This window comes from Caretta caretta, chromosome 1 (genome assembly GCF_965140235.1).
Source record: "Caretta caretta isolate rCarCar2 chromosome 1, rCarCar1.hap1, whole genome shotgun sequence".
NCBI classification, from domain to species: domain Eukaryota; kingdom Metazoa; phylum Chordata; order Testudines; family Cheloniidae; genus Caretta; species Caretta caretta.
This window is the reverse complement of record NC_134206.1, coordinates 165,174,858-165,319,036: the sequence shown is the minus strand read 5'-3', so window position 1 is coordinate 165,319,036 and position 144,179 is coordinate 165,174,858. Positions and strand designations below refer to the sequence as shown.

The 144,179-nt window shown below is 43.7% G+C and overlaps 2 protein-coding genes across 3 annotated transcripts; both read left to right on the top strand.

The window, feature by feature from the left end:
* Positions 1-34,544: 34,544 nt before the first annotated feature.
* MRPS6 (mitochondrial ribosomal protein S6) lies at positions 34,545-107,258 on the top strand. Its single transcript, XM_048867586.2, has 3 exons — positions 34,545-34,789; positions 93,615-93,754; positions 106,673-107,258. The coding sequence occupies exons 1-3, from the start codon at positions 34,745-34,747 to the stop codon at positions 106,851-106,853; spliced, it is 366 nt and encodes a 121-aa protein (XP_048723543.2). The 5' UTR covers positions 34,545-34,744; the 3' UTR covers positions 106,854-107,258.
* SLC5A3 (solute carrier family 5 member 3) lies at positions 34,680-67,662 on the top strand. 2 transcript variants are annotated; one of them, XM_048867576.2, is made up of 2 exons: positions 34,680-34,789; positions 57,607-67,662. In XM_048867576.2, the coding sequence occupies exon 2, from the start codon at positions 57,920-57,922 to the stop codon at positions 60,059-60,061; it is 2,142 nt and encodes a 713-aa protein (XP_048723533.1). In that variant the 5' UTR covers positions 34,680-34,789; positions 57,607-57,919; the 3' UTR covers positions 60,062-67,662. The 2 variants fall into 2 exon arrangements, with proteins under 2 accessions (XP_048723533.1, XP_074989056.1); XM_075132955.1 differs by lacking the exon at positions 34,680-34,789 and adding an exon at positions 53,904-54,561.
* Positions 107,259-144,179: the final 36,921 nt, after the last annotated feature.

The window sequence follows — 144,179 nt, the reverse complement described above, 5'->3', positions numbered from 1 at the left end:
TAGTGGGAGGAGAGGAGGGAGGACAAGGTGACCAGCAAAACAATCCTGACTAGCCTTAATAAATAGAATAGTCAGCATGCCCACTGTCTCACCATCGTCAAGCATTTTGTTGGCATAAAGAATAGTACAGTATTCTATTCTTCCTCAGAAGGCTCTTTCAACGTAGTATTTAGTCTTTTTCAAAGCAGAACAGTATATGCAGATTGGTGCTGAAAACAAAAAAGAAGAAAGAAAAGAAAGAATCAGAAGGTTTATGTCAGGGGAGGAAGGGAGCAGGGAAACCACTTTGTGATCTAACAAAAAAGATGTTAAATGACTGAACAGTCTGGGGAAATGATAATGTTATTTATTACCTTTTGTTATTTTAACAGTAGTTGTTTAAATAAGAAAAAAATAGAGGGCAGATGGCAGCTTTCATAGCAAAAAGGATACGATGGAAAAATAACGTGATCACCTTGGACAGATCACACACCTAGCACTATACTTGTCGAAACATGGTCTGAATGAGATGTGAGTCTGTATGCTATGCAACATTATACATTATTTTTTTAAATCAAGAAATTTTTTTCTTGATTTTAAAAAAAGATATGGTTGAGGTTCAGCAATAGCTGCTCGTACAGAACCAAATCCTTCCCAAATAGGGAAGGAAAAGGAAAAGGAAATGTGGCTGGCCTATCCTGTTCTACAGAAATCCTACTGAATTCCTCAGGATGGGGTGGGGCAATGTGCTCTAGAACACACTTCACTTTGAATGGACAGCTAGCTTTTGATGCTGATCAAGGCATATCTGCGAATTGACTGGGGCTAGCCATACCCCCCAATCCACACATCACACCACAGCCCGTGATAACTTGGTCCATGAGTCAGCATGTTAGCCAATCCTCTGTGCTAGAACTTTCTTGAGTGCTGTAGAGAAATCCTGCTGAGTTGCATAACCAGGGAGAAGAGGCTCTTCTGAACAGCACAGAGTAAGATTTAGCTGAGCGATAAACTAACTTGGGTTTAAGTAGCCTGATTTTTCAGAGTTGCTGAGCACCCACAGATCTCACTGACATGAAGGGAAATTATGGCGGCTCAACCCTTCTTAAGGCCACAAGATCTAGTCTGTTTGTAGCGATGACAAAACAGGGAGGAGAGTGAGGTACTGCACATCTTCAGATAGATTTTTTCACGCTTACAAAATTGAAAAATAGGTGATGGTGTCCAATAAAATTCACCCTGACACAGAGACCTCACAAGGAAATTTTAGCCTGAAAGGTGAATTTTTGAGGAATGTGTGCAAATGGGATTCTAATGGAAACTGTTTTGCAACCTTAATTCAAATAGTTGCTGTACCCAAGGGCTGCTGTACTCCACTCAGGAGCTAGAGATGAGGGGCCTCAATCTCTTCTTCTACTGGTTTTACAAACCATGTAACTCCACTGGCCTCCATAGAGTTGTTATTGTTGATATACACAAGAGTGAGGAGAGAATCAGGCCCAAGAACTGTGGGCAAATCTTAGGCAGACAGATATTGATCCCAAAAAGTTTTCAACATGGTTTTGAACTCCAGTGTAGACAGGATTTAAGTGTCAAAAAGGTTAGTTGGCCACACTTGACCCTACGCTTCCAGCAGTCTTGACCATGACCAACTCAAACATTTGTAAAGGCATTAAACTCCCTCTTCATTGGTGTTTAAATTCATATTACCTACAATGTGTTAGGTCATGGTTAAAACCACGCTAGCTATTTTTCTAGACTAGATGTGACCTATGTTTGCAAGTCTCGTATCTTATCTGTCTAGTGCCATCTCACCTGTTTCGAACCCAACTTCTTCCATAAGGCCTCCTCTATGTTGCTCTTTTCCAGTGATGATTTCATACTTTGTTCCCTATCTGCTGACCTGTTTGTCAAGTGTTGTGTCCGTGGTATGGGAAGCTCTTCAGAGTGGATATATCTTTTTTTATCGTAAAGTACTGTTTACATTTGCAGTGCTCTCAGACATGAGTACAGCTGCTATTCACTTCAGTGAGAGTTGCACATACATGTCAAAGGATGGAATTTTGCTGAAAATGCTGAACTATATTAATAAACAAATATTGACTTATTTTGGTTTTTATAAATTTGAAATTGCCACACCATTAGTGGCTTGTTCTTGTTTGTTTAAAATATGAGCTACATACTGTGAGGCAGTTGTGAAGTGCAGGATGGGCAGTGAGAAGAAGGTGGTCTTCAGATCCTCTTATGCCTCCATTCCCTGTTTCTGGGGCTGTCAGGAGACCAGATCAATCCCTGGGGTAAATTACAGCAACCTTCAGACAGTTCTAAGTTATGTCTGACTGCCCATGACCCTGTAGGGCTTTTCTGGCAGCCAGAAATCAGTGACGTGAAGAGACCATGGCCAATACCCCTGTATCAGGTGCTGTTGGGAGGTGTTGAGATGCATCAAATGGGGATTCACTGATAGACAAGTGAAATCCTCAACCGACCAACTAAGCTGGCTTCCCAACTGCTTTGCACTGGCAAAACAGCCAGCGCGGGCCAGGATCTAGCCTAGTGTATATACCTGTGATAAGAACACACTGTAGTCTGGAATGTTGATATTTTATAAACCTAATGGAATGTTGATTTGCATCCTGCTTTCCTACTGGGCACAGTATGGATCTTTAATAGGAAAAGACCAGGACTGTAAACCGAAAACCATATCCATGGCAACATGAAGCTCAACTTCTTGTGATTAAACATATAAAATGATAATTATTTTCTCTTTATTTCTATAATACCATAGTTAACAGTAATAACCTCAGCCCTTCAACTCCTCCAGTTGATCATTAACTGTTATTAATGGTTAAATATTCTTAGAGATCATCAATTGAAAAGTTATACTTCTGCCTGAAAAAATATTAATACTATTATCTGAAATAACACCTGAGAAATATTTGTCATTTCCCTTCCCACCCCAACTGATTTACTTTGTGCATTAGACTGCACTTTGTGTACAGACACTTTCATTGTATCCCTGGTATAGTCAGTCAGTCAGGCCAAGTCTACACTACAGACCTAAATCGGTATAACGACGATGCTCAGGGATATGAAAAATCCACCCCCCTGAGCGACGTAGTTATATCAACCTAGGGCTTGGCTACGCTTGTGAGTTAGAGCACATTAAAGCAGCTCCGGGCACCCTAACTCATGACGCATCCACACTGGCAAGGCACGTAGAGCGCCCGGACTCCACGGCTGGAGCGCTCCTGGTAATCCACCTCCATGAGAAGCATAATGTTTGCTGTGCCCCAGATGGAGCACCATGGTGCCAGTGTGGACGCCCTGGTCTGTTAATGTGCTCTGATCGGCCTCCAGAAGTGTCCCACAATGCCTGTTCTAGCCACTCTGGTCATCACTTTGAACTCTACTGCCCTGACCTCAGGTGACCAACCATCACTTATAAATTTGCGAATCTTTCCAGGTGATCATGCCTCTATGCGCCAGGCGATCCCTCCCGTGTACATAGTGCTGTGTTGACAAGAGAGCTTCTCCCTCTGACATAGCTACTGCTTCTCGGCGAGGTGGATTAACTACGCTGACAGGAGAAGCTCCCCCATCAGTGTAGGAGTGTCTTTACATAAGCACTATGCTGCATCAATGCAGCATTTTAAGTGTAGACCTGCCCTTAGTTTCCCCTGTTGGAGAGACAAGATGGGTGAGGTAATATATTTTATTGGACCAACTTCTGTTGGTGAGAGAGACAAGCTTTTGAGCTTACACAGAGCTCTTCTTCAGGTCTGGGAAACTTCTTGTGTCAATATATTTATGTCTGCATCTGTAATTTTCACTTCATGCATCTGAAGAAGTGGGTTTTTTACCCACGAAAGCTTATGCTCAAATATATCTGTTAGTCTTTAAGTTGCCACCGGAATCCTTGTTACTCAATAAGTGTCACCGCTAAGCTAAATAGAAGGTGGAACAGATTGTTTAGCATAAGTGGTTAAACACATTTCAAGTGACAATTCAAGGTGAAGTGGCCAGTTAACACCCCTCCAGTTATAGCAGGGGATGGGCAATCTTTTTGGCCCGAGGGCCACATCGCAGAATAGAAATTGTATGGTGGGCCATGAATGCTCACAAAATTGGGGTGGGAGTGCGGGGTCTGGGGGGGATGGTCTGGGGATGAGGAGTTTGGGATATAGGAGGGTGCTCTGGGCTGGGACCAAGGGGTTTGGAGAGTGGGAGGTGGGGCTGGGGCAGGGGGTTGGGGCGCAGGAGAGGGTCAGGGGGGTGCAGGCTCCGAGCGGCTCTTACCTCAAGTGACTCCCAGAAGCAGTGGCATGTCCCTTCTCCGGCTCCTATGCGGAGGCACGGCCAGGCAGCTCTGCACGCTGCCCCATCCGCAGGCACCACCCCTGCAGCTTCCATTGGAGCATGTAGGAGCCGGAGCGGGGCCATGCTGCGGTTTCCGGGAGCCGCATGGTGCGGGCCGCAACCCAGCGCCCCAGCTGGAGCGCCGGAATGGGGCCGAGCCGCGTGGTGCAGCTCCCGACCCAGCGCCCCGGCTGGAGTGCCCCGTAGTTTGCCTGCCCCTGAGTTACAGGGAGGAACAGAAGGAAGGGAGGAGGAAAATAGCAGCTGGGGGGTGGGGGTGGGGGTCTTTCAGCAATGGGGGAGACGTTTTTAAATATTAAAAGGCAAATGTGATTGTAAAGCTACAACAACACTAGCAGGACCAGTTTATGCATTCAGGCCACTTTTTACCTGAGCATTGAAGCTGCCTGCACTGGTTTTAGCTGAGACCAGAATTAGTCCCACTAATTGTAGTGTAGCACAACATTGCTTATCCTACACTTTTCAGGGACAAACGTGGGATTGGGTAATGACATTAGGAACTGGCTAAGTGATTCATAAGGGAACATAACCATGATTTGGGTAACAAGGAGTTGCAGATTTAAATAAAGAATATTTTATTGTATTTGATCCCATATTATTTTGAACTTTATAAATTTTTCACATATCCATCTCGAGACTATCTCATCCCAGGTGTGGAACACTACCATTGTATTGTGTTTTTCATCAGCTTGATAATGAATCAAGTGATGCAATACAAATGCTTTTAAATATGTCTCTAATCTTGTGGGAAAGGAATAAAGAAGTCTGATTTCTTTAACAGAGCTTGTAAGACAAGACACTCCCTAAGTGCAACAAGTGGTATTGCAAGTTGCAACACAAAGGGCTCATAGACAAAAGAGCCTTTATTGCAGAAAATGTTTCCACTTCAGCTAGTTATAAAATGGTCCATAAAAGGGTATAAATTGGCTCTTTCATTTCAGAAAAATAAAATGCCTTCCCACTTGATAGCCACATAGTGAAGTCCAAAGCTCTTGTCTGAGGTGTTTACAGTGTTAGGCAAACACACACACAAATGAGGGTGGAGGACAGTGAGGGAGGGGAAGACACGTCCTTGTATGTTGTTGTGTAATGCAACTGTATCAAATAATTTTGTTCAGTATTTATATTAAATAACCACAGATAATATTAAAAAGTATTTAATGAAAAATAAATGCTGGGGTATATGCTGGTTTGTTACAGCCTAATAGAAAAGGGACAATGTCTTTAATCTTAAGTGTTCCAGGGCTATTTTTTGTATTCCGGTTATTCACATGGGAAAATAACTAGACATTCCATCGACATCATTTGGCAGAGACAAAATCTGTGCTCCAATTTGAGTTTCAATAAATCAGTACTGGAATTGGCACGGTCACTCTATAAACTCTTGGGCATTGGCTTGAATACCCTTTTGGAACCATATGGCTCGACTCTTGAACATGACTCTCATGATGAAAAAGTCACTACATCCTGAAACACATTGACAGAGAAGAAGAATGGAGTATTTACATTGACCAAAAAAGCCCGAGTGGCGTATTTAGTGCTTTTGTTACAATCTAATGCAAATGCAATAGTTCATTTTAACTCTAAGATTTACAAGGCTGTTTTCATTTTTTTAAATTGATTTGGAAAAATAAAAAAGACAAGACAATGCCACACAACAGCTACTGCTGTTAACATGACCTTTCTGTGCTGGGAAGCAGAAAGACTGTAGAACAAAAGAATTAGAAAAGCTTTGTAAATACACATTGCAAATTTTGGCACAGAAGAAACCTGTCTCATTATTTTGTTGGTAAACAATATTGCTCTCTTAATGATGTCCTGTTTTAGTGAATAAATACTTACAGAGCCTTCTAAATCAAAACTGAGGACGTTTATGGTATGTCCACACCAGCAAATTCTGTATTTATCTTCCATCAATGGTGCAGCTGCACTAGTGCTGGGAAAGGTGCAAAGACTAATGGAGAGAGGATTCAGGAATTTTTATCACGATGTCATGAAAAATTGCAGAGCCCTGTGTACACTAGTGCATGTACCATTGGTGAAAAAATGAGGACACAATTTTCAGGTGTGGACAAGCTGTTAGATACTTAAGGGGCAACAGTGAATACCAGCAGCATTGTTGTTTTTCCTAAATGTTATGGCAAAAGCATGAATGGCATTACAGTATTTCTAAATATTTTTGCCTAATTAGTCTGCTGGGAAGAACCTGACCTTCACTTGTACTGGATGTGAATACAAGATACTGATGAAAGTTAAAACATACACACAGACCATGTGGAAGGCCCAGGGTCAGCACCACCAAACAGCTGCAAGTCCTGTAACATTTTTTTTTCTTTTGTAAAATACACCTTCCTAGGATTTGAGTTGGTTGAGCTTTGTATTGACTCTGAAATATAAACGTCCCGAGTTACAGAATCAGACTCTTCCTCTGGCTGGCAAGCATGTCACATGAGTAAAACAAAGAAATAATCTATTTAAATGTTAGCTAACCTAGCAATATCTACACTCTCCCTCCACAGCCAGCTATACTTGAGGGGCTGGCCCATGGTAGTTTTTCTCCTTCCTCCTTCTGAGAGGAAACCAGCCTTTTATATCTCTTGATACACAGAAAACAAAACCCACGTGCTCGATTAGATAGGTTAAGCAGAAGCACAGCTGCTTTACCTCAGCTTGAGTGAGCTGGAGAAGAAGAAATCCTGCCTGCCTAAGCTGCCTTTATACAGTATAGTCATAATTTACTAGCAGTGTAGCTCAGAGGTGGCATCAAGGCAACGGTTGGTGTGGTAAAGACTCAGGCATTTTTATCACCATGTTGTAAGGGTAAAAAAAAACCACATCCTGTCTACGCTTCCAGCTTCTGCTACAGTTGCCACACTGCTACCACCATCACAATTGCACCGGTGGTGAGTTATGGGTACCGAGTTTGAGCGTAGACATGTCTCTGCTGCAGGGAGTTCCACTGTGATGTACAAGCGCTTGCAAAGTTCTGGAATGGGAAGCAAACCCATTTCCCACAGACCTCTGCCAGCAGTAGATGGCTTTCTAGAAGATGGATGTGGGGCCTGAATGTATCCCTAGGCCACTTATGTGGCCAGTAGGCAGGCACATTTAGGATCCATTTGAATGGGGATATCCTTGCTGTGTAATTAATCATGTAATAGTTGTAATTGTGAGAGTGGAAGCAAAATCACAGACAGGCAGTGAGAATGAACAGGGGGGGTCAGAGGCAAAGAGAAGGCTGTAGGCAGCAGCATTGAAGCCACTGCAGGGGCAGAGGCCAAACAATTCAGTCTCATTCTTCCTGGCCTGGGAGAAGGCTGTCCTCTTCCTACCAGTGTCTATCCCCATTACGAGGCAAGAAGCAGATTATAGCTGTCTTCCTTCCCAGAACTTGTTCTAGTTGGCTAAGAAAGGATCCTGATCCTTAGAAAGAACGGTAGCCTGGGGTTTTCCTAGGGCCACCTTTTCTTTCTCAGCATCTATGCTGTTGTTCCCCAGACCTCACCCTCCTGCAGAACTCCTGGACAGTGGTAGCCTGGGCCCTGGGACTTCCAGTTGTTGCCTTAAAAGGTCAGTGTGCCCAGTTACACTTCTCAGGGGGGCTGGAAGAAGAGCAAGGAGCAGAACATGAAAAATTGCCCCCAATACTTACTCGTTGAAGGATTATGCTACTAGCATGGGTGAGGGGAAAATATCCTGCGCTGCCACATGCCCCATGTCCATGCATATTTCATTTCAGTTGGTGATTCTTCACTCCAACCACCCAATTAACTAACTCTTCCCTGATCAATACATTCTGCCCCTGATCAATTTACTTCTGCTGGCACCCATTTGCAGGGCACGGCTCTTCTCCTTTCCATCCCTTTGCACTCTGCATGCACAGAAGGCCATCGGCCCTCCAGCTGCTGCTGCTGCACCTGAGCCCTCTACTTCTTGCTCCCCCTCCCCTTCTGTAAAAACATCTCCTTCTCTGACTGCTAAAGGACCAGCCATTCTTGCTCCCTTCCGCCCTCTCTCCTCTGGAGAAGACATCAATGTCCTTTTCCGTGGGAAACAGTTCCAACCCGGGTCCCCCATCACTGGAGGTTAAAAGCAGTTTGTGTGACTTGGCCCTGATGATGGGGGACTGCATCAATGGAGAAAACAGGATGAGGTGCTTCTGTTTCCTGTATAGTGCTTTTTGAGCTCAGGGAGCCTGTGCACCCCATCAGAGTGAGTTACTCAATTATTTGTACTTATGTCGCAGGTTTGGTTGATACAAATGCAGAATAATAGGCCAGGTCCTGCTCCCATTAAAGCTGTTGGGAGTTTTGCCATTGATGTCCCTAGAGCAGGCTTGGGTCCATATGCCTCACTTTTCACAATTTCTCACTCTGGTGTGAATGCACATGGGATGAAATCCTGGCTGTACTGAAGTGAATGGCAAAACTCTCATTGACTTAAATGGGGCCAACATTTTACTCATATTTGCTTCGTACCTATGTTGTTTGTATCGGTTCAAAAGGTGAGTTTTCCATAGTTAGTGCTGTACACTAACTTCCCTGTAGAGACGGACATACTATACTGAACTAAGTAAATGTCAAGGAAACGAGCCTCTTAAAAGAATTCACACAGCAACCAAATGAGAGGAATGTTTAGATATCAGCCAAAACTGGCAAAGGCAAGGCAATATAGTTAAAGGAGAAAAGCCCCATAAATCCTGCAATACCTAGGCATAAGGAGGCTCATCAAAGTAGCAGCCTGCTATGCTTAGGGATTGCAAGACTAACAGTGGCCTTCCAACTTAATTATATTGCATTTACTTTTTTAATGTGTGTTATAGCCCTCGGGTTGTTTTTAAGGCATCTTTAATGCGTTAATTTATTTTTATTAATTGATTATGGTTTGAGTTAATCCCTTTGAAAAGAATAATTCCAGATAAATGCATCATCATTAAAAAGCCAACATTTATCTACAGTCACCACACAGGGTGTATCTGTGAAATCCCAGTATTTTCTTTTATTTGGAATGGGAAATAACTGTAGGATTTCAGGTGCCTCAGTGTGACAGCTCCGGCCAAGTGTTGATTTATTTTTTTATCATTGAGATCATTCTATTTTCAATCCCCTTTTGAGTCTAATGGAATGTTATTTGTTGTTGGATTGGAGAACTGGGGCTTTCCTTTGCTCCCATGTTCTCTCTTTCTTATGCAAGTAGACCTAATTTGTGGTAAATTATTTCTAAGTTTCAGAGTAACAGCCGTGTTAGTCTGTATTCTCAAAAAAGAAAAGGAGGACTTGGGGCACCTTAGAGACTAACCAATTTATTTGAGCATAAGCTTTCGTGAGCTACAGCTCACTTCATAAATTGGTTAGTCTCTAAGGTGCCACAAATACTCCTTTTCTTATTTCTAAGTTATATTCTTTTGGGCTCTGAGGTTTCCACTCATGGGTGCCTAGGAGCTGAAATGCATTCTTTTTATTTTAGGAAGCTATCATGAAAGGGTTACTGCGAATGGCCAGTGCTAATATTTCACACACTTCACAACTTTGTGTAAACGGAAGGACAAATTGTTTTGTAGTTAAAGAACAGCATGGGAAGATGAGAGTTGTTTTTCTAGTTCTGCCTCAGACGTCGTCTGTGATGTCTGATAAATGAACAGGACCCACATTTTCAAAAATGTCCACTAATTCTGGGCGCTTCTTTCTGCGGGGATCCAGCCGGATACAGCTGGGGCATGAGTTTCAGAAGTGCTGAGTACTCAGAGCTCCATTTGAATCAAAGAGAGTTTCATGTGCTCAGCAGAACATCAGGCTCAGTGCATCTCAAGTTAGGCATACAAAATTAGGAGATGCTTTGGAAAATGTTGACCTTCACGTTTCTCTGTCTCACTCTCCCCATCTGTAAAGTGGGGTTAATATTTACATACTTTATAGGGGTGCTGTAGGTAACTGATTCCTCTTTCTTTGGATTGATTGTTTGATATGGAAAATGTCAGTGATTATAAGTCATCTCTGTTTTAAGGTAAGTGAGTTATTTATAGCAAAAATGTCAAAGTGATAATAACTTAAAATTAAAACCAACAAACTCTGCACTTCCTTCCTTGGTAATGTAAATGGTTTATTTAATTTAGGACAGCTCTTTTGGCATGTTAAGTATGCCCCTGATTTGTGAAGTGAGAAAGCCTTTAAAAATAGGGGTCCATAAAATGGAAGCATTGCTCCATCATTTGCTATAAAAGTGAATTTGTAACAAGGCTTTTCTAAGGTGACTTTTGGGATTGTTTACATCCATCTGGCTCTTTCTGTGATAAATAACTCACTTACCTTAAAACAGAGATGCCAAAGTTTAAAACAAGGGCACATTATAATAAAAATAATTATTTTTGGGTCTGCTTTTGGCTGCATGGGTGTGCAAGCAGGTAGAGCCACAAAACTGAACATAAGTAGCCTTGTGTGCAATATGACTGCCCATCCACAATTCCTCCATTGTGCACATGAGTGCACTAAGGGGATAAACTTTGTTGATGTACTGGATCGTGGTCTGTAGAGCTGTGACTTACTGGAAAACAGCTGAGGGGCTGTTTCTCAAGCTAACATACATAAATACTGTCCTCAGCACACAGGCACCGACTTTCTGATTTCCCTGGGGGTGCTCGACCCCTCCTCCGCCCCAGCCCTGCGCCCACTCCACCCCTTCCTCCCCTGCTCAGCCCCCACGCCACCTCTTCCCGCCCCTGCCCTTGCTCCACCTCTTCCTGCCCCTGCTCCTCCCTTCCCCCCCAGTGCCTCCTGCCTGCCACTGAACAGATAATCAAAATGACATAACCTTTCCCACAAATAGACAGAATTAGCATGTAATTATATTCAGACCAGCTGCAGGCATGTGCTGTCCCACATAGAATTGAATGTGTTGGGTTATTTGTACTCAGAGCTGGAATTATTTAGGAGGGAATGAGGACTGTGGTGATGACATTTGTGCACATGTCCGCATGCTCACTACTCCCACTCCCCCAGCAGTCATGTTCAGTGATGATCATGTGCAATAGCAGTCGAACAGGCCCTGTGGAAAGGCATTACCCTGGCAATCTGGAGGAGGCAGAAAGAGGGTGGCTAACTTCTGTTTTGCCTTCTCAATGCTTCCTGCAAGTCTTCTGGTTGTGTGTACATCCGGAATATAGATATGCAACCAAAAATTGGCCCTTAAAGTTAAGGACGCTCACTATTGCAGAGGAGAGATGTGTACTTGCAGAGCTGGGTAGGCATGCTCAAGCTGGGGTCTGATCCAAACTATGACTTTAATGGGCATTGGATGAGGCTCCAGGTGCATAGGCAATAAACCTATGGTGTGGAACATTTGCACCATGCTGAACAAAGATGACAACCTCTTGTGTCTGCACACCTTCCCTTATGAGCGTGCTGGAGGGGCATACTGCGGGTGGGAAATAGATATCATTGGGACAATGGTGCTAAGTTTTCATCCATGTGACAAAATAAAGAAAGTTGTACAGCTGCTGACACATGGCTCCACCTCCAACCTCACAGGATGGTGAGTCGCACCGCATTGCCATACTGCTCATTATCCCCCCTAGTACTTTTCTTATAGCATCTCTCTCTTCCCCCATGCAGGAACAGATGCCTCGCAACTGTATTAGATATGATAATCCGTTCCTCTCAGACCCTTGAAATACCTAATGTGCTTAGAAAAGTATAAACTAAGGAGAAGGTAAAAACGATTAACACCAGCATGTTGGGCGACCGTAAGTCTGAAATGCAGGGAACTTTAAAATGTCCTTTCTGTGCTTTTCCATTATGCTGAATATCTCTCTTATCCTTGCTATTTGGTGCATTTGTCATATTATTGTGGGGAATAATCTTTCTCAAACAGGGACCTAATGGGTCATTTGTATTCCTAACTTCTGTGGTGCTGAAGTTAATGGCATTTTATTGCTTCTGTTTCCAGATCATCTCTAATAACTTGGCCTCAGCACGTTACAGTTACAGATAAAACATATATCATGAAGGAAAATTCCACTGACCGTTTTGTTTGTATGTCCTCGTTGTCTCAGAACCCCACTGTCGAAGAACATAGTGTCAAACTATAGATTAAATATTAATCCCTTCTCTTTCTGCCCCGTTAAAAGTCCGGTTGGCGCTGCTGTGGGTCTAAGGCAGGCTACTCCCTACCTGTCCTGGCACTGCGCTGCACCTTGCAAGCAGCCAGCAGGTCTGGTTCATAGGCAGGAGGGCTGCGGGGCGCCGCACACTGCCCCTGCCCTGAGCACTGGCTCCACCCTCCCATTGTCCAGGAACCGCAGCCAATGGGAGCTGGGGGCGGGCAGTGCCTGTGGACGAGAGCAGCGCGTGGAGCCTCCTGGCCACCCCCCACCTAGGAGCTGCACCCGCCAGCCGCTTCTGGAGCACAGCGTGGAGCCAGGCTGCCTTAGCCCCGCTGTGCTGCTGAACGGGAGCTGCCCAAGGTAAGCCTGCACCCCAACCCTGAGCCCCAACCCCCTGCCACAGCTCTGAGCTGCCCCCCAAACCCAGAGCCCCCTCCTGCACCCCAAACCCTTCATCCCCAGCCCAGAGTCTGTACCTCCTCATGCATCCCAAACCCCTGCCTCAACTCGCAGACCCCTACCACATTCCAAATCCCTCAGCCTCACCCCCCAGCCTGGAGCCCCCTCCTGTACCCCAAACCCTTTATCCCCAGCTCCACCCCAGAGCCTGCACACCCAGCCGGAGCTTGCACCCCAACTCCCAGCCCCAGCCTGGAGCCTCCTCCCGCACCCTGAACCCCTCATTTCTGGCCCCACCCTAGTGTCCGCACCCCCATTTAGAGCCCTCTCCCCCTCCCAACCTCTCCCCCAGCCCAGTGAAAGTGAGGGAGGGTGGGAGAGAGAGAGCCATTGAGGGAGAGGGAATGTAGTGAGTGGGGGGTGGGGCCTCAGAGAAGGGGCAAGGCAGAGGGCGGGGCCTCAGGGCAGGGGCAGGGCTAAGGTGTTCGGTTTTGTGCAATTAGAAAGTTGGCAACCCTAATTCCCACAGATGTTATTCCAGCAGGAGTACTGGTGTGAATGAGTGCTCTTTATAGTGATAAAAGACTGCAGATTCAGGTCCTTAGATTGTAAGCTTTTTGGGACATGGGCTAGTCTTACTATCCATCTGTAAAGCACCTGTCCGGCACACAAGGGACACTGGCGCTGTATAAATGACATTACTGTTCAAATGATCCTAACTCGGAAGGGCAGTATTTTAAGCTGGCAGCTGATGCTGAAGGAACAACTGGGAGATCTGTGTTTTGGTATCCAAGATAAATGATATTACCATTGTTCAAATGAAGGCTACTGCTCTGAAATGTAGCTGACGGTAGCCGTTCCTCAGGAGCACACAATCAGGGAGCAGGGAAGGTAATGGACAGCCAGAGCGGGTGGAGTCGCTCGAAGCTGCGTGATCCCCCTCTCTGCTTGGTACAAAGGATACCTCAGAAAATCTGCTCAGAGCAGCATTAACTTCAGCTACAGTCTGTGACCATCAATGGAGAAGTCACATTATTCTTTGTTTTACTTTTATTAGTTATTTGTATTATGGTAGCGACTGGAGGCCCACGCAGAGATTGGGGTCCCATTCTACTAGACACTGTAATACACATAGTAAGAGACACTCCCTACCCCAAAAAGTTTGTAGTCTAAACAGACAAGACAGACAAAGGGTGGGAGAAAGGAGGTATTATTACCCCCAGTTTACATTTAGGAAGCAGAGGCACAGTCCTGAGCACAGGTAATTGCAGGGCCAATGGCAGCATGCCAACGGTATCAGACTGCTGTGCTGTGAGTACCAGAGGGGAAAGAGGTTTGGGGAGCAGTGTAGAATTGCACACATTATGCACATATTAAAATGACCTGGGGTGTTTTTTGTAATTCCTCCCTGTGAATATTGACTTTCTGTGAAAACTGGAAGGATGGGGATGAGGTGCAGTGTGAAAGGAACAAGCCATTTATCCTGAGTGGTACTGGTAGCACCTTCTCTTCTGCACATTTTTGCACAGGAGGAGGGGGACTATATGCGCTTGAGATCTTACAGACAGGGAAAGCAATTCCCTGTGGTTGGCATGAGTTATTCTACTGAGTGGAATAGCACAAGTTGTTCTGCCTCCCAGACTTGTAACATCCTAGTGCCCAACACAGACAGTTACACATCCTGCAAAGCAGTGATACAGTTCACTGTTCCACAGTGTTCAGTTTTGTGTCTAATTTCAGCATTCTCAAGGTGAATTGCTATAATGATCTTTTGTGCTGCAGTGTACATAAATCTGCAAGCTGTTTTAACTGCCTTGTTTCCTGCATTGCAGCTACCACTTGTGTTGCTGTTTATCTGTATTTTTTCACACACACACGAAGTTGATTTACTTAATAATGGTCTCTTTGGATAGACCCTCACATTTACAGATAATGTTCTCTCAAGGCAAATAAAGTTCTGTACTGACTCACCCAGCATTTGGCAGCATTGTCAAAATTATAATTGCTCCACACCAGCATTAAATGTTTCAATAGAAGTGACAGTTGGATCATCTTCCACTCAAAAGATGTGTCATTTTTTTCCAGCCGCTTGTAGCTAGTGACTTAGCAAAAGAAGCAAGTCTGAAATGCCTCAAACCAATGCGACCATGGTGTTGATGGTACCTGCAGTGCAGAGGGAGGAGAGAGTCCCAAATATACTCTCTCATCCTCATTTTGCAGGATAATGTGATCAGATAACACACACAAAGCTACGAATACTACTGACAAAATTCATACTTGCTCTAACTCCCTAATCTTAATAGCTCAGGTTTAGCACACTATTACTCATTTACAGTACTTCTTCTGCACACAATATATACACAACAGATGATGGAAAATTCCACTGTTCACCTTCTTGCCTGAGGCTCCATAGTTGCTTAAAGAAAGAGTGTCAAATTACAGAGCACAACAAGCAGGGCTGAAAATAAAGATCAAATCCTATTGATTTCCTATAAAGCCAAGAAAGAAGTTTGACATGTTTGTCACAGAAAAGCTGTATCTGTAAGAAAAGCTAAAAAAGGTTTCAACATGTTATGTCTTCTGATCTCTCTACTTTTTATGTTTGCAGTCCTGAGGCTAGTCATGGGATATACACCATTTCTCTACATATGGGAAATGGGTTTCCCTTATGCCACTGCTATATACAATGCATCTAAATACTACAGTAATACTGCCATATAAATGCCTACTCTGAAATCTATAATAAAAAAGACTTTAAGGAAGTTCTGCTACTTCATGAAAACCAGGAGGATATCTGCTTTGTTCAGTAGAGTTCAAGAAGTATGTGTGAAGATGTTAAATAATCCTGTTGAAGTGATGTGCAAGATAAAGTACTGAAGGGTGAACCACAACTAGTTTGGAATTTGGGTTTGTAGCGGATTAAATCCCTTAGAGTGCAGTTGTACTCTTAAAAGGGACTATGCAAAAATAGCACTTATACCAAAAGAGAAGATGTGCTGACTATTCAGTCCTACATTTTTTTACTCCTGCTAGCCCTAGCTCTGCAGAACTAACATGAATGAAAAGGAAGGCTGAAGGGTGTCTATTTCATCTTGTGCATCACAAGTTTTTGACCAGGTTCAGACCTATTAACTCTATGCAAACTCACTGAATGCAATGCTCAGATGTTGCTAGAGGCATAGTAATTCCTGCACTAGCTTTATATTGGTAATGATGCATATAAATTGAAAAGAATCCAGTTTGACTCTCAGAGCCCAGGCTTTTTGCAGGACTGGAGGTTTGAAGAAACAAGTTTTTACTTGTAAACTGAGCTCATTTGCTAGGAAAATCATTGAGACACAATAAACATGGAAACCCACAATGCCATTTTGAGACGAGCTTTTAAGAGTAGAATCCCACTTAAAAGTTAAGGCTCTTACCCATAGTTTCCCTCCCTTGATTCTGCAAAATTGACCCGTAACAATTAGTAGATGTATTCTTATCTTCATCGAGTGAGGACAATGCAATATACTGCACTGTAGATTCGTTAAAAAATTCAGTTGCCTTTACTAAGTCAGTCTGTGTTCAGTGTAAGATCTGTTTGCATAAAGAGCCGTGGCTTGGGAAAATGCAGTACATGCTTGGACTTCTGTAGATACACCGTCATATTACCATAAACTGGAACACAGAATTCTGTTTTTTACCTGTATTGACATTTTAAAAGCACAACAAAAATCAAGATATTAAAGTGTAATATTCATTTATTTAGCATGAGTGTACATTACACTGCGCCCTCTGAGACGTTTGGCAAACAAATAACGGCAACTTGTCTTAAGGAGTTTACAGTTTAACAAAGCAGGTATGAAACAGAACAAAGCACAGAGGGAGCAGAGTGTGGCGTATGTTCGTTTTTGGCTGGAAACTTCTTGGGTGCAGAACTGGTGGGGTTTAGAAGTTTTTTTTAAAAAGGAGGAAAGGGAGGGAGTTTGGTGGGTGCTGACTGGTAGGTTGTTCTAAACCAGTGGTTCTCAAACTTTTGTGTTGCTGACTCCTTTCAAACAGAAAGCCTCTGAGTGCGATCCCCCCACTTATAAATATAAATAAATTCTTAATTTATAAGTGGGGGGGGGGTCGCAGTCAGAGGCTTTCTGTGTGAAAGGGGTCACCAGCATAAAAGTTTGAGAACCACTGGCTTGGAACAAAAATATACACTTTTTATATATTTAACACCATTATAAATGCTGGAGGCAAAGTGGGGTTTGAGGTGGAGGCTGATAGCTTGTGACCCCCCCCCCCCCATGTAAGACCCTTGTGACCCCCTGAGGGGTCCCGACCTGTTCTAAACTGACTTAAGCTATGTACCTAGAGAACACTGGCTTACGTTGCATTCCATCTTTGTATTTTGTATTTGTGGAAATATCATGCTGTGTTTTTTTTCCCCTGTAGTCATTGCAATGATTTATATCTGGAATGTTTTTATTTTTGGTGATTATTTTTTTCTACCTGCACACTTATTCACTGCAACACTTTCTTCATTTTCTCTTCTGTGCTCATGTTAGAGATGAAACAAACATTGAGGTGATCTTGGTTTTGCAAAATCTAGGTCAGGTTTTGTATTTGCAAAACCAAAACCAGGGATGGCTTTTGGATCAGGGTTCCATTTCATTCAGAAAGTTCAGAGATGAGCTGGAGTGTTTTGGTTCATCCCAAAGTCATATCTTTGTGGTCCATCTTGCACGCAGCCTCTCTGTCTATCCAGCCATCCAGGGTATTTATAGGGTACCTATCATTGTAGTATTTAAGCACAGCAAACCAGCTTTATTTATGTCAGTGCTATATCATCTGGTGGAGTCCCCCACATTAGAAGCTTTCTCAGCTGACTGTTAAAGCCTGCTTTTTGGCTTCTTTGTACTACTGAAGCATTGCAAAGGGCCCAGACTCTGGTTTAGGATCTGATCTGTATCTCCCACTTTCATCATTAGTTGCTTGCTACCAGAGCATCCAGGATTAGAAATGATTGCAGTAAGACAATGAGACTTCATATTACCTCAGTAAATGGTGAGCTGGTGCCTTCAATGGAGGGAGAAGATTCTCCCCTTCCCACCAGCATTACTTCAGTCTTGCTTAATTGCAGTTTGAGCTGTTCAACTCCTCTTTATCCATGTGCTAGTCTCTTGCAGGCATTGTGACATTTTTGTGACACCATTGATTGTGTTTGTTGAGGAGAAGAGAGACATCTGAGTGTCTTCTGAATATGTGGGTAATAGAGACTATAAGCATCTTACAATTTGTGCAAGTGATTTTTGTTTTGCAGAATAAGGGTTTGTCTAGATATGGGTCTCATTTTATCCAAAACTCCAAAATTTTTCATTCTTTCTGTTTTGAAGTGGCTGTGTGGCATTTCCAAACTCTGAAATAACACTAGAAAGGCTTTCTCGATTAATTTCCAGTCCAAGCAAGAAGCAGTAGTTACCAAAAATTTCACAATAGTTCTGGAAGACCAGTACAGCACAGCTTGCTAGCCATCTGTTTTCAGTGCCATTTTATGAAACATGTATAAGAAAGATAACTTCTTTGAAGGATAAAAAGATGTTTTAATGATGCTTTAATTTTCCTGATATCTGCTGGGAGAGCAATACAGCGGTGCATAGACAATCCAGGAAGTTTTTGGAAAGCGTAGGGGACAATTTCCTGGCGCAAGTGCTAGAGGAGCCAACTAGGGGGGGCGCTTTTCTTGACCTGCTGCTCACAAACCAGGTAGAATTAGTGGGGAAAGCAAAAGTGGATGGGAATCTGGGAGGCAGTGACCATGAGTTGGTTGAGTTCAGGATCCTGACACAGGGAAGAAAGGTAAGCAGCAGGATACGGACCCTGGACTTCAGGAAAGCAGACTTCGACTCCCTCAGGGAACGGATGGCCAGGATCCCCTGGGGGACTAACTTGAAGGGGAAAGGAGTCCAGGAGAGCTGGCTGTATTTCAAGGAATCCCTGTTGAGGTTACAGGGACAAACCATCCCGATGAGTCGAAAGAATAGTAAATATGGCAGGCGACCAGCTTGGCTTAATGGTGAAATCTTAGCGGATCTTAAACATAAAAAAGAAGCTTATAAGAAGTGGAAGGTTGGACATATGACCAGGGAAGAGTATAAAAATATTGCTCGGGCATGTAGGAATGTTATCAGGAGGGCCAAATCGCACCTGGAGCTGCAGCTAGCCAGAGATGTCAAGAGTAACAAGAAGGGTTTCTTCAGGTATGTTGGCAACAAGAAGAAAGCCAAGGAATGTGTGGGCCCCTTACTGAATGAGGGAGGCAAACTAGTGACAGAGGATGTGGAAAAAGCTAATGTACTCAATGCTTTTTTTGCCTCTGTTTTCACTAACAAGGTCAGCTCCCAGACTGCTACGCTGGGCATCACAAAATGGGGAAGAGATGGCCAGCCCTCTGTGGAGATAGAGGTGGTTAGGGACTATTTAGAAAAGCTGGACGTGCACAAGTCCATGGGGCCGGACGAGTTGCATCCGAGAGTGCTGAAGGAATTGGCGGCTGTGATTGCAGAGCCATTGGCCATTATCTTTGAAAACTCGTGGCGAACCGGGGAAGTCCCGGATGACTGGAAAAAGGCTAATGTAGTGCCAATCTTTAAAAAAGGGAAGAAGGAGGATCCTGGGAACTACAGGCCAGTCAGCCTCACTTCAGTCCCTGGAAAAATCATGGAGCAGGTCCTCAAAGAATCAATCCTGAAGCACTTGCATGAGAGGAAAGTGATCAGGAACAGCCAGCATGGATTCACCAAGGGAAGGTCATGCCTGACTAATCTAATCGCCTTTTATGATGAGATTACTGGTTCTGTGGATGAAGGGAAAGCAGTGGATGTATTGTTTCTTGACTTTAGCAAAGCTTTTGACACGGTCTCCCACAGTATTCTTGTCAGCAAGTTAAGGAAGTATGGGCTGGATGAATGCACTACAAGGTGGGTAGAAAGCTGGCTAGATTGTCGGGCTCAACGGGTAGTGATCAATGGCTCCATATCTAGTTGGCAGCCGCTATCAAGTGGAGTACCCCAAGGGTCGGTCCTGGGGCCGGTTTTGTTCAATATCTTCATAAATGATCTGGAGGATGGTGTGGTTTGCACTCTCAGCAAATTTGCGGATGATACTAAACTGGGAGGAGTGGTAGATACGCTGGAGGGGAGGGATAGGATACAGAAAGACCTAGACAAATTGGAGGATTGGGCCAAAAGAAATCTGATGAGGTTCAATAAGGATAAGTGCAGGGTCCTGCACTTAGGACGGAAGAACCCAATGCACAGCTACAGACTAGGGACCGAATGGCTAGGCAGCAGTTCTGAGGAAAAGGACCTAGGGGTGACAGTGGACGAGAAGCTGGATATGAGTCAGCAGTGTGCCCTTGTTGCCAAGAAGGCCAATGGCATTTTGGGATGTATAGGTAGGGGCATAGCGAGCAGATCGAGGGACGTGATCGTTCCCCTCTATTCGACATTGGTGAGGCCTCATCTGGAGTACTGTGTCCAGTTTTGGGCCCCACACTTCAAGAAGGATGTGGATAAATTGGAGAGAGTCCAGCGAAGGGCAACAAAAATGATTAGGGGTCTGGAACACATGAGTTATGAGGAGAGGCTGAGGGAGCTGGGATTGTTTAGCCTGCAGAAGAGAAGAATGAGGGGGGATTTGATAGCTGCTTTCAACTACCTGAAAGGGGGTTCCAAAGAGGATGGCTCTAGACTGTTCTCAATGGTAGCAGATGACAGAACGAGGAGTAATGGTCTCAAGTTGCAGTGGGGGAGGTTTAGATTGGATATTCGGAAAAACTTTTTCACTAAGAGGGTGGTGAAACACTGGAATGCGTTACCTAGGGAGGTGGTAGAATCTCCTTCCTTAGAGGTTTTTAAGGTCAGGCTTGACAAAGCCCTGGCTGGGATGATTTAACTGGGAATTGGTCCTGCTTTGAGCAGGGGGTTGGACTAGATGACCTTCTGGGGTCCCTTCCAACCCTGATATTCTATGATTCTATGATTCTATGTTTCTAAATATGTAAATTTTTATATGAATGTGTGTAATAATGTCCTGGGTCATGTCATCTGTGAGGACTGAACCCAGGATGACTTGCTCTGAAAGCATTAGCTTCTACTGTGGTTTACATGTGCATAAACAATTTGAAAATATTTAGAATATTCATAATCTTACATCTATTCAGATTACATTGATATGACTTTGTGGACCCAATTCCTGCATAGCACAACTCTGCTGTAGCCAATGAAGTTACTGCAGGGTAGAATTTGGCTTAGTGAGTTTATAATGTGAACATTTATAAATTTATGTATTTAATAAAGAAATAAAGAGTGTATGATTTTTTTCCCATGACAATCAAGGACTAAATCCTTCCCTGGCTGGCCCAGTGAGAGGGTACAGGCAAGCTACAGGGTGAATACTCATATGTCATGCCAGGACAGGATTCCTGAAGCCTGTGGAATGCACAATGTGGGATGCATAATTCCTCTTCTCTGAGCTGCAGCAAAACATGTCCCCAGCTGGCACTTGCTGCTGCCTGTGGCTTATTCACCAGCCAATCCGTAAGGAGGAGGGCATAGACCTGCCCCCTAACCTAATGATCACATTCCCTGGCATAATCTGAGAATTTTTCCAAATACTCTCTCTTCCTAACAGATCCTGACCTGCTCCCTTTGCCCTCCTCCCTGCTCCTTTGGCACAATTACAGTTTAAAGTAGGATTTATCCCTAGAGGTCTGTAGTGGGATGAGAGACCTCTGTGTAGATATTTGTCACCTAACGGGGCTCAGCGACAAGAAGTGGCTGAGGAGCTCTTGCTTTAAATTAAATTAGAGAGGTGGTGGGTGTGGGGTGGGGACAGAAAGACGATCTCAAGTCCTGTTGGAAAGGTGACTCAGCATAAAAGCCCCTCTAAATTCCAGCAGAAAGAACATTTGGAGGGAGGAAAAGTGACCCTGAAAGCCTTGATATTCCACTTAGTGAAGTTAGAACATTTTCCCCTAAGGAGCTAGTCAGAAATGGATTTGCATTTGTTTGACTTTTGTTATTGTTTTGTTCATCTGTTTGTAAGGTTATAAGACTATATTTTGGTATAATTAATAATATAATTAACATGTGTGCATGTTGGAATTAAACATTTTTCTGAAATAACCCTGGGTTTGAGGATTGCTCTGGGCAAGTCTACAGAGCAAAAAAACCCAACCTGCGGCAGTGAGTGTCAGAGTCTGAGTCAAATGACTCGGGCTAATGCTGCAAGGCTAAAAGGAGCAGTGTAGATATTCAGGCCTGGGCTGGAGCCCAGGCTTCAAGACCCTCTCCCTCACTGGGTTTCAGAGCCTGGCTCCAGCATGAGCCCAAATGTCTACAGTGCTATTTTTAGCCCAGCAGTGCATGCCCAAGTCAGTTGACCTGAAATCTGAAACTTGCTACTGTGAGTCTTTTTGTGTGTGTGTGTGTGTGTGTGTGTGTGTAAATGCACCCAATGCTGATTTAAACTACTGGGATAAACAATTTGGGTTATTTTAGGTTTACATATTTCAGATTATTACACACCTGTGATGCAGTTTATAATAAGCAAAGGCCATCACGAGTACCCACAGACTAAGACAAACATCTGTAAAACCAGGAAGTTTCATTGTGCAGATAGAGGTGGTGGCAGACCTCATTTTATTATTCACAATTATTTTATACCTTTCATAGTACTGGTGGCACTTCTTTACAGAGTGCACAATGTGTAGCTGTTGTCAACACACAACACAACATTGTCATGAGGTCTGTGTAAACAAAACATTAGTGCTGAAATACAATAGACTCCATCACAGAGCCAGCATGGTCTATTGGATGAAGCATTGGAATGGGACTCAGGCAATCTCAGTTCTATTCCCAGCTCTGCTATGGCCCTTCTGTGTGAATTCAGTTAAATCTCTATTTCCCCTTCCCTTGTCTATTTAGACTGTAAGCTCTTTGGGGCAGGGAATCTCTCCCACTATGTGTTTGAATAGTGTCTAGCAGAATGAGGCCTCTAGGCATTGTCACAATACATAATAATCCTCAACCCCTTTCAGTTTAATAAAAAATTCTTCACAACTGCCTCGCAAGTGACAATTGCCACTATGCAATTGTCTCCCAAGACATGGGGGTCCCTGACTCACTCCCAGCTTCTGAAAGCCTCCTTTGCTCCCCAAACATATACAAAAAGTATCTATATAACATAATCAAGAAAATTTACAAACAGAGGCTTAATATATGTGCTTGTCCATCTTTTACATAATAAAGAAAAAATATTGATCTTGTACTTACATGTCATGCACAGACAACCTAAAATTCTGGCATTTCCTAACTTTTAAATGCTTGATTTTGCAACCTTAACATTCTTTTTCATGTAGTTTTTGGTGTGTAATTTCCTAGGTTTTTAAACAAGCAAACTGAAAAAAAAAATCTGTCCTGTGGTATCATATTGGCCCAAACAGGTCATCAGCAGAGTTAGAATCTTTAGCTCCACCACATAGGCATCTTTCTGCCACGTAGAGTTAATAGAATAATGGATAGCTGTAGTGGGTTGTTATGTTCTGTGTGGACCAGTACTAAAAGCAGATGAGACACAAACTTTGCCAAGGGGCTCACAGATACTTGCTGACATCAGGTGAATGGTGAGAATCTTGGGTTCCATTCCGAGCCCTGGAGTGGGGTGTGCTCTGCTGGGTACTGACTCTTATGCATAAAGAAAAGGAGTACTTGTGGCACCTTAGAGACTAACAAATATATTTGAGCATAAGCTTTCGTGAGCTACGGTGAAAGCTTATGCTCAGATAAATTTGTTAGTCTCTAAGGTGCCACAAGTACTCCTTTTCTTTTTGCAAATACAGACTAACACGGCTGCTACTCTGAAACTCTTATGCATGTTTCCCCTAAAGCTTGACCCTTTATTTTCCATCCCTTCCAACGTATCCCTGTTCTAGTCCTGTCTCTTCCTCACTCCTGGCTCCTTGTCCCTGTCCTATTCTTTGCTACATAGGCTTCTCATCGCAGTCCAAGTCTCCTTGACCAGCCAGTCCCAGTTCTCCCCCTCCCAAATCCCTTGCCCCCCCTCATTGGTTTGCATCCCCAGTCTCCCTCTCTGGGTTTCTCATCCAATCTCAATCTCCTCTACCCACTCTACCTGGCTCCTTGTCCCTGTCTCCCCGATCCTTGGCTCTTTGTCTCAGTCTTTTAATTCAGTCAGTCCCAATTCTCCCTCCACACCCCAGCTCCTTGTCAGGTCTTTCTCCCCTGCCCCTCACCCCCTGCCCATCCCACGCTAGTTCCTAGTCCTGGCCCCTTCATCCAGCCAATCCCAGTCTACTCCCCTGCCTCCACTTTTTTGTCAGATCTCAATGTCCATCTTCCTCCTCCCGATCCCAGCCAAGTCCTAGACTGCTTGCCAAACCATTACCAGCATCCCCTCCCCAGAGCGCCCATTCTCCTTATACAACCAGTCCCAGCCTTCTGCTCCCAGTCCTACTCTCCTTGCCAGTTCTAGTCCACCCTGCCCTGTTCCTGGCTCCCAGTCTGAGCCTTTCTTCTCCTTCCTGGCTTCCAGTCCCAGCCTCCCTTCCTCTTGGCTTCCAGTCCCCTTGCCCAGTCAATTCCAGTTTTCACCTCTCCAGTTCCCATTCTCCTCCCTGACTCCCAATCCCAGTTTCTCAACTCCCCTCCAGTCTCAGTCTCTCCAGACTTCTTGTCCCAATCTACTCCCTTCCTTTTTGGTTTAGCATTTGTTCACTCTGCATTCGATCAGAAAGCATCCTCTTTCACACTGCTGGGGTGCCAGCCAGGGGATTATTGAGAGCCGAGGAGGGACAGGCTCCCTGCTCTAAATTCTGGTGCTTGGCACCCCATCCCAGCAGAGAGTGACAGTTACAGGGAAAGTCCAGCTTCACCTGTAGTCTATGGCTGGAGTTTTTCGGTGAGGGTTGGCGGGTGTGGATTAGGATGGTGCATGCATTGCCTGATTAGCAGTAGGAGCTGGGAGGGGATGGAGCATGCCCAGTGTGGACATAGGTGGCGAGTTATATGGGCCTGTGGTGCCCGGGCTCCAGCAATATTCAGAACCCGGGGGCCCAGCTCCACCAATGTTCAGGACTGGGTCTCTCCCCCGGTCCCGCCTGCCGCTCCCCTGCACCTCCCCGAGTGTCCCCCGGCCTCCCCTTGCTGCCCCAGCTCCCCGGGAGCGGAGCACCCCTGTCTCTCCCCTGCAGCTCCATGCTGCCTCCCTGCATCAACTACTGCTGCAGGGTCCTAGTGCCCCCCAACCACAACTGGCAGGACAGGCTGACCCTGAGCCTGCCCTTCCCCCTCAGACACTTTCATTATCCAACGGGACCCTCCACTAGCACAGTGGGCCCCTCCGCCCACAGTCACCGCTCCTGCCCCATGCTGGACAAGGGGCAGCCCCACCCCCAGTGAAGCTACAGTGAGGGGCAGCAGCAGGGGAGGAGGTGCACATGTGATGGCAGCCCCCCCGCACGGCACCCACTGCAGGGGAGGCAAGGGGGCTTCCTGTACCTGAGAGGGGCCCTAGGAGCACGTGCAAGAGTAGTGGTGTGAGATGAGAGTGGTGCAGGGGGGAAGTGGGGGAGCCCTCCCCTGGAGCTCACTGCTGCCTGCGGGGAGAGGGCTGGTGGGAATCCTGCTCTCTGGCCTTTGCCCTGGGGCAGCCTTTCTGCACCCCAAACCCCTCATCCCCAGCCCCACCCCAGAGCCCCAGCCCTCTGCCTGAGCCCCCCCAACCCCTCATCACCAGCCCCACCCCAGAGCCCTCACATTTTTTTTTGCCAGACAAAAGACTATATTTTATATATATACACAGTATAAATTTTAAACAAACAATTGAATACTGTACACAGCAATGATGATTGTGAAGCTTGGTTGAGGTGGTGAAGTCAGAGGGTGGAAGAGGGTGGGATATTTCCCAGGGAATGCCTTACTGCTAAATGATGAACTAGCACTCAGCTGAGCTCTCAAGGGTTAATACATTGTTGTTAATGCAGTCTCACTCTATAAGGCAGCAGGAATGGAGGGGAGAGGCGGGAAGACAGCATGGCAGAGAAAGAGACAGAGACACACACCCTGTGTGTGAGAGAGAGACTTTGAGACAGCAGTTGCTGCCAGCAAGCTCCCTCCATTCTGAGCCCTGCTGTGTCCCCCTCTGCTCTGTGAAGATGGGGAGGGGGACACCCTGACAACAACACCCCTCTTTCCCCTCCCCACCTGCACATATGGTGACCAGATAGCAAGTGTGAAAAATCAGGTGAGGGGGTGGGGTGTTATAGGAGCCTATATATGAAAAAGACCTCAAAATCAGGACTGTCCCTATAAAATAGGGACATCTGGTCACCCTGTCTGCACAGCAAGCAGGAAGCTCCCGGAGCAGCTCCAGGACAGAGGGCGGGAGCAGCACATGGCAGTGGGGAGAGGGACAGCTGAACTGCCCAGCAATTGATAGCCTCCTGGGCAGCAGCCGCACAGGGAACTTAGGGGAGCTGATGCGGGGCTGTCGGCCCACCCTGGTTCCAAGCCCCCACCAGCTAGCTGCAACTGGCTGCTCTTCCTGCAAGCATTGGACAAAGCAGGCGGCTGCCAAACAACACTATAAGGGAGCACTGGGCAACTTTAAACGAGCATGTTCTCTAATTCAGAGGTTCTCAAACTGTGGTCCGCGGACCACCAGTGGTCCGCGCGCTCCATTCGGGTCGTTCACGGATAATTCCCTCTAAGGTGCACTCCTGGGTGACTGCACATGAGAGAATGAAGGGCCACCCACCTAATTAGTGGAGCTGCGCAGGCGTGGCTCCTCTAATTAGGTGCCTGGACTCTGGACAAGATGCACATGTAAGGGGAGGTGGTGGCGTTAAGGGAAATAGGGGGTAGGTAGGAGGGGCAGTGGGGTGAGAAGAAGGGGTGGGGGAATTTGGGACGTCCAGGGCTACAGCGCCCAGAGAAAGAGGCTCCAGGACTGTGGCTGCTGGGGAGAGGCCACCTTCCTTCCCAGCTTCAGCTCTGTGGCTGCTGTGGCAGGGGAGAGACCCCCCCTCCTTTCCAGCCAGAGCTCAGGGGCTGCTGCAGTGGGGGAGAGAGGGAGAGACCCCCCTTCTTCCCAGTCCCAGCTTGGGGGCTGCTGCGGCAGGGGAGAGAGGGAGAGACCCCCCTCCTCTCATTCCCAGCCCCAGCTTGGGGGCTGCTGTGGTGGGGGAGAGAGGGCACATCCATCGCATTAGAAATGTTAAGACTACTGATATTAAAATATGAGTTGTGTGCTTTTATGTGTAGAACAAAAAAAGTTAATTATTATTTAGGTTTTTTTAAAATATCGCACTTTTATCCAAAGTGCTTTACAATAGTTAGCTAACGGTACAAACAACATTTGGAAAGATCATTAAGTGGTCTGCCAAGACGCTCAGCAATTTTCAAGTGGTCCGCGGAAAAAGAAGTTTGAGAGCCACTGCTCTAATTGATCAGCAACGTAACAACAAAACAACGTTAACCGGGACGACTTTAAGTGAGGAGTTACTGTATATTGGCTTTCAAGGCAGGTGGTGGTGGAGGGGGACTTAGATCTGTTCTGGGCACCACAAAAATTATACAAACCTGCCGCCCCTGAGTGTGGACAGAAGCTTGGGAGAACTGCTAAAATCTAAGAAATCTTGACAGATCATATCTGAACATATTTTTCAAACGTTTAAAACTTGGCCAGACTAGCAGCTCTAATACTGCCTTGCCTGCACTCTGCCCAGTAATCTGTTTCACTGGGACCAGACCACTCTACATTCCAAAGTTCGGAGCTACTTCCAGTTAAGCAAGCAAACAAACAATAATACACTGGACAGCAAAATGATTCCTTTCTCCCTCCATCCCTCAACATGGAATTTCTGTTATCCCCCAACTCCCCTCACAAAAATCTACCTTGATTTGAGGAGCAGAACAGAAAATATTCAGCCTAACCCCATGACAAATTTAAAGTTTGATATTTTTCAAACCACGATGGTTAGAAATAGAGGCTCTGTATTGTTGGGGGAAAAGGAGATTCCCTGCTTTTCCACAGGACAAAGAACACTTGCTTCTAGAGCTGGGAGATTCAAAGATAACAGGCCATTAAAAATGTAACAGAATTATATGTAGAAAAGTCATAATAGATCATTTCTAGAGGTTTCTATACTACATGTTTTTTATTTTTTTCTCCCTCTGAGTCCTGTACAGTTAGACTGGCCATATAGAGATATGAAAAAATAGTACCAAATTTTTAAAACTCTCTAAAACATTTCTAAAAGCTTTTTCTGAAAAATGTGGCCTAAGAGAATAAGAGGGTGTGGTATTTATTGGCACTATTTTAGAAAGAGTGGCATCACTCGTGATGTCTGTGCTGCCCTCAAGCAGAGAGGTGTGTGTGTATCTATCCCTCAGATGTGAGGTGGAGCAGGTCACAGTATTGCCAACTCTAAGCATTCAAAAATTGTGAGTCAGGCCCCCAAAATCATGAGTTTGGCTTAAAAATCATTACTTTTTTAAAAGAATAAATGTGGGATACTTTTTATTTGCCTCTGGTTTCTGAGCCTTTAGGTCATGGTTGCTTCTTGTTTTCAAGCTTTTCTCTGCAACCATGAAGGCTAGAAACTTCCTTCACTTGCGATTTTAAGAAAAATACTAAATATTGTGAGATGCGAAATAAAATCATGAGAGTTGGCAACACTGCATCTATGTAGCCACCAAGCAGAGGGGTGTGTAGGGGAGAATGAGTTGTGTGTCTGGGCCTCAGGTATAGAGGGGACACATACACAGGAGCCTGAGGTAGAGGGATGTATGTGTATGCATGGGGATGACCTGCAATAGAATGTGTGTGTGTGTGTGTAGCACTCAGGCATAGTGGAGGGGTGTGTGTATGACTTAGGTACAGAGATGAGTATATAGAAACAAATGTGCAGGTGGGCCTGATGCTTATGGCTAGGGTAGTGTGTGGACCACAGGCAGAGAGGTGTGTGCTTGTGGGCCTTGGGCATAGCAGTGGGGAGGGGAAGTTGGTGGTTAAGGGTCCTCAGGCACAGGCTTCTATGGGAGGGCCTTAAGGGCAGAGTGTGTGTGTGTGTGTGGGGGGGAGGTGAGAGGGCCTCTGGCACAGGGCTTTTTGGAAAATAAATGGAACCTCAGACTCGTTTGCAATTGTAAACTCGTTTGCAATTGTGTATGTGAGAGCCTCAGGCATAAGTATTAAGAACATAAGAATGGCCGTACTGGGTCAGACCAAAGCTCCATCTAGCTCAGTATCCTGTCTTCTGACAGTGGCCAGTGCCAGATGCTTCAGAGGGAATGAACAGAGTAGGGCAAATATCGAGTGATCCATCCCTTCTTGTCCAGTCCCAGCTTCTGGCAGTCAGATGCTTAGGGACAATAAGAGCATGGCGTTGTGTCCCTGACCATCTTGGCTAATAGCCATTGATGGACCTATCCACTGATGGAACTTATCTAATTCTTTTTTTAACCTAGTTATACTTTTGGCTGTCACAACATCCTGGCAATGAGTTCCACCGGGTTGACTGTGTGTTGTGTGAAGAAGTACTTCCTTAAATTTGTTTTGAATCTGCTGACTATTAATTTAATTGAGTGAGCCCTGATTCTTATGGTATATGAATAACACTGCCTTAGTCACTTTCTCCACCTCATTCATGATTTTATAAACCTCTGTCATATTCCCACTTAGTTGTCTCTTTTCTAAACTGAAGAGTCCCAGTCTTTTAAATCTCTCCTAATATGGAAGCTGTTCAATGCCCCTAATCATTTTTCCTTTCCTGTACTTTTTCCAATTCTAATATCTCTTTTTTGAGATGGGGCAACCAGAACTGCATGCAGTATTAAAGTTGTGGGCGTACCATGGATTTATACAGTTGCATTATATTCTTTTCTGTCTTGTCTATCCCTTTCCTAAGGGTTCCTAACATTTTGTTAGCTTTTTTGACTGATGCTGCACACTGAGTAGATGTTTTTCAAAAACTATCAGTGATGACTCCAAGACCCCTTTCTCAACCTGTAAGAGCTAATTTAGATCCCATCATTTTGTATGTATAGTTAGGATTATGTTTTCCAATGTGCATTACTTTGCATTAGGGCTGTCAAGCGATTAAAAAAATTAATTGCAATTAATCTCACTATTAAACAATAATAGAATACCATTTATTTAAATAATTTTGGATGTTTTCTACATTTTCAAATATATTGATTTCAATTACAACACAGAATACAAAGTGTACAGTCCTCAATTTATATTTATTTTTGATTACAAGCATTTGCACTGTAAAAAAAAAAAGAAATAATATTTTTCATTTCACCTCATTCAACTACTTTAGTGCAATCTCTTTATCATAAAAGTTGAACTTATAAACGTAGAATTATCTACAAAAAAAACTGCATTCAAAAATAAAACAATATACAATTGTAGAGCCTGCAAGTCCACTCAGTCCTACTTCTTGTTCACCCAATCGCTCAGACAAACAAGTTTACATTTGCAGGAGATAATGCTTCCCACTTCCTGTATACAATTTCACCTGAAAGTGAGAACAGGCGTTCTCATGGCACTGTTGTAGCTGGCGTCACAAGATATTTACATGCCAAATGCGCTAAAGTTTCATATGTCCTTTCATGCTTCAACCACCATTCCAGAGAACATGCGTCCATGCTGATGACGGGTTCTGCTTGATAACAATCCAAAGCACTGCAGACAGACGCATGTTCATTTTCATTATCTGAGTCAGATGTCACCAACAGAAAGTTGATTTTCTTTTTTGGTGGTTTGGGTTCTGTAGTTTCTGCATCAGAGTGTTGCTCTTTTAAGACTTCTGAAAGCATGCTCCACATCTTGTCCCTCTCAGATTTTGGAAGGCACTTCAGATTCTTAAATCTTGTGTTGAGTGCTGTAGCTATCTTTAGAAATCTCACATTGGTACCTTCTTTTCATTTTGTGAAATCTACAGTAAAATTTTCAGAGTAGCAGCCGTGTTAGTTTGTATTCGCAAAAAGAAAAGGAGTATTTGTGACACCTTAGAGACTAACAAATATATTTGAGCATAAGCTTCTGTGAGCTACAGCTCACTTCATCAGATGCATTCAGTATAAAATGCAGTGGGGAGATTTATATACATAGAGAACATGAAACAATGGGTGTTACCATACACACCGTAATGAGAATGATCACTTAAGGTGAACTATTACCAGCAGGAGAGCGGGGAGGGGTGGCGGGGGGGAAGGGGGGAAAGAACTTTTTGTAGTGATAATCAAGGTGGGCAATTTCCAGCAGTTGAATGTCTGAGGAACAGTGGGGGGTGGGGAGGGGAATAAACAAGGGGAAATAATTTTACTTTGTGTAATGACCCATCCACTCCCAGTCTCTATTCAAGCCTAAGTTAATTGTATCCAGTTTGCAAATTAATTCCAATTCACCAGTCTCTCGTTGGAGTCTGTTTTTGAAGGTTTTTGTTGAAGAATTGCCACTTTTAGGTCTGTAATCGCGTGACCAAAGAGATTGAAGTGTTCTCCAACTGTTTTTTAAATGTTATAATTCTTGACGTCTGATTTGTGTCCATTTATTTTTTTACGTAGAGACTGTCCGGTTTGACCAATGTACATGGCAGAGGGGCATTGCTGGCACATATCACATTGGTGGATGTGCAAGTGAACGAGCCTCTGATAGTGTGGCTGATGTGATTAGGCCCTATGAATGTTTCCCCTGAATAGATACATGGGCACAGTTGGCAACGGGCTTTGTTGCAAGGATAGGTTCCGGGGTTAGTGGTTCTGTTGTGTGGTGTGTGGTTGCTGGTGAGCATTTGCTTCAGGTTGGGGGGCTGTCTGTAAGCAAGGACTGGCCTGTCTCCCAAGATCTGTGAGAGTGATGGGTCATCCTTCAGGGTAGGTTGTAGATCCTTGATGATGCGTTGGAGAGGTTTTAGTTGGGGGCTGAAGGTGATGGCTAGTGGTGTTCTGTTCTTTTCTTTGTTGGGCCTGTCCTGTAGTAGGTGACTTCTGGGTACTCTTCTGGCTCTGTCAATCTGTTTCTTCACTTCAGCAGGCGGGTATTGTAGTTGTAAGAATGCTTGATAGAGATCTTGTAGGTGTTTGTCTCTGTCTGAGAGGTTGGAGCAAATGCGGTTGTATCGTAGAGCTTGGCTGTAGACAATGGATCGTGTGGTGTGGTCTGGATGAAAGCTGGAGGTATGTAGGTAGGAATAGCGGTCAGTAGGTTTCCGGTATAGGGTGGTGTTTATGTGACCATCGAAGCCCTTGAGGAATTTGGGGGGGAGGGATAGCTCAGTGGTTTGAGCATTGGCCTGCTAAACCCAGGGTTGTGAGTTCAATCCTTGAGGGGGCCATTTAGGGATCTGGGGCAAAAATTGGGGATTGGTCCTGCTTCAAGCAGGGGGTTGAACTAGATTACCTCCTGAGGTCCCTTCCAACCCTAACCTTCTATGATTCTATGAATTCCACCATGATTTCAACAATTTCCATCCCACCATCAACCTCAGCCTGGACCAGTCCACACAAGAGATCCACTTCCTGGACACTATGGTGCTAATAAGCGATGGTTACATAAACATATGGAATAGGGGCTTCCCACACAAGTGTATATAGGATGCCTCATAAAGGGGTGTGATTAGGAAGCTCATGTTTGTGTATTTGTGTTTGAGCACATGGGGATCTCAAATACCTGTGTGTTTGCATGGGGGTTCTAAAGGTGTGTGTTGAGAAGTATCAGGTATTGGTGTTTGAGCATGGTGGTGGGGGTCTCAATTAAGATTGTGTTAATGTAGATGAACGACCTCACAAAGCTGAATGCATATATGTGGGATGGACTTCAGGAATGGGTGAGTGCTTCTCTCTGGATCACAGGGCAAATTGTGCATGTGTCTGGCACGGGTAGCTGTGTGTGTAAGGGTCTCTTTTTTGGGGGGCACAGGGATGTGTATTGATGTTTTTGGAATACTGGCATGTGTGTGTTGCAATGGTCTCACTGACAGAGTGTATCACTGCCCTGATGTGTATAGGGGGAGGGGAGTGTGATAGATATAGCAATTTCCTTGCAATATCCTTGGAAAATCTTAGTGTATTAAATGCAAAGTTTATGTATTGTTGTGGGCTGGGATTGTTACCTCTAGCTGGGGAGATGTGATGTGAGGGCTGGGAGTTCAAAGGACTATACTGTACTGAAATTGTGCCAGCAAGAATGGATTTTTGGGGACATTAGGTGTGCAATGGATTTCCAGGAAAATACCTAAGGAGAGATTAAGGCAAATTCCCCACCTCTGGTTATGCAAAAACCCAGCCTTTTGAAGCTCTGCTCTGAGAAGAAAAGGAGTACTTGTGGCACCTTAGAGACTAACCAATTTATTTGAGCATGAGCTTTCGTGAGCTACAGCTCACTCACGAAAGCTCATGCTCAAATAAATTGGTTAGTCTCTAAGGTGCCACAAGTACTCCTTTTCTTTTTGTGAATACAGACTAACACGGCTGTTACTCTGAAACCTGCTCTGAGAAGGTAATTGTCTGCTGATTACCTATTCCTGGAGGTTGGAGGACAAAAGATCTGTATAAAGAAACAGGCTGATCTGCCCAGTTTGGGTTCTGGTTCTGAATCTGAGAGAGCTAAACACTTGTAAACATAGGGAAAACCCAGTTATGGGTTCATGGCTTTTAAAATGCTCAGTGGTAAACTACAACTATAGGCAATTACGCTGTTCATGCCGTTTGGAGAGAAAGCAACCTGCAGACGCTGGCCTGTTTAGGCCATCTGGCTTGTAGGGAACTGTGTAGTCTAGAAAAACCTTGGTCAGGAGGTGGAGTGATGCGGGTCTCAATCCAAGGCAGGTGATGGCTGAGGAGCCAGGAGCCTCGAGTGGATGTGCTTGGTGGGCCACGGAGGGGGGAATACAGATCAGATGCCTTGGACTGTGTCAGGGCTCTCTGGCACTGAAGTGTTTTCCCTAACCAGGAGCAGGGGGAGTGTGCGTGTAGGGGCCAGGGGCTTGGAACACTGAGCGATGTGTGGGTGTGGACCCCCTGGCAGCACCTCTCAGTGGGGCAGGGAGTCACTGGCCCCAGTGGGTGTATGTCTGCGGGCCCCTCTGAGGCTGGCGGCCTGGGCGGGGCGGTGCCCCTGGCACAGGGGTGTGTCTGTGCCGATGTTTCTGGAACATCCTGCCTGCTGCCCCCGCCGCCCGGAGAGATCTGTGAGGCCGCGCGTCACTGACGGGAGAGGAGGGGGGCGGGGCAGAGTATGCGTGTGTCAGGCGTTGGCTCGGTTGCCCCGTGCGCTCCCCGAGCGGAGGAGGAGGAGGAGGGGGGGCGGGGGTGTGTGTATCTGTCTGTGCCTGCTGGGGGGGCGGACACAGTGGAAACTTCCACTCCCTGCAGCAGCAGCGCGGAAGCCGCCGCAGGAGGGGGCGGGGCTGGCGCCTCACGCACGCGGCTCAGAGACGGCCCCTCCCCCCCGCACGCTTCGGGCCGCCTGCGACCCCCGCCGGGCGCCAGCCCCGCGCAGCCCCCGGCCGGCTGCGGGCCGGAGGGGGCGCGGGCAGGGGGGAGGGGGCGCACCTAGCCCGGCCGGGGGCGGGGGGCTGGACTCGGCGGTGCCTGGCTCCGAGGCCGGCGGGGGGGCGGGGCGGCGCTGTGGGTGGAGCCTGCGCAGCTGGCGGCGGCGCCCTTTAAGCAGCGACGCTCGCCCGCCTCCCGCTTGTGCAGCCTGGGACCCAGCAGCGCCGCGCCGCGCCCGAGCAGCCCCAGCCCCGCCGCGCCCCCGCCCCCCACGTTCTGCCCTCATCGCGCCGCCGCCGCCAGCAGCAGCAGCAGGCGGAGGAGGAGGAGGATGCCCCGCTATGAGCTGGCTTTGATCCTGAAAGCCATGCAGAGGGTGAGTGAGGGAGGGACCCGGCCCCTGCCCCGCTGCTTCCCCCGTGCGGCTCCCCCTCCAGCCCGGTGCAGCGCCCGCGTGTCCCCGGCCCGCTCCGCGCCCGGCGGCGCCCTAGCGCTCGGTGCCGCCCCTCCCGCCCCTGGCCCCTGGCTCGTCCCTTCGGCCTCCCGCCGCCCCGCGGGCTGACCGCGCACGTGCGTGTCATGGGGACGGGCTCGCAGGTCTCGCCTGCCTGGGGCTGCGCGGGAGGGAAAAAAGGGGACAAACCGTTGTGCCGGAGCCTGAAGGCCCCGGGCTTGGGCCGCTCAGCTGGGCAAGTGTGGGATGGGCAAGTGTGGGGTGCGCAACTGGCCCCGTGAAATAACCTCTCCCCCCCCCCCCCCCCCCGCGTGCCCTTTCCTGCCCTTGCCCCGGCTCAGCTAGGACCATCCTGGAGGGTTGGCAAGCCTAGGCTCAGCACTGGTTCCACTGTGTGGCTCCTCTCCACACCTCTGGTGGCTTATAGCAGGTCAGTGCTTAATCTGTAATGAACAGGGTTCCAGAGTTCAAGCAATTTATTTAATTTTCATAACCGTTGTGTCAAGCCTAGAGATGAGCCCTGGCACAAATTAGGCAGTAGTAGATGCTAGGATAGTGACAGCAGTGGCTGCTAGGTGCGCTCTCTCTCCTCACAAAGGCCTACAAGGAAGAGTGAAATCCTGATTTCACTCTTGTAAGTTACACCGTTACCTTTTTTGCAGGGGAGAGAGTGCCAGTGTTGTGACCGTCTGACCCTGTCCATGCTAGGGAAATCTTTCAGATGGTTTCCACTGTTGTTAATGCCAGTTGAGCTCCTTTGATAATGATAGAGCTCTCAGAGTGTCACTAGTGTGGGTTCTAGCCCACGAAAGCTTATGCCCAAATAAATTTGTGAGTCTTTTAGGTGCCACAAGGACATCTCCTTGTTTTTGCTGATACAGACTAACACGGCTACCACTCTGAAACTAGTGTTAAGGGTTGCCAGATACTGCCATGGTTTTGGGTGCCTAGGAACCGCCTTAGATGATTTTTAAAAAAAAAATAAAATTGCTCATAGGTCTGCACTGGGAGCCAAATCATTGTTGGCTATGTATGTATTTTTTTGTTTTTCTCTTAATTTCCCTAATGTGGGTAGGACTTTGAAACACACTTACTGTAAGGTTTCAGAGTAGCAGCCTTGTTAGCCTGTATTCGCAAAAAAAAGAGTACTTGTGGTACCTTAGAGACTAACAAATTTATTTGAGCATAAGCTTTCGTGAGCTACAGCTCACTTCATTGCATGCATTCAGTGTAAGGGGAATATTTGGTATTCCTCTTTCCTGTCCCTCATGCTAAGTTACATACACAACCCAACTTTCTCCACCACTATAAAGCTTACTGCATAGGGTCCTTGCACAATGCTAGTGTCTAAATGCAGCAGCTTTTCTATTAGTGGAGGTACCTTTATATATACATATAGTCTCTGTTAGATTTTTTTAAAAAAAGTGAGGTGTGGAGGTTACATTATACATTGCAGATTTTCTCCATTTGAATTGGGAGAGAAGGTATCGCAGATCCGACAACACAGTGACGTACAAACAAAAAACTATAAGTGCAAGCACGACTAGGAGTACTGTGGCTTTGAAGAGCCTCACAAGCATTCCTGGGGTTAGAACATGGTGAAGCAGAGATGTGCTTATGGTCACAGAATGCCTCGTATTTGCATTTGTACATTATGGTAACAACTAAAATACTCTTTTTTTAAAAAGTTTGACTCTCCAGTATGTACTTTCTTAACAAATGTTCTGTTTTTAAGGCATTTCTGCAAACTAAAACGATTGGGTTAACTGTTTAGTATTTCTGGTGAAATTAAGCTAGGTATAGAAACTTAAGTTTTTCTAACCTACTCCTTGTATCATAACTCTAAAATCTAGAGTTCCTCTTAAGTCTCATTTTAATTGGTTAACTAACTTGCTGTCTACAAATATCTTGCTGCAGTTTGATTTTCTGTGCAGTTAAAACCCTTTAAAAAGCAATTCTGTGCCAACTGGAGCTTCCCTAAAGTGGTGGTGCTGAATCTCAAGAAGTGGATTGTTTTAGTGAGCCACATAAGATCTTTCCCTGCACAGCATATTGGTTTAAAAACTTTGTATTTTAAAGATTCTTAAGTGCAAAAATTATTACTAAGACTGTGATGTAAACACACCAAAGCAAGGAAATTCAGTTTGGGCTAATAGTCTGAAATCCTGTAATTAATTGCATTAGTCAATATTTATGACTTGAATGATTTAATACACACAATGGGGTCTTGAATAAACTAGATTTGAATTTGACACTATTTAGTATTTCCTGATCAAACAAAGAACCCTAGTGATGACTTTCTAGAAAAAGTTGAAATATTGTTTCTATATTTGAGACATCTTTGCAACTGCCATCCAAGAAATAGCATGTGAGACTTTGGTTCTGTCACTGTGTCCAGCTGGGGTCCAGCAGGCTTTGTATGGGAATATGGTGCTTAACTGCCACTTCTGCCTTTGACAATCTTCCTCTACCGTACTGAGGCCACAATAAGGATAGAGTGCTCCCAGGAGTTGCAGCACAAATGTATGGAGATGTACTTTCTGCCTTGAAGAGTTTACAGTCCCAAGATTACAAGTGATATGAAAGGTGAAGGTAGTAATGCACAGTAAAACTAATAATACAATACTTAAATTTTTTTTATTGTAAATCAAGTGCTAACTCTTTCTAACCACAAGCTGGCACTATACGCATTGTAGCAGAGGTGGGGCTTCAGGAGGAGAGCGTAGTGACGTTTCAAGTCAGTTCCAAGGGAATATATGGGGAAAGGGGAACTCTTCAGGAAACCACCTGCATATTCTCCCAGTTGTGGTGATGAACCTTCTAGTCCAGGGGTGGCCATCCTGAGTCTGAGAAGGAGCCAGTATTTACCAATGTACGTTGCCAAAGAGCCACAGTAACACATCAGCAGCACCCCCTCCCCGGCTCCCAGCACTTCCCACCCACCGGCAGCCCTGCTGATCAGCGCCTCCCCCTCCCTCCCCACACCTCCTGCATGCCACAAAACAGCTGATCAGGAGGTTTGGGATGGGATGGGGAGGAGTGAGGACATGGCAGGCTCGGGAGGGCGTGGGAAGGGATGGAGTGGGGGTAGGGCCTGTGGCAGAGCCAGGGGTTGAGCAGTGAGCACCCCCTGGCACATTGGAAAGTTGGCACCTGTAGCTCCAGGACCGGAGTCAGTGCCTGTACAAGGAGCTGCATATTAACTTCTGAAGAGCCACAGACTGGCCACCCCTGTCCTAGTCAGTGAGGGCTTGGAAATGGTTTTGTTGTGCTCTAATGCAGTTCCTCAGATTGACCTGAAGGGGGCAATATGAGACATTCCTCCAGGAAATGCTGGCAGCATGGGACAGAGGTAGGACCTATACTCTGATCCCTTGTGTGGCATTGCCTGTTGCTGCAACTTGACTTGTGAATTGGCATACCTCTCTTCAATAAATCCTACAGTTAGTTTTTTTTCTGATTCAGCTGTCTACTTTCATGTTAAATATTTTTAGTTCCCTTCAAGAGGAAAAAATATTCAGGGGTTTTGGGATGAATTCAGTTTCGTAACCAATTGCATAGATCATGAAATATCAATTAACTTTTTTCATGTACAGTTCTCCTGTTTCAGCAAATTATTTCACTAATATCCTGTGATCCTGCAAAGCAGTGGTTCTCAACCTCGGTGCGCCGCTTGTGTAGGGAAAGCCCCTGGCAGGCCAGGCCAGTTTGTTTACCTGCTGCATCAGCGGGTTCGGCCGATCGCGGCTCCCACTGGCTGCGGTTCGCTGCTCCAGGCCAATGGGGGCTGCAGGAAGGGCGGCCAGTACGTCCCTTGGCCCGCACCGCTTCCCCCAGCCCTCATTGGTCTGGAGCGGCGAACCAAGGCCAGTGGGAGCTGCAATCGGCCGGAGCTGCGATCGGCCAAACCTGCGGACGCGGCAGGTAAACAAACCGGCCCGGCCTGCCAGGGGCTTTCCCTGAACAAGCGGCGCCCCTAGGTTGAGAACCACTGCTCTAAAGGCTTCTCTTGCTTCTCAATTTGACTTTAGTATGTTCGCGTGCTAACTTTTTTTTTTGAGCATGTATTGTTTGCCATCCAAGCAGGATGCCATGTTTTAATAAATTCTCTGCCTGCTGTGAAGAATGTTCAGCTATATTAGGGAAACACAGGCTATGGACAAAAGGGCTGCCTGACAACTTGATCTCCCTCCCTCCCTCCCTGCTGGAGTAACTTGCAGGTAGTCCTCTTCCCCTCCCAGTCTCTCACTAGGCTCATAACTTTTTCACAGTAAGCTCTTCATGCAGTCTAAGTCAAAGACGTTAATTGTGTATTTCATGCCTAACACTGTGAGATGTGTAGTCATTCTTCTTTTGTCATGAGTCCATAGTCTGGGTCCAGCTTCTCATGAGAGCTCTGTCTCCTGCTATAACTATTCTTGTGGAAGCACTTTTTTTTGCGAGCCTTGTATGTAAATAAACTTTCTAAGAGTACTACCTTCTGGACTGAAATATCTGATGTTTGGATGCTGGAGTGGGGAGAAAGGAAATGGCAATCTGTGTGGCTCATGGTCCATACAGCAATTCTGGATGTGAGCAGGCACAGACAGAGGCCTCATGGGTTGAGGAGAACAGTAGATAGTGGGCAGTGGATTGTGTAAATCAAGAAGTGTGATGGGAGCCCCTGAGTTTGGGATGTGAAGTAATACAGAAGACTGTGATTCAGGAAACCTGAGTTCTAATCTCGGCTCATTTATCTCGTGACTGGGCAAGTCATTTAATCTTTGTACTTCAGTTTGTCCACTTGTAAAATTTGCTCATCAGTCTAGCAGAGAACATGATCCAATAGCTGGAAGTTGAAACTAGACCAATTCAGGCTGGAAATAAAGCATATATTTTTAACTGTGAGGATAATTAGCCATTGAAACAATTTACCAAGGGTAATGATGAATACTCCATCACTGACTATTTTAAAATCCAGATTGCATGCCTTTCTAAAAGAGAAGCAGTGAAATTATCTTGGGGAAATTCTATGGCCATGTCATATGGGAGGTTAGATTACTAGAATATCATTTTACAGGTGTGAATGGGATTCATAGATTCTAAGGCTAGAAGGTAATTATGATCATGTAGTCTCTCACCTCCTGTATAACACAGGCCATAGAACTTCCCCCATATAATTCCTAGAGCACATCTTTTTAGAAAAATATCCATCCTAATTTTAAAATTGTCACAGTGGAGTCTCCATCATTGACTCTTGGTACAGTGATCCAATGGCTAACTACTATCATGTTTAAAAAATTTACACCTTATTTTCAGTCTGAATTTAGCTAACATCAACTTCCAGCCATTGGATTGCATAATACCTTTCTCTGCTACACCGAAGAGCCTACAATTAAATACTTTTTTCCCATGTAGATAGATATTTATGTGCTGTGATCAAGTTGCCCCTTAACTTTCTCTTTGTTAAGCTAAACAGATTGAACTCCTTGGGTTGATCACACTTGTAAATCAGATTTTTAAATCTTTTAACCATGCTCTTGGCTCTTCTGGCTCAAGACATGTCTGGCTTATCAACATACTTATTGAACTGTGGGCACCAGAACTGGACACAGTACTCCAGCAGTAGTTGCACCAGTTCCAAATACAATGGTAAAATAACCTCTCTACTCCTGTTCAAGATTCTCCTGTTCATGTATCCCAGGATTGCAGTAGCTCTTTTGGCCACAGCATCACACTAGGAGTTCATGTTGAGCTGATTATCCTCTGTCACCACCCCCAAATCTTTCCTAGTCACAGCTTCATAGGATAAAGTCCCCCATCCTGTAAGTGTGGCCTACATTCTTTGTTCTTAAATTGATACATTTACACTGTTTGCATGTGCCCAGTTTACCAGGTGATCCAGATTGCTCTGAATTTAGTGACCTTTAACCTGTCCTCATTATTTACCACTTCCCCATCTGCAAAGATTCAGTGATGACATTTTCTTCCAGGCCATTAGTAAAAAATGTTAAGTAGCGTAGGGCCAAGAACAGGGCCCTTCAGGACTCCATTGGAAACAGACCTGCCTGATGACTTTATTTCCCATTTATGGTCACATTTTTTGAGACCTATCCATTAGCCAGATTTAAATCCACTATTGTGTGCCATTTTATTTTTAATCAGCATCTTGTGCAGTACCAAGTGAAATGGTTTACAGTAGTCTAAGTATGTTATGTAACCACTATTACCTTTAGTAACCAATTTTGTAATCTCGTAAAAAAAAAAATATCAAGTTAACTTCACAGGATCTTTTTTCCGTAAAGCCAGTTAGCCCCACTCTCAAGCCTAGGTTCTTTAGGTACACCCTTGCTGCCTTATCTCTTAAGGCCAAAGAGACTTTTCATGCTCATCAGGGCCTGCAGTCCTTGCCCTCTTGACCTGAAAAAGGAAAGAACACAGGCTGGCTGGAGCTCATAAGCAGTTAAGGGAAGGGGTCTTCATTCACTAGGAGCTCCTAAATGGGCTTGAGGAGGAAGGTGAGCTGAGGGCAGCATAGGGTTTCAGAAATTGTATGGAGGGCCGGTTAGGGGAGGCTCTGCCTCCACAAACAGCAAGGTGTGGCCCAGCCCCCCTGCTTCTTGCCCCCTGATGGGGGGGCCCCCCATGACTCCTGCCCCATCCGCCCCCCCACCCTGCCTGCTCTCTGTCCCCTGACTGCTCCCGTCCCATTCAACCCCCCCCCGTACCCTGACCACTCTCCCGACCCCCAAACTTTCCTGCCCTCTATCCAGCCCCGTTCCCTGCCCCCTTACTGTGCTGCCTGGAGCACCAGTGGCAGGCGGCACAGCTGCACCAGGACAGGCAGCTGTGCAGTCTGGCTGGAGCCAGTCACGCCCCGCGCAGCACAGAGCACCAGGTCAGGCTGGGCTCTGCAGCTGCTCTGCCTGGCAAGAGTTCATGGCCACGCCTCCCAGAGCGTTGCACCAACAGTGCAGTGAGCTGAGGGGGAGGAGGAACAGCAGGGGAGGGGCCGAGGGCTAGCCTCCCAGGCCAGGAGGTCGGGCCAGGTAGAACGGTCCCGTGGGCTGTAGTTTGCCCATCTCTGTCCTATGGCCTGGCCTGCCAGATTGGAAGGGTTACAAGAGCGGGGCCCAGGGTACACAGGAAAATGTCTCCAGCACATCTTAAGGCCATTAAAAACTACATTAGACACAATGGTAATGTGTTCTCTATAAATCTGCATGAAATTAGAGGATGTGTGTTAAAAGAACTTGTGATGTGACAGCAGCCCACTTAATGCTGGTGATGTATGAGGAAAATTGGGAAAAGAAGGAGCGGTTGGATGATGGCATCTTTATGGGGCAGAGTTTACATGAAAACCTTGACTCTTGAGTTGCCATGGTTTCTCACTGTTGTGGAGTTGAATTCTAAAACTATTTCAAGTTGTTATGTACTCAGACCATGATATAGATACCTGCTTAATATCCCTACATAAAAGTAGATGAAATCTACAACATTACTGAAATGTCACTTTAAAAGGACCTTACAGTTTTCAGTGCAATATTTGTGGCCTCACGTCTGTTTCATAAGCTGCTGCTTGAGAGAACTTGGTAAGATGAGCACAGCACAAACCTGCAGAAAGGGTACAACATTGAGATGCTTCATTTCTGATTACTCACATGATTTGAACTTAATGTTCAGAAATTATTGCATCCCTGATTGTGAACCCAGAGAAATGAGAAAGTGGAGTATGCTAATAAAGTTTGTGAATGATACAAAGCTGGGAGGTATTGCCAATTTAGAGAAGGATCGGGATATCATACAGGAGGATCTGGATGACCTTGTAAACTGGAGTAATAGTAATAGGATGAAATTGAATAGTGAGAAGTGTAAGGTCATGCATTTAGGGATTAATAACAAGAATTTTAGTTATAAGCTGGGGACGCATCAATTAGACGTAATGGAGGAGGAGAAGGACCTTGGGATGACTGTGAGCCGCCAATGTGATATGGTCAAGAAGAAAGCTAATGCAGTCTTGGGATGCATCAGGCGAGGTATTTCCAGTAGGGATAAGGAACTGTTAGCACCATTATACAAGGCACTGGTGAGACCTCACCTGGAATACTGTGTGCAGTTCTGGTCTCCCATGTTTAAGGAGGATGAATTCAAACTGGAACAGGTACAGAGAAGGGCTACTAGGATGATCTGAGGAAAGGAAAACCTGTCTTATGAAAGGAGACTCAAGGAGCTTGGCTTGTTTAGCCTAACCAAAAGAAGGCTGAGGGGAGATATGATTGCTCTCTATAAATAAATACCGGAGAGGGAGAGGAATTATTTAAGCTCAGTACCAATGTGGACACAAGAACAAATGGATATAAACTGGCCATCGGGAAGTTTAGACTTGAAATTAGACCAAGGTTTCTAACTGTCAGAGGAGTGAAGTTCTGGAATAGCCTTTCAAGGGAAGCAATGGGGGCAAAAGATCTATCTGGCTTCAAGATTAAACTCGGTAAGTTTATGGAGGAGATGGTCTGATGGGATAACATGATTTTGGCAATTAATTGATCTTTAACTATTCATGGTAAATAGACCCAATGGCCTGTGATGGGATGTTAGATGGGGTGAGATCTGAGTTACTACAGAGAATTCATTCCTGGGTATCTGGTTGGTGAATCTTGCCCACATGCTCAGGGTTCAGCTGATCGCCATATTTGGGGTCAGGAAGGAATTTTCCTCCAGGGCAGATTGGAAGAGGCCCTGGGAGTTTTTCGTCATCCTCTGTAGCATGGGGCACAGGTCACTTGCTGGAGGATTCTCTGCACCTTGAAGTTTTTAAACCATAATTTGAGGACTTCAGTAGCTCAGACATAGGTGAGAGGTTTATTGCAGGAGTGGGTGGGTGAGATTCTGTGGCCTGCATTATGCAGGAGGTCAGACTAGATGATCATAATGGTCCCTTCTGACCTTTTAATATCTATAAGTCTATGAGAACCAGTATTGTTTGTTCAAAAACAAACATCTTTCTCCCACCCCCTCCCCAGCCAAGCTCTTTTTTTAAAATCTGCCCCACATGTTTAGGCATCTAAGTATGGATTTAGGGGACTATCTTTTGGCACAATTTTTGAAGCTCTTGCCCTATAGTCTTATCGCAAAAATAAATAGTACTCTCACCCTTGGAGCACATAACCTAGAGTAGTGATGGAGTTCTAAAGGCATGGAAAATGGGTTTAAAATAGAAGTGTTGGACTCAGGTTTTCCTGTAATCAAAAAAGAGGGTACTAGTTGGAACACTTAGTTAATACGCTGGCCTTGCACTGCTGGAGTCCTGGCTTCAAATTTTGGCTTGGGTTACAAATGAAAGTTTGACTTAATACTAATTCCCATTGGATGTTAGAAAAAGTCTACATAATCAGTCCCTTGTCCAAGAGAAACCCCAGAATTGAACTTGCTGGTACTGATAGAGCTCTAAGGAGAAATTCATATAACACATCTGCTCTATTCATAACTCTAGCTATTGCTCTGATTCATCAACAGAAGTCCTTTGGAATGCAGTGCGCATTAAGTATTTCTCCTAAGAAAACAATCAGTTTAAATAATGACAGTGGTGTTACTGATGTAATAATGTCTGTCTTCATCCACGGGCTCTCTAATATGAGCATGGGCTCTGTCTTGCATGCACTAAGATTATGTAGTTCAGGGATTCTGTCTAGTAAATAAGTAATTTGGGGTAGTACCTGTTGCTATACTTCCCGTGTATGTGTGATTTTCTTTTTTTTTCTTTTCCCCCATTAACTCACCTCCTCCTGTTAATTTTTTTTAAAATTTGTCTGTACATGTGTTGCAGGCAGTGCAAGCTGCTTCAGTCTGCCTGCCAGCATGGCTCAACCTTGATGTGGAGAGGCAACCTCTAGGAGTCAGGGGGCAACTCATTCACTCTGCCTCTCTGCTACAACTGCCAACGAGGATGTCAGTTGGCGGCTTTATTGGCTTAGCGGGCAGGGTGGTTTCAGCCAGTCACGGCTCCCTGAGTTTTACCATGTTGACCTGAAAATGAGTGTAAAATATTTTGCTCCCTTTCCTTGTCAACCCTTTGTTTATACTACTTCGGAGGCTCTTGTCTGGGTCTCATATGATCCCACAGATTGGGCACCTTGCTCTGCCCATATTTCCTTTTCTAGCTTTTTCCAGCACTGCTGTGAAAGCTTGCTTTTTCTTATTACTTGAACCTATGTAGGCCCTGGCTTTTGAAGCTGTGGACGGATAACTAATAATATGGACACTTAGCTGTCAGTAATTAACCTTACACAATTGACCTTTTTTTACCAGTCTGCTCAACCGCCATAAGATTCTATCTGGTCAGTGTCCACTTTGGGCTGTTGTGTGCCTGCTAATGACCTAGGCAAAATTTTTCCAAATTTGGTTGCCAAAAAAGTGGTTTAATTTTCAGAGGTGCTGAGCACTTGCAGCTCCTGGTGACTTCAGGGGATGCAGAGGATGTTCAGTATCTATGAAAATTAAGTCACTCTTGTTTGGGTACTTTAACTTCAGGCAGCAAAGTATAAAAACTTAATCTTTTATTTTTATTAAAACATGTGAACAGAATCTTCATGTTATTTGGTAACTGACATATTACTATAGTACATCTAGGGTCCCGTGCTTATATGTAACTTATACAAGTTTTTTGTTCTTGTTTTAATGAACAGGTGGAGGCCCAAACCTGTTTCCTCAGATGTGAGGGGTTTTGGGAACATGGAGAGTGGTGAAGATATAGCATCTCAATCCTGGGGATTCATGGGGAAGGAAAGTGGAGGCAGTTACATAACAGGGTTACTCTTCTGCACTTTTTTGGCTCTTGCCTGTAGCACAGATCCAGCAGGAGCTGCACTGCTGTTGTCTTAGTTCTTCATAGTTGTCTTGTGCCAACCATGGTTGCATACCATAAAATATCTGTGGGGTCAGCAGAGGGCTGTGTTGGGAAGAGTGCCAAGTCCTTGGCTGTGGCCCCTCTTTTTCCTCAAACCTGCTAAAGCCCGACACTTGTGGTATATTTACAGGGTGTTCCACTCTCCCCATAGCCTATAGCTATCAGTTTTTTTTCCCTACTATCCTTTATTCTTAGAGGCCTATTATCCTCTGAGTATGCTTGTTTAACTCCTAATGTTAATTAGGCGCACATATCAGTATAGAAGACCATTCAGGTTACATGCTGCTACAGTAAAATATAATTGCAATTTGGGGGTTTAAAATGTAGTTATGTTCAGAAAAATGACCATTAAATCACTTTTACTCAACAGTTCTGCTTCTTGTACTTATTACATCATATCTTCTTTTTCACTCCTGCGTTACAGAGCCAGCACAGTTATGAGAGAGTGAGCAGATTCTATTCTGATTTATGTATCAACAGAGCTGCTGATTGAGCGGGGGGGTGAGAACACAGCTTGATCCTTTTAGGACCATGCTGATATTGGCAGACCTGATGAGTAGGAAAAAGTCTTTATTGTAAACTGCATTTTTAAATGTTAGGCCCAACAACAATACTTTGAGTCACTTCATCCTTCAGTTTCACTGGGCCATATAGCTCCAGTTACTACATTGCTTCTGTTGCATAGACAGAACTCATAAGTTTGTGTACAACAATGCATACTTAAAATTGCTATGCTGCACTGGATCTAGACAAAGTGTATTATTATTACCCAATAAGCTACACACTACTGTCTTTATGGGTCAGACTACTTTTCTGATAGAGGGGTTTCACTTGTCTAGATTCTCATTCAAAAATACTCTGACCGGGTTGGGGGGGGGGAAAGAATGTGTTACTGCAGCATCGGAAGAACCTTGCTGCATAACTTGAATAGCATAGGAAAGTTCTAGTATAATAAAGTTATCAGGATCACTTCAACAGACAAAAAGGGAATTAACTACTAATATGTACTCAGATTCTAACTACTAGGTTTTGCAGCTCCTTTTCCTGGAATTGGGAGCATTAATACTTTGGAAAGGTTTTCAGCCATGTAGGTGTGTGTTAATGATCCATTTCTTTGGGTTTGCAGATTTATAGGTGGTAGTTAAGGGATATCTTTGTGAAGAACCTAAGGGGTGGGCAAAGGTTAAATGTCATTTCCAGACAAATACTTTTTAACCCCACAAGCACAAATGTGTTCACTAACTTGCTAGTGAATGCATAGTTTTAGTAATATGTGATGGATCTGCACCTGAAATAAAATAAAAATTAAAAACCAGAATATTTTGGACATAGTCTCTTCCTCTTAATGAGAGTTGCCAGGATAGACTATATCATTGGTGATAAGAGACAAGGAAAACATAGCAGGAATGCTTACCAGCTGGGAGGAAAGGAGATTGGGGAAGCAGCGTTTAAGGCTGCAGCTGTGGGTCTCTTTCACCCTCTCCTCTCCCCCCCATTATTTAAAGGGCCATCTATCAGAAAATCATGCTGAGAAAGCTTCTTTTTAAAAGAGTGACCCGACAGGTCTGAATTTCAGTTGTGACCAAGCACTTTTAAAGAACTGTGAATAAGGCCTGAATTTCTATATGATCTTATTTTGTTCCCCTTTTTTTGAGGGACCCGTTTGAAACTTCAAATAGCTGTTTTTTGTTTCTGTAATAAGAACTTAAATGTAATCTTGGTGTCAACTGCTAGCTGCATTTAATGTGCCAACACATCATCAGAATCTTACATGAATCCTACATAAATTGTGCCATAAACTGTAGTTGTCTTACCTGTAACATTCCAGACCTTAAAGTGTTAAATGGTGGCTGGATCACCTACATGAACATCTGAGAGAAACAGGTCTTAGATGTATGAGCTATTTTCCTATTCTAATAATAGGTTAAGTGTATGTTCTTATAATATTTCTGCCTCTGTGTGCCCTATAAATCCTACCCTGAATCTATTCTACTGTATCTTGTCTTTTTTGAAAATTTGCCTTTAGCTAATAAACTGCCTTTTTTGTGTGTGTGTGAGACATACTAATATTTGCACAGAAATATCAAACAGTTATGATACAAAGGAAAGTTTCTTGTACTTGTGATATGGCCCAGTCAGAAAGTAGCCAGGGCTGAAATTCACTGTTCTTGGCATAAATTTTGACGTGCTGCTGGTTTTGTAAGTGCCACAAACACTAGTCTCATGACTTGATAGTCTCCCCGTTCAGCTGTTTGAGTCCTTCTTTAATCAGGAAGGTGGAAAGTTTCAGTAGTCAATATAGATTTGTTGCATTGTCACTGTCTACACAGCAAAGAAAAACCTGCAGCTGGCTCATACCAGCCAACTTGGGCTCATGTGGCTTGGGCTGTTTCACTTCTGTGTAGACTTCTGGGTCCCAGAGCCTGGGCTCCAGTCTGAGCCCAGAAGTCTACACTGCAATGAAACAGCTGCAGGTTTTTCTTGGCTGTGTAGACATGCTTCATTACAGCAGTTCAGAGTAACTTTTTATACCAGCTCCTTACTGAACTTAATTCCAGCGTAACCCTGGAAATTCTTCCCTTTTCCTTACTGTGAAATGAGTCTCCTTCCTTTTGTTTCTCTGATCTTTGCCCAGCAAATTTCCCTCAAAACTTTACCAGGCTGAACACCACAAACCAAGTCTGAAAGTTGCAAAAGTGATGATCTTGAAAAGTAGCTATTTAAAGCATGGTTTGGCCTTGTCTATAGGTAGCAAGTTCTCCAGAAGTTAACATTATAACCAAAATAAATACTGCATGTCCGGTGACAGTGTCTCAATTGTGACATATATAACAACTTATTAAAGGGCAAATACTCCTTTATAAGGATTATAATCATGGTTGGACTGTTCACTACGATATGCACACTAGCTGCCTTTTTGTATACTGTTACAGCACATCTGATTTCATTACTGTGTCTGATTACTGCTATTGATCAGTTAGTGTCAGTGTCACCAGTTTAGGTCTAAAACTTTTTTCAATAAGATAGGAGGACAAGGAACTAAAATTTTACTCTATTCTTGGCTCACCTTTTGTAGTTGATTCCTTGCATAATTTCTCTTAACCCAATGTATCCGGGAGTGATTGCTTTTGTATACTTTTTCCCCTTAAAATAATGTATGGAATCTTGGTATTAATGTTGTATTGTAATTACATTTTTCATTTAAAAGTATAATGAAAGAAGCACTTGCAGCTAAGTAGTGTATTACATTCATACCCAGAAGCTTCATGCAGTTTGGAAACATTTACAGTGTACTGTCTTGTATCGGGGGGTAGTCATGTTAGTCTGGATCTGTAAAAGTCCTGTGGCACCTTATAGACTAACAGATGTATTGGAGCATAAGCTTTTGTGGGTGAATACCCACTTTGTTGGATGCATGTAGTGGAAATTTCCAGAGGCAGGTATAAATATGCAAGCAAGAATCAGGCTAGGGATAACTAGGTTAGCTCAATCAGGGAGGAGGAGGCCCTCTTCTAGCAGTTGAGGTGTGAACGCCAAGGGAGGAGAAACTGCTTTTGTAGTTGGCTAGCCATTCACAGTGTACCGTCTTGTTTATGAATAAATTAAACCATGGAATAGACGAGTTAATCTGCAGTGCCTTTTGGGGATGTGTAATTTAAAAACAGATCTGTGGTCTGAGACTCATGAGCTTGATAAATTGAGCCCTCAACTGTAATCAGTCTGTTTTGTATCACATTTCCCTAGTCTCTCATCATTCTTGGATATAACTTTATCAGAATGAGAGTATAAATATTCTCATTTGTAAAAACTGCATATCTTCCTTAGTTCTGAAATACTTTATTTTTTGTGCAACATTCTGCTTATAAAATGGCCAGTTCATACACAAATGCAAAAATCGTTGAGACTGAAGTGGAACTTTTTTTTTCTTGTTAACACATTTGCCTTAGTGAGAAATGCACATTCTCACGGTGAATAAGCAGCATGATTACCTGTAATAGTTTGCTAAAACAGCAAAAGAGTTAACATCTTTTTAACCATTTAAGGTACTCCTCCATACTCTCAGCCTTAGCTCTATCTTAACATAATCTTCTCTGGGAATCTGTTTTGTTTTTAAATTAATTTCACACATGAATGCTAAACAAGAAACCCAAAGAATGCTGCCCTGTGATAGTTTTGAGTTGTAGATATGTAATATCAATCTTTAAACCATTTTTGTTTTAAGGCCAGATTTGTTGGTATGCTTTGTCAGCTTTGTCATTTCAGCACAGTCTAAAGCATCTGGAGTACATTGGCCAATTAAATGATGTTTACAGGGACTCTGTGTCACTGGAGCAGCACAAAACATTCAGGGCATACTGCAGAATCTGGCCCATAATTTCCACAGAATGCAACTATAATTTTTGTGTGTGTAATGACAGTGGGTTAATGCAATGATAGTTGAAGGCCAAATAATCTGTCAAACTCTTGACATGTACAGCTCTTTTTGTGTCATTGACTCTCTTCAGCCCATAGAATTGAAAGATCCAGATTAACTAGAGAGGGAAGGTGGTGGCATCAAAGGTAACTAAATCAGATGGCTGTACTTAAGAGTAACCTGAGCTGTATACGTGACCCTCTCTATTTTATAACAACTGGCTAAAACAGTAATTAATACATTTTAATTTAATTGCAACCGAACTTCTTGTACATATGCTAAATTTGAAGATCACAGTGAATTTTTAATCCTAGGTAAAACTTGAACTTCTTGTGGTGGTAAAATCATTTGGGACAAAACAGGTTTGAGTACTAAATTTCTTAGCCCTGGTCTACACTACGAGTTAGGTCGAATTTAGCAGCGTTAGATCAACTTAACCCTGCAGCTGTTCACATGACGAAGCCATTTTTGTCGACTTAAAGGGCTCTTAAAATTGATTTCTGTACTCCTCCCTGACGAGGGGATTAGCGCTGAAATAGACATTGCAGGGTCAAATTTGGGGTAGTGTGGACGCAATTCAATGGTATTGGCCTCCGGGAGCTATCCTAGAGTGCTCCATTGTGACTGCTCTGGACAGCACTTTCAACTCAGATGCACTAGCCTGGTACACAGGAAAAGCACCAGGAACTTTTGAATTTCATTTCATGTTTGGCCAGCGTGGCGAGCTCATCAGCAGAGGTGACCATGCAGTCCCAGAATCACAAAGGAGCTCCAGCATGGACCGAATGGAGGTACTGGATCTGATCGCTGTATGAGGAGACGAGTTTGTGGTATCAGAACTCTGTTCCAAAACACGAAATGCCAAAATATTTGAGAGAATCTCCCACGTCATGGTGGACAGAGGCTATAACAGGGATCTGCAGCAGTGTCAGTGAAAATTAAGGAGCTCAGACAAGCCTACCAAAGAGGCAAACGACCGCTCTGGGTCAGAGCCCCAGACATGCCGCTTCTGTGATGAGCTGCATGCAATTCTAGGGGTGCTCCTACCACTACGCAACCCCTGTCCTTGGACACCTGCAAGGGGGCAGTCTCATGCAACAGGGATGAGGATTTTGGGCATGAGGAAGATGATGAGGATAGCGCACAACAGGCAAGCGGAGAAACTGTTCTCCCTGACAGCCAGGAACTGTTTATCACCCTGGAGCCAATACCCTCTCAAGGCAGGCTCCTGGACTATGAAGCCAGAGAAGGCACCTCTGGTGAGTGTACCTTTTGTAAATATAATACAGGGTTTAAAAGCAAGCGTGTTTTAATGATTGATTTGCCCTGAAGACTTGGGATGCATTCATGTCCAGGACAACTATTGGAAAAGTCTCTGTTAATGTGTTTGGGGATGGAGCAGAAATCCTCCAGGGACATTATTAAGGGGACATTCAGAGGTGGCTGTTCCTGCTGGGCTATTTGCCTGTGGCTGAAAAGAAATCATCCCCACTTTTAGCCATGTGGGGAGTGGGGGAGGGCCCGTTCATGCTGAGCTGTTAGCCTTTGGCTGGCAGGTATCTTCCCTGATATTAGTCATGTGGTGGGAGGACGGGTGAAGTGATCATCCCAGAGAATTGGGGGGTGGTGGTGGTGGGGGTTTAGTTGGGTTTGTGCTGCTCGTTAACCCGAAAACCACAGCCCCTCCTTTTAAATGGCCAGCCCAGTGGGTCCTTGGTGTGGGAAAGGAGGGTGCTGCTGTTTGAAACCATTCCCACATATTATGAAGTTGAAGCTGAAAGACTGTGGCTTACCATGGCTGCCTGCAAGCCGAATTCTGTTGCCCAGCCCTGCATGTGTGATCGATCTCACCAAATTGGCAGGCCCTCAATATAAGAGGCAAAATGCGACCTTGTACCAAAAGCACATGTGCTATGTAATATTAACAGCTTGGCTCATCATGAAAGTCTACCCATTGTTCTCTAAAATGTCTCTTTAAATACTACTCTCCCTTTTTCTCCTCCCACAGCTGCAAAGGTTTCAACGCTCCCCCTATCATCTCCGTCCCAGAGGCTAGCGCAGATAAGAAGGTGAAAAAAATGCACTCGTGATGAAATGCTCTCTGAGCTCATGCAGTCCTCCCGCACTGAAAGAGCTCAGCAGAATGCGTGAAGGCAAACAATGGCAAAGTCCAGGAAAGCAGAAAATGAGCAGGAGGGACTAGCAAGATGAGAGGTTGTGGGAGCAACAGGAGAGGTGGCGGCAGCGTGATGAGAGGAGGCAGGATGCAATGCTGAGGCTACTGGGGGATCAAACTGATGTGCTCCGGCATCTGGTGGAGCTGCAGGAAGGGCAGCAGGAGCACAGACTGCTGCTGCAGCCCTTGTGTAACTGCCCACCCTCCTCCCCAAGTTCCATAGCCTCCTCATCCAGACTCCCAAGAATGCGGGGGGGGGGGGAGGGGCAGGCTCTGGGCACCCAACCACTCCACCCCAGAGGACTGCCCAAGCATCAGAAGGCTGGCATTCAATAAGTTTTGAAGTGCAGTGTGGCCTTGTCCTTCCCTTCTCCCCTCATGCACCACCCACCCAGTACTTCCATCCTCTCCCACCCCTCCCGGGCTACCTTGGCAGTTATCCCCCTATTTGTGTGATGAATTAATAAAGAATGCATGATTTTGAAAAAACAATGACTTCATTGCCTCTGCAAACAGTGATCAAACGGGCAGAGCGGTTGGCTTACAAGGAAGTAGTGTGAACCAAGGGGGTGGGTTTTCATCAAGGAGAAACAAACAGAACTGTCACACTGTAGACTGGCCAGTCATGAAACTGGTTTTCAAAGCTTCTCTGATGCGCAGCATGCCCTGCTGTGCTCTTCTAATCGCCCTGGTGTTTGGCCGCATGTAATCAGCAGCCAGGCAATTTGCCTCAACCTCCCACTCCTCCATCAATGTCTCCTCCTTACTCTCACAGAGATTGTGGAGCACACAGCAAGCAGTAATAACAATGGGAATATTGGTTTCGCTGAGGTCTAACCAAATCAGTAAACTGCGCCAGCGTGCTTTTAAACATCCAAATGCACATTCTACCACCATTTTGCACTTGCTCAGCCTTTAGTTGAACAACTCCTTACTACTGTCCAGGCTGCTTGTGTATGGCTTCGTGAGCCATGGCATTAAGGCGTAGGCCGAGTCCCCAAGGATAACTGTAGGCATTTCAACATCCCCAACCATTATTTTCTGGTCTGGAAAGTAAGTCCCTTGCTGCAGCTGTTGAAACAGACCAGCGTTCCTGAAGATGCGAGCGTCATGTACCTTTCCCGGCCATCCCACGTTGATGTTGGTGAAACGTCCCTTGTGATCCACCAGTGCTTGCAGCACCATTGAAAAGTACTCCTTTTGGTTTACGTACTGGCTGCCTTGGTGCTCCGGTCCCAAGATAGGGATATGTGTTCCGTCTATTGCCCCACCACAGTTAGGGAACCCCATCGCAGCAAAGCCATCTAGTATGACCTGCACATTTCCCAGGGTCACTACCCTTGATAGCAGCAGCTCAGTGATTGCGTTGGCTACTTGGATCACAGCAGCCCCTGCAGTAGATTTGCCCACTCCAAATTGATTCCTGACTGACCGGTAGCTGTCTGGTTTTGCAAGCTTCCAGAGGGCTATCACAACTTGCTTGTGAACTGTGAGGGCTGCTCTCATCTTGGTATTCCTGCACTTCAGGGCAGGGGAAAGCAAGTCACAAAGTTCCATGAAAGTGCCCTTACGCATGCAAAAGTTTCGCAGCCACTGGGAATCATCCCAGACCCGCAACACTATGCGGTCCCACCACCCTGTGCTTGTTTCCTGGGCCCAGAATTGGCGTTCCACAGCATGAGCTTGCCCCATTGCCACCAGGATGTCCCAATTGCCAGGGCCTGTACTTTGAGAGAAGTCTGTGTCCATGTCCTTATCACTCTTGTCATTGCGCTGCCGTTGCCGCCTCCGCCTGCTTTTGCAGGTTCTGGTTATGCACATGCTGCAGGATAATGCACGAGGTGTTTACAAGGCTCATAACTGCCGCGGTGATCTGAGCAGGTCCATGCTTGCAATGGTATGCCATCTGCAGGAGAGCAGAGTTGCAGCAGAAACAGTGGCTGACGACGGAGGCCACAAGAATAGATATTTATAGAGAACAACAAGAGGATCTGCGAAGTGGATTCATGAGAGCAGAGTTGCAGCGGAAGCGGTGGATGACAATGGTTAGCACCGTGCACATTTCCCAAGAAAGAACACGCGTACCTGGGAGCCCATGACAGACAACATGGAGAAATTCGCTATTGAGACAATAACAGCAGAAGCGGTGGATGATGATGGTTAGCAGTCCTACTGCACCATCTGCTGAAAGCAGTATGGCATCCGCACGGGGAAAAAAGGTGCGAAATGATTGTCTGCTGTTGCTTTCACGGAGGGAGGGGCGACTGATGACGTGTACCCAAAGCCACCCGTCACAATATTTTTGCCCCATCAGGCATTGGGAGCTTAACCCAGAATTCCAGCGGGTGGTGGGAACTGTGGGATAGCTACCCACAGTGCACCGCTCCGTAAGTTGATGCTAGCCACGGTAGTGAGGATGCACTCCGACTTAATGCGCTTAGTGTGGACCTATACAATCGACTGTATAAAATCGATTTCTAAAAATAGACTTCTATAATATCAACCTAATTTCGTAGCGTAGACATACCCTTAGTTTAACTTTAACTCAGAATAGTCAACTCACTCGTAAATTCTCAGAAAACTCATTCTGCGCTCAGTAAATGCTTTAGCTTTAGTAGGGAGGAAGGACTTGCTTTTCACACAATAAATATGCAATAAATGTAGGGGCAGGTTTCGACATAATTCTTTAATGACCGTAGATGTTGAGATTCAAAAAGTTAGTTTTATAACTGCTAAAACACAAATTGTGAACATCACTTGTCAAAATATACAAAGTAAACATCCTTAAATCAAACTCTTAACTTCTCAAGCAGCATTCCCTGACTTTGCTTATCGGTAGAATTCAGTTATTAGTGATGGCAATACTTAATTGGTTTGCATGTGTGTAGTGAAATTGACATTTACAGGTTAATCTAATCCTTCCAAGCTTAACAATAAACATAAGTTGGATCCCTGCAGTAGGCACAAAACACATCCTTATCTTAAGTGTAGAGTTGATTCTCATTAATGTATCCCTTTCCATGGCAGAAAGAATAGTCAGAGTTCAAAGGGTCAAAGTAGGTCACAGGTCTGCTGGCTCCTAGAAACAGACGATGAGTTTAGGACAGTCCCATAGAACTATATCTCAGCTGTCTATCTCTGTATATTAGAGTTGTCCAACATCTGTTTATTTTAAAGCATCTGTAATCAGGGTGTGACTTCAAGTGTCAGCCACACCCTCGCTTGGAGCTTCCTTTTCACCAAAAACCTAAATCAAGAATCTTCATTTCTCCCTCTCCTACATAAAGTGAACACTAGTAAAAGAGAACAGTTGCAGATTAATCACTAAAGGCTATGGAAACAGTTTTGACTTGAAAAATAGCTTTTATTTTTAGCTGTATTCCTATGGCTTCCTGTGTCTTTATAAAACCACAGTGTTAATTTAATTTTAAATAATTAAAAAGTGGTGCTGGACAAAAATGAATTATGAAAATCAGTGCTGATGGTAGAAGGTGAGGTGTTTTTGTCAAGCTCTGTGGAACAGAAGGAGAATTGATATACAAAAACCTTTTTAATTTGGAACTACCAAAACCAGCACTTATTTTATTTTATTTTTTTAAAAAAGGGGGTGGGTGGGGAGGAAAGTAAATTGGAACTTCCCTGGCTGGTGGAAACCGTCAAAAATAGCAAATTTTGAAAATAAAACTGGCATATTTTGAGGTGATTTTCTGTTGGGTTTTTTTATTAGTGTAAACAAGATTTCGTCCCCCTGGCCCTCCCACACACACTGAAGTCAACTCATTCCAATTAAAACACAAAATTACAAGTAGTAGTGTGCACTAAATCACAAAAACAACTAGAAAGCTACACTCTTGATTGTGTTTGTAGGCTGAACTGGCAGGTGGAGGGCAGGGCAGGAACTTGGTCTCTATCCCTGAACTGGTAGGACTCTCTCCCGTAACCCTAACCGTGCTATCTTTCCTGGTCATCTCTCCCCTGGTTTAGATGAACTAAAACAATTTTGACTAGGCAAAGGTAAGTGATCCTATTTGAGCCAGGTATAGTTTGGAGGGAGCAACGGTGTCGATCTCTAGCCTCATTCCTACTCTGCTGCTCTAGCTTCTGATCTGAAGCAGCCCCTGCTGTTCTAGTCCTGATCCTCTGAACTCTGTCAAAGCACCCGAGTCCTGATCTGCAGCTTCATTTGCTGACTCACTTCATTCAATAGGACTGATGTATGCAGATAAACTGGTGATATTGAGCAATGACTGGCTGAGTTACCTCTGACCTCGTAATGCTCTCTGCTTGCAGCCCCAAATGGGCACTGTGTAGAAAACTGACTTTTTCCGGTTTTCTGATTGTCACAAAAATCAATAGGGTTCTTCTCATTGATACCTAGAGTGTTACCTGAAATTTTAGAATTCATTGGACATGGTCTTCAGAAGTTACCATATTACTTACAAACACTCACTCACTCACTCGCCATCAAGATGTGTTTAGGTCTTGTTTTGCTTGCCCTATTAGTGTAAACAAAACTCCGCCCTCCTCCCTATCCCCCCCTCCCCCCTGGAATTTCCTGATACCTTTCCCACTTAAAAATGGCTCTGTGGGTTGCAGTGCATATCACACAAAGTTGTTCTAAAACTTGTAGAATAACCTCAGTTTTACAGTTAGTCATAAACTTACCATTATTTGATACGCGTGGCAGTGTTATGACTTCATTCCTATATTTAGTCATGGCAACAGAGTGGTGTCTCAAACACAGAATTGTGACATCACTTCAGGATCTAGCAAGAGAACTTGGGCTGTTTAGGGTGGAATCCTGGGGAAATTAAAAAAAGGACTATCCAAGTAAACTTTGTCATAATGTAAAGTGTCTTTCTATGCAAATGTGGAAGGGCTTATTTTAATGTCTTTTAAAATAGACTTCAATCCTGTGAGGCATTGGGGAGTGGGGAGGCGGGGCGGGAGGGAAATCCCTAATGAGAATGCATTTTGTTGTGTTGAGAGTATTTGACTTTTTTTTTTTAAAGCCATTTAATCTTTATGCTCTTGTTTGCTGTATCCATTGATACACGTGTACCATGTCCAGATTTTCAGCTTAATTATAAAGGGCACTACTCAGTTTGAGTAATGAATTCTCTGTTCTATCTTGCACAAATACAGTTTAAAAGAGGAAAAGCCTTGTAATCAGCCTTGTTTTGATAGACTTCAAATCTTTCTCATAAATCGAGTGAAATCCTTCTCTAATTCAATCTTTGTCTTTTGTCTTTGCTGCCTTGCAGGGTTGGTACAGTAGGCCTCACTAGACTTAGCTGCAGCTAAGAATTTCTCCTACATCAACAGAGTTAATGCTGATCTTGTGGAAAGTCGATTAAAAGTGCGTGCTAAGTTCTCAAATTTCCATTTAAGAAGCGGAGAAAATAAATCTGTCTTCTCAAAGTGTACTACAACCACCACCATCAAGACAGCAAATCAAGGGACAAAGAATTTGATCTGCAGTATTGATAAATGTAAACTGGTTCACATATTACTCTAAAGACTTCTTGGGGGGTGAAAATTGGACATCGTCAGTCAGAAGTCATTTTGTTTATAAAAATGAGGGCTTCTTTGGAAACAGCAGACATTGCCATTGTGACACTGTACTTTGTGCTTGTACTGTGCATAGGCTTTTTTGCCATGTGGAAATACAATCGAAGCACCGTAAGTGGCTACTTCTTGGCAGGCCGTTCTATGACATGGATAGCTATTGGTGCATCCTTATTTGTGAGCAATATTGGGAGTGAACACTTCATTGGGCTCGCAGGATCTGGAGCAGCAAGTGGATTTGCAGTAGGTGCATGGGAGTTCAACGCCTTAATGCTTTTACAGCTTTTAGGATGGGTCTTCATCCCAGTCTACGTACGGTCAGGAGTATATACCATGCCTGAATACTTGTCCAAACGTTTTGGAGGACATAGAATTCAAATATATTTTGCGGCGTTGTCTTTGATTCTTTATATCTTCACCAAACTTTCTGTTGACTTGTATTCAGGTGCACTCTTTATTCAAGAATCTCTAGGTTGGAACCTTTATTTGTCAGTTATCCTGCTTATTGGAATGACTGCTTTGTTGACTGTGACTGGAGGTCTTGTGGCGGTCATCTACACGGACACTCTTCAAGCTCTGCTTATGATTATTGGTGCCCTCACACTCATGATCATAAGTATGAAGGAGGTTGGTGGGTTTGAAGAAGTTAAAAGAAGGTATATGTTGGCAACACCAAATATTACGTCAATCTTGTTAACCTACAATCTTTCCAATACCAACTTTTGTCATGTCCATCCAAAGCCTGATGCTCTTAAAATGTTGCGTGAGCCAACAGATGAAGATATTCCCTGGCCTGGATTTCTGTTTGGGCAGACCCCGGCTTCTGTATGGTACTGGTGTGCTGACCAAGTCATAGTTCAGAGGGTTTTAGCTGCAAAAAATATTGCTCATGCCAAAGGATCCACACTAATGGCAGGCTTTTTAAAGCTGTTGCCTATGTTTATTATAGTTATCCCAGGGATGATTTCACGTATACTGTTTGCAGATGACATTGCCTGTATCAGTCCCGAACACTGCATGCAAGTCTGTGGAAGCAGAGCTGGATGCTCTAACATTGCCTATCCACGTTTGGTGATGAAACTTGTACCAGTTGGTCTGCGGGGACTTATGATGGCTGTAATGATTGCTGCACTAATGAGTGACTTGGACTCAATATTTAACAGTGCCAGCACTATTTTTACACTTGATGTCTACAAACTCATACGCAAGAGTGCCCCATCTAGAGAACTAATGATTGTAGGAAGAGTGTTTGTCGCTTTCATGGTAATTATAAGCATTGCCTGGGTTCCAATAATCGTGGAAATGCAAGGAGGCCAGATGTATCTCTATATACAAGAGGTAGCAGATTATTTGACTCCACCAGTGGCTGCACTGTTTCTATTGGGTATTTTTTGGAAGCGTTGCAACGAACAAGGGGCATTCTATGGTGGAATGGTTGGGTTTGTTCTTGGGTCTATAAGGCTGATATTGGCGTTTATTTATCGTGTCCCTGAGTGTAACCAGCCTGATACTAGGCCAGGCTTCATCAAAAATATCCATTATATGTATATTGCTACTGCTCTGTTTTGGATCACTGGAATTGTGACTATTACAGTAAGCCTCTTTACACCACCACCAACAAAGGAACAGATTCGAACAACCACTTTCTGGTCTCTAAAAATCAGGTCTGTAAAAGAAAATGCTTCAAAAGAGGATCCATATAAGGTACAAGAAAAAACCGTCTTGAAATGTAATGAAAATGCCAATCATATCTTGCCAAATGGTAAATCTGAAGAAAATATTAAAAATATTAAGCCTGAGGATATAAATCTTCTAGTCACTTGCAGAGAAGACAGCAACCCAGTGATTTCTGTAAGTCACTCTGAAGTTGAAACACCAGTTGATTGTTATTCAAATGGACAGGTGGCTCTCATGGGTGAGAAAAAGCGTGAGGAAGAGACTGATGATCGAGATAAACATTGGAAATTCATAGATTGGTTCTGTGGCTTTAGAAGTAGAAACATGAATGAAAGAGCCATCCAAGATACGGAGGAAGAGACTCTCTGTTTACAAATGTTGGAAGAGACTCCAAAAGTTAAACTATTACTAAATATTGGACTGTTCTGTGTCTGTTCACTTGGAATATTCATGTTTGTCTATTTCTCTTTGTGAGTGGTGAAGCTTTAAGGGTATGGCTAAACATACAGAAGCTGATACAAGTCTCTCTGGAGAATTTTAAAAAAAAAATACAAAACTTGCATCTCAGGCATTGTTTACGCTATATTGTAAAATCAATTTGTCAGCCAATTTAAAGACCATTTGAGATATGTATTATATTAGCTCTGTTTAAATAAGGAAGAATGTGGTTTTTAGTGCAGTACTGCAAGGTGTACGTGTGTGTGTGTATACACCAAAGAAAGAGGAGGTGGCTGTGTTTAAGGAAGAACATTAGAGGTGCTCAATCCAATATTAAAGTGAAAATAAAATTAAGTGTATAATTGGCATTATCAAGGCTGTCAGATAAAGATACCCATATATAGTTTATCCTCTGTATCATACTCCTGCTAACTTGACCAACATGTTGCTGCTTAATTTTGCTTGCAGTTTTTCACTTTTTTTTAAAATTACGTACAAAAAATGTGTGGTGCTTAAATTCCCCAATTCATTTATACTCAACAAAAAGACAGCATTCTGCATGCACTTATCTCCTCATGTATTATTTTGGAACATGCGGTCACTCTGCAGCTGCCTTCTACTTTTCTCCATAAGATTAGAAACCAAACATACTTAGTCACAGATTTTAACTTTTTTTTTTTTTCCTCCTATCCAAATTAAACACTGGTATGGTGAAAGATTGATATATATTTTTGAGGGATGGATGTGAGCAAGCCTGAAATTATACACTGTTTAACTTTTTGTAAACTTTAGTTTATGACCCTACTGAGGGCGGGGGTCAAAAAAGGGATGGATACTCTACCTGAATTTTCTAGTAAATGTGGACCAAAACAAATTCACTCCCACCCCATTCCAAATTTCTGTAACATTTTTGCTGTGTACATGAATAGGGTTAGCCTCTCCTTAGGGAGCAAGCTCCAGATGGATGCTATTGCTAGGAAAAGAGATCTGCCCAAGAATTATCAAAGTGAAAACTCGAATATACTTCAACTGGATTTAAAAAAATACTCCTAAAGGAAATCTCTAGCAACCCTATCATCAAGCTAGATGCAGTGCAGTCTGTTAAGTGTTAACTAATGTGTACTATGGATATGTTTTAAATTTCTATTGTGGAAGAGGGAAGTGGAAGCAACAAATAACAAGAGTCTGTATTTAGCACAGTACTCTTTCTTTCTAACTTCATCTGTTAGGAAAAGAATAGTATGAAGGATTCCACATGGGGAAGGAAGTGAATGTAGTGGGCAGCTTCATTATCTTCAGCTGGGGTTTTTTTTGATGCGTATGTGGAAAAGCAAAACAACTTCTTGTGCTTTAGCAAAGTACTTTCAAATTACAGGAGTGCAAAAAAGATGAGACTTTGAAGTTTTTTCCCCTAGGGGCTGTTACTGGAAACTCTATTAAGGGTTTGCAGAATTGGACACAGTTTAATACCCAGTTTAATTACCCTGAGTAGCCTGTTGATTTTAATGGGACTGCTAGCAGAATAGTGTGCTACTTGGTGTGAGTAAAAATGGTAGGTTAATGGAATCTGGGTTGAATCTAATTATTGACTGCTGGAGGAAAAACATCTTGCTGCATAGAACTCCAGTGGGTCACTGAACAGCTCTTGGTAAGCCAACAACAACTAGATTATCTGATGGAACTGGTCATTTACCATACTCTTGAAATAGCAATGGAGGCTGGTAGGTCTGTGGATTTGAATAGATGCCAAGATGTTTCACAGCAACTACTGTTCATTATCAGCTTTGTTTCTATCTTGCACTTGGAAAGTAGAACACTGTGGATCGCAGTAGAGCGATGAGCATATGAGCCATGTTTGAATAATGTAGATGACTGCAGTTACTGTACATGAATGAGGCTTGGTTTTGGTAGTGTTGTCAATGTGTGTAAAAGTTGTTGTTTAAATGGGTTGCTTCATACAGAAAAATATTTTTTTAAAAGATAAATTCTTAGTACATGAAAGATTCTGTAAAAATGGAAACTCAAGTTCATAAGTTATTGGAGGTGTGATGGGGGAAATGATACAGTATATGAAGAAATGAACAAAACTCTTTACCCTGCATATAAACAAACAGTAAATAAAAAAAGCTTGGATGGGTTTGCCCTAAATCTAGATGGATACACTAGGAAGAGGAGGGGGATGAAGAACTCGGGGAGCCTCCTCCCTTTTGTGTAGGGACAGAGTGGCTGTGGATCCAGAGCTTCTATATGCATTTTCAGGGCCTGCCTAAAATGCTCAGTAGCACACTTTGGGGTGTGTGGTGTGCCATCTTTGGGATGTTAACAGGCACTATCCCATACTAACTCTGCATACATTTCCATCAGCAACTGGCATTAGAGGGTTTGCTTATTGGCCCTTCTTGATCTAGTTTTAATGAATGTATTATCACCTGCCTCTCAAAGGTAGGCTGGCTCAGGGACCCTTTGCTTTACTGCCACTGCTTCAGTCCTTCTTACTCTTTCCCTAGAATGCCTCACACAGTAATAGGGCCAGAAGCATATATCTTGTCTCCACCTAGATAAACAGCAGCCTGCCTAACACAGTCTCTTCCCTAGTTCCTTTGCCCCAGATGAGTTCTTTTCTACCAAGCCCACTTTACATGTTTACTGCACAATGAGTGCACATGGCACTGGGCACACTTATGATCAGTGATAAAATTTTAACCCTGTAACAACATGTAATATTCACCAATAATTATGGCTGTATTAGGTCTACACTTTTAAAGACAAGGAGTTTCAGTCTATTGGCATGTGTTTGATTATACTTTGAATACTAAAACACAGTTTACTTAGCTCTATTTGGTTGTATCTTTACATTTTAAATGTTTTCATACTAAAAGTCCATATTACACTAGTTCTAAAAATTTATTTCCAATGGGGATCAATCGAGTCCTGTCACTATGTAGCTTCACAGAAGTAAGACAACCTATTGTTGGATTAAATATGGCAAAGTGTTGTAGTCATAGTTGGAAACTCAGTTGATAAAATGGCTGTATTCTCTCCCTGTCTTCATAACTGAGGCCTGGTCTACACTGTAAACTTAGGTTGATGGAAGCTACCTTTCGTAGACCTAATAAAGTATGCATCTACTCTACAGTAGAACCTCAGAGTTACAAACTGACTGGTCAACCATATATCTCATTTGGAACCAGAAGTATGCATTCAGGCAGCAGCAGAGACGGGGAGGGGATGGACAAAAAGCCATTCAGTACAAATGTTAAATGTGTTAAATGTAAATGACTACAAAAAAAAAGGATTTAAAAAAAAATGTTGACAAGGTAAGGAAACTGTTTCTCTGCTTGTTTTATTTTAATTAAGATGGTTAAAAGCAGCATTTTTCTTTTGCATAGTAGAGTTTCAAAGCTGTATTAAGTCAATGTTCAGTTGTAAACTTTTGAAAGAACAGCCATCACATTTTGTTCAGAGTTATGAACGTTTCAGAGTTACAATCAACCTCCATTCCCAAGGTGTTAGTCACTCTGAGGTTCTACTGTACCAGGTCCCTTCCACTGACATACGTTGACTGTAACATCGACTTTTCCACGAGAGGCGTAGCGCTTAATTCGGTGTTGTTGGGTCAGAGAGGCAGTGTAAACGCAGCGTTGTGTAAGTTGACCAAATTAGCCTCCAGGAGGAGTCCCGCAATTCTCCACTGTGACTACTCTGGAGATGGTGTTCAACTCTGCTGCTCAGCAGCCAGGTACACAGGAAACAGCCCCTCCCTTTTTAAATCTCCAGGAACTTCTGAATTCCCATTTCCTGTTTGATCAGCTTGGAGAGCTCACCGGCACAGCTGATCATGGAGAGTCAGAGCCCCAAATGTGCTCCAGCCTGAAGTACACAGGTGGTGGTGGTTCTTATTGGTCTGTGGAGAAAAGCGTCTGTACAGACACAGCTCTGATCCAGCTGAAGAAACGTAGAGGTCTACAAAAAGATTGTGTGGGACATGAGGGAGAAGGGCTACACCAAGGACATGCAGCAGTGACATTTGAAAACCAAAGAACTTTGGCAGGCATACCAGAAGACAAGGGAGATGAACAGTCCTTATGATTCTGCCCCACAGACATACTGTTCCTACATGTGATTCTCGGTGGCAACCCCACCACTACCCTCCTACCATAGCATGGATACCTCCCAGGAGTCCAAGTCCAGGGCCACCTCAGGTAAAAATGAGGAAGACATTCTGGATGTAGAGGAGGAGGAGAATGGGAGGCAGGTGAGGTGGGGGATCCATTCTCCCCAAGAGCCAGGAGCTATTTTTAACCCCAGACCAGTCAGTTGGTCGCAGGACAGCATGATGGCCGAGTGTGATGCCGGGGAAGGCGTCTCTGGTAATTATGCAATTCCAGTCAAACTGTAGGGGTACATGCTGTTATATACTTTTTTTTTTTGTTTAATATGAAGGAAAAAGTGAGGTGCAGTGAGTATCTGCCTCCATGTTGCTAAGGGGAGGGGGCATTCTCCACCTACCCACCTGAGCTCCCAACTCAGATTTCCCACAAATTGCAGTACAAGGCCTGTTACCTAGGCTGCTGGGCCATACTCACCATGGCTGGAACAGCAAACTGGTTCATTGGACAGCCAGGGATTCTGATTATGTTCTGGCTTGCACTTCAGTATAATAAGGGAAGTGATATTTAAATAGTAAACTTGCACTAGACCCAGGGTATGCACTAACAATGGTTGCCTTGTGCTTTGCATGCCTTATAGTGGAAAATTTGGCCTTCAGCATATGCTCTATACTGGCGGAGAGGCTTTTGCAGATAGAAGGTGGAAAAAAGAACGTGTGATGAATGTGTTCAGTGAGCTAATGAATGCGTCTGGGACAGCTGACATGGAGCTAAGAGCCTGGAGGATTTAATTGTTTGAAAAACTGGACATGGAGAGCATCCCAGGAGCATGAGCGTACCCTGCAGGATGAGATGATGTGTTTTATAAAGGACCAATTGGACACATTAAGGTATCTGAGCATCAAGAAAAACAACTTTACAGCCCCTGCAGAATAGCCTGCAAGCATCACCCTATTCTCAATCCTCCTTCCCAAGTGTTCCAGGAAGTGGCAGGGGAAGGTGCAGTATCCCTTCCACTCAACACTGGGGGAGGGTACTAAAAACAAAAGGCAACAATTCAGAGACCTTTGATGGGCAAGACTTCTGTGCTTTCAGACACAAGCAGGCTTGGTTTTTCCCCTTCCAGTTTTATCACACAGTTTGCCCAAGGTTAAATTATTTTCCTGTTTTGTTTTTATTTTTGTGCAATAACATACAACATTTAGAGAATGAAATCCTCTTTATTTATTCCAACCATGGAGACCTAGGGGAGGGGAGGTCCAGCAGAACTGATACAGTGAGGGAATGATAGGGGAAAGCACAAGCCACAATAATGTGCACCACTTATCTGCATTATTAGTGAAACTGCTTTTCAGAACCTTCCAGAGACACAGAGCTCCTTGCTGGGCTCTTCTTCTTGCCCTGGTATCTGGCTGCTCAAAATTAGCTGCCAACCTATCTGCATCCACACCCCATCGCTGCAGAAACTTCTCTCCCTTTACCTCACAGATATTATGGAGCGCACACAGCAGGCAGTGATAATGATGAGGATATTGCTTTCACTGAGGGCTAATCTAATAAGCAAACTGCGCCAGCGACCCTTTGAATGTCCAAAGGCACGTTTAACCACCATTCTGCACTTGCTCAGCCTATGGTTGAACTGCTCCTTACTGCTGTCCAATGAGTTGGTGTATGGCTTCATGAGCCATGGGAGCAAGGGATAGGCTGAGTATCCCAGGATCACGACTGGCATTTCAACATCAGCAATGGCTATTTTGCGGTCTGGAAAGAAAGTCCCTGTTTGCAGTTTTCTGAACAGACCTGCGTTCCTAAAGATGTGTGCATCATGCACCTTTCCTGGCCATCCCACGTTGATGTTGGTGAAATACCCCTGTGATGCACCAGGACTTGCAACACCATTGAGAAGTATCCCTTTTGGTTTATGTACTCTTTTTGGCAAGGTGGTTTGTGCCACGATTGGGATATGTGTTCTGTCTATTGCTCCACCGCAGTTAGGGAACCCCATTGCAGCAAAACCATCCACTATGTCCTGCATGTTTCCCAGAGTCACTGCCCTTCTTAGCAGAAGTCTATTAGTGGCCCTGCGCACTTGGATCACAGCAGCTCCCGCAGTGGATTTACAAACTCCAAATTGATTCCCTACTGACCAGTAGAAGTCTTGCGTTGCAAGCTTCCACAGAGTGATAGCAACGCTCTTCTCCACTGTCAGAGCAGGTCTCATTTTTGTGTTGCTGCGCTTCAGTGCTGTTGAATGCTCTGCACAAAGTTCCTGGAAAGTGGCCTTCCGCGTTCAAAAGTTCTGCAGCCACTGCTTGTCATCCCATAGCTGCATAACGATCCGGTCCCACCAGTCAGTGCTTGTTTCCTGGGACCAGAAACTGCACTCCACTGTGTTCAACTGCTGTGTTCCTGCCAGCAGCAACTGGGAATTGTTTTGCTCTATAGCTTGCTTGAGTGATATTGCAGTGTTCTGCGTGGTGGCTCCTGTCTTGGCTCTGGAAATACTTCAGAATAAGGCATGTGGTGTATATAATGCTCACAACAAGAGTGTACAGCTGAGCGGGGTCCGTCCTTCTCAAGCTATGGCATATGTGCGGCTAAGCCAGGCTTTTGGGGGGTGGGGGGGAAGGTGCAGGAAAGTATGGGGGGTTTGCTGTTGATATCAGAGGAGGGAGAAAACTGCATCATGGGAGGTCGAAGCCATGTTCCCATTCCCTCCTGCAATGACGTTTTGTTTTCATGAGGCATTGCAAGCCCTTCCCAAACCGGGCTGCAGCTAGTTGCACTATGGGTTAGCTACCCATAGCACATTGCTCTGTGCATCGATGCAAGCGCTGCTAGTGAGGACGTGCTCCATTGACACAATGAGTGTGGTATGGACACACCCAAATGACTTAATTACTGTAGTGGTTGGATGTTGACTTGATGTTTTGTAGTGTAAATATGCCCCTACTGTTAGGAGACTTTTTAAAAGAATCTACCATCCACCTGTCTTCATACTGGGCTTTTTTAGAAACTTGTTTCCCCACTAATCTCTGTGTAATTTCTTCATATCCAAGCAAGCTCAATTTCTGCATCTTAGCTGTCACTGTAGAACTTGCTAATGTTCGTCACTGCATATGATTTATTAAACATTATCTATCTGTATTTGATACATCTAATAGATGACAAAATACATCTACCAGTTGTGTTTTTTACATAGCTTGTTTGACCTGAAACTGAAAACACTAGGTCAGTCTTGGTGTTGTATGAGTAAAGAGAGGTAAAGTGTTGTATGACCGCACTAGTCCATGTGCAAGTGTCGACATTACCAAGTTTTATATGGAAACTGAATCTTGCTGCTGTTCCTCTCCATTGTTCCTTATCTCTCTCCTTACTAACTTTCCTACCAAAGTGTATCTTTTAATGCTTCTGTAATGTAAGAAAATCAAATGGGATAGTTTTAACATGGGCATGGTCAGCTATGAAAAGGCCAATTGTAAATTAATGCAACTCAACTGTGAAGAACACTTTTAATCTGATTTTTTTTTAATTTTTTTAAAGAAATCTCAATCTATTGAATAGGGAGGGAATGTTTATCATCTTTAAAATATGCGTATTAGGTATATTTCTCTCAGTTTTAAAGGGAGTGTAAACTGGATAATCACCGGGCACTTATATTGCAATCTCAGTTATGGGGTGAAATATTGGCTCCACTGAAGTCAATGGCAAATGGAGCTAGAATTTCAGCCATGATATCTAATGGCTGTTAATGAATAGAGATATTTTATTTTGCTTTAAAAATAATACTGATGGTTTTAATGTTGTCGACTGTAGAATCATTCATATTAATACAACTGCACCCAAGAATATTTTCTGCATGATCTCAGACTTTTATGTGTATATTCTTATACTGTACAGTGGTGCATAGACACATTACAGAGCAGAAGGCTCAGTTGTATGAAAGACGGTAACTTGACAAGGTTTTTCTCTCTTCATTTTGATGTTTATCAGGATTGTTTTCGTGCATAGAAAGCAAAATCCAGTGCATATTCCTTGGAATATTAAAACAGTGGCTAAGGAGCTTTTAGCATTCAGGTAAAAGTGAAGACCTGTATTAATAATGAGTGTAACCACTTCATTACATTCCTTTTACTGCTTTATGCATATACCACATTTGATGGGCAAGAACACTAACTTGGACCATGCCATGGACTACGATGTGTAAGAAATTGCTTCAGGGTTTTTGAAGCGTAAACATGCCTCTACCAGTCTTGAGTCATGATCTGATCAACAGAGATGTGAACCCAGATTAGATGTAATGTTGTTGGTTTACCATTAACTCCTGGGGCTTGCAAAACTGCAAACATAGTATCTTTTGTAACAGATTCTGGTCCCTCAAATTTCAGTATCTGGCCTCTCATGGTGGCCAATGCCTGTTGCTGTGGACTTGGACCAATTGCCACAGAGATCCAGAATGATTTTTCTACCCATCTCTACATAACTAGCCATTTATTGTCTTGAACTTTTGAACCATGGCACTTGATAACACCTATTTTGACACTTGTAGCTTAATTTTAAATGTCACCCTTTTGTTCACCTTAACTTATTTTTCTTAATTTTCTCCCACTAATTTACTAAAAGCTTCTTTTAAAAAGAGAAGGCTTCTTGAAAGCTTTTTGTACACTTCATTATGGAAAACTTCCCCTCCATTTTGGAGAAGCTTCTTTGACAGAATGGCATCAACAGTTTTTTCCTTTACCTTTCATTGATATCGAGAAGGAAATGTGATGGTTCAGTTTACCCTTTGTATGCTTCCCACCAGGGCTTTGGAGCCGTGCTCTGGCTCCGCTCCAGCTCCAGCTCCAGGCAAAGACCTGCTGCTCCGCTGCTCTGCTCTCCTGCTCCGGGCTCTTCTCCAAAGTCCTGCTTCCCACCACTCTCATTCTCTTTTCTGCCTCTTCTCCACATTCTCTCCACCTGCCCCTTCCCCCATACCATAAAGGCCAGGATGATACTTCTGGTGTAAGTCATGTAGGTACTTGTACCTGGCTAGTGTGAAGGATTTCCCTGAAGGTTTTAGAGGAGGGTGGAGTGGGGAATAGCTATCACAGAACCTCTGCTTGAGCACCCAAAGTGAAAGATACTTGCACGTCTAAAACATGCAGCTTTATTTTTTATATTCTTATCCTAAGATAACAGCGTTGTTGGGAAAACCTTTCAGAGAAAGGGCTGTGTGGAAGAGGTTTGAAAAATCTTTGGAGTCATTTATCTCTAGCTTTCTTTGAGAGACATGCTTTGGATTTGGTAGTGTATAATAAAGCAGAAATACTCATGTATTTATTCAGTAACTGTATGTTCCATGCCCTTAAACTTAATTGTTTTGAAATTAATATTAACCTTGTTACATGTGATGTTTTAAAGTAAACAAACTTATGTGCACTGTTTTAAAGGTGTTTTTCGTTGTTTTTTAAAGAAAATGTGTATAATTCAGTGGTTTAATGTGCTTTAATTAGGCGATGATAAAGAGTAGTTGTAGAATATAAATAAATATGTAACTAGGATTTCTGATTTTACTGGTGAGATCTCAAAATGCTGATGTTTGCAAAATGGTTTTATTTTTTGTCTACAAAACACTATGGTTTTTCTTTATGGTGTTGGTTTAAAAGGCATTTGCTTTATTTTTGTTCTGCTATCAAATAGACTATGTATTGACATCTTGTGACACTTTTTTTTTTTTAAAATAGATTATCAGCTTCACTGTATAAAGTCAGACACTCTGAGCAAAGATGGTGGTGATGTTATATGACAATTCTCTGTCTATCAATACACGTTTTTAAATGAGGTGATTATTAAAAAAAAAAGTTGCTGTGCAAAATGTTAGTAGTCTTCTTCAAGAAGAAAGCGAATTCTTTTTTAATATCACGACAGAAATCTTTTCATTCATCTTTTTTTTTAAAGCACAGTGTCAAAGTGATGCTGCTTTTACCTTGTATATTTGATATTTTTTTCTTAGATTTCTGTGAAATACTTTTCTGTTTTTGTTGCTGTTGTATTTTCTGCAGCTTTTATATAAAATACCAGTTAATGAACTGCCTTATTTTTAACTATTCTGCTAAAATGCATTGCTGACCAAAACCAAACAATATTATATAGCATTTGAATTCTGCTTTTTCCCTAGCCCCTGACTCATATGGAATGAACCAAATGGACATGCAGATCAGGCAACTCTAGTTGGGTCCAGGTCTCTCTTCGGTCAAGTGTTTGTTTAAGGGTCTAGCAAGATCTTATTAGACGGATGACTTTAAAAATTCTTGTAGTAGGAATATAGATTTAGCAGTGTTAATGAGATTAATATAGCTTGATTATACTTGTAAATTGTTACTGTCCATATCTACAAGTTCTTGTCATAGAAATGATGTATGATAAGGTAATTTTGGTCTAGTGAATAGAGTATTATATTGTTATAAAAATTTTGAAGTAAACCTGATGCAAAACTCCTAGTTCTCACTGCTGACCCTGTGTATACTGTTTGCATATTATCTTGCCTACTGCATTTGTCTTCAAACTAAAACTCTTATTAGAGAGTGTCTGGATACTTCAAACTGTTTCTTGCAGTTTACATTCCTTTACCATGGCATTTTGTCCTGTTTAAAAAGTATTCTGTAAAAAGTTTCAATAAAAATGGTGAAAAAACCCAAACCCATGTATTTCTGAAATTATTTGGGAGAAATTGTAGATATTGTAAGCTGTCTTATGTTTTAACTTCATTGACTTTGGTTACTTGTAATAAATCTTGCAGTCCCTCACTCTTCACCCACTATTAAAATGCAGCTCTGTCTGGGGTGGAATTTAGTGACCATTTAAATAGTAATCCACCCAAAGAAACTAAGACTATCCCAGTCTACTTAAAACTATAAGAGGAATTTAGGTAGGCAGAACATAGTTGTAGAACTTGGCCAGAAAACAAAGAGCTAATACGCATGGTGTGGAACATGCGCGCGCTCTCTCCCTCCCCCCCCCCCCCCCCCCCCCCCCCAAAAAAAAGCCATGGAGGCAGGGTTTGATTCAACGCTGCTACCTCCATAATTTGAAGTCCAGGGCATTGGTAGCAGAGAGCCGTTTGCAGTGCATCAGCTCACTCCAATGAGCCTGCAGAATCTGTTAACGTTGGTGTGCCCATAATTGGCAGTGCAGCCCTAAATGAATAGTGCAGGCCCAGGAGAGCAGGTGGACAGAACCTGCACACCAGCTGCCAACTTGCCATATTTACCACGGTCATAAATATAAATGGAAGGGTAACCACCTTTCTGTATACAGTGCTATAAAATCCCTCCTGGCCAGAGACAAAGCCCTTTTACCTGTAAAGGGTTAAGAAGCTCAGGTAACCTGGCTGGCACCTGACCCAGAATGACCAATGAGGGGACAAGATACTTTCAGATCTGAAGGGGGGGGAAAGGCTTTTGTCTGTCTGTGTGATACTTTTGCCGGGAACTGATCAAGGATGCAAGCCCACCAACTCCTGTGAAGTTAGTAAGTAATCTAGCTAGAAAATGCATTAGGTTTTCTTTGTTTTGGTTTGTGAAATTTGCTGTGCTGGAGGAAATGTGTATTCCTGTTTTTGTGTCTTTTTGTAACTTAAGGTTTTGCCTAGAGGGATTCTCTGTGTTTTGAATCTGACTGCCTGTAAGATTATCTTCCATTCTGATCTTAGAGTTGTTCTTTTTTTGTTCTTCTATTAAAGTTCTGTTTTTTAAGACTCTGATTGGGTTTTTTTGGGTCTTAAAAATCCAAGGCTGGTCTGTGCTCATCTTGTTTATTCTCAAGCCTCCCCAGGAAAGGGGGTGTAAGGGCTTGGGGCGGGGGGGGATATTTTGGGGAAATAGGAACTCCAAGCGGTCCTTTCCCTGATGGTTTGTTAAATCACTTGGTGGTGGCAGCGTTTACCTAATCCAAGGGCAAAGACTTTGTGCCTTGGGAAAGTTTTAACCTAAGCTGGTAGAAATAAGTTTAGGGGGTCTTTCATGCGGCTCCCCACATCTGTACCCTAGCTTTCAGAGTGGGGAAGGAACCCTGACAACCTCCCATGAGTTCTTTTAGAAAAACTCAAGGGGAGGACAGTGGTGGCTAACTGTTTAGCTTTTATTCTCTCAATGTGATGTGGCTGTTCTCTTAGCTTGCACACCATGTACAGCCCTGTGCCTGGGAGAGTGAGCATCCCAGGATATTTTTGTGTCATCCAAAAAGCACATCCTTACTGAGGATGTTGTCTCTGCAGAATGATAAGAATGAGTGATAAATTTGCATTATAACATCATCACGTTCATAATACTAAAAATGGACAGCAACCATTCTCAATACTAGCCATAAACTAGTTACGTAAACTTTATTTATTTTTTGTTTTGGTACGTTGCCCCCAATCATTGGAATGGAGGGGGAGCAATTAAATCGAGGGGTTCTCAAGGTTGAGAAGATGAATACTGGGCTCAGTTTCACTCATGCAGTCTGGTGTTGCAAATGTAAGCCTGGTATAACTACCCTCCAAGGTGACTCCCTCCTATGTAGAGAAATCTTTCAGTCGCCCTAGAGCTGCTATAATGGCTCTCATGGTACATTCTGGCCTCTATCTATGGGACATCCTTGGGATGTCCCAGCATTTGACAGCTATAAAGGACACCTTGGGCTGTGGGCATCCTTGCATAATTCATTAGGCTGAAAGTTTTTATCTGATGCTGGAGAATGGCCATGCCCCAGGAATGGAGGAGCTGTAAAGGTGAATCAAATAAGATCATTCAGACCATGAAATCTGGTTCCTAATATCTAATAATTACTAGAGTGTGAGGCCCACTACCGTAACTTTCTGCAGAATCAAGGTTTTAAAGTTTAACTTCCTTCCCTTTGTGGCTGTGACTATAAACCAATGCAGCCTCGTCTTCTGGAGGCCATGCAGTACCCATGCCTCTGTGGCAGACCTAACCTAAGTAGGTTTAAGATGGAGATTGGTAAGTTTATGAAAGGCATTTTGCGATGAGGTTGCCGGCAGTAGCAGGAGACTGCCCTCTGACCCTTCCAGTCCTATGGTACTCCCTTGCTTAGAGTTTTTCTAAATTGCAGAAGTGTGGAAACTGATTTGAAAATGCCTAGCACCCTGCAGATGCAACCAAAAGCAAATAATTTAAACTGGAAAGAGTCAGGCTAGTTTTGAGCTGCCGCTGCTGCTTGACAAAGCTATGAGTAGCAGTACAGGCAAGCCCTGGAGTGATTCCCGGCAAAGGAGACTGCAAAAGAATGGAGAGATGAGGAGTAGAGTTACTACTTGGATCGTAAGTGAGGCTAAGATTAGGTCATGGAATCCGTGACTTCCAGAGACCTCGTGACATTTTCTGCTTCAGCCCCAGGGTGGCGGGGCTGGAGCTGTCAGCCAGGGGGAGGGGGTGGCCTTGCAACTCCCAGCCACTGTGGATGGCGGAGGGACAGCGGAGCCACAGCAGGGGTGGGTGCTGGACCCCCCCCCCTCACCATTTTGTCACAGATATGTTTAGTAAAAGTCAGGAACAGGTCACGGGCTTCCACAAATTTTTGTTTGTTTGCGTATGACCTGTCCTTGACCTTTCCTAAAGAGAACTGTGACAAAATCTTAGCCTTAATCATAAATTGTTGAGGCCAGGGACTGTGGTTTTCATTGTGTGGCTTGTACACCGATTAGCACAGTGGGGCTCTGATCTATGATTGGGATTCCTAGGTGGACTGTGGTGTAAATAATACCACCACCCTTAACTGTGCAGCAGAATGAAGGGAAAGAATATTGTGCTGCTCTATGCCAGCAGCCAGAGGGGCTGGAAGGGGTTAGGTTTCCACATTAATCAAACATCTACTAGACAGAAGCTATAAAAGATAGGGCTTCCATGCTGGGCCTGGAAACAAATCCTAATATAAGCAATTCCAGCATCCTGTCCTTTTCCAGCAGCTGGTGTGAGGGGGGAGCTGGTTGGCTTCTCCCTGTTCCTAAACAGCAGCAGTCAGTTTTGTCCTCTGGCCATTGGGTTTTTGTCCTCTGGCCATCTGGCCATTGAGTCTAGGCTTGGAAGAATTAAATATCTATTGGCGTCGCTAATAATAAAAATTTACTGATAAGCAAAGTAAGAAAAATGTTGGCTTGAGAACTTGTTAGTTTGATTTAAAGATATTTACTTTGTATGTTTGACATGTGGTGTTGACAACTTGTGCTTAACAGTTACAAAGCATTAACTTTTTAAATCTCAATGCTTGTCATTAAATAATTGAGCTCTCCTGCTCATAATTTCCCATAACTGTGGATAATTGAAATAAATAAATAATGCTTAAAATTGGTGTAATCTCTCAAAATTATAAAAATTGAATTCTGCCAAGCCTACTTAAGTCACTCAAATCAGTGTCTGAATGGGTAGGTGAATAGGGACGAGAGGATGAGAAAATAATTTAAAGTAGGTGAGAGAGAACACGTGGGGTGGTGATGGGGAGCAGCATAGTGAAATAATTACAGTTTAGTGCATGGGAGGGTGACACGGAGAGAATAGACACAGACATTGAAATCTGAGAGAAATCATAGGTAGAGTAGGAATGCACCTCGAGAAATAGCCTGTATGAGAATGTGGTCCTTATATAAAAAATGGAAAATTGTATATTTGTAAACTTAATCCTGATAGACTTTAAAGTAATTTTTCTATCAAGGTAAAGGTTTCAGAAGAGTGTTCTTTGATCTATAGCCTAGCTCCAAAACCGGAAGGGTACTATGAATTTGTCATAAGTCAAGCAAATTTATATTGGAATTGGAAAAGATTGAGAAAAGGGCAACAGAAATGATTAGGGGTATGGACAGTTTCCAAATGTCTAACTTATCAAAAGTGTTTTGTTAAAGTCTATATTATAATATCTTGGGAGAAGATAAAAGGGTTAGCTACCACATAAGAATAAAATTTTAGGAAGGAAGCTTAATTGGCTCTGAGGTTGTGGTTCAGACATTCTTATTTTGTTTCAGTATTAAGCTGTTAACCAGCTCAAGTCATAGACTTGGTTACAGTTAATAACATTTCTTAGTTGTGGTTCGTATAACCCAGGGGTCGGCAACCTTTTAGAAGTGGTGTGCCGAGTCTTCATTTATTCACTTTAAGGTTTCGCGTGCCAATAATACATTTTAACGTTTTTTAGAAGGTGTCTCTCTATAAGTCTATATATTATATAACTATTGTTGTATGTAAATAAGGTTTTCAAAATGTTTAAGAAGCTTCATCACCTAGGCCGGCAGCAGGCTGAGCAGGGCTTGCGGCTGGGACCCTGGCTTGCAAGGGGCAGGTAGCCAGAACCCCAGACCAGCAGTGGGCTGAGCGGGGCTGGTGGCCGGGACCCCAGACTGGCAGTAGTCTGAGCGGCTCAGCCCGCTGTCTGCCTGGGGTTCGGTCCGCCGGCTCCTGCCAGCCAAGGTCCTGGCTGCCGGCCCCGCTCAGCCCGCTGCAGGTCTGAAGTCACGGCCCTGTCCACATAGAGTAGGTACCTACCTTCTCCCTGGTTCTAGCCAATCTTTTCTTCTCTTTGCACTGAGATGAGGGTGGGAGTGTGCCGAGAACAGGGCTGGGGATGAAGGAGCAGGCTGGGGGTTGGGGTGTAGGGTCTGCCCAGGAGCTAGAATGAGGGAGGGGGCTCAGGGTTGGGGCAGGAGGTTTGGGTGTGGAGTGCTTACCTGGGCAGCTCCCATTTGGTGCGAGGGGTACAGGTGGGAATGTGGGGTGTGTGTGCAGGAGTTCCCGTTTGGTGCTCAGGGTGGGAGTGGGGATGTGGGGGGTGCAAGAGTCAGGGCAGGGGGATGGGGGTGTGTGAGGAGGGTGCCGGAGTCAGGGCACAGGCTGGGATGTGTGTGGGGTGAAGGGGTGAGGGCATAGAGCTGGATGTGTGTGAGGAGGGGTCAGGGCAGAGGGCTGGGGTGGGGGGTGCAGGGATCAGGGCAGAGGGCTGAGGGTATGGGCTGGGGTTGTGAGGGTGCTCCCAGCCCCCTGCCCTGAGCGGCTCACGGCAGGGGGCTGGAGGGGTTATGCCCTGATTCCACCCCCTTCCCCAAGGTCCTTGGAGCAGACAGTGCCCTGCGGCTCCGCTTTTACCTCTCCTACTCATAGCAAGGGCCGTCAGTTGATCGGCCGCAGGGAGGGAGAGAAGGAGGGGCAGGAACCCAGCATGCTGGGGGAAGAGGCGGGGGGAGGGGGAAGTTTGCCTGCCCTGCAAGGAGAGAGTGGGTGGTGGAAAAGGCTGGGCTGGGCCTGGCAGGATTTTTAGTGGCATGCTGCTGTCTGCCTGGGTCCGGCAGACAGCAGCGTGCCGTTAAAAATTGGCTCGTGTGCTATAACCAAACAACCAGCTTCCTTCTTAGAATCTTCCTTACACATTCTAAGGATTGATTATCTCTACAACTAATTTGTTTTAACTTAATCCAAAGTTGAGACAATTTTGTTGATTTAACTATTTTATATTGATTTAGTACTTGTATTGCTTTATTTTTAGTTTTACATTAATAACTTAGCTTTGGTGATAAATTTTCTTGATTCTGTTTTAAAATGTGTTAATAAAACTTATTTAAAAAAACAACCCTGAGTCTCCATTTTCTCTCAAAGTAATGTGGGTCCTGAATACTAGAGCAACTGGGTGTATATTAATTAGTCAACCTAAAATAACTTCCCTCCTGCCCCAAAATTAGTCTTTGGTTCTTACAGCTGAAAAAGATTATACCCTCTATTATTTGGGGGGTGGGGTAGATAGAGTGAACCCAAGAAGGGAAAGCGAATAACAAAAGCAAGAGAATGCAGTTCCTTCGAAATGTACTGACAATGTTTTCAATTTAAAACATAACTGCTTTGCCCAGGGTGTGATGGCATCAGTGACATTTTTCAACCTGGTGAGTAGCCTTATGTCCCGGTTTTCAGAAGGGCTGAATACCCAATGCCTATTGAAGTCAATAGGAGTCTCTCGTGCTTGGCACCTGTGAAAATCAGGCCAAAAGGTCTCTGACAATTTGGTTTTTAGGTAATGTTTTAACCCTATGGAAGAGATGGTATGGTTGTCTTAAGTAGATATATTTGAACTCTTTGTAATCACGTTTTTGTATTTAGGCTTTTTTCTTAAATTCTCCCGCATTCCGCCCCCTTCAAAGTTGCTGTGAATACTGTTGGTATTCTATGAGTACTTAAGGCACAGAAGGTGTAGTGTCCTTTGGCACTATGATGGTGCTATAGAAGCATCTTTTATGGATATGTAAGCGTGATTCAGAAACTTCTACAATCTCTAGTTCCAGTCAGTCAGCAGTCCCCATATTCTATCATAGCATGCTCTGCATATCCACTGAACTATTGGGTTAACCTGTGTAAGAAAATACCTCAATAAAGTGATTAGGCTTTAAATGTAACAACATTGCTTTAATTGAAGCAAGTACTGGAGTGCTCTAGAACCTGTATAGCCATTCAGGCTACTCAATTTAAACTAAATGAATCACTAGTTCATGTTTGTTCAGTATCTTAAATAGAACACTGTCCATCCAGAAACCAAACACACAGAAGAGAACCAATATGTGAACTTAATTTAGAGGTCTGCTCATGAATGTCTTACTACTTATTTGGATAGATAGTCTTCAAGGGGTAGTTTTGCCTGCATAAGGTATGTAAAAATGAGCCAGTTTGTAGTAGAGTATCCTAGTATAGTAACTGGGAGCATGTTGCTTTGAAAACAAAAATCCAAAGCCAGCATTTTGGATTTAAGGGCTAGATTCGCAAAGGGCCTTGGGCATTGCAATGCTGAGTGTCACCACACCTAACTTTTAGGTACTTACAAAAAAAAAAAAAAAAATCAGTGGGATTCACAAAGTCTGGGTTAGAAAGCCTGAGATTTGTGCCTTTTATACAATGAATTGGAGGAGAGAGGCACCTCACACACGAATTAGAAAGCATAAGCTAGCCCATGGAAAATGCTAAAGGAAGGAGTGTGTCCTAAGCCCTACCTCTCTCGAGGTGTTCCGCACCTCCCTCTGATCCAGATTTAGGTGTCAGTCTTACCTTGGGGATTCTCAGCTGTGAACTCAATTGTGAAGTTAGTCACCGAAAGGTGTTTGAGTAAGAGGTCTGTACTCCAGACCCAGGACCTAGTCAAGTGATATGCAGACTTTTCCAGTCACAGCCCCCTCTTTCTCCCCACCCCCAGGTACCAGAATCTGTCAGCGCTTCTACTCCATTATTGCACGGCCAAGGCTTCCTCAACAGCAGAGCTTGCGCTGGAGGTAGAGCAGGGGCTGGGGGTAGGGGTGGATCTGAACCTGGAGGCTGAACAGGATTGGGGGCGGAGTGGGGCTGGAAGAGTGGCTCGCCCTGCTGCACATCCTCGGGATGTTCCTCCGTGTCCCCATAGTGGGGTGTATCCCACAGTTTGGAGACCACTAATCTAGTCTGACTGCTCCAGTGTCTGTTTTATCTAGGTGGAACAGCTCCAACAGGAAAGATTGAGGGGGCCACACATCAGAATATCTCATAGACTGATGGCTAGGGCACTTGCCTGAGAGGTGTCAGATCACTTTTCAAATCCTTGCTCATCAGCCAGAGGAGGGGACTTGAATGGGAAGTCACCTGCATCCCAGGTGAGCATTCTAACCCACTGGGTTGAGAGTTATGAGGGAGCTGGTCCTGCTCCTCGTTTTTGTGGGTTAAGTGAGCTCTGAGCAGGCCGACCAGATCACGCCATGCAGGCAAATTAGGCAGAGGAATGTCTGTCTTCTCCCAGTTCATGAATTGCACTGGGGCTAATGTGTCTGGACATTAAGTGAGGCAGCAGTGCCCATGCTCAGAGGCAGAGACCTAGGGAACTTTTATTACAAAAACTTAGGTGCCTAAATTCAGTTTGCCCCATAGGTTTTGGTGGCAACTGTGTGGGGGTTTTGTGAATACCCAGTGGTGTGTAAATTGGAACACTGCCAGCTAAGCTGTCTTGTGAATCTAGTCCTAAATCCTATAACAGTCACAGGGTGTATGTTTCTATCTTGTTAGCACTGGCATATCAAATTGATAGTGAACTTGTTCCATAATTAAAATTTCACCGTTGTTCCCTGTAACAGGGTTCACGACCTGCCTCTCTTCCTGAAGCCTGCTTGCCCTCCCCAATAAGGCTCGGAGAGGCTTCAAGCTTGTGCAACACCTGTGTTTTTATTTACTTATCATTGTCCCACCACCAGTGTCCATCTATATACAAGCTTTACAGGTTTGGTTGTCTCCCTTACAGGCAGAGTCAGCCTTCAGCTAGCATGCCTCTAACTCCCTTCCTGACTGACTTCTCCTTGACAGTGCCTTTCCTTCTGGCTTCCTCCCAGCCTTTATAGCCCTTGGCTTGTCAGGCCAGCAAGTGTTGCCAGTCCTCAGGCTGGCATCAGGCCTTTTCCATCAGTCCCAATCTCATTCCCTTGATTGAAGCTGACCGGGCAGAGGCTTATTAGGTGCTTCTGCACCAGCACCCTGCTACATTCCCTTGCAACTCGCTTCTAATTTTTGCAATATTTTGACACCACCCCACCTAGCCCTCCTTTGAAGTGTGAAACTCACAAGAACATTTGGCCAGTATTTTACAACTTAAAGAAAATGTGGTTTCCCACCACCAGCATCATATTTAAACATCACTTGAGAAGTGTAATGCTGTTTATGGTGGAAACTTTGTTTATAATTTAATCAGGAATGCCCATTGAATTTAAATGTCTTGTATTAATTGCATCATTAGCTGAAAGAAACTCAGCTACAATCCTCACCCTAAAACTAAGGCCTGATCTACATTGATGTAAGGCAGCTTATGTCAACCTAACTCTGTAAGTGTCTACGATACAATGTTGGTCTCACCGATGTAAGTCGCCCACTACACCGACCTAGTAACTCCACCGCCGCAAAAGGCTTAGTGCTTAGGTTGATGCAGTTAGGGCGACACAGTGTTAATGTAGACGCTGCATTGACTGTTCCGGCTGTGAGCCCCTGGTCACAGTTAAATTAGTGCAAGCGCTTCTGGTGAGGATGTGGACCGCAGACAGAAGGAGCTAGTGTGGACATGCCAAACCGATTTAATTACTGTGGTGGCTGTACGTCAACATAACTTAAGTTGACTTAATTTTGTAGCGTAGACTTGCCTTAAGTATTCTGTGCGTATTTTTCTCTCCATCCTCTTTGGACCCTTTTGGGAAGGGGTGGGGGCTTGAGGAGGCCTCTCTTGGCCGCCTGTGCTTTTCCTTTCCTATCACCTTCCCGCCCGCACCCCTCTTCCCCCCCCCCTTATCTCCTGTGCTCAATTCTTTACCCTTTAGTTGCCTAAATGGAGTATAGTTCCTCACACTCTGATACTAACTGCAGGGTTGATCTTTCCTACCTGGGAAGAGTTAGCTGTATGGATGGCTGCATGCTTCCTCCCCTTAACTCCCCAGGACTACACAGTCAATTTAAAGCTCTTGCGTTGTTATAACATTGTTCCTGTTGAATTGACTCACCCTGCTGCAGGTTAATGTCAATATAAAAAAATCAGTACACTGAAAACTTAGGAGCAGCATAACATATATTGAATTTAATATTAAAATAACACAAGTTACTGTATTGTAGGTCATTTAAAAAAAAAACCTGCTTGAGTATCCAAATTTCTTCTATTAGAAATAAGTTTCTGGTCTTAACATACATGCAAAATTTACGTGATCAGTTTTTATGAAACACCAGTCTTGCAAAGGCTTTATCTGAAGTTGCTGCAGAATTTCCAGACTGCCACAGAATGTTGCCAGAGTGGTTAGAAACCATGGGCCCTTGCCCCAGAATTTAGGTCCAGCTTACTGCAGAGCCAAAGCACATTGGATCTTTTTGGAACTGAATGACTTTTACTGCCAGTTTCTGTGCTACAGGGTTATTAAGCACTAAAACTGACTGGTAGGTTCATGTTCAATGTCCTGTTGCATATTGTTGCATATTGACTACTGGGTGGTTCTGTAACTCGCATAAAAAATATGCCTGCCCCATGTCTCCCAACCCTCTGTCCCTTCCTCCCACTTCTTTTTATGCTTGCTTGTCCCTGTTCTAATTTTACCTGATTGATAAAAGACTGTATTGTGGACTTCTTTCATGCTGGGAACATTAAATATCCTCCCAAATGAGCATGCTCTTGCAGGAGTGCTCTACCACTTGCTAGATATAATTACAATAGTGTGGCTCTCCTATGTAGAGTAAATATTGATCTAAGAGAACTTGAATCCCTAGCCCTCTCCCTTTTTAGAGCCCTTAGTTGATGACCCAAAGAAGTCTATGCATGGAATGGCTTTCAGCTCACTCAGAGGACATTTCTTCCATATACAAAAGATCCTCTAAGAGGAAACTGCTGAGGGGTTGGTGAAGAGAAAGGGAAAGCAAGGTCAGTGTGGGTGACGTGCTTCTGAACTAGTATTTGACTGTGGTTGTAAGTGAAGACTGTTTATAACTTCTGGGCACATGGGGGTAGTGAAGCCTTTAAATAAACTGTGTTTGTGGCTTCAGTGTTTGTGAATGGTGCCAATTGACAACCCTGGAGACCTCTATCTGCAGAACGATTACATGGCTAGAAGCACTGTCCTCTCCACAGATGTGTCCATTATGTCTTCCATAGTTGCAGGTGCCTGTGATATGTTTAATGCCCCTGTCTCTACCCTTCCAAATGTAATCAACTCATGTTTGCCGTGATCACACTGTTATGCACAGGGTTGACATGAGGCTTTTGGGCAAACCGATTCTCCTGGACAACCTCCAATTTAAATGATTATTTTTTAGGGCTGTCAAGCGATTAAAAAATTAATTTTAATCGCATTAATCACACTGTTAATATACCATTTATTTAAATAGTTCGGATGTTTTCTACATTTTCAAATATATTGATTTCACTTACAACACAGAATACAAAGTGTATAGTGCTCACTTTATATTTTGATTACAAATATTTGCACTCTAAAAAACAAAAGTATTAGGTTAAATAGTATTTTTCAATTCAAGTACTGTAGTGCAATCTCTATCATGAAAGTGCAACTTACAAATGTAGAATTTTGAGCAAAACAATAACCGCACTCAAAAACAAAACAATATAAAACTCTAGAGCCTACAAGTCCACTCAGTCCTACTTCTTGGTCATCCAATTGCCAAGACAAGTTTGTGTACATTTGCAGGAAATAATGCTGCCTGCTTCTTGTTTACAATATCACCTGAAAGTGAGAACAGACATTTGCATGGCACTGTTGTAGCTGGCATCACAAGATATTTATTTGCTAGATGCACTAAAGATTCATATGTCCCTTTATGCTTCAAGCCACTATTCGAGAGGACAAGCGTCCATGCTGATGACTGGTTCTGCTCAATAACCATCCAAAGCAGCGTGGACTGACACATGTTCATTTTCATCATTTGAGTCAGTCACATGCCACCAGGAGAGAGTTGATTTTCTTTTTTGGTGGTTCGGGTTCTGTAGTTTCTGCATTGGAGTGTTGCTCTTTTAAGACTTCTGAAAGCGTGCATTACACCTTTTCCCTCTCAGATTTGCAAGACTCTTCAGACTCTTAAAACTTGGGTTGAGTGATGTAGCTATCTTTAGAAATCTCACATTGATACCTTCTTTGTGTTTTGTCAAATCTACAGTGAAAGTGTTCTTAAAACGAACAACGTGCTATAACATGAAATGTGGGTAAAACACAGAATAGGAGACATACAATTCTCCCCCAAGGAGTTAAGTCACATATTTAATGAACACATTATTTTTTTAACAAGCATTATCAGCATGGAAGCATGTCCTCTGGAATGGTGGCCGAAGCATGAAGTGACATACAAATGTTTAGGTTATCTGCCATGTAAAGATCTTGCAAGGCCAGCTACAAAAGTGCTACGCAAACGCCTGTTCTCACTTTCAGGTGACATAAACAAGAAGCGGGCAGCATTATCTCCTGTAAATGTAAACAAACTTGTCTTAGCGATTGGCTGACCAAGAAGTAGGACTGAGTGGACTTGTAGGCTCCAGAGTTTTACATTGTTTTGTTTTTGAGTGCAATCTGTAAAACTGCTGCCATCACAAACTATGGGTTGGGTTTTTGCATCCTTCACTCCTGTAAGGAGTCCCCATTGGCTCTGGTGAGAATACTCCTCTGAGTAAAGATTATAAGAGCAGGTACTACAGGTATGTCTACGCTACGAAATTAGGTTGAGTTTACAGAAGTTGGTTTTTTATAAATCATTTTTATATAATTGATTGTGTGTGTCCCACACAAAATGCTCTAAGTGCGTTAAGTGCATTAACTCGGCAGAGTGCTTCTACAGTACTGAGGCTAGTGTCGACTTCCGGAGCGTTGCACTGTGGATAGCTATCCCACAGTTCCCGCAGTCTCCGCTGCCCATTGGAATTCTGGGTTGAGATCCCAATGCCTAATGGGGCAAAAACATTCTCGTGGGTGGTTCTGGGTACATGTTGTCAGGCCCTCCCTCCCTCTGTGAAAGCAACAGCAGACAATCGTTTCACGCCTTTTTTCCTGGGTTACTTGTGCAGACGCCATACCATGGCAAGCATGGAGCCTGCTCAGCTCAGTGTCACCGTATGTCTCCTGGGTGCTGGCAGACGCGGTACTGCATTGCTACACAGCAGCAGCTCATTCCCTTGTGGCAACAGACAGTGCAATAGGCCTGATAACCATAGTCATCCTGTCCTAGGTGCTCTTGGCCGCGTCAGTCAGGTCGGTCAGGAGCGCCTGGGCAGACATGGGCGCAGGGACATAAATAGGAGTGACTTGACCAGGTCATTCTCTTTAGTCCTGCCAGCAGTCGTATTGCACTGTCTTCTGGCGAGCAGCCAGGAGATGAGGATGGCTAGCAGTCCTATTGCACCATCTGCTGCCAGCCTAAGATGTAAAAGATAGATGGAGTGGATCAAAACAAGAAATAGACCAGATTTGTTTTATATTCATTTGCTCCCCCCTCCCTCGCTCCATCCCTCCCGTGAAATCAATGGCCGACAATAGTTTCGGTGAGGTCTGTCAGGGGCACCTTGAAAAGTTTAATGGAGATTCAGTCCTGCCTGGAATACCGGGGGGAGGGATGGCTTAGTGGGTTGAGCATTGGCCTGTTAAACCCAAGGTTTTGAGTTCATTCCTTGAGGGGGCCATTCTGTGTGACGGTTGTTTTTGTTTCTTCTTGATGTAAAGCCACCCCTTTTGTTGATCTTAATTCCCAGTAAGCTAACCCTGTAAGCCATGTTGTCAGTTGCCCCTCCCTCCATCAGAGCAATGGCAGACAATCGTTCTGCGCCTTTTTTCCGTGCAGACGCCGTACCACGGCAAACGTGGAGCCCGCTCAGATCACTTTGGCAATTATGAGCACATTAAACACCACATGCATTATCCAGAGGTATATGCAGCACCAGAACCTGCCAAAGCAAAACCAGGCGAGTAGGCGACATCAGCGCGGTGACGAGAGTGATGAGGACATGGACACAGACTTCTCTCAAAGCACGGGCCCGGGCAATGTGGGCATCATGGTGCTAATGGGGCAGGTTCATGCGGTGGAACGCCGATTCTGGGCCTGGGAAACAAGCACAGACTGGTGGGACCGCATAGTGTTGCAGGTCTGGGACGATTCCCAGTGGCTGCGAAACTTTCGCATGCGTAAGGGCACTTTCATGGAACTTTGTGACTTGCTTTCCCTTGCCCTGAAGCGCCAGAATACCAAGATGAGAGCAGCCTTCACATTTGAGCAGTGAGTGGCGATAGCCCTCTGGAAGCTTGCAAACGTCAGACAGCTGCCGGTCAGTCGGGAATCAATTTGGAGTGGGCAAATCTACTGCAGGGGCTGCTGTGATGCAAGTAGCCAGCGCAATCAAAGATCTGCTGCTATCAAGGGTAGTGACCCTGGGAAATGTGCAGGTCATAGTGGATGGCTTTGCTGCAATGGGATTCCTTAACTGTGGTGGGGCGATAGACAGAACCCATATCCCTATCTTGGCACCGGAGCACCAAGCCGGCAAGTACATAAACCGCAAAGGGTACTTTTCAATAGTGCTGCAAGCTCTGGTGGATCACAGGGGACGTTTCACCAACAGCAGCGTGGGATGGCTGGGAAAGGTACATGATGCTCTCATCTTCAGGAACTCTGGTCTGTTTCAAAAGATGCAGGAAGGACTTTCTTCCCAGACCAGAAAATAACTGTTGGGAATGTTGAAATGCCTATAGTTATCCTTGGGGACCCAGCCTACCCCTTAATGCCATGGCTCATGAAGCCATACACAGGCAGCCTGGACAGTAGTCAGGAGCTGTTTAACTACAGTCTGAGCAAGTGCAGAATGATGGTAGAATGTGCATTTGGATGTTTAAAAGCGCGCTGGCGCAGTTTACTGACTCGCTTAGACCTCAGTGAAACCAATATTCCCATTGTTATTACTGCTTGCTGTGCGCTCCCACAATATCTGTGAAAGTAAGGGGGAGATGTTTATGGCGGGGTGGGAGGTTGAAGCAAATCGCCTGGCCGCTGGTTACGCACAACCAGACACCGGGGTGGTTAGAAGAGCACAGGAGGGAGCGCTGCGCATCAAAGAAGCTTTGAAAACCAGTTTCATGACTGGCCAGGCTATGGTATGACAGTTCTGTTTGTTTCTCCTTTATGAAACCCCCTCCCCTCCTTGGTTCACTCTACTTCCCTGTAAGCTAACCACCCTCCCCTCCCCCCTTCGATCACTGCTTGCAGAGGCAATAAAGTCATTGTTGCTTCACATTCATGCATTCTTTATTAATTCATCACACAAATAGGGGGATAACTGCCAAGGTAGCCCGGGGGTGGGGGAGGAAGGAAGGACAAGGCCACACTGCACTTTAAAACTTAAAAACTTAAAAAATTTAAAACTTTATTGAATGCCAGCCTTCTGTTGCTTGGGCAATCCTCTGGGGTGGAGTGGCTGGGTGGCCAGAGGCCCCCTCACCGCATTCTTGGGCGTCTGGGTGAGGAGGCTATGGAACTTGGGGAGAAGGGCGGTTGGTTACACAGGGGCTGTAGCGGCGGTCTGTATTCGAGCTGCCTTTCCTGCAGCTCAACCATACGCTGGAGCATATTAGTTTGATCCTCCAGCAGCCTCAGCATTGAATCCTGCCTCCTCTCATCACGCTGTCGCCACCTATCATCTTCAGCCCGCCACCTCTTCTCGCATTCATGTTGTGCTTTCCTGCACTCTGACATTGTCTGCCTCCACGCATTCGTCTGTGCTCTGTCAGTGTGGGAGGACAGCATGAGGTCAGAGAACATTTCATTGTGACTGTGTTTTTTTGCCTTCTAATCTTCGCTAGCCTCTGGGAAGGAGAAGATACTGTGATCCTTGAAACACATGCACCTATTGGAGAAAAAAAAAAAGGACAGTGATATTTAAAAACCCACATTTTATAGAACAGTGGGTACACTCTTTCATGGTAAACCTTGCTGTTAACATTACATACATAGCACATGTGCTTTCATTACAAGGTCGCATTTTGCCTCCCCCCACTGCGTGGCTAGCTCCTCCCCTCTCTCCCCACCGTATGGCTAACAGCGGGGAACATTTCTGTTCAGCCACAGGCAAACAGCCCAGCAGGAACGGGCACCTCTGAATGTCCCCTTAAGAAAAGCACCCTATTTCAACCAGGTGACCATGAATGATATCACTCTCCTGAGGATAACACAGAGATAAAGAACGGATGTTGTTTGAACGTCAACAAACATACAGCGCAATGCTTTGTTCTGCAGTGATTCCCGACTACGTGCTACTGGCCTGGTGTGGTAAAGTGTCCTACCATGGTGGACGAAATAAGGCTGCCCTCCCCAGAAACCTTTTGCAAAGGCGTTGGGAGTACATCCAGGAGAGCTTTATGGAGATGTCCCTGGAGGATTTCCGCTCCATCCCCAGACAAATTAACAGACTTTTCCAGTAGCTGTACTGGCCGTAAATGCCAGGGCAAATTAATCATTAAACATGCTTGCTTTTAAACCATGTATACTATTTAAAAAGGTACACTCACCAGAGGTCCCTTCTCCGCCTGGCGGGTCCAGGAGGCAGCCTTGGGTGGATTCTCGGGGTACTGGGTCCAGGGTGAGAAACAGTTCCTGGCTGTCAGGAAAATCGGTTTCTCCGCTTGCTTGCTGTGAGCTATCTTCAACCTCCTCCTCCTCATCTTCCTCGTCTCCAAAACCTGCTTCCGTGTTGCCTCCCACTCCATTGACTGAGTCAAAGCACAGGGTTGGGGAGTGGTGGCTGCACCCCCTAGAATGGCATGCAGTTCATCATAGAAGTGGCATGTTTGGGGCTCTGACCTGGAGCGGCCGTTTGCATCTCTGGTTTTCTGGTAGGCTTGCCTCAGCTCCTTAAGTTTCACACGGCATTGCTTCAGGTCCCTGTTATGGCCTCTGTCCTTCATGCCCTGGGAGATTTTTACAAACGTTTTGGCATTTCGAAAACTGGAATGGAGTTCTGATAGCACGGATTTGTCTCCACATACAGCGATCAGATCCTGTACCTCCCGTTCGATCCACGCTGGAGCTCTTTGGCAATTCTGGGACTCCATCATGATCACCTCTGCTGATGAGCTCTGCACTCACCTGCAGCTTGCCATGCTGGCCAAACAGGAAATTGAAATTCAAAAGTTCGCGGGCCTTTTCCTGTCTACCTGGCCAGTGCATCTGAGTTGAGAGTGCTGTCCAGAGCAGTCACAATGGAGCACTCTGGGTTAGCTCCGGGAGGCCAATACTGTCGAATTGCATCCACAGTACCCCAAATTTGACCCAGCAAGGCTGATTTCAGCGCTAATCCCCTTGTTGGGGGTGGAGTAAAGAAATCTATTTTAAGTGTCCTTTAAGGTTAAAAAAAAAAGGGGGGGGGGCTTCATCGTGTGGACAGGTGCAGGGTTAAATCAATTTAACGCTGCTAAATTCGACCTCAACTCCTAGTGTAGACCAGGTCTAAGTAAAGTATCTATGCAGGGTTGCTTTATAATTGTTTTACAAGGCATCCTGATTCAGATGAACTTGGTTGCTCAGATACTACAGGGGTCATATAAGAACTTGTACAGAGTTTGGGCCAGATTCCCTGGTCTACTAAGGCTACTTTATTCCATATAAGTAATGTAAAATGGCTAGAGATAGGTGGTGAATTCTTCTTGCATATGGAAACTTCACTAGTGGAGGCAGCTCTGTCCCCTTCTGTGGCAGTGGCCCGCCTGACCTTTATGGATGTGAAGGTGTGTGTTCTGGAAGGGCATAGAGGAGCAGACCTTTTCTATGCTTGATCTTCTACTGTTCTTATGAACTTTACTCCAGTGATGGAAGTTTGAATAGGCTCCCTGAGGCTGCAACTCTGCACTATGGCCAAGCAGAACTTGTTTTTGTTTTTACTTTTACCTAGTCCCTGGAATTATTGTGAAGGGCTCTATTCTAGCTCCAGGTTTCTTCTAGAGATCATGGTTTTAGTGGGGAAGTCCAATATCTTAGAAACAATAGGCTCATTTGCCAGTATAATAGTACAGAAATATCTGGCTTGATTCATCAATATTAAGGAAGACTGAAATTCAGTGTAGCTAATCAATCACAATGTGCCAACTTCAACCCTCAAGTGACTTGTATTTGGCTCAAAATCTGCAATGCATGTCATGTAAATTGTTTAAAAAACCCTTACTTGAATGACTCATACACAATTTAGGACTCACTTATTGTTTAACTGTACTGTTAAAGTCTTTTAACAGAGAGGAGATGGTGGGTGGTCAGTGTACTGTATTGTGAGTCAGGAGAGCAGGGTTCCATTCCCAGTTCTCCCACTGTGACCTTGCACATGTCAGCTCACTACTTTGTCTCTGTTTCCCCAGCTGTAAAAGGGGAATAAAGCCCTTTGAAATCTGCAGATGAAAAGTAATACATATGAGATATTTCTATGATTCTCAAACAAAAAAACTGCACTAATGGGCTTTTGTTCTTAATTAATAAAAGACTTACAAAATTAACCTTTTAGAATACTACACTCAGACCATTAATGCAGTAAAGTAGAAAAATCTTCCTGGACAAAATCTCACTTCAGACCTAATCCTGCAAGATGATCTGCACAGGCAGACCATTACACCTGTGCAGAGCCTTAGTGGCTTCAGCTTGGAGCACTGTTGATGTCAGTTGACATCTGTAGGGGGCTGGCAGTAGGTTTGGGGTGTTCAATACCATAGTGATAGGTGCTATACAAATGTTAGTAAATGCACATAGCTACTTTGAAGTTCAGAATATTGGATTTCCTAGCACCAATAAGTTAAATATGGTGAGTGCACAGTATTGTACAATGAAATTAGGAAAGTCTAACTTCTAAGGAATGGCATAATTGCTGAAAGGGCCATTTCAGGCAATTATACCCAGTTCAATGCAGCTACCTAAACCTATCAGGTAGGTCCGTAGCAATTAGGACAACTAAGCCACGAGGTCCAAATCAGACTGAAACCAAATTTTGAAATATTGACATTTTCTGCAAAGCAAAAATTCTGAGTTTTGCCCATCTGCTATCAGGTGATAGTGCTCTCTGTGTATGTACTTCTCCAGGAATCCCAGTGCTAGACAGACTTTTCCATGTGGGTTACAAAGACCACCTTGTGGCATGTATTTTCACAGTTTAAACACGGCAGTTGTGTCAAATAAAGCACTTGGTGACCATTTTAAATATGTATTTTGAGAAGCTTTAAAGATATTTTTCTCCATTTTTAAAAAAAGCTGCATAATATTAATTTGCTTAGCTGAACTGTAGGTGAATTATTGTAAAATGACAGTGATTGGATTAACATTTCTCACAGAAGAATAAAGATTTTCCTCTATAATAACCTGTAATCTCTCCGGGCCCAATAACTTGCTTAAATATCTTGAACTCTTCCTTTTCTAATAGCTAATATAGGATATATTTATTATTCATCTGAGAAATTGTACTTGTAGTATATCGATTTTACATACTTACAATTTAAAAATTATTCTTGTAATACATTGTCTTGATTGCAAAATAGAACTAGTTTTAACAGCTCTAAGATACTCACATGCCATGTAGAATTATATTACAGTACGTAGTTTTACTTGTATATGTAAACTCCTATAATGACCTGTCAAACACTTTTTATTTACTTTTACAATAAACTGATCCAATATTCACAAAGCATTAAACCATTGTCCTCTGTAACCCCTTTCCCTTTCAAATAAAATCCCACAGAAAAGAGTCTAAGGCTATGTTTACATTGGTAACGCTACAGCAGCACAAATGCTCCACCGTAGTGTTTCATTGAGACACTGCCTATGCTGATGGGAGGGGTTCTCCTGTTGGTGGAATTAATCCACCTCCCTGAAAGATGCTAGCTAGGTCAATGGAATAACTTAGTACGATCTACATGGGGACTTAGGTTGGCTTAACTATGTCACCCTTGGGTGTGGCTTATGTGACCAACATAGTTAAACCAACCTTATTTTCTAGTGTAGACCAGGTTGTATTCAGGTAAGTTTGTGCAGCTCTCTGAATTGCAAATATACCACAGTGAGGCATGGCTGGATGGGAATGAAATTGGTAAGTGGGCCCTACAACTCCTGCTCAGGTCACTGAGCCACAAGACATTGTCACTCAGCCCCAGTCATACCCACAGGGCTGATATCCTTCATATCCTGTGTGTCCCTCTCCTTCTTTAGCACTGGCAGCATAGCTGGCTCACATGCCATGCTGCTATAGACACCTTTAATGTTGTCCCCATTAAATGTGGAGGTGGAGCGGATGTTATAGCTGAAGAGGGGGGAGTTTATGCTGATGGATGTGCTCTATATGAAGTGGAACATACCATGTAACATGGGTACTCCTTGACTCTGTCCATCACTTTCTCTCCTGTCAGCTATGCCCATAGATTTCCCACTAACTCTATGTGGATCCTGTGATCTGCCCATCATTCCCACTTTGAAGTCCTGAGCTAACACAGGCTTTGAGTTGTGAGGGAACTAAGGGAGGGTCATGGTTGCATCGCTCTTTATGCCCTCTTACGGGGGCACGAGGAGGCACAGAGTGCATTTGCTGCCCTGCCACACACTGCTACACAAAAGATGCTGAGCTTGCATGCATGGGGCACATGGGCACCTACTGTGAGATCCACATTCACTGCCACATCTCAAAGGGTTGCTGTTGGGTTACTAACTGTTTTTTTAACAATAGGGACAAAGCATTTTGAAAAAAGGATTTTAAAACAGTCTACATGCATGTCTTCTTACCTAAAGGCTTACCAACCTGACAGTAGCATAGGCAGGTCTAGTTTCTTCAAACACTCCAGCAGGTCCTGGGTGTCATTCCAGGGGTGCTGGAACAGTTTTTATAGCGGGGGTACTGAGAGTCATTGTAAGCCCTGTATATAATGGAAGCCACTTCAAGCCAGGGGGTGCTGCAGCACCCCCCATGCCCCTAGTTGCAGCACCTATGTGTCATTCTGCTTTTGCCAAACAGTTCCCCAACAACTTCCTTCTCTCTGGAGAATGAGTCCTTCTAACCCAGCCAGAGTTCCTTTGTTCTTGTCAGTTCCCAGGCTTTTGGCACTGCTAGTCCAAGCAAGCTCTGTAGATATGGTGCATGTCTATGCTGCATTTGCGTGTCTGGTAAAACCAGAGGGGAAACTCTCCCCTATAAGATAACCTATAGCCTAGGACAGTGGTTCTCACACTTTTGTACTGATGACTCCTTTCACAAAGCGAGCCTCTGAGTGCGACCCCCCCCCCCCCTTATAAATTAAAAACATTTTTAAAAAATATATTTAACACCATTATAAATGCTTGAGGCAAAGTGGGCTTTGGGGTGGAGGCTGATAGCTCGTGATCTCCCATGTAATAACCTTGTGACCCCATGAGGAGTCCTGACCCCCAGGTTGAAAACCCCTGGCCTAGGGCAATGTGCACTGAGCTGCAAGCCAGGAGAGCATGAATTCTACTCTTTCACTGACTGCTGTTAATATTTCTGTTGTTAACTTCTTGTTAACCAAGGCTTCATATTCCTACCTTAGAGGGAGGTAACTAATATTCACTCATTTTACAGATAAGGTAAGTGAGGAATTGCACAAGGTCACTTCAGGCTGAGAGGGAATGCTGAGACTGTCACAGTGATATGTTTACTTAAATTCTAACCATTTTAAAATTTTGCTAACTATATTTCATAACTTTCTTATTTCCAGCTCTTGCCATTACATCAAGCAAGTGAGCACAGGAATATGTTTTAATGTGAGATGTTATCTTATAAGTATCTGTACAGCATATTTTTTATAATTCTGTTGGATATTATAGCTACTTACAGTCTCCGTTTTCCCTTCTCCGTATGGGATTTGTTTCCCCACAGTACTTCCTCTTACTTCTCACATCAGCATCTAGAAACACTGTATTAACAATGTGGTTGTGGTTCTTGAGATTGCCTGTCAACATCACTTAGTGTGTCATAAATAGTAGGATGAATGTGTTGTTCCCTGGGAATGCTGATAATCCTCTTCACCAAGTTCCAACAATCTTGAAGACACACAACTGAAACATTTATTTTAGCTTTTCTATAAATAAAGATGAAATAAAGTAATGGTGAAGGGTGAGTGTTGAACTGGTCTAAAACTATAAACCAGCCTTGATATGTGCTAAGAAAGAAACTGTTCAGTCTTTGGCAGTGTGTCCATTCCTCAGATCAGTACAATTACTTGTTAGGAGCAGAATTCATTTATACATTGTCCTTTTCAGTTCCTTATTTCATAAATAAAGCCAAACTTTTGCTCAAATTCCAAACATTTATAAAGTCAATGAAATATTTCACCATGAATCTAAACAAGGCTCCATGTTCTTTTTACACATATGTAATTGAAATGACCATGTAAAATAAGTCTCTAGCTAATCAGTGGTAACTGCAATCAGCCAAACTTTGGCTGATTCCCTTTGTACGCTTTTTATTTGATTTTTTCATTATGTTGAGCAACACCATAAATTATGCCAGTTATTGGACTGAGAAATTGTTGTTAATGCACTGATTTATTTATTGTGTTAATGGTCCATGGAAATCTGATTAGAGCCTTAAAACCACTGGGGCTGATTCACTGTTCCCCTGAACCTCTTGTATTTATTTATACCAGTACAAGCAGCACGCAAAATGATTCCAAATCAGTGGACTTGATATAAATGGCTATACAAGGTGCAGGGCAGATGTGAATCAGGCCCATTGACTGTTTTGGCTCTTTTCCCATCGATAGAGCCTGATTTTGCATTATCGAGCTCAATGGTAGCAGAGTCAGGGCTACAGTTTCAAAATTTCAGTTTTTATATTTGAGTAAGATGCCAATTCATGTTTCCTCATTGGCTTGTTGTGTTGCTAATTTGCCTCCTCTAACAGTTGAACCAGGTAACTATATTAATTGATTCTAATTAATTTAGAACCATATCTGAGTGTGTTTCTTTTTTCTCTTTTTGAAGCCTGAGATGGCTGCTGCACTGAAGCGCACAATAGAGGCTTTGATGGAGAGAGGAGCAGTTGTGAGGAACTTGGAAAACCTGGGAGAAAGATCACTGCCATATAAAATCTCCAAGCATAATCAAGATCACAGAAGAGGAGGGTATGGTCTATATCAGATCCCTTAAAATCCCTTCAATCTCTTAAAATGTAAACATTTATGGTGGCTGGTTTGGTCTTTTCTGTGGGTATCAGTTCAAATATGTAGGAGATGGGTAACCCGAGTAAGTATCCTATGACTATTGGCATATAACTTGTAAAGCACTATGAGTTCTAAGTATGTTTATCTTGTGCGAGTTAGTTTTTATTGTAAGTCCATCAACCACAGTGCTGCAAATAGTCTTGTTTCAAGTGTCTAAACAAGCTGTATTCTGATGGTGTGTCTATGCTACAGTTAAAAACCCTCGACTGACCCGTGCCAGCTGACTTGGGCTTGTGGGGCTCGGGCTGTTTAATTGCAGTGCAGATGTCTGGGCTCATGCTGGAGCCCAGACTCTAGGACCATGCTAGGTGGGAGGGTCCCAGAGCTCGGGCTGCAACCCGTGTCCCAACATCTACACTGCAGTTAAACAGACCCTTAGTTCGAGCCCCGTGAGCCCAAGTCAACTGGCACAGGACAGCCGTGGATGTCTGACTGCCGTGTAGACAAACCCTGAGAGATATCTTCCACAGTAAAGACTGTGCTTCCTCCTGGATGCGTAATTTTTTTCCCCAGAAGCCAGTGATAGGACTTCAACAACAACAGAATCTATTGACTGTAAATGAAATGCCAATACTAATTGGCGGTAGTGATTTTTTTTTTTTATTCTAACATGTCTGAACTGTTAGCTGCCATATGTGCCCTGTAAGATATACTTGTTTCCATAATGCTATTTTTTATTAAAGAGGACTATCTGTCTGCATAATTTGAGGGAAGTATAATAATGACTCGATTATTTTGGGGATAATTTTTGCAGAATGCATTTATGTGATATACTGCATTATTATGTTGAATATAAACTCTCTTCCTTGATGCAGTGAGAATGTAATGAAGATTTCATCCTTTTGATTGCTTAACCCTGTGCTTTGCTGCTGTTAAACTATTTGAGACTACCTCTGATATGGATGCTGCTTCTCTGAAAGGATTGAGAAATGTTGCTAGGCAACGAGTATTATATAGTGGCTGCATACAGTACTCAAAATAACATTAAGATACATTTTTCTTAATATTTTTCACATAAATATGTGAAATTTGATGGCCAGCCAATATGCAAACTAACCTTTGGATAGGCTGGGTACATGCAAAGGGAAAATCACGTACACTTTGAAAGATGCATGTTTAAGCTGCATAGCCTTTCTCAACTTCTTTCCCCACGTTTGACTCTCAAATTCAGTCCCACTTCAGAAGACCTTTTTATTCTCCTGTGTAAAGTCAGAGAGGTGATCTCTGCCAGTTTGAGGGGGAGAAACAAAACCAGCAAACAATTCCTCCTCTCTCCCACTCAAACAAAACCTTGAAACCTCCATGAGGTGCATATTGCTAACCAAAGCAACAGCGCTGTATGACCATCATCTTCCTCCTCCCTTCCTTCTTGGTGTTTGTAATTATCACGCTCTGGCGCATTGCCTAATCCTGCAAGCCATTAGTCCAGTGTTTAGTCTCATTGTCTAAACATGAAAGTAACTGTTCACAGGATCTAGCAAATAAATTGTGGCCTCTTCAGCTCTGGGGCTGCATTTTCTGTCACTTGCCATACAATGTTTCTGGCGCTATATACAATTGCACACAAACAGCTATATTAAAAGACCATTGAAATTGCAAAGTCAAGCACCTAGAAGTAAGGAAATAACAGAATTAAGTTTGCCTGTGCAACCTTAATTTGTCTCCTGTCTCATTCAGTGCACAGGATGGACAGTGAACACTGAATGAGCAACTATTCAGTGTTAAGTTTTATTCCCATTGTTCAATATATGGCCGCAGACCTGATTTACTGCACACTATCCAAACCATTTTCTGAATGCAGAATTATTAATTTCCTTGTGGGTTTTCCCTATGGCACTCAACACTGTAGTATTTGAATGTTTCACAAATATTAATTTATCTTCACTCATCTCACAGGATGTTGTGGATGGTATTATCCCCATTTTACAAATGGGGAACTGAAACACAGATTAAGGTCAAAAGTATCTACTAATTTTGGGTGTCCAATTTGAGATGCCTAGGACCTGACTTTTCAGGGTATTTGCATTATATATTCAAGCACAGCTCCCATTGACGGCAGTTGGAGCTGTGAGCGGTCAACACTTCTGCAGATCAGATCCCAGGGTTAAGTCAGGCTTCCAAAAAAATGAGGAACACACGATTAGGGACCACCTGTGAAAAAGTTTGGTTCAAGTGACAAGCCCACCATGACGTAGGAATTCTGTGGCAGAGGTAGGGATAGAATCCAACTCTCCTGGGCACTGTTCGGTTGTCTTAACCATGAGATTTCCTGTTCTCTTCCTGCAATCCCCATTCATTACACACCTTTCAACTTCTGCAACAAATGAGTCAGGGGTCCTAATAAACAGCAGCCTCCTTTACTGCACAACCCAGATTCATCCCTAGAGCAGGTCCAGTCTGTGCACTGAATGAGGCAGGGGTCCTATGATATATGATCATGTAATTAAAGACTATCATAATGCATAGGCATATAAGCACAAGGAGGGACAAATTAAGGATGCACAGCAACCATAGAAGTTATCTACATGATGAGATAGTGTGCTGCAAGCCAGGGTAAGTGCGCTGCACTAGTGTGCCACATTCGAGTTGTGGCCATGGGCCTTGCTACTGTGCACTAGAAGTTCCATAGTGCGTTTTGCTCCTTATCCCAGTCTAACCCCTTCCTAGTTGCTTGTCCCATTCTCCTTGCCCAGTTATGCCTCCTCACCCAAGCTGTTTGCTAGATCTGTCTTCCCCCTCTCCTCTGCTCCTGTTGCTCCCCCCCCCCCACTGGTTCCTAGCCCCAGTCTCCTTGTCTAACCAACTCTGTCTTTCCCCCCATGAGCCAACCTGCTCATCCTTCTCACTTGTGTCACCAGCTCCCAGGGCCAGTCTCCCTGCCCAGCTAGTCCCAGTCTCAATTTCTGCCTGTCTCGCCCATCCTCTAGTCCTAGTAGTCTTGTCCCAATCTACTCCTTTCCCTCTTCCCTGTCCGACTTTTGTCTCCTCTGCATTAGAGTCAGACTGTTTACTCCTCCATGCTGCGTGGATGCCAGCAGTGGGGACATTGAGCACAGAAGGAGAGACAGGCTCCGTGCCCTCAATTCGAGTACCCAGCTCTTCACCCATGTGGTCCTGAACTGGAGCATGCTCAGTGGGGCTGGTACATGTGCAGTCACATGCAGGAGCTATGAGAGGCTCCAGCATGCTCAGTGCGGATGGAATCATCAGAGATTTTAGCTGTTGTACTCTAAGAAGTCTCTACTGAGCCAGTGCAAACAACAGTTTTTCAGACTTAACTTGGCCTCATTTGCTTGGATTTCATGGCAAAAGGCACATCCCTGCCAAATTCAAGTGCCTGCTCCAAAGCATGGGAGGCTAGAGCTGTTCAGAGAGAGGTTTCAAGAATTTTTTAACATGGACAAAACAACATATTTTTTTTCTTGGTCTTGTTAGAAGTGTCTGAATGGTTTTAGCTGAAATAAAATAAATAAATAACACAAACACACACAACAACCCTCAATTTGAGGCAGACACTGAGCATGTAAAATTTCAGCCCAAACGGTTTAAGTTTGAAAAGGTTGTGAGCAACTTAAAACAGGGTCTGTACAGTGAGTAGTGTTAGGCAACCTTAATAAAAGGCAGTGCTGTTCAAGCTGTGCCTATAATAAGCGGGAGTGTGTCCCTCGATGTCCCCATGTGCTGTGATTGTTCTTCTGTAGCAGATAGAGCTGTGCTGCAGTACTCATTTGTGGTGGATTATTGATGTGCCATCAGATATTTTCTGTGTTTAAGACCTTAGGTAACTCAGGTAATTAAGCAAATTCTAGGAATAGGAAATAAAAGCCAGTTCTTTATTCACCTTTTAAAATCACTTTGTTCCCTCCCTATAACACTTGTAAAGGTATTTAATTGTTTTATTTAAAATGGTACACAGCGTGAAAACCACAGTAGTTTATCAAAATATTACAGTGAGCTAAATCTACATCCAGCAACCTGTCTTTTATTAAAAAATCTTAAATTAATCTTCCCTTTAATAGGCACTTTTTGAATGCTGTTTAACTCTTCTGTCTCATGAACTTGGTTTTAAGTGTCACAGCTCCATCTCTCATTCTGCCAAAGCTGTTTATGAAGGAAACTAAAAGGCTACTATGAGTGGCGTAGGTCAGTGCTACTCAAAGTGGTGGTCTGTGGACCGGTGCCGGTCCATGAGCCATCGACTGCTGGTCTGGGCGCACATTGGAAAAAAAAATTGCCAGTCCCCCACATCAGATAGCTTGAGAAGCATTGGTGTAGGTGGTATTATGTCTAGTAAGAAGAGACGGATAGGACAGAATTCTGAATCTTTCGAAGCCTTGCGTGGCGGTTTTATGTGACTCTTGGTAAAGCTAATCGTTCAATTGATTGCTTCCCTTTGTTTCCAGATGCTTGTGGGCTTGGGATGTATGCTGAATCCACTCACCTTTGGCCTCCTGGCTGGTAAACAGTGTGAGAACTCCGACAGTAAAACATTCATAGTGTAGGCCACATTTTAGCAGAGATTTTCCATGGGAAACAGTCTCCTCCCAGTGACCATCATATGAACCACCTGCCTTCCAGTTATAGAGGCATAACGTCCCTGTGCCAGCTACGGGGAGTGTTTACATGAAAAAGTAACATTAGGAAATTATATAATGGGTTTTCGCTTGTCTCGAGTGTTTTTTTTTTTTTTCTAGTAGGGTAAAACAGTAATTATACTGTCTGCTTTTGCTCTTTGCTTCAGCTCCCCCTCCTACCCATTTTGTTTTTCTCAATTGGAAATATTGTAGAGAGCCAGCACAGGGCGACCCTGCTAGCTCTGAACAATCCCACCAAAAAGTGCTCTATGGTCCACAGACCATAGTTGGAGCCCTCTCTGTTTTACTGAATATTCTTTTTCCATCTAGTTAATTACATTTTAAAATACGGGTAAAATATTCATGTGCAATAATAAAGCTGGGTTTGACTGAGAAACATGGCACAAAATCATACAGTATAATATACATGACAAGCAGCTAAGGTACTTAGCCAGGTTAATGTAATGCCTTTACTAAATGGAGAGGAGTCAAACAGGAAAATATTCAGAGGTTAATTGTAGGGCAGTTGTTTGTTGTGTGGATCCATAGTGCTACCATGCCACTCTTCAGAGAATGCTGTTGGTATATGAGGGGCAAACGAGTATTTTAAGAATACCCAGGGGCGTTGCCAGGTAATGGGAATTTTACAGCCAACTGATCTCTACTTATTTCAATGTTTGATTTTTCAAAGCCCATAAGGGATTTAGACACACAATTGCCATTAAACTTAATGGAAGTTGGGTGTCTAAATCCCCTAGGCAGCTTTGAAGATCTCAGCAGAAGTGTAAAGTTACCTTGATCTTAGTAAGCAAACTGTATTTGCTGTGAAAGAGTATATTGATGGTGGGGGCAACACTTGAACTGGTACAAATTCAGGGCTGTGTCTTCCTCTTAAATTTACCTCTGTGCAATCTGCTGTGTCCTTGAAAAACATCTCTTGTGCAAACACTGTAGCAGTAATAGTTTTCCCAGGAACTTGGGTGGTGTTTACCTTTATGTTTCAGGGTATAACTGAGCCTTTAAGTTTAAGTAATTGTGAGAAGATGGCTAGCAATTCATATTCGTGTATATTTTGAGAGCTAGATGTATAAAATGTATCCTGAACAGAAAAACAGCTCTTTTGTAGCCCATGTGGTGGGTGAAATATTGCTTACCTTTCCTAAATACCATTTCTTAAATTTAGGAATAGTTGCAGCTTTCTGTATTCCTTTTTGTTTTTAATCATATAACTTTCTAATCACTTACAATATCTGACCTTTATGATAAAGATATGTCATTGGGGGGGCCAAAATTATACATAAGGTGAAATCCTGGCTTCATCGAAGACCATGGGACTTCTGCATTGACTTCAATAGGAACAAAATTTCACTCTTAATACCTGTAATTTCTGTTACTGTATGTTTTCCCCCTAATGTTTGGTGGGTTTTTTTAAGGCAAATTATGCCTTTTTAAAAAAAGAATTAAAATTTGCTTGTCCAAAGGATAAACATCAGCTCTGAACTGCTGGAAGCATGTGAGCTCTTAGTACGCTTTAAACATTACAAAAACTATAAATTTCTATGTGCGTGTTGGGGTAAATTTAGGAAAAAATTTGACTAAATCATTGCTGTATTGGTGTTTTAATGTAAAACTGGAGGACACTACTAATATTTAAACCCGTGGTATTGTTTATGCTAGAGAGCCAGTACATGTTGATTTGAGCACAGGAATAGGAGCCAGGAATCCAGAGTTTTAGAATCCTGCCTCTGACCCTGTATCTCTCTGTGTCCTAGAGAAGGTCAGATTTGTTAGTAGAGATGTTTTTTGTGAAACAGCACTGAACATTTTAAATTCAGTTTATCGCTGTGTAACAGAAAGGTTGGGTCCAATAAAGATCTTGCCTCACCCACCATGTTTGTTTGTTTTTTCTATAATCTGTTTGGAATTCAGTAGCTTTCTTAGCTCTGTCCACACACACTCTGTAGAATTCATTTCATGTATTTGTGCGTTCCGCTGCAAACTATGCATAATTTTGGTTATTCATAATAGATACCATGTGCCATTTGCCAGCTTTTTTCACCTTGTTGTTTTCTTCCTTTTCAGGTTTAATTTTGAAAAGGTAGCAGTCCTCATTTATTTGCCCACATGCCACTCAATCTTTTTTTGTTTTGATGTTTATTCCTACATGTCTCATCAGCCTATTTGTTTTCTGACACAGCAAATTCAGATTTTGCTTTTCTTGCTATATTGGCGCTCAGATACCATGGTTATGATTGGGTATAAGAAATGGAATTGAACACCTAATAGAACCCAGGACTAGAAGTCAGGAAACTTAGGTTGTATTTCTTGCTCTGCTGTTGATTCACTGTGTGACACTGGGAATATCATATGGACTGCCTTCTGGGAAGAGGATTTCAGCTTGAATAGCTCACCTGAGCTTTGGGGAGCTCCTTATAGTGGATCTGCTCCATAGCTGTTACTCCAGCCTCCTGAAGTAGTGTGACTAGCCTCTCTACCCCCTAGCATCCCCTCTTCTGTGGAGGAAGGACTACAGGATACACACAGCAGTGGGTGGCTCTGTCCCCTCCTCAGGGGATAGGATTTGCTCCTTTCATGTCTCTGTACCTCAATTTCCCAATGTGTAAACTGGGGATAATTCCTCAGAGGAGTGTTTTAACAATTTCAATGTTCTTGAAGTGTCTCAGATATTAGAAGCATTATTGTGCAAATGCCAGGTAGTGTGTTGTTCAGGGTTTCCTGCTTCTGAGTACTGTGTATTTTGAGGCTAGGTGCTGTCCTTGTACAACTTATTTTTAAACAGGCAGCTTATTACAGAACAGTATTTCCATTTGAGAGAGAGGGGTTGAATCCTTATTCACTAACCCATACCATCTGGATGTAATTTTATTTATTCTGATTTATAAGAGTAAAAATAATGAGTGTCCATCAGAATTCTCTGGGAGCCTTTACAATGTTTAAAATCCAGAGGGACAAAAAACAAACCTATAATGTGACCACAGGCCTCAGTGGGGTGCTAATGCTAACGTCTAACAATGGTATTTCAAATGTCAAAATTAACTATTTCAATTAGGTTAGTTTTGGCAGAAACATCCAGTAACTCTCATTATAATGTCACCCCTCTTGTCCTCCACTCTGAATCCCGATGGACATTCCCATCCTACCTGTAGATTAGAGCCTGCACTCTCTCCGACCCCCTCAACCTCTCCATTACGGAAGCTTACTTAGGGCATGCCATGGCAGCGCTTTAACATGGCTGTGTAGTTGCAGCGTTCGGGGGGGTGTGTGTTTTTTCACACCCGTGAGCGAGAAAGTTGCAGCACTGTAAAGTGTCAGTGTAGACAAGCCCCAAGATTTAAAGCTCCTAAAGAAAAGAGGAGTCCTAAAGCATGAGGGCTAACCATATCTAACATTCTCTCCTTTGCAGCATGTGGAAACTTTTTTGGGTAGCTAACCAGATTGCTGACCACTCAACCTCTTTCAGTTCTTCCCTTTCTCTCTGCTCTCAATCACAGTACACTAGGCTGAGAGCTATGTCCCAAGAAGATTTAAAAGCAAGCTTTGATCTAGGAGCTTCTCATGTGTCATCTAAGTCAAAGTACCCATTTGAAAACAGAGATGTGGGTAATTTTTGGGCTAAAGGTTGAAATAATTCTTGGCCTGGATATATAAGAAATGAAATCTCGCTACTTTAAGGTGCAAAAGGAGACCCCCTTCCTTTGATAGCACTGACATTTCAGCAGATAAAGGTTCTGCTGTCCTGTATTTAAATTACCCTTCTATTTACCATAGTACAGGGTTACAAAAATAACTGGTCTCACAGTGAATCAGAGTGGAATTTTCCTGACTTTCTCCCTGATGACTTTGCTAACTCCTAGAGAGTTGAAACTCCCATTTTCCAGCTGTGCGTGCAAAAAGAGACTGTTTATCTCCTATATTCCATGTTATCATCCTCCCAGCCTTGCTGGGGTTTTATTTTGGTCACCTGACAAAGAGTAGCTGCAATATTTGTGTGTCCACAGCTGACTGCTTTAAACGAAGAAAAACGTGAGGCTGCTGTGTGCACGATTGAACTGTAGGTTTAAATACCTACATCTGTATTCAGATACACATCTCTGACTAGCTACCTTTGTCTTTATGGGCAGGGTTCCAGATTAGCTCGTGAATCGCAGCAGCCTAACATGGTTTTGTTTTTTTTTGTTTTTTTTTGTTTAAGCACAATTAAATTAATGGAAACAAAAGGCAAAAAGACTTGTTATTCCCCCCCCCCCCCCCCCCGTTTATAGATCAGAGCAATTACTGCTTTCTTACGCTGAAGGAAGGATGGTTGGTATTGTTTCTAAATTGCATTCTCCCAACTGCTGCATTTTTGTGTCTTCAGCTAAAATATCTACTCTGTGAAAAAGACACGGACGTGCTGGAGCAGCTCATCCTTCCCATCCCCCACTTCTCCTTCGTTTATCAACAGTGCGTCAGCGGAAATTTCCACTGTCTGCTTATGTGTGAGAGACCACAAAGCAGTAAACCTGCCTTTGGGAGAAAAGCTATTGCAGTTTTAGGAGCACAGTAAAAAGCAGCACACAACTTGCATTTAGAAATGGAATGAAATTCTGTAAAAGCAAAGCCAAAATAGCATGGAAAAGTGGGGCGGTTCATGAATGAATGTTGTTGCTAACTGCTAAAGAGCATGCAAACCTTGATGTAGTACGATCTATTAGAACTTGCTTTCCTTTCCTTTTTGGTTGGAACTATGAAAGGATTTCAGGGTCCTGCATCTTTGCTGTGGTAGTCAATATCTTAACTGAAAATAGGATTTTCCTTCCTTGGCCATGCACATCCTTTGGGAAACGTTAGAGTTGTAATTTATTCCACTATTGTTAGGCTTTACCCATTGTTTTTTTTATATAAAGTCTAAAGTATGTGACTTCTCTTACTCACTGGAGATAAGACAGTATTAAGGCATTTCTGTTTTTCCAAATGTATTGGGCCCAATCCTGCTCCCCATTGAAGTCCCTGAGACTTTTGCAATTAGGCCTCATTGTAGCATTCATGAGAGGAGTAGTTTCACATAACTAGTCCTATTGAAGTCATGGGGTGTAAATTGTCATAGTTCCAGCTGACCTCATGCACTGAGGATCTGCCCCAAGGGGACTAGTTGCTTCAGTACAGACTACAGGATTGGGTCCCTTAAGTAGTGTCATGGGAGATTTTGCCATTCAAGCCTAATACAGGGAAATTCAGTACTTTAATTTAGTTTTCCAAATTGCAGCACTTCTGCTACAAAAGGTTATTAGTGTCCATTGCTGCGCATTCATTTAGGGGCTGGGAATGCTCAGTTAAGGAAATCCTCCTTTATTGTTTTCTCCTTGTGTGCAGCATTCACCTCTGTGCAGCAGGCCAGCGTAAGACCTTTGCACCACTTATGTCCCACCTTTACCCTTAAAAGTGGCGTATAGGATATGTCTACACTGCAGCAGGGAGCGAGCATCCCAGCACAAGTAGAGAGACTTGTGTTAGCTCTGCTCGAGCTAGCATGCTAGCCGTAACAGTGCGGACAATGCAACACGCAGCTACTCGAGTTCAAGGCTGCCCGAACCCCAGGGTCCAATCTCAGGTGACTACCCCAAACCACTTATCTGCACTGCAACCTCCAAACTGCTATTTTTAGCGCACTAGCTTGAGCAGAGCTAACATGCCTCTATCTACCTGGGCTGGGAGGTTCGCTCCCAGTTGCAGTGTAGGCAGACCCATAGGCTTTGTGCTGCCCCTCCGTAGTGGGGGAATTTTGTTCTCTCTCTGTGTGTAATACCTGTTGATGGTCATGGGACTTCCTCTCGCAGGTATTTAGATTGGAGGAGTTTGTTTTCCTCATATGTCATAATATGGAAAACGTAAAGAACTTTTTGTTGTTGACACATTCTCTGCACTCTGTGTTCTGATGTATATGTAGGCCCAGTTTCTCATCTTGGGTGCCTGGCACTTGTTGCATAGCTCAACACTTTTGTGAGTGTGCTGTGATGCATTGTATGCACCTGAAATTAGATTACATTAGAATCTGGCCCTTACTGTGGGGAAAAAGTACTACATGTCAGATATAATTTCCAAGTAAAACTAGCTGGTACACTTGGCCTCTGTTTGTTTTGAGTATGGATTGTTCTGGGTTTTATGTAGGGCCCTACCAAATTCCCAGTCCATTTTGGTCAATTTCACAGTCATAGGATTTTAACAATCGTAAATGTCATCATTTCAGCTATTTAAATCTGAAATTTCATGGTGTTGTAATTGTAGGGGTCCTGACCAAGAAAGGAGGTGTGTGTGTGGGGGGAGGGGGGTCACAAGGTTATTGCAGTGGGGGTTGTGGTACTGCTACCTTTGCTTCCGTGCTGCTGCTGGGCGACCAGAGAGCAGTGACTGCTGGCCAGGATCCCAGCTCTGAAGGCAGAGCTGCTGCCAGCAGCAGTGCAAAGATAAGGATGGCCTGGTGTGGTACTGCCACCCTTACCTCTGCGCTGCTGCCTGCAGAGCTGGGTCCACAGTCAGCAACTGCCGCTCTCCAGCCACCCACCTCTGAAGGCAGCAGCGCAGAAGTAAGGGGGGCCTGGTATGGTATGGTATTGCTGGCGGGGCGCTGCCTTCAGAGCTGGTTGCCCACCCAACAGCCACTGCTCTCTGGCTGCCCAGCTCTGAAGACAGCAAAGTAGTAAGGGTGGAAATACTGTAACCCCCCTACGATAACCTTGCAACCTCTCCCTCCCCGCAACTCCCTTTTGGGCTAGAACCCCCAATTTGAGAAATGCTGTTCTCTCCCATGAAATCTGTATAGTATAGAGTAAAAGCACACAAAAGATCAGATTTCACGGTCCGTGACGTGTTTTTCATGGCCGTAAATTTGGTAAGGCCCTAATTATATGTGAAGAAAATATGGTTCCCCTTTGTGGCTGACTCGTTTTTGCATTCTACTGAGGTATACTTCAGAGAGAGCAGTTGTCTTTACTCACATAGTTTTAATAAATGCGACTGTACAGAAGTTTTAAAACAAAAAGCTAAATGGGAATTATTGTGCGGTCTACTGTATCTTTAATGAATGCTGCAGTTGGAAACTGTCTACTCACTGTAATCGTCTAATCTTTAATAGGACTTCTGAGAGACAGCTGAGACTTCCTTTGTACTGTACTGTAGTTAAAGCCTTACCAAAAGCAAGCTGATGGATTAAAAATCCCCACAACTACAAGTTTATTTACAATGCCAAATTGCCATCTATTTCTTATCTTTCAACATGAATATGCTGGCTGCAGTAAAATCACTCAAAATATGCAAGAGCCGTGGACCTCGCTCTCTGAAAAAAATTGAGGATATGGGAATTGTATGAGGATTTATTTCTGAACACCGAAATACAATATCCAGTTGTAATCTCTCCTCCAAAATGGGACTAGCATATGTTTGGAAGAGCAATAGACCTTACCATTCGCTCTATCCCACTGGAGTTTAAAAAGATTCCTTCAAAATGAAAAGTGAATGAATAGAACAGGATCCAATGCGTGAGTTACTTGACTTGAGTGACTGCAGAAGTGACATAGGGGCCTTAAATAGAAATGGAGCGTCCTCAGTTTTCAGAAGTTAAAACATGTCACTAATGAATACATGCTCATTTGGGCTAGCTCCAGCTCGCTCGCTTTCCTCCCTCCCTACTTCCTGCTGCTATTTTAAACTTCCACTCAGTTATAAAGTAGTGTTGGGATGGATGAAATATTGCCCATATGATATATAAGCTTTAGATGTTTGACACTGACATCTGTTTGTGAGTCCATTCTCCACATGGCAAGGATCCCTGAGGAGAAATGCATTGAATTCAAGGAGGGAAAGTGTACATTTTTTTAACTCAAATAAATATGCAACTTCTAAATGGTGTGAAAAATACTATGTATGTAAATGTTTGGAGTAAGTAAAGGCAGACCTCTGATTCCAGTTTGAGTGCACAGACAAGAAATGGTGCCCTGTGAATAGGAAAGATGCCCACTTCCATTGTTTTCGGTTGTGTAGCTCCATATAAATTGACTTACCTGTATTTTAAATCCATAATGTTACTGAGCTTTGTTTTAAAAACAGTTCAAAAAAACAAAATATAAGGTATTCCTCGTAGATAATTGGGAGTTTGATTTTACAATTCCAACAGAATGACGGTATGAATAAAAGCTTTTGCAGTGCATATATCTTATTTTATTGTATCTGTGTGTGTTTTCCATTACAGGTATTTTTTGGTAGACTTTGATGGCCCACCTACGATTGTTTCAACGATGATGGACCATTTAGGACGTGATGTTGATGTAATTAGACCTACTTTTTTAAAGCATCCAGTATCAAAGACAGAAGAATGTGGTGGCATAATCCCAGTCAACTATGAAGATAAACTATATACCAAGAAAAAATGAGTATCCAAAAGACCATATCTGAAACCTTTTTATTTTAGCCCTGCTTTCGGATACAACTGTGGTCATAATTGTTGTCTACGTACAGAGTCATCTATTGTAGCCATATGGCATCTGGAGTTAATGTAACCTTTAGCTTTCTTTTTTGTTGTTAATTAAATAGTTAATTTGTATTCTTATGTTAATAGTTGATGACTAGTCTAAAAATTGATTTGCTTTCCTCGTAAAGCATTACATCTGATGAAGTTCTGTCTACCCATCAGGAGACTAAAAATAGCAATTTTTTTTTCAGTAAGATTACTTCAGACTTTGTACACAGTAGATTAAGAAAGCTCTGTTCGACAATGTATACTGTATAGCGGTATGTTTTTTTATTTTAAACAAGATAATAAAGGTGATTTGAAATAAGCTTTGTTTATTGTTGAAGACTATAAAAGGTGCAGGGAAATGTTACACGTATACCCTGCCATAAGGCATTCTAACCTACTCTTCTGAATATAATCACAGGGGTTGGTCTAAGTACAAATAAACACTCTCTATGGAAGAAGGTAGATACTTCCAGATGGCAGTTCCGAGAAGGACTGGACTAGTGTGAGCAGAAAAATGCAAGATATTGTCCTTTGTTTTACTATAAGATGGAGCCACCTGACACTTTACATTTAGAAACATTTCAAACAAAATAAACTAATTTTTTGGCTTTCCCCTATTCCTGTACTGATGGAGAAAACGGGGAGACATGGTAGGTATTAGCACTAGGGTATTACCTGCTGGGGGTCCTCTAGGACTGTTGGATCCCTGAGGAAATCCCCATTTCTTCCTCCCCCCATTTACCCTGTCCTTTCATTGCATCCACCATCTTTCCCATCAAGGAGACAAGCTGTGCTTTCCTTCTAAAGTCCATAAACACTGTTGCTTACTTAGCTAGAGAGGACACTCCCCAACTGGGCATGCTGCATCTGGAAACCCTCCTCCTCCTCCCCTTCCCCCCCCCCCCCCCCCCGGCAACCCTTGCTGAACTGGAGATCAAGAGACCAACCCAGGAACTGAACTCTGATTCCCACAGGAATTCCGAGGGGTTTGTTAGTGATATTGCTCTGCAAGTGCTCTTCAATAAGGAGAGAACAAATTTGTTATCTTGCTCCCGGAGTCTGTAGAGTTTCACTTTTTCAAAGGTGATGCTGTAGCCATAAGAAGTTTGATTAAAAATGGTGAAAGATAAGAACAAATTCTCCTTTTATTAAAAAAAAAAAAAGTGACTAGCAAAAGGGGAGAAAAAGTCATCATCCCACTAGTCTCCCCACAACCACAGATTCCTACAACAACGACAAGAATGTCTAATCTAAAATAAGGCAGAATTTCCTTCATACAGCCACCTTTTCAAACTATTCAATCCTTTGCACATCCAAGAAACCAAAAAGGGAACACAAATAAGGAGATCCCTTCCTGTCCTATCGTGTCCAGTCCCTGTTATCATAGGCAACCATTCCATGTAATCCCATTTATAAATTTGAGTTCCATCTTAAAACTAGGTAGCTTGTTTGTCTCCACTACACTATACTCAGCTGTGAACACACTTTAACTTTCTTTGGCAGGTCACTATCAAATGTTCCTTGCTGTAGAATTTTTGTTTTTTATTTAAACAATGTATCAGTTTGGATCTGGTTTAATGAAGCTTTCCCTTAGGCTGGGATCTTGTGTTCTGTGTTTCGTTGTAACAAAAAAGGCAATTGCAAGTTTCCAACCTTGCAAAATGGGGCAGAGAAGAATGCCAATAGAGCCAGTATGTATATAAACGTAGAAAGGTTGCTTTTATCCTCTTGCCTTTTGAGAGTATAGTGTAGAAATGTAAAATCTGATTTCTTACTAGTTTTTGTTTCAATCCCTAGCTTTTAGGTACATGTTCAAAAAGAATACCCAGGTATTTATTGGATGGGTGCTTAATATTAAGTGCATGCATAAGCCATGGTAGGGTTGGGGCCTCAGAAAGGTCAGACTTTTGTACCTCTTCCTTTTGGAAGGCCCGATCCCGCTCTCATAAAATCAATGGCAGAACTCTCAGGGATTCCAAGAAGAACCGGGGGATTGGGACCCAAAGCAACTGGATAGTGGAAATATCTCAAGGCTCTTTGGGAGACAGTATGTAGAAACCCGACTATCCCAATATTAAGGGGAAAGGTGACCATTATGCCACAAAACAAGGTTTAAGGAGATGTTCAAGATATTACTGTCTAATGTGCTCCTTTCAACTACCACTAGTCCCTGCAGCTATAAAAAGGATTGATTTAAAAATCCTACTACTCTTCAGAATAGAAATATTGACCATAAACCTACAATACCAAGCAAAGGCAAACTTTTTCTGGCCCCATGCATGCCTAAATAAGCGTTTGTGCTTTATTAATCACAGGCTTTGTGTGTAAACAGTCAACTAATTAAAAAGCTGGTTCACAACAGTATGTACCCATTTCTTCATAATTGATGCTTTCCAGTATGAACATTATGGTTTTTTGGGTTACAAATATAGCTCAACCCAGCTTGTGATCCAGACCTGTAGTTAGTTATTCTGGGAAGCTAGTATGTAACTGGAACCTTTGGAGTGGACGTTCACGTACACCAAAAAACTCGCTTACACTCAGGTAATTATGGTTTTCAGCAAATTGACCAATGAGTCTGCCATATGAGAAACTTGGATAGTAACTCAACCCTGAGTGAACATAAATGTCCACTTGTAGTGTCAGGGAAATCTTAGCCTTCTGGTAATAAATTTGGGTACAGTGTCAGTTGCCTTTTGTGATAGTTGAATGTTTATTCATCTCAATGAGCTGTGAGAGACTCTTGATCTTCAGGAATACAATTTCAAGAGTGTAGAGTAAGCTGGATAGCTGACAGAATCAGTACTGCCAAACCACTTCCAAATCATTAAAATGCCAAAAATCATTGGTATGTTTAATAAAGTTTAATTATTTTTTTAACTAGAGAAACAGATGTTGAAATTATTTATAGCCTTCCTCAGCTTGTGCTCTCCAGGCTTAAAGGGAAGTAGTTTTATACTCCTAGAAATAATAATTTACTTATATAGTCCCTGTCATCTGAGAATCTTGGAGCACTACACTGAGGTGGCTAAGTATTAAAATGCTGATTGACAGCTCTTCCATCAGCTCAGCAGTGGTTCCCATTGGCTATCTTAAAGTCAGATAACAAGTATGCATATATGGTTCCAGGGAGCAGACCCTAGGTCCCCTTGTTCTGTCTTAAATTGCTTCCTTGCTTCTTTGCTGACATTCGCTCTCACTCACACATCCACCCACTCCCTGAATCTTGCATCTCTGGGAGTTCCTTCAGCACCATGGCTTAAGGCCAAGTTTTCAAAGGGGCCTCACCACAGCCTCCACTTTTGCACCTGTAAGTTTGTGTATGCAGTGATTTAGTTCTGTAGAGCCAGAATCATGCATTTTCCTAGCATCAGACTGGCCTGTACAAATTCTGTTTGGTGGTGGTGTGAACTTAAAGGCTTTTGATCCTCAATGCTAGCAGAACAACATTATTTTGGAGATTAATTAAGTATTTTAAAGGGATTATCATGCTCCCATGCTCCCAACCACTCTTCTGCTTAAAAGGAACAAAATGTCAAGTGTCGAAGCTGTTGCCTGAGTTGGTTGTGACAAAAGCACGTGGATACAAAAATTTTGTACTGGTTCAAAAGTCTTCCAAGGAATAATTAAAATGACCACTTTTACACATTTTACTATGTATGAATGTACGTTTTGCTGCTGGAGTGTGTGTAGTCCAGAGTCTTAGGTATCATCTATCATTGGTGATATGAAGTGATGCAGTAGTCCCAGGATAGTGAAGGGGTGTTAACGGGCCACTTCATCTTGAATGGTCCCTCGAAATATGTGTTAACTAGACATATTGTTAACTAACAATCTGTTCCACCTTGTCTTTAGCTGTGATGCTCGTTTCCCAGACCTGAAGAAGGGCTCTGTGTAAGGGCTTGTCTACACTAGAAACGTAAGTCAACCGATGTTAGGTCAACTTTTCTGTGGTGGTTCATGTCTACTCTACCCTCCTTGGGTCGGTGGTGCACAGTCTCACTAGAAATGCTTCCAGTGACTTAAGAGGGAGCAGCGTGGGGGGCTGAGAGCCTGGGTCTCAGCTCCCCGCCAGGAGCCTGGCTGCCTCCCCCCGCGCTGTCGGATCCCTGCTGCCAGGAGCTTGGCTGTCCCCTGGGCTCCCCACTCCCCATCATCAGGAGCCTGGCTGCCTCCCAAGCTCCCTGCTGCAGCCAGGTTCCCAGCTGTGAGCTCTGTGCTCTGAATCCAGGCGGCTCTCGGGAGCCTCGGTGCAGCCACTGGGCTCCTGGCAGGAAGTGGGGAGCGGAAACCTCTGGGCAGCTGGTGGGAGGGTTTGGGCAGCCGCTAGGCTGTGCCTGCCCAGCTTCCCACTCCCAGCTCTGAGCCAGGCTGAGCTCTCTGTTCCCTGTGGGGAGCCCAGCGGCTGCCCAAGGCTCTCGGCTCCCCACCGGGAGCCCGGGAGCTGCCTGGACTCCAGGTGTGGAGCCCTCTGCCGGGAGTCCAGCTGTGTCAGGGAGCCAGGGGGAGCAGCTGGACTCTTGGCAGTGGGGAGCCAGGAACCTCCAGGCAGCTGCCCAGCTGGCAGTGGGGAGCCTGGGCAGCAGCTGGACTGGGAGCTGGGAGCCGGGGGGCAGCCATGCTATGAGGAGGGAGTGGGGTGGGCGCAGCCCAGCTTGGAGTTGGGAGCCCAAGGGGCCATGAGGCTCTAGCTAGAGCCTCCCAACCAGCCCAGTGACAGCCGTGCTTTTGTGTCAGTTTCATGGCTCCAGCTGTGAAATTGACAAGAATGACAGCTAACAGCTGTTGTAAGTAACCCAGTGTCTACACACACATTGTGTCACCCTAACTACACCGACATAAACTCTACACCCCTTGTGGAGATGGAGTTGTTATGTCGGTGTAGTAGGGCACTTACATCGGCGGGAGCAAGGCTGTAGTGTATACACTGACATAATTTGGTAAGCTGCCTTATGTTGACCTAACTCTGTGATGTAGATGAAGCCTAAGCTTGAAAGCTGATCACTCTCACCAACAGAAGTTGGTCCAATAAAATATATTACCTCACCCACCTTGTCCCTGGCATTGGTGATGTCAGTTTTCTTGTCACAAGTTTCTAACCTTCTGTTTTGAAAAAAGCCTTCTAAATTTAAAGCCATCCCTTAGAAGCATAGTTTGTCAAAGAGATTTTTCCTGAGAATTCATCAGTCATCAATATTAATATCCTGCTGCCCTCCCACTCCATCTTAGAATGGCCAAGCATTTTCATTATTGCCATCCCTAAACAGTTTTTAAAAAATGATGCCAGGCTCCTAAATAGCATTAGTTTGGCTTAAAAAATCATGAGGGTTTTTTTTTTTAAAGTGGGGTTCTTTTCATTTGCCTTCTGCTTTTCAGTCTTGAGCAGTCACTTTTTCAAGCTTCTTTGTGCATCCAGGATGGCTGGAAACATCATTTTTAAACGAAAGTTGAGATTCTCACATAATCATCTGACTCCAAGAGCTGGAGCTTTAAGAAAAACACCAAATATAATGAATGAGGCTCATGGAGGTTGGCAACACTGCACCTCTCTCTCTCTCTGTGAAGAGGGGTGGAAAGGTTCCTTCCCCACTCTGAACTCTAGGGTATAGATGTGGGGACCTGCATGAAAACCCCCCTAAGCTTATTTTTACCAGCTTAGGTTAAAACTTCCCCAAGGTACAAACTATTTTACTTTTTGTCCCTGGACCTTATTGCTGCCACCACCAAGCGTTTAACAAATATAACAGGGAAAGAGCTCACTTGGAAACTTCTTTCCCTCCAAAATCCCTCCAAGCCCTACACCCCCTTTCCTGGGGAAGGCTTAATAAAAATCCTCACCAATTTGCATAGGCTAACACAGACCCAAACCCTTGGATCTTAAGAACAATGAAAAAGCAATCAGATTCTTAAAAGAAGATTTTTAATTAAAGAAAAAGTAAAAGAATCACCTCTGTAAAATCAGGATGGTAAATACCTTACAGGCTAATCAGATTCAGAACACAGATTCATAGATTCACACATATTTAGGTCAGAAGGGACCATTATGATCATCTAGTCTGACCTCCTGCACAACGCAGGCCACAGAATTTCACCCACCACTCCTGCAAAAAACCTCTCACGTATGTCTGAGCTATTGAAGTCCTCAAATCGTGGTTTAAAGACTTCAAGGAGCAGAGAATCCTCCAGCAAGTGACCAGTGCCCCATGCTACAGAGGAAGGTGAAAAACCTCCAAGGCCTCTTCCAATCTGCCCTGGAGGAAAATTCCTTCCAGACCCCAGATATGGCGATCAGCTAAACCCTGAGCATATGGGCAAGATTCACCTGCCAGATACTACAGAAAATTCTTTCCTGGGTAACTCAGATCCCACCCCATCTAACATCCCATTACAGGCCATTGGGCCTATTTATCATGAATATTTAATTACCTAAACCATGTTATCCCATCATATCATCTCCTCCATAAACTTATTGAGTTTAATCTTAAAGCCAGATAGATCTTTTGCCCCCACTGCTTCCCTTGGAAGGCTATTCCAAAACTTCACTCCTCTGATGGTTAGAAACCTTTGTCTAATTTCAAGTCTAAACTTCCTGGTGGCCAGTTTATATCCATTTGTTCTTGTGTCCACATTGGTACTGAGCTTAAATAATTCCTCCCTCTCTCCGGTATTTATCCCTCTGATATATTTATAGAGAGCAATCATATCTCCCCTCAACCTTCTTTTAGTTAGGCTAAACAAACCAAGCTCCTTGAGTCTCCTTTCATAAGACAAGTTTCAGAGGAACAGCCGTGTTAGTCTGTATTCGCAAAAAGAAAAGGAGTACTTGTGGCACCTTAGAGACTAACCAATTTATTTGAGCATGAGCTTTCGTGAGCCACAGCTCACTTCATCATGATGAAGTGAGCTGTGGCTCACGAAAGCTCATGCTCAAATAAATTGGTTAGTCTCTAAGGTGCCATAAGTACTCCTTTTCTTTTTTCATAAGACAAGTTTTCCATTCCTTGGATCATCCTAGTAGCCCTTCTCTGTACCTGTTCCAGTTTGAATTCATCCTTCTTAAACATGGGAGACCAGAACTGCACATAGTATTCCAGATGAGGTCTCACCAGTGCCTTGTATAACGGTACTAAAACCTCCTTATCCCTACTGGAAACACCTCTCCTGATGCATCCCAAGACCGCATTAGCTTTTTTCATGGCCAAATCACATTGGCGGCTCATAGTCATCCTATGATCAACTAATAAACCAAGGTCCTTCTCCTCCTCTGTTACTTCTAATTGATGCATCCCCAGCTTATAACTAAAATTCTTGTTATTAATTCCTAAATGCACGACCTTACACTTCTCACTATTAAATTTCATCCTATTACTATTACTCCAGTTTACAAGGTCATCCAGATCCTCCTGTAGGATATCCCTGTCCTTCTCTAAATTGGCAATACCTCCCAGCTTCGTCTCATCCACAAACTTTATTAGCACACTTCCACTTTTTGTGTTGAGGTCAGTAATAAAAAGATTAAATAAGATTGGTCCCAAAACCGATCCTTGAGGAACTCCACTGGTAACCTCCCTCCAGCCTGACAGTTCACCTTTCAGTAGGACCCGTTGTAGTCTCCCCTTTAACCAATTCCTTATCCACCTTTCAATTTTCATATTGATCCCCATCTTATCCAATTTAACTAATAATTCCTCATGTGGCACGGTATCAAATGCCTTATGAAATCTAGGTAAATTAGATCCACTGCGTTTCCTTTGTCCAAAAAATCTGTTACTTTCTCAAAGAAAGAAAAGGAGTACTTGTGGCACCTTAGAGACTAACCAATTTATTTGAGCTTAAGCTTTCATGAGCTACAGCTCATTCATCGGATGCATACTGTGGAAAGTGTAGAAGATCTTTTTATACACACAAAGCATGAAAAAATACCTCCCCCCCACCCCACTCTCCTGCTGGTAATAGCTTATCTAAAGTGACCACTCTCCTTAGAATGTGTATGATAATCAAGGTGGGCCATTTCCAGCACAAATCCAGGGTTTAACAAGAACGTCTGGGGGGGGGGGGGGAGGAAAAAACAAGGGGAAATAGGTTACCTTGCATAATGACTTAGCCATTCCCAGTCTCTATTCAAGTCTAAGTTAATTGTATCCAATTTGCAAATGAATTCCAATTCAACAGTTTCTCGCTGGAGTCTGGATTTGAAGTTTTTTTGTTGTAATATCGCAACTTTCATGTCTGTAATCGCGTGACCAGAGAGATTGAAGTGTTTTCCGACTGGTTTATGAATGTTATAATTCTTGACATCTGATTTGTGTCCATTTATTCTTATTCAGAAGAGTTCCCAGAAGTCACCTACTACAGGACAGGCCTAACAAAGAAAATAACAGAATGCCACTAGCCATCACCTTCAGCCCCCCAACTAAAACGCCTCCAATGCATTATTAAGAATCTACAACCTATCCTGAAGGATGACCCAACACTCTCACAAATCTTGGGAGACAGGCCAGTCCTTGCCTACAGACAGCCCCCCAACCTGAAGCAAATACTCACCAGCAACCACATACCACGCAACAGAACCACTAACCCAGGAACCTATCCTTGCAACAAAGCCCGTTGCCAACTGTGCCCATGTATCTATTCAGGGGACACCACCACAGGGCCTAATAACATCAGCCACACTATCAGAGGCTCATTCACCTGCACATCCACCAATGTGATATATGCCATCACGTGCCAGCAATGCCCCTCTGCCATGTACATTGGTCAAACTGGACAGTCTCTACATAAAAGAATAAATGGACACAAATCAGATGTCAAGAATTATAACATTCATAAACCAGTCGAAGAACACTTCAATCTCTCTGGTCATGCTACTACAGACATGAAAGTTGCGATATTACAACAAAAAAACTTCAAATCCAGACTCCAGCAAGAAACTGTTGAATTGGAATTCATTTGCAAACTGGATACAATTAACTTAGGCTTGAATAGAGACTGGGAGTGGCTAAGTCATTATGCAAGGTAACCTATTTCCCCTTGATTTTTCCTCCCCCCCACCCCCGACGTTCTTGTTAAACCCTGGATTTGTGCTGGAGATGGCCCACCTTGAATATCATACACATTGTAAGGAGAGTGGTCACTTTAGATAAGCTATTACTAGCAGGAGAGTGGGTTTGTGTGTGTGTGTGGGGGGGGGCTGAGATTTGTGCTGGAAATGGCCCAACTTGATTATCATACACATTGTAAGGAGAGTGATCACTTTAGATAAGCTATTACCAGCAGGAGAGTGGGGTGGGAGGAGGTATTTTTTCATGCTTTGTGTGTATAAAAAGATCTTCTACACTTTCCACAGTATGCATCCGATGAAGTGAGCTGTAGCTCACGAAAGCTTATGCTCAAATAAATTGGTTAGTCTCTAAGGTGCCGCAAGTACTCCTTTTCTTTTTGCGAATACAGACTAACACGGCTGTTACTCTGAAACCTTTCTCAAAGAAGGAGATCAGGTTGGTTTGGCACGATTTACCTTTTGTAAAACCATGTTGTATTTTATCTCATTTACAGTTGACTTCAATGTCCTTAACTACCTTCTCCTTCAAAATTTTTTCCAAGACCTTGCATACTACAGATCTCAAACTAACAGGCCTATAGTTACCCAGATCACTTTTTTCCCCTTTCTTAAAAATCGGAACTATGTTAGCAATTCTCCAATCATATGGTACAACCCCTGAGTTTACAGATTCATTAAAAATTCTTGCTAATGGGCTTGCAATTTCGTGTGCCAATTCCTTTAATATTCTTGGATGAAGATTATCTGGGCCCCCCGATTTAGTCCCATTAAGCTGTTTGAGTTTCGCTTCTATCTCAGATATGGTAATATCTACCTCCATATCCTCATTCCCATTTGTCATGCTACCATTATCTCTAAGATCCTCTTTAACCTTATTAAAGACTGAGGCAAAGTATTTGTTTAGATATTGGGCCATGCCTAGATTATCCTTGACCTTCACTCCATCCTCAGTGTTTAGCGGTCCCACTTCTTCTTTCTTTGTTTTCTTCTTATTTATATGGCTATAGAACCTTTTACTATTGGTTTTAATTCCCTTTGCAAGGTCCAACTCTACTTGACTTTTAGGCTGTCTCGCTTTATCCCTACATGTTCTGAGCTCAATAAGGTAGCTTTTCTTGCTGATCCCTCCCTTCTTCCACTCCCTGTATGCTTTCTGCTTTTTTGTAATCACCTCTCTGAGATGCTTGCTCATCCAGCTTGGTCTACAACTCCTGCCTATGAATTTTTTCCCCTTTCTTGGGATGCAGGCTTCCAATAGCTTCTGCAGCTTTGATTTAAAATAATCCCAGGTCTCCTCTACCTTTAGATCCATATATTCTTCAGTCCAATCCACTTCCCTAACTAATTTTCTTAATTTTTGAAAGTCAGCCCTTTTGAAATCAAAAACCCTAGTTGCAGATTTATTTTTGTTAATCCTTCCCTTCAGTTTGAACTGAATTAGCTCATGATCACTTGAGCCGAGATTATCCCCTACAACCATTTCTTCTATAAGGTCCTCACTACTCACCATAATCAAATCTAAAATGGCATCCCCTCTAGTCGGTTCAGCAACTATTTGATGAAGGAATCCATCAGCTATCACATCTAGGAAAATCTGAGCCCTATTATTATTACTAGCACTCGTCCTCCAGTCTATATCTGTGAAGTTAAAGTCTCCCATGATCACACAGTTTCCATTAGTATTTACTTCATTAAAAACATTAAAGAGGGCTCTATCCATATCCAAATTAGATCCCGGCAATCTATAGCACACCCCAAGCACTATCCCAGGGGAGGCTCTAATAGTTTTCTTCCCCAATGTAATTTTTGCCCAGACGGACTCTGTCTTATCCATTCCATCGCTTCTTATTTCTTTACATTCTACCTCATCATTGATATACAATGCTACTCCACCACCTGTGCCTTTATTTCGGTCTTTCCTAAAGAGCACATATCCTTCAATACCTGTAGTCCAGTCATGACTGCTATTCCACCATGTTTCTGTTATCCCTATAATATCTGGTTTCACTTCCTGCACCAGTAGCTCTAGTTCCTCCATTTTGTTACCTAGGCTCCTCCCATTGGTGTACAAACATCTTAATTTTTGCTGTTTGGCCTCACTCACATTCTGTACTCTATTAGGCACGGTCATTCTACAGCCAGTATAACCTATTAGACTGGTATCTACACTGCCCTTCCTCCTTACATACATTCTTCTACCCACAGCTGTATCCTCTCTTACTTCGTTTTCTTTCCTCTCAATGCTAAAATCCGGCGTGGAGATTACCTGGACATCTCCCAACCATCTCCCCCAGATTCCTAGTTTAAAGCTCTCTTAATCAGTTGTGCCAGCCTCCATCCTAGAAGTCTATTTCCTTCCCTACTCAGATGAAGTCCATCCCGAGAGAACTGTCCTCTGTCCATGAATGCCTCCCAGTGGCCACACATCCCAAAGCCCTCCTTATAGCACCACTGCCTAAGCCATCTGTTGATAGTCATAATCTTGTCACACCTTTGCTGCCCTTCTCTAGGAACAGGCAGATTATCATGCACATTGTGTAAAGAGTTGTCACTTTGGATGGGCTATCACCAGCAGGAGAGTGAATTTGTGTGGGGGGGTGGAGGGTGAGAAAACCTGGATTTGTGCTGGAAATGGCCCAACCTGATGATCACTTTAGATAAGCTATTACCAGCAGGACAGTGGGGTGGGAGGAGGTATTGTTTCATATTCTCTGTGTGTATATAAAGTCTGCTGCAGTTTCCACGGTATGCATCCGATGAAGTGAGCTGTAGCTCACGAAAGCTCATGCTCAAATAAATTGGTTAGTCTCTAAGGTGCCACAAGTACTCCTTTTCTTTTTGCGAATACAGACTAACACAGCTGTTACTCTGAAAACTAAAGATTACCTGAGTTTCGATTTCCTTAAGTGCCTTCCCCAGCCTAGCATAGTCTCCCTTAATACTTTCCAGCAAGAATCTAGCCGTATCATTTGTTCCCACATGAAGGATAATTAGGGGATTCTTTCCTGCTCCCTTTAGGATCCTTTTCAACCTCAGGTCTACATCCTGTATTTTAGCACCTGGAAGACAGCACACCCTCCTATTCTCTGGATCAGCTCTGGTTACAGGCCTGTCTATTCTTCTCAGTAAAGAATCCCCGATCACATAGACCAGCCTTTTCGGTGACGGTGCTATTCTCCAGTCTATCCCCTGTTCCCTCTGGCTGCAAGTTCTTTCCATTCCTATTCTCCCTTGTAATCCTCTTCAAACCATCCTGTATCCTCCTGGGGCTCATATTTGGTGTAGTCTCCATTATCTCTTCCCCTTTTCCTATAGGACTAGCCACTCTTCTCTTCTTCCTTGCCCTTCCATCTTCCGTGATTACCTGCTGAGCCACTTCTTCATTTTCCAACTCTGCAAACCTATTCTTGAGCTCTCTAGAAAATCCCTCTAGGCTAAACCTTAAGTTACAAAAAGACACAAAAACAGGAATATACATTCCATTCCTGTAGTTAAGCACAACTTATTTTATCAGCCATTTAAACTAAACAGAATCTAATGCATATCTAGCTAGATTACTTACTGACTTTTTACAGGAGTTCTGACCTGCATTCCTGCTCTGGTCCCGGCAAAAGCAACACACAGACAGAGAGAACCCTTTGTTCCCCCCCCCCCGGCTCCAGCTTTGAAAGTATCTTGTCTCCTCATTGGTCATTTTGGTCAGGTGCCAGAGAGGTTATTTTAGCTTTTTAACCCTTTACAGGTGAAAGGGTTTTTCCTCTGGCCAGGAGGGATTTAAAGGTGTTTACCCTCCCCTTTATATTTATGACAAGGGGGGACATCAAGGGGGAAAGAATCTTTTTGCTGGCCTTTGCCAGAATCCTACAGCGCACCCTGTTTAGATGCTTTGGAAGTGAAAATTGACTCTGAAGCCAAAACATATATGTTTGCCCACTCTTTGGCTTAAAGATATATTGTGGATGAGTTTTTCTTTTTAACCTGTGTAATTTATTTGATTTCTTTTGAGGCCTATTTGGAAAGGCTCACCATCAATCTGCTCAGGCTCCCAAATGAAGCTTGCTTACAGGAAGATAAATTCTATGTAGCATCCTCTTGCTTTTTAAAGTCTTCAAAGGTGAAATCCTGGCCTCACTGAAGTCAATGGCAAAACTCTCATTGATGTCAATAGTCAGATATGTGCAGAAGAGATGCAGGATGCAATTTACCCTTGTTTAAAGAATGTACATATAGATACCTTGCTTGGTCAAAAGTGTCCTTCTGGATTGTTATTGATATGAGAATCTAGCAACTGCAGGCACTTCTAGTAACTTAGATGTGGTAGAGCAGTGTTTCTCAATGACCCGTCCATGGAGTGGCGCCAGGCCTGGAGAGCTCCTTGAGACAGTTTAGGAAGGCAGCAAGTTGGTCCCTAGTATGAAAAAGGTGGAGAAACACTTGTACATGATGCATTTTGGAACATTTCTAGCATTTCTCAGGAAAAGCAGCGGACTCTCACAGAGCGTAAAACCGTTTTAGAGAGGTAAATTTAAGTTGAGTTCTGTGGTGAAAGCTTTCCCATGCTGGCATACTGGGGGCATTTAGACTATAAACTGGGGGTTAAAGGCTTTAACTCAATTTTGAGTTTCCTTTTCAGATCACCTTTAAGGCAGCAGCTGAATTTCTGAGGGATGAGGTAAGGTGCAGAGGGCTCAGCTGCAAACCTACAACCTATACTGAGGGTTTTCAGAGCTCTGTTTTTGGATTTGAGAGGCAGAAGGAAAATGTTGTATATTAATCCATGCTGTCTATTCACACGTGCAACTTACAATATGTATGACTGAGGAAAATGTAAAGATCAAGATGGGCATTATCTTGGATTAACATGGGCATCCATCCCATTCTCTCAATCCACAGGCTGTGAGTGCTATGGGGGCAACAGACTCATCCCTTAAATGCCACGGTGAAAGGCACCTTAGAAATGCCAGCAATAGGTCGCCCTGGAGAGGAGGTGGGTGAGTGGAAAGGGGTGTCTCCTTGATCAATAGTTAACTCCCAGCTGGTAGAGGAGTGGTAATAATGGGCTCCCTGGAGAGAAGGATGATGAAGGGTAGCAATGGAGTAAAGGGTGTGTGTGGAGAAATGGGAGAAATCCACACCGCACGCTGGCCAAAGAGAAGTGTAGGAACTCTGGGAAAAACAAACACCACCCTCCCTTTTTCCCTGGAGAGACGTGTGTGTTTACACAGAGGAGTATTGGAAGCTGCTGGTGGATTATGGGTCTGCGCCCAACTTGTTCAGAGTTTAGACACAAAACTGATGCTGTGTCAGCATGCTGGATGTGAATCAAACCAAAATTATTTGATCCCTCAACTCATTAGCTATTTACTAGTGCAGGGCATTGCAAGTCACACCAGCTGCTGGAAAGTGCAAACAGTTTTCTTTAGTAATCCCGTATAAACAAAACCTGCTCATATATTGATGAAAAAATTACCTGAGACATGCCAGACCAAAAGGGAAAAAAAATCAATGAAACAAAAATCAACCAGTGTAATTTTGTTCTTGGTCAGACTCATCTTAGCCGCATTAGGAGGGTTTAGGTTTCGTGCCAAAGGAAGGACTACCATAGGCAAGGAAACAGCCAGATCTTAGGCTGGGACAGTAGTACGGTAAGCCCAAGGCATTGTTTATTATTTATGATACAGGCTGAGTAAGGAGAACAGAATTTGACATAATGGGTCAAATTCAGGGGCATGGTCATAGTGACTTTCACTTTGAGGTCACTGGTTTGAATCTAGCCCAAATCAGTAGTAACTGAGAGCTGCTATGATCCCGTGGCTCTTTGGTATTCTGTGTGCAGCAGGGTTAAGCTCTCAGTGTGGTTCCTGGCAGCCAAGTGTCAAAAGTATTATTGGCACTGGCTAGCACCCTCAGTAAGCCTCAGCAAAAAGCCAGTGATTTCATGGGCATAGCCATAGAGCTACCCTTTCATTCCAGAGGTTGTCGTTCCAGGTTGGCGTCAAGGTAAATCGGCAGGGCAGTGGAAAGCAATGTTGGTAAGATAGTATTAGTGACTTAAAGTTAGGGAGAAGTTGAGTGGGTGGCATGTGCGTGCATGCCAAGAATAATCTTATTAGAAGTGCCCCCTCCTCCCTGTCCCTGACCCGAGAGCCTTAGAAGAGTAATACCTTTGACTGTATATTATCTTAAATCATAGAAATGTAGGACTAGAAAGGAGTTTGATAGTCATCTAGTCCAGTCCCCTGCACTGATACAGGACTAAATTTTGTCTTGACTGTCCCTGACCTGTGTTTGTCTAACCTGCTCTTAAAAACTTCCAATGATGAGATTCCTAGGCAACCTCCCTAGGCAACTTATTCCGGTGCTTAACCACCCTGACAATTAGGAAGTTCTTCCTAATGTCCAAACTAAACCTCCCTTGCTGCAATTTAAGTGCATTGCTTTTTGTCCTATCCTCAGTAGTTAAGAATAATAATTTGTCACCCTTCTCTTTATGACAACCTTTTACATACTGGAAGACTGTTATAATGTCCCCGCTCAGTCTTCTCTTCTCCAGACTACACAAACCCAATCAGAGCATAATAATCACCCTTGCATACAACATGCCAATGACTCTGAGAATTGTAAAAAAGGCTCTGGTCTAAAATTCCTAGTTAGTTGGCCTGTGAAAATAAATAGCTGAGGAAGATCAAGAGTTCTGTTATTTGATATTATGAAATCCAACTATTGGAAATGCATGGTCCTTAAGTACTGCTATTTTTTTAAACTTATAATGGTGGCCATCCTACTGTATGATCAGACTGAAGAAACTTTGTACCTTTTTCATGGCAAATATGGTAGACCTTATCCTGCTCGCACTGAAACCAATGGGAGCCTTTGGTAAATGGTTTTACCCAAAATATTTGTATTGTAAACATGCATTAAGGCATTTTCATGAAGCCGGAAAATAAAAATTCCATGAGATATCCCAATCCTGCAAACATTTATGCACACATTTAACTTTACTCATGTGCCGCTGAGATTTCCTAGGATCTAGGAGACATTTGACTTGCTTTGGCCATTGATTTATGCTCTCCTGAATAAAGTTAAGCACATACATAAGTGTTTGCAGGATCAGCAACTTAATTGGTGTCCTCCTGCTTCAGAAATCAGAGTTTGCCACAACGTTCTTGCTAAATAAATGTTTTTTAACCAAAGTTTTATAAAAAGTAGCAGAATTTTTTTCAAAAACACCAGAAATAAAAAATGACGATGAAAAAAATCCCAGAATGTCACCAAAATGTCTCATGGGCTCTGTTGCTTCCTGGTTTAGGCATTAGACTCTTCCTCAGGCCTAATCTACAGTAGAAAAAATTAAAAATATCACTCTTTTTTTTTTTAACATAGAGAAGGCCCATAAATTTGCTCCTCCTATGTCATGTCAAGCAGATTAAATATGTCTGACTCGGTGTCCTATGAAAAATATTTTTGTGTGTGTTATATAAGCAATTTGACTGGAAACATGCCCCCTCTGGGTGCTGTGCAATGTTCCCTCTAATTTTTTACATCCATGTGTGGAATGAATTTTGTTATGTGCACCAATATGGAGGTGATGTGTGGTGGGGATGGGGCTGAGGGGTTTGGAATGTGGGAGGGGGCTCAGGGCTGGGGCAGAGGGTTGTGGGGAGGGGGATGGGGAGGACTCTGGCTGGGGATGCAGGCTCTGGGGTGGAGCCGGGGATGAGGGGAGTGGGGTGCAGGCTGCCCTGGGGCTGTGGCTGGGAGAGAGAACTCCTTCCAGCTCTCTCTTGACACACCAGCCTGGGACTAGGAGAACGCGCCTCTCCCCATCATGGCAGCTCTGGTGGGGCCAGGGCTGAGGGAAAGGCCCTTCTCCCTGGCTGCGGCAGCTTCGGTGGGGCTGGGGTCAGGGGAGAGGCTCCTCTCCCTGGCTGTGTGCCTGCGTGGCCCTTAATAGCCTGCTGCGCGGCCATGCAGCTTCGAGGGAACTTAGGTGCTGTGTTTTAACAGCATGCAGGACAACAAGCTCATTAAACTTGCAGTTTTGGGGAGGGGGCAATGCCATCTCCCAAATTACACCGATGTTCAAAAATGTATGTGGGAGGTATGGCTCCCTGAGTCCCCCCAGTTCCGGTGCCATTGCCACTTACTATGTTAAAGTTGCCAACATTTTCAAAATGTGCTCTATATGGGACATGGGGGAGATGAGATGTGGTGAAAAATTCTTGTAACATTGCTTAAAGCAGTAGTTCTCAAACTTTTGTACTGGTGACCCCTTTCACATAGCAAGCCTCCGAGTGTGACCCCCCCTTATAAATTAAAAACATTTTTTTATATATTTAACACCCTTATAAATGCTGAAGGCAAAGCGGGGTTTGGGGGTAGTATAAGGGCCCTACTGTCAATCAAACCCTAACCCCGCCCCTTGACCCCTTAGCCCTGCCCTTGACCCCTTAGCCCCACCCATCGGAAGTCCTGCCCCCATGGGCTATTACTTCCGGGGTCAAGGCTGCCACATGACCGGAAGCAAGGTGAGTCATGTGACACCCACCCCACCCCTTGACCCCTTAACCCCGCCCCTTGACCTCTGCCCCCTCACCGGAAGTCCCGCCCCATGGGGTATTACTTCCAGGGTCAAGGCTGCCACGTGACCGGAAGCAAGATATGTCATGTGACCCCTCTAACAACTCCTCCCACTGCCCTCTACCAATCAGGATGGGTTTCGCCCCTGTAGGACTTCCCCCAAGAGGAGCTTAGACCAATCAGGGCGAGTTCCGGGGCGGGGTGTCCTCTCCGGAAGTGGGTCTTGTGACCCCTCTAACAACTCCTCCCCCCCCATCCTCTACCAATCAGGATGGGTTTTGCCCCTGTAGGATCGCCCAGAGAGGAGCTTTGACTAATCAGGGCGAGTTCTGGGGTGGGGGTGTCCTCTCTGGAAGTGGATCTTGTGACCCCTCTAACAACTCCTCCCCCCACCCCGCTACCAATCAGGAGGGGTTTTGTTCTGATAGGACCAAGAGGAGATTTGACCAATTAGGTTGAGTTCCGGGGGCGGGGTGACCCGTCCGGAAATGATTCGTGTGACCCCCTCTAACAACTCCTTCCACAAACCTCTACCAATCAGGCCGCCCCGAGAGCAGATTTGATCAAAATAGGGCAGGTTCTGGGATGGGGTGAACCGCCCAGAAGAGGGGCGTATGACCCCTCTGCCAATCAGAGCGCAGCACCATCACCCCTAAGGCCCAACGTCGGGCAGAAGAGGCTGTCTTTTACCAAGAGCGCGTGTTTTAGAAATCGTGGAAACATGGACTCCTTCACCACTCCCGTGAGAGTGAGAACTTCAGACTTTGTTTTAGCCCCGAGGGCCTTTGACAAACCGTGGAGAAAGCGCTACATCAGTGACAGTTCCGAGGAGGAGGAGGGGGCGACTGAGGGGAGCCCTTTGGCCCAGCCATTGATGGATACCCTGGACCCTGAAACCCAGCCGCTTGTGGGGCCCCGCGATGAGCATGATGGCCTCTTGTTGTCCACCCCCCTGGAGGAGGAAGGTGATCATGGCTTGGGGGGAAGTTACAGGCGGACAAGGTGAATGAAAAAGACGTGGCTCAGGTAAATGAATGTTTAAGAAGTGACAGTCGGGGTGGGGGTGTGTAATGGGGGGTGGGAGGGCTAGGAACCAGGGATTGTGTAAATCAAAAACCAAGCAGTGGGGTGCTTACGCTGTGTCTTTTTTGAAAAAAAAATCTCTCAACAGCTCGATGATGCCTTTCTGGAGGCCTTTGAGAACTTGCACATCGGTAGCCCTGTGGGAGTAAATGTATCATGCATCAGCTGTTTTTGCTCATGTCTGAGACACAGATCTCAAGAGGAAAAGGACAAAATGGAAGAATGAACCAGCACAGACACCCTCATGTTAGGAGTCATGGCGTCCATTTTTACAGGCGGGTGTAAAAGGTTGTGTTAAACCAGGCAATTAATAAAACTTATTTAAATGTGTTAATATGAATGTTGTCCCCCACCCACACTTGTGTTAGTAAAAGATGGTACCAGTAACAGTCATGTCTCCACAGGCGGCTCTGTAAAGAAAATATATTACACCCCCGGGGAAGTTGGGAGCTTTGGCGGGGTGAACCCTCTTTTTCAAGTGGCCAAAAAGCATAGTAAATCTTTAAATAGAAGACAAGTAACAGCTTGGCTTTCAGACCAGGATGCTTATACTTTACACAAACCGGCTCGAATACGTTTTAAAAGAAACAAGACCATTGTTTCAGATGTGGATGCGCAATGGCAGGCAGATTTGGTGGATATGCACCAGTTCTCCAAACAGAACAGCAATTTTAAGTACATCTTAACAGTGGTAGACATTCTATCCAAATATGCCTGGGCCTTAGGCCTAAGAGACAAGACAAGTGGTGAGGTATCCAAGGCCTTTAAAGCTATTTTTAGCGAAGGGCGTGTGCCTCAAAAATTACAAACCGATCGGAGGAAAGAATTTTTAAACAAACCCTTAAGCAGATTGTTAAAACGGCATGGCATTCACCATTTTGTTACTAATAATGAAGTCAAAGCAGGGGTTGTGGAGAGGTTTAACAGAACTTTAAAAACTAGGATGTGGAGATATTTTACAGCCCATAACACCTTTCGCTACATCGATGTGCTACCTGACTTTATAAAGAGTTACAACCAGAGCTTTCACAGAACTATACATACCAGACCCGCATATGTTAACCCTTCAAATTCTCTGAAGGTATGGAAAATGGTTTATGGAGATGATTTTAAAATAAAACTGGTTGTTGCCCCTTTTTGAAAAGGCGACCACGTGAGACTATCTAAAACCAAAGGAGCTTTTGAAAAAGGTTATGAACAAACATTTACCGATGAGATATTCATAGTGGATGAAGCCTTAACCAGGGGTCAGAGACCTGTATACCGATTAAGAGACTACAAGGGTGAGACAGTTACTGGATCTTTTTACCCTGAAGAATTACAAAAAGTAAACCCCAAACGAGACAGGATTTACAGGGTTGAAAAAGTTCTAGCAGAGAAGGGAAAAGGGAGAAAAAAGCAACTACTGGTAAAATGGTTGGGGTGGCCTGATAAGTTTAACAGCTGGGTGAAAGCTTCTCAGCTCTGTGACATTTAGACGCAAACAACAAACAAACAAAAGTTATTCCTCCCCGCAAAGTCAGAGAAGATGAGCGACAGCGGGTTTTACATTACTTTGCCCAGCAACGCCAGCTCTGCAGTTTTTCCCCAAAACACCAGCTCAAACTTTACAATACGGCTAATTAAGCCCTTGGATCTCCGGGGTGCCTGGGAGGTGGGGTTAGTGGAAATACAATACCCGCACAGCTGGAACACTATCAACGAAGACACCCCTTTTGAAGTCACCTTTGGAGATATGGCATGGAGTTTCATCCTACGACGAGGTTATTACGCGTCCATACCCGAATTACTGGATCATATGAACAGTATCATAGCTCATCACCCCGGACCACCTGAGATGGTCATGAACTACGACCCTGTGGGTAGAAAAATTAGACTTAAATCCGCCGCTTTTACTTATACGTTTTCTACCAGCAGGGAGCTAGCTAACGTTCTGGGCTTGGGCCCCAAACACAGTGTCCAAAAATTCCCTTTCTCGGCAGACATTACAGGGGGTTTTAATTCCTTGTATCTGTACACGGATATCGTAGAACATCAGTTTGTGGGGGACTTTTCTGTTCCCCTGTTACGTTGTGTCCCCATCCAAGGAAGGAACAACGAGTTTGTCACCATCACCTACGATAAACCTCATTACGTCCCTATCAGTAAACACCACATTGACACCATTACCATTGAAATAAAGACAGATCAGAACAAAAGCGTCTCATTTCGCTTTGGCAAGGTGATCATCAAGCTACACCTGCGCCCCCGGAGAGAGCGAGTTTTCTAAAAAAGCAAAACAGTATTATGGCGATCCTAAAAAATTACGGTGACCCCAACGTCTACAGAAACTATTACAAAGCCCAGGCGGGATACGCCCTTCCTGGATATCATGGGGCCCCCGTGATGTATGGGGCAGGCGTGGGTGGAATATTCCGTAGCCTCTTTCGAAAAGCCATACCGCTTTTGAGGAGGGGGCTAGAGATTATTAAACCCCACGTAAAAACCGCCGCTCAAAACATAGCTAAAGACGTGGTAGGTCACGTCTCCCGTGCTGTTCTGGAGAAGGTGGGGAACACAGCTTCACAGGAAGGATCGGGACTGATGTACATTAAAAGGAGGAAGAAGAGAAAGAGAAATGCATCATACCCGCGACGCGCAGGTCCTCCGAAACCCTTTAAAAGAAGGGCTTTGACCCGCAGGGTCGGCCATAAGCGAAAGTCCAAGAGGAAGCCTGGGCGAAAGAGGAAACACTCGCCAGCTGATACGAGAGATATATTTTAATCAACATGGCTTTCGTTCACTGTGGGTCTGAAGAATGCACCAAATCCGAACTAGACTTGTTCCAAATAGCCCCTACGCAGACCAGCATTGAGAAAAGCATCTATATCGAGGTGCCACCTCTGTCGGCCGTTACGGAGTCTGCCCCCATTGACTTTTTTATAGCAGGGAATGACATAGATTATATGGATTTAAACAACACACTGCTGTACCTGTGTTGCAAGATTGTAAAAGGAGACGGAACTGAACTCGACGCAGACGCCGAGGTGGGCCTGGTGAATTACCCAGTGGCCTCTATTTTTAGTCAGCTGAATGTCTCTGTTAATCGACCGTGAGGAGTTTGCACAGGGTTACACCATGTTTGCCTTTGACCTGTCCCCAGACCAGGAATGCGCCGATCACTATTCCCTGATTAAAACCGGGAACCTGAGAGCAGAAATTCGTTTTGGGAAGGCTTTAACCATTACCATCAATATGATCATGTATGGGGTTTTTGACAACGTCATAGAGATAAATCAGAGGAGAAATGTTCTGTTTGACTACATGTGAACATGGACACCGTGCAGCTCTCACGTGTCTTATCAATGGACCCTTACACGAAAAAGAATTTCTTAGACGTGTTTCCCTGAGATTGGCTCCCTGGCGGCAAGCTGTCTCAGAGACCCCTAGGTTTGGTGGTCAACACGCATCCACATAGCCAACCGGGTGAACACTGGCTTGCCGTGTATCTGGTGGAGCGTAACCTTGGAGAGTTTTTTGACTCATATGGGCATCCCCAAAACAGTGTGTTCTTTCCTAAAAGCATTATAAAATTTTTAAACAAAAATGCCACAGACATTGTGTTCCACAACAGACAATTACAAGACCCCTGCTCCGTCGCCTGCGGCTATCACTGCGTGTTTTTCTTACATCATAGTAGCAAGGGTTTATCTTTTGACCGGATTTTAAAATTGTATTCTAATGACTTAGTGCAAAACGACCGGATGGTGATGAATTTTGTAAAAAATAAATTTAAATACTTGGCCATGCCTAGCCTTGCTCAAAGCATGTTTCAACAAGCCCAGACATGCGTATCGTGCAACGATTTTCATAGTCATGTTACCCAATAAAGCACCCCAGGTGAGGGGTTTAAAGACAATCGATGTTTGGCATGGTTTTTTAAAAAAAAACAAAACACAATGACCCAATTCAGAAATGTTTTATTTAAAGCAAAACATTACCAGTTTTTAAAAAAAATAGAACGTGAAAAAGATCACAGACTGAGCCATTCGGCTCTTTTAGCCAATTTTCGTTTTTTAGATGGCAAAAAAGGGGTCACTGTTTCTTGGTCTACACCGTTGTCGGCGATCGAGGCCTTGAGGCATTCCAAAAGATCTCTGTTGGTCACGTTGCTCATGACGGAAGATGATATGTTCAGTTCCGCCATGGCATTCATAAACACATGCCATCCTTTAGGTACATGTCTGCTAGGAACAGAGCGCGTCTGGGTGACGGCCCTGACTAAGTCAAGCATGTTAGAACCATTAACCACAGAGCCTTTGTACACAAAAGACCCTTTATTGGTCCATGAAGAAATGTTTTTATCTTGGCCCAGCTTATTTAGCAATATTGATGCATTTTTCTTATAACGCTTATTCACGTTATCCAACACCTCCTGAGCAACAGAGTCTGAGGTCTTTGGTGTTTTGGAGGGTTGGGCAGTCACACTCTGTTCCTGTTCTGGTAGAAACAGACTTATTTTTCCTTTGTCCACATCGCTCTGCTTCACGTACGTTAGGTACCTTTGAAACACGGTGCTGTAAAGTTTAGCCTTTTCATATTCACCTAAGTCAGTTCTTTGAAGAACAGATTTCATTTCAGCATCCAGTAAGCGTGTTGCGGTCGTTCTGACATTTTCCTCTGCCGGAGGGGGAGCACTTAATTGCTCCAACTGCCGGCTGGGCACCAGGTACATTTTTTCTGCATACTCCATTATCGATTAGTTAAAAGCCCCGTTATCAGAGGGATAGCAAAACTTAACAGGGGTCCTATAAACCCCCCAGACTGCTTCACCAGACACGCTTCTTTCTTTTAAGTGAAACCCTTTTATTACACAAAGTTTTTATAAGCGTGTGTTTCTTTTTCAGCACACGCACTTGCTTCGGTGTTAAAGGTACGTTTCCTTTTAAGGTGTTGAGCGCTATTTCTGAGATGGCTGCTACTAGATCATCAGAGGCCGAGCACAGTATAGCCCTCCTTTGCTGCGGGGACGATTTGCTAAGTAATTTTAAAAGGCCCAGGTTTCTTTTCACGCAGCTAGACATGTTTTCAGGCAGCAACCCCGGCTGTTAAAAAGGGGCCTGCCAATAATTCATCTCTTTTTATACTGGGCTGTTGTTCTTTTTAAAGTATAAACTGCCGGCCAGTCTGGAGGGAAAAGACCAGTTCTTAGCCTATAAGCTTCTCGTGTGGAAGCATTTAAATCCACCACCAGGTAGCCATAGGCCTTTTGGTAGCATCCTCAAAAGCTTCTAGAAAGAACTGAGCTTTGCCAGGGTACATTTGCTGAGCGAGTGTAGCAATTTGTAATCTGTCCCTGTGATTTTTGAACAGAACCATGTACTTTGTGTTTAGGTTAATAGTGCGACTCTTTTTTCCCTGGCAAAATACGTTCTGAACTATATACATAATGCTCAGGTTCCTGTGATGCACGTACTTGGTAAAGGCTTTCTCGATTTCATCGCTTTCACAAGCGGAGTTCATCAGATCATCTATGATAATCATGTTCACTTTATTGGTAGGAAACAAACGGTCATCGTCAAAAGCATCAGGCAGACCCTCCACAAAATTGATAAAGAGGTACTTACAGAGCATTTCTTTATACAGAGGTTGCCAACAACTGTAACACCACACAATATTCTCAGGCGTAACAGACAATGTTTGTTTGGCATTATCCAATACATTTTTTATAAAGTAACTTTTCCCGCAGTTGCTAGGCCCCACGAGAATTGCAGAAAAGGGGTGTTTCCACCTCGTATCCATTTTTCAAAAGCCATAGGGCAGGGTTTTAAACTCTTCTCCTAGGACCCTCTTGTTGTAAACGACTTTCTGTGTTTTTTTAAGGTTTTTGTCTCTATTTGCCACTGATTTTTGTTTCTTACAATAGAGGGTTGCTGCACCTCTATCTTTTTTGAGGGGTTTTCTCGCAGATCCGTGCAATAGTCCAGGACTAGATCTTTCAAACTGTCAAAGTTGATCTTTTCACAGTTTGCGACGTTCAGGGTAATACCTTTGACCTTCATACAGGCCTTTCCTCCCGACAGTTTATACCCGTATGTTTTTGGGCCTGCCGACACAAACTCGGTGATGTGTTGATCTGGCGGGATCTCGCTCGTAAGGTCCCCTAAATAATCCCCCAGAGGGGGATTCCAGGCCCCCTCCCTTTTCACAAATATCACCGAGTCAGTGTCGTGGTACAGGCACCGCACTTGCAACCCGTCTAGGAGGTTGTATAGTTCTAAGCGGGCATAAGCGGTGGTGAAACAGGCTATGAAAACATTGGTATTGCCAGAGACAGAATAACGGTCTTTTGCGTGCTTCCAAGGTACACACGCTGTTTCATCATCGATAAACTCACAGGATGAAACCTCGTAGTTGGGGGAAAATAGGTACTGAAAGAGTTCGTCGGGGTCTCTCATGATGCTGGTATTGGGTAGGTTGGTTCTTTGGCTGAATTTATCCCACAGAGAATTTAAAAACAGTCTAGCAATTTGGTGTTTAGCGGGGTTTAGCCTGATCTCGTGTTGGCGTAAAAGCACGCCTTCTTTCTGGTAGAAATCGTTAACATACTTATTTTGTTTGTCTTTGTCTGTGCCCCAGCTGGGATACCCTGAAGCCTCTTGTTTCTGGCGGCGGTGTAATTTTATGTACTCCGAAAAGAGTTCATCAGATTTTTCATTAAAATGCCAGATTTCATAGATTTTAGCCACCACGTACCCCTTCGCTATGGCTGCGTTCAATTCCACCGTGCACCAAGTCCCCAGGATGGCCCTCTCCTCATCAGTGTGGGTGCATGTCTCCCGCTGCTCGGTTTCTGCGCAGGTTCGGCATAGCAGGAACATAAGCTTGCCGCCCACTCTGACAGGTAACAATGGGAAAAAGAGGCCTCGTGGGGGGTACAATTTAACTTTTGCAATTCCAAAATAATTTGAAAGGGGTCCAAATTTGTCATAAACTATATCGGGGTGCCCAATAGGGTAGTCTTTGATTTTGTTTACAAAAGGGTACAAGCTGGTAAAATCATAATAGTGGATTTCTTCACCGGGTTTAGGTTTATAATATAGATGGATGGCGTTCGTCCTCCCCCCAAAAAGAGCATCCCTAGGCATGAGAGGCTGGGGTAACTGGGCTCGGTTTAAAAAGCTCGCAAGCTCCCTGTCTGTTTCTTTCATCACCACCCACTCGTGCTCCCAAAGAGTCCTCACTACAAAACCAAGCTGTTTTAGATAGTCGGTCTTGAGCTTGAGCGTCTTGTAATTAAGAAATCCAAAAGTTGTATCCATCATAGGGTTTTGTGCTTTTTCACAATGACAGGCGACACAGCCGTGAAAAAAACACCCATTAAACTCAAAGGCTGTGTGTACCCCGTCAATATTGGCATAACCGTCTAAAAAGTAGGGGCCTACCTGTAGTTCCCCACCCTGTAAAGCGTGCCGTATTTGTATATTTTCTTTTTGAGAGATATACAACAGCCACTGGATAGATGGGGTCGAATATCTCTTTTTCTGTCTGTGATAGTTATGTGGAGGGAGAAGAGCTACCATGTTAGGCTCCAAAAACATAAACCTGTACATAGCCATGCAGACGGATGCCAGCGTTATGTACCGGAACAGATCTATACACAGTTTTATCTCGGTGAATTTACCGGGTTCTCTCTCTACTAGATCGATCTTCTCCGTCATATTCATAATTTCTTTTCTGTATAGGATACAAGCCTGTCTCAAAATGTTTACATCCTGCTGGCAGTAATACGCAAGCTCTTTCTGCAGGTCAAAAGTCTCAGAGCTGTGGTCTTGATACCAGTCGAGAAACTCTGCTTTTTCCCTGGGCATCATGCTTTCTACACTGTAGTGCTCCATACCAGGCATAGGCCCCACATAATTTTGATTTTCTAAAGTGTTAAAAAAATGTGGAAAATACCCTTTGCAACCTTCAAACCCCATCGCCTGTGGGAGCTTGCTAAGCTTCATAGGCAAGAAGTTTAAAGAGTCTATAAAACGAATGCCAAGGGCCTTAACTTCCACACACATTAGTTTACTGCCCTGAGTGATCAGTTCTATGCACATCTTTTCCTTCAGTAACTGTCTAACGCAGAAATACGCATCATAACCTTTGGAATTGTGTGCTAGGAACGTGTAGTCCCGGAACTCTTTGCCAATAAAGGTCTTAACAAACATAGAAAGACATTTGTCACCCTTAAATTCCCAGGATTTTTCCGGCTTTAGGGACATCACAAAAATATAATTGGGAGTGTGCAACCCAGTCTCCTGCATGCATTCAAAATCATAAAAAATATACTTTTCTGATGATTCGGGCTTTCTAAGACTGTCCATAAAACAGAGGTGAACGTCTACATCTCCAACGATCAAACCCTGACACTGCTTACAACGCCTCCCTTTACACCTCTGCCGCTTGTCCACGTACGCCTGACACTTATCGCACTAAGTTTTAGACAGGCATTCAACTTGGTTTTTTGACGCACAGTTGACATGTCTGTCTAAACACTCTTTGGACCGACAATACAGTTTACAGCTAGGACACCTCAGCCGCACACCCATGTTGTCAGAGCATGTTGCGCTCAAGCAGAGGCGGCAACGATACCTGCAAGAATGGTCGTGACTGTACACCGTGTGGCAAAACTCACAGTAATTTTTTGCTCCGAACAACTTTTTCACATCCAGAACCCCATAGTAATGTTCATTGTGCAACAGGATGAAATAAGTATTAGGGTACACGGGGCCCCCCGTTTTAAAAAAACCCCAGCCACCTTTCACCGCATACAGCACCACCTGTATGTTAACTCCTAAATGCTGTTCAAACTTTGCTACGTCACTGAGCATAACCTTTTTTTGATCTGACCACCCCAGTTTCTCGTGCAACTTTCTCGCCTCTGCTAACAATTCTGCATCTGTAGGTTTATGACCGGCCATGATGGCCAAGAGCCCTCCCGCAAAACATAGATTGGTACCGGTGTAAGTCAGGTCTAGTAAACATTGTCTCTTTTTATGAATAATCTGACTACTAAGGATAGAATTTAAAACTCTTCGAGCGCCCCCACCCCTATTTTTTACAACTGTCACAATGAGGTGCAACGTCCCATCGAGATGCAATTCTCTATTGCTCTGAAGCAGCTTTGAGGTCTAGTTTAAGAAATCCTCAGCGGACAGCTCATCCCTAGTTCTTCTGACTGAAAACAAAGGGTTAGTTAAACGATGGCTTTCTAAACGTAACTGTACGTAATCATCAGGGCCTACCCTACCATTAACGTCATCAAGAACTAGCTGTATCCCTCTGTGTATGGCTTCAACAGCCTGTTGAGCTGAATTTATTTGCTCAAGATGGACAAAACGAAACTCCTCACAATACACCAACCCCCCAAATCTAGGTAATTCACATTGCCAACTTCTCACTCTCCCCATATACACCTCTGCATTTTCAGGGTTACTTGGAGGTTCCTCTACGGAACCATCAGTGGCATCTTCTACATCCGATACTAATTGAGAGTCAGACTCTGAGACGCCTCCGTGAGGGTCATTGGGAGTAGATGGGACTCCGTCTAGAGAGCACTCTGGGGAATTTTCTAAACCAGAGTCTGATTTCGCCTCCCCATTTTCAGACATGCCAGTTTGAGAGCCTCTGGTAGGGGGCATCTCTTTTTGTTTTTTTTCTCTCATTACCTCTTTAGCCCTTTTTAAAATTTTTATAGCGACCCTGGCCTGGAATTTTTTGGCAGCCATCTGTTTATCCCCCAAGCGCCGTTCGCCCTTTTGTTTACACACGAGCTGATGTGCACCCTTGAAGGTACACCTTTCCACACCTAGTCATGCCTGATCAGAGCCCCCCTTTCCAGCCCCCCTTTCTTTTAGGCCCCCTGAGGATTCAGCGTCCATCAGTTTTCTGAATAAAGCATCAAACTCTTCCCAAATACTAGAATATGGGGGATCTTTGTCAGTCCTTAGTTTTTTATTCACAACCCCTAGAGCGCCTGCTCTGGGTTTGTGAATGTGTGTGTTTCTGCACACATTCAGAGCCCCTAGAGTGCCTACTCTGGGTTTGTGAATGTGGATGTTTTCGCTCACAGTTTTCTCAGGGCTTGGTACGGCGGTGGCCACTGAGGAACTGGAGTTGTGTTTGCATGGTTGCAATACCTTGGCATCGCAGGTGTTTTCAATCCTTGGTTTTTTATTCACAACCCGTAGAGCGCCTGTTCTGGGTTTGTGAATGTGGGCGTTTTCGCTCACAGTTTTCTCAGGGCTTGGCATGGCGGTGGCCGCTGAGGAACTGGAGTTGTGTTTGCATGGATGTTTTTTTACCAGAGTGTTTTGTTTTGTCCTTGGGTTTGACGTAAATGAGGTTTGGACTGGGCTGATGCTTCATCTGCACTCTTGAGCTGTTTTGCATTGTTAAAGGTCTCAAAGCAGATTCCTGGTTCTTTGGTGGTTCTCGGGGAGGGGTCCTTGTAGCTCCCACTACAGCCTTGTCAGAAGGGCTGCATATGCCTGCTTGGAGCAGGGGGGGAAAAAAAAAGCATTTTACAAAAACGTAACTTTGCCAGCTTTCTCACCCACACCTATGTATGTACTTAGAATACAAAACCTCATAAATTAACCAGACTAATAAGCAAAATATATTTACCCGGCTTCATCCATCCATCTGTCACTGATACTTGTGAATTTTTCTTTTCAGTTGTCTCTTTCCTTTTTCTTTTAAGCATTTTTACCCGCTCATGTTTTGACCGTGCTGTAAAGCAAACAACATTCTAATAAAACACATGAAACTGTCTAGTAAACTTTAAAATAAAATAAAAAAATATCCATTAGGGTGTTTTTTCTATTTAAAAAAGTCATAGCTTTAAAACAAAATAATCCATTTCAGGCTGTACAACAAACACAGGCTTTGAGTTTATTTCTACCACTTTGAAAACAACCCCCACAAATATTTTTTTTAAAAAATACATCTCATTTTGCAAAGTAAAAACCCTGTTAATTGGAAACACACCATCACCATCAGTTTGTAGACATATACTTTTTAAAAACCACCTATGTTTTACACACACACACACACACACACAGTTTAAAACACTGTTTGCAACAAAATACTTTTCAATAAACCCACATGCTTTTAAAAAGACCCCTGGTTGTTCTGGCCCCCGCCCCGCCCCAGCCATGTGTGCTTGGGGTCTTTGGGGTAAAAAAAACAAGACAAAATGTTAGTTAGTATTAGCTCCCAAATCCCTATTCAACCTATGTAATACCTGAAGTTATTAAGCACAACTACAGTTAAAAATGGTTTTTACTTTGGCCTGGTGATGAACTGCAACTTAAAGTTACTGGCTCCATGCTAAACAGATCACGCTGCAATAAAGATATGCACCATTATTTACTAAGATAGCATGGCCAAAAAATGGGATTATATAATATATATATATTTTCAGAGTTAAAAAAAAACCAGGGAACATACCTCCACTTGCAGTCCAGCAGCAATTCAAGAGAGTTTCTGTTGAAAGAGACAGTCTCCAAGCTACCTGAGGTTTTGTTTTTATTTTTTACACCATCCTAACTCTTTTGTTTCAAAATAGTTAGCAGGTTGATTGGATCACCCCTCCCTAGCATTCCCTTTTGTGATCAGGGGTGGGGAATAAGTTTTCTGCACAATTGGGCTGCTTTTCTTTTTTTTCTTTTTTTAAGTTCAAATACTTTTTGTTTCTCCCCCCTGTAGGGCCTTCTTACAGTAACCATTTCAAGTGAGGGGCCCTTTGCAGATATCAATGAATGTCTTGGGCTTGTTTTTGTTTTTAAAAACATGTTTCTTTCATGCTTAAAGTTTGGTGGGGCGGGGGGTGATTTCTAGAAAAAGTGCCCCGTGGCCTACAACCAACTCCTGGGCCATATTTAAACTGGCCTATAGCTTTCCACCAACTCCAGGGGTTATATTTAAACTGCCCAATAGCATCTGCAAACTCCTGAGGTTTTATTTCATTTCATATTAATCAGAACTCACCATCCTCACCCACCCACCTCCCTTACTATGGGTGCACCCCTATCAAAATTAACCCTATGGCAACAAGGGTGAGTAATCACAGTCACCCTGGCTATTCAGTGAGGGGGGTGGTTAAACCCGTTCAGTTCAACAGAATAAGTCAGCTCTATTGTACTCAACCACATGTCTGAACAATCCCTGTTTGTTTTATTGTAAACACATTTTTAGGATATTTTTCCCCCTCCCACAACATACATTTCAGCTTTTTTTTTTTCTTTTTTTTTCTGTAAATGGGTCTCTCTTACACAAAAGACACAAGAGCTAGGTTCTCACAAACAATTTTTTTTATTTAAAAGACATACAGCTCCTTGAAAACAAACCAAGATGCTCCATTAAAAAAAGAAAGAAAGAAAAAAAAGACTTTAAGCTGCCTTAAGGGCCAGAGACCTTTTAACAGAAATACAGATAGTCACAAAGCACTTTCCAATAGATTTTTTTTTTTTAAATTTACAGCTACCAAGTTTTATATTGCATGTTTGGCCCCTCACCATTTTCTAACTTAATCCTTTTAGATTTCTTACAAATAGCCTTTTTCTTAAGCAGGGTTCTGTAACTTTTTGTGTGGACCAGACGGTCAATATAACGCTCTAAGCAGGCATCTTCCGGTTTGGTCATTTTCTTTAAAACATGGTCAGGGTCTCCACTGAATTGCACAGCATTTATCAAGGTCACGCCTTGTGCTAAACGTTCTTGGGTTAGGCACAGACATTGCATAGCATAACCTATGGCAATAACAGTGTTTAATAAGCTTTCCAAACACAGCTCAGCACACAGGCCCCGGAGCTTGCAGTTTATATCCACTGAAGTCCAAGTCACACAGTCATGGTGCCGCTGGCCTGGTGCATCTATGACACAGCCCTCACAATCTTCAAAAAGCTTTTCCCTAAGACAGTGATTAAGAACAGAATAAACAGCAACGCATACAATAGTCCGCATGACTTTTTTACACTCACGACGTGGCACTGGCTCAGTCAGTTCCATGCCAAGCCTCCTCCTAAACTCCTCATAGCTGTCATCCTCGGAGTCCTCTTCAACATTTTGTATCGGCGTTGAGCAAAAACAAGGTGGGCTCGGTTCATCTTCGCTGCTTGGTGCAACGCTGTCCAGAGTCTCCGGGTCCTCTAGAAAGGCATCATCGAGCTGTTGAGAGATTTTTTTCAAAAAAGAAACAGCGTAAGCACCCCACTGCTTGGTTTTTGATTTACACAATCCCTGGTTCCTAGCCCCGTTACATCCCCACCCCGACCGTCACTTCTTAAGCATTCATTTAGCTGAGCGTTCACCTTGTCCACTAGTGACTTCCCTGAGCTGCGATCAACTTCCTCCTCCAGGGGAGTGGACAACAAGAGGCCATCACGCTCATCGCGGGGCTCCACAAGCGGCTGGGTTTCAGGGTCTGGGGTATCCATCAATGGCTGGGCCAAAGGGCTCCCCTCAGTCGCCCCCTCCTCCTCCTCGGAACTGTCACTGATGTAGCGCTTTCTCCACGGTTTGTCGAAGGCCCTCAGGCCTAAAACAAAGTCTGAAGTTCTCACTCTCACGGGGGTGGTGAAGGAGTCCATGTTTCCACGATTTCTAAAACATGCGCTCTTGGTAAAAGATAGCCTCTTCTGCCCGACGCTGGGCCTTATGGGGTGATGGTGCTGCGCTCTGATTGGCAGAGGGGTCATACGCCCCTCTTCTGGGCAGTTCACCCCATCCCAGAACCTGCCCTATTTTGGTCAAATCTGCTCTTGGAGCGGCCTGATTGGTAGAGGTTTGTGGGAGGAGTTGTTAGAGAGGTCACACTAATCATTTCCGGACAGGTCACCCCGCCCTCGGAACTCATCCTAATTGGTCAAATCTCCTCTTGGTCCTATCGGAACAAAACCCCTCCTGATTGGTAGCGGGGTGGGGGGAGGAGTTGTTAGAGGGGTCACAAGACCCACTTCCAGAGAGGACACCCCCACCCTGGAACTCACCCTGATTGGTCAAAGCTCCTGTCTGGGCAGACCTACAGGGGTGAAACCCATCCTGATTGGTAGAGGGTGGGGGGGTGGAGTTGTTAGAGGGGTCACAAGACCCACTTCCGGAGAGGACACCCCGCCCCGGAACTTGCCCTGATTGGTCAAAGCTCCTCTTGGGGGAAGTCCTACAGGGGTGAAACCCATCCTGATTGGTAGAGGGCAGGGGGAGGAGTTGTTAGAGGGGTCACATGACATATCTTGCTTCTGGTCACGTGGCAGCCTTGACCCTGGAAGTAATACCCCATGGGGCGGGACTTCTGGTGGGGGGGCAGAGGTCAAGGGACGGGGTTAAGGGGTCAAGGGGTGGGGTGGGTGTCACATGACTCACCTTGCTTCCGGTCATGTGGCAGCCTTGACCCCGGAAGTAATAGCCCATGGGGGTGGGACTTCCGGTGGGTGGGCTAAGGGGTCAAGGAACGGGGTTAGGGTTTGATTGATGGTAGGGCCATTATACTACTGGGGTGGAAGCTGACAGCTCGTGACCTCCATGTAATAACCTCATGACCCTCCATGAGGTCCCGACCCCCAGTTTGAGAAACCCTGGTTTAAAGATTGGATTCTTCTTAGGTTTCATTGACTGATAGAGTTTAAAGCTAGAAGTGACCATTAGTGTCATCTAGTCCAATCATCTGTATATCACTTTCCATAAAATTTCATCTCATTACTCCTGTACTGAGCCCAATAACTTTTGTTAGACTAAAGCATCTCTTCCAGAAAGGTATCTAGTCTTGATCTGAAGACATCAAGAGCTGGAGAATCGACCACTTCCCTTGGTTGTTTGTCCTAATGGTTAATCAACTTCACCATTTATGATAAACAGCGCTGCTTCTGCCCAGCTCCCATGGATCTTCCATCTGTTTCTTAGAGACTTGTTCCCATTCATAGGTTTGAGACAGCATTGGTGCCATGGATACTGATGATTTAGTTTTTAAAACTTCCAGTTTCTTGCTTCTTTTCTTGATTATATGAGCCTTTAAAAAAAAACAGATTTTTGGTATCTACCAACTTGCTGACATGATAGAAACAACTGGTGTCTTTTAAATAAAATGTTATTAATGTAGTCATGTTTAAATGCAGAACCTGACTAGATGGGTGTGCTCCCTTTAATTATTAGCCTGCCCCTCACTCCTTCCAGAGTGGTGTATTTCAACCATTCTATATGTCCTCCAGAGACAGGAATGTGGACTAAGCGGAGGAGGTAGGTATAAATTACCAGCTAAGGCCTTGTCTACACTACCGGGGTAAGTCAACCTAAGTTACGCTACTCCAGCTGTGTGAATAATGTAGCTGGAGTCAAGGTAGCTTAGGTCAGCTTACTGTGGTGTCTAAACCGCACTGGGTTGATGGGAGAACTCTCCCATCCACTGACATTACTCTTTTCATTCTGGTGGAGTACCAGAGTTGATGGGAGAGCAATCTGCGGTCAATTTAAGCAGGCTTAGTGAATAAATAGTGACCCAATAAATTGACCCCCTGCTGCATTGATCGCAGCAGCGTAGATCTCCGGTAAGTGTAGACATGGCCTAAGTGAGGTTTGAGACTCCTCTCATTCGGGGATTATTCATGCCAGTTTCTGAAGCAGAAGTCAAACCATGTTTCAAAGAATGCTTATCTGTGAGTCTTATTAAGATTACTGTTATCTCCCTGGGGAACCAAGTTTTCTAATAGTATGAACAATGCCTTATTAGACACCGTTAGCACTGCAGTTTCTATATACTCCATTTTTCTTTCATATTTCTTGTGCCGTATCATTTTGGCCTTTTATCTGGGGTAAATAAATGCTATAATGACCGTACTCTTTAACTGACTGGTAGTAATATTTGCCTATTTAAATACCCCTATAATTTCCCTTGGATAACATCTTGCCCTACACTGTTTTAGAGTGTTGGTGTACACTACTGAGCAGATGTGATATTTCACCCCAGAGGTAGCTACACATCAGTGATGGGCAAAGTAGATTGTGTGTGCATATGTATTAGTCTGGAGAACCAGTGAAGTTTATAAAGCTCTTTGAGATCCACTTTGGATGAAAGTCACTGTATAAATGTGTGTCATTAACATCAATATGAGCTTTATAGAAACATCATGTCATAGAACTAGCCACTTACTTTGAAACCAGATGTCAACAATCCACTTCACATAAAGCATTGTCAGTCCAAAGGTGAAACATCATGCACCCTTCTCGCCTCTATTTATGGTGGAATATTCTTAGAGTAAGTCTTGTTACACGATAATGAAATTAACAACGTATTCTTCTCCGGTAATGCCATTGCATAGGCAAGTGCTAATGAAATGGATTACTGTTCAATTAATTATAAAATATTCAGATACAGATCTTGCATCCTTCAGCTTAAAAAAATGTCTCGTCTGCTGTGGAGATGTGGGTTTATTTGCACAATTTGACATTAGCTAATCCCTTTTACATACTTACAGGCTACTGCAGAGGTTATCCACTGCAAATTCTCGAAATCCAATCTTGAGCACCACAGGAGACCTCCTTTCATGATGAAACAGTTTTGTCTGTTTTCCTATCTTCGTTAACAGAGTTCTCTAAGTTTATGTAAATTGGGTTCTAAAAGCATCTTGGTGGTTTTTGTTTTTTCTTTGAGAAAGGAAAATTATCAGATGTTTTTGGTGGTTACTAAAGTACCCTGCTCTGTTTTTGGTTCTTCCCTGAATAAAAATGAATTGCTACAGTGATGACTAAGAAGTATTGCACTGATGCTATTATACAGGGTTGCAGTGATTGGGCTGGAATCTGTGTGCTGCTGCTGGTTCCTGGTGCACTTGCTGGTGGCTCAAAGAGAGCTCGCTGGCCACATGATGCTGGCTTTTTCCTCTTTGCTTCCAGCTTGTAACCTGCATTAAAAGATGTCTAAAAAGAACGGAAAATACTTTCACGATATTATTTTTCCCTGTCAACAACTGCTGTAGTTGCCACATGGGTGTCAGGTGATTGGGACTAGGAGGTGAATTGTGTGATGCCAGGTCTATGAAACAACCAGGCAACCTGAGGGACTGCCTTGCTCCCCATGCCATTCTGCCAAAGCAAAGAACTCTGGAACTTGCTCTTCCCCTCCCCCCGCTTGGTGGAAAATGTCCCAAATCTGGTGACTATTTGGGCACATTGCAAAAGACTGGTTGACAGGACTGAGGCTAAGCTTCCCATAAACAATGAAGGGGCAGAAGGACTTTCTGGAGGGTGTCTGGATGAGTTCCTGTTCATGTGACTATCTTAGTGCTGCTGCTGCTGGGATTTCACTGTATTTATGAGATTGTTAATGGTGTGTCAGGATCATTGGCTAGATATCTTTTTATTATTTTTAATCTAAATAAATCAAACCTCTCTATCCAGTTGTAACCCATGCAATGAAAATATTTGAGCCTTCCTGAACAATAATATTATTTCATACTGTTAGTGTAGAATCTGTGTGTGTGAGTGTGCGTGTGTGTGTGTGTTAGGGTACATCTAAGCTGCACACCACTTGTGGCGGTGGCACGTAGGGTATGTGTAGCTACACACCGCAGTGAAAAGCAGGCTGTGTCCACACTCACTGCGGTGTGTAGCTACATGTTCTAGTGAAAGGCTCTGTCAGGTGGCGACAGCGAGGTAAGACTGGCAGCTCCCTATGGCAGGGAAAGGCTCTGGCAGTGGGGAGCCAGCCGGGAAAGGCTCCAATAGCACGGCTAAAAATAGCAGATACTGCTTGGGCTGTGTAGAGTATGTACCTACAGGGGTCAGGCATGTCTTTACTCTACTTGCCTAAGCATTGCCTGACTCACCATTTACACTGCTATTTATACCTATGCTAGGAGGGCATGCAATGTATGTGCTCTACACACCGCCAAAAGGAGTGTGTAGTTTAGACGTTCCTTTAATGAGTTTGTGGAATAGTCCACAGCCTTATCTTTAATAAGGAACATTCTTCTGTGAAATTTGAGTTCTTTAGATGTTGTTTCCCTCTCTGCTCATCTGTACCTCACACCTGCAAATTCCAGTTTTATCTTTGTTATGCTTTTAGATAGGTTTGCATCTGATGACTTTGCATTGTTGATTGGGAGTTGATGTGTGACATTTGGACCCTTTTCTTTCACTCCAGAATTGCTACGTTTATCAACATATTTATGAATATCAATATATTTATCAATATAGGTATTGCTATATTTATCAATACAAAGCAAAAAACCACTAAGGTCCTATGGATCATATTTAGTTTAGCTTTGTATTTTAAATTCAGTGTAGCAAGTTAGGAAGAAAAGAATACTGGAGACATTATTTTCCCCTGCATCTGATTGAACAAGACTTTAGAGTTAATAAATATTATTTGCATTCTGTTAGTGCCTAGGAGTCCCAGTCATGGACCGGGACCCCATTGTGCTAGGCACTGTACAAACACAGAACAAAAAGATGATCACTGCCCCAAAGTAGCTGTTACTCTTGAATTGTGGCTAT

What these genes read in the sequence shown, in the direction of transcription:
- MRPS6 (XM_048867586.2), top strand. Translation starts at nt 34,745, where the DNA reads ATGCCCCGCTATGAGCTGGCTTTGATCCTGAAAGCCATGCAGAGG. An exon ending in TCCTGAAAGCCATGCAGAGG is followed by an intron (nt 34,790 to 93,614) that starts GTGAGTGAGGGA and finishes CTCTTTTTGAAG; the next exon opens with CCTGAGATGGCTGCTGCACT. An exon ending in CAAGATCACAGAAGAGGAGG is followed by an intron (nt 93,755 to 106,672) that starts GTATGGTCTATA and finishes TTTCCATTACAG; the next exon opens with GTATTTTTTGGTAGACTTTG.
- SLC5A3 (XM_048867576.2), top strand. Translation starts at nt 57,920, where the DNA reads ATGAGGGCTTCTTTGGAAACAGCAGACATTGCCATTGTGACACTGTAC.